Consider the following 144,179-nt stretch of genomic DNA (forward strand, 5'->3'; position numbering starts at 1 on the left):
AATTAGATTTGTATACTACTCTTTGACCATTTCATAAACCGGGAGATCTGATAAAACAGCTCCTATCAGGTCTCATTGATGCTGGATTAAAGGAATTTTACTTAATAAAAATATTTCAAAAAAGATTTCTACATTTTGTTTGCACTTTCTGTATTTCCATAATTTGCACACACACTTAAAGATTATGTATATTCTAACAACCCCTTTTTATTGCTCCGTTGCATTCAAAACAGAGAAATTAAGCAATTTTGCCAATATTAAAAATATCCTACCATTTTGTGTATACAGCTTCTATGTAGGCCTATGTATCTCCATGGTTACAGACTACAAACAAACCTCTGTGTAGTCTAAATTCTGCATTCATGTGTTAGGTTCCTCTAACACGGCCTGACGTGAGCTGTGTAAACGATCACCGATCGAGACAACTTGTTGATTGGCGCACGTTTGGGGACGAGCGCTTAATACTACAATCGCTTGTCCCCATATATTTCTGCCATTTCGGCAGCACGTCTCCCTGTGGGATGTGCTGCCAACAATGATAATATTTTCGGCTGCATAACCGATACCATAAGCCGATTAACGTGCGTTTGATCGTTCATTGGCTGACCGTTGCCCTGTTTACACAGGGCAATGATTGAGAACGAACATTCTGTTTGCCCAATAATTGGCCCATTGCCACTTCCAGATGCCCCCTCTTGCTAATTTACAAGTGGCGAATGGAAGGGAGTGACACATGACTGCACAGAATACACACCCTCCACACTCTACCCAAGTGAAAAAAATTCTTACTCCAACACTGGGGATTGCTAGCAAAGTGTAGGGGGTTAAAGGGCTACTGCTCATTGTCACCCTCTGCTAAGTAAACATACTGTATATGAACTGCGAAGTCAAGAGGGGGAAGGAGAGTGACAACTGTCCATAACCCTGTCTGAGAAAAGTAATTTTTAGCTTTCAAGTCCACTCAACTGACAGCCTAAAGTTGAATGTCTGCACTAGATAAGTACGGACTATAATACTGCCCCCCAGGGACTAAAATATGTATTTGTTCCGGTCAGAGATTGTTCATATCTGGTTAGTGTTACTCTTTAACTATTACACAATCTATCAATATTCTTAATCTATGACCAAAGGTTTATATTTTTTAGAAAAATACTGTTTATATTCTATGTTTTGGGGGATTTCTCAGCCCCACGGACATCCGATCACATCCCAGGTTTGATTGGATTATCCTGTCCTGTGTCACAAGGGAAATCTTTGGAGTTGTCTGCAAACCAAACCATAAAGTCATCAATGGGGTTTCCCTCTTGCAAGTAGAGAGCTTAACTTTCCCGAAGAGTCACTGTTGCTTTTCTAAGCATGTCAACACAAGGTTTTTTTTTGTGAAAATTGACAAAAAAAATCCCCAAATTGATACAATTAAATGTGTATGCTACAGAATATATAGGCCATATTGTAAGTATCATTGCACAAGTAGAAAAACAAAAAATTTGGACGCACAGGTATCAAATCCAATGGTAAATAACAGCAAAGTTTTTATTAAATAAACCACGTCTCGTATGCCCATAGAATAACTAGGGGAACCAATTTGGGAACTGAATACTTTATCATAAATCTGAAATTGTCATACTAATACAGGAACCATAGAATAATCTAGAATGGTGAATGGTGCAAAATGTGGTTTAACTAAACAAAGCTAAGGGAAATGGGCCTCGTAAAGGCCCAAAGTCTCATCCTATATATGCCACTACCTGTCCAACAATGGAACTGCTGTAACCTGGGACAAAATCCAGGTCCCCTAAAATAATTTCAACAGACAATGACTTTGCTTGCATGGTCAATTCTCCATTGATAATCAGGATTGGTGGGAGTCAGAGATCGGACTTTTATGACATATCTGATTGAAGAGGTGATGTGTTATAGAGCCCGTAATGGAGTTGTCTGGTTTAGAAAATCCATGTTCAAATACAGAACCCTATTGGGAGTCCTGAGTTAATAGAGGGACTCTCATCTATTAGTCCCTGTTTTTTAACGAGTTTTTTGGCGCGGAAACCGCTCCGCAAAACTCGTCAAAAATCGTCCGAAAATGCCTCCCATTGATTTCAATGGGAGGCGGACGAGTTTTTTTTTTTCCGCGAGCGGAAAAACCGCATCACGATAAAAAGAAGCGACATTTTCAGTTAGTTTTTGTCAAACCACTGTGCAACAAAACGTCTGGAGCAGTTTTTGCAGGAGGAATTTTCCTCCTGCAAAAAACTGTGTGAACACAGCCTTAGGGCGGATTTACACGAACGTGATATACGTCCGTGCAACCCGCGTGGTTTTCACGCGGGTCGCACGGACCTATACAATTCTATGGGGCAGTGCAGACAGTCCGTGAGTTTTGCGCAGCGTGAGTCCGCTGCGTAAAACTCACAACATGTTCTATATTTCAGCGTTTTTCATGCATCACGCACCCATTGAAGTCAATGGGTGCGTGAAAATCACGCGCACCCCACGGAAGCCCTTCCGTGGAACGCGCGTTATTCGCGCAGCAACAGTAAAAGAATGAATGTAAACAGAAAAGCACCACGTGCTTTTCTGTTTACAAACATCCAAACGGAGTGTCATAATGATGGCGGCTGCGTGAAAAGCACGCAGCCGCGCATCCATATGAACATGACACACGGAGCTGTCACGCTGCTGCCACGCGCGCAAAACGCACACGCTCGTGTAAATCCGCCCTTAGTCAGAATGGAGATCGGCTACAAAGAACACTTTTTGCTTTGGAGGACCTTGCATTACACAGACAGCTCAATAACTGCAAAGGGAACTGTGTAATGCTTCATTCCCCCTGTGGTAGTGCTGTAGGGAAATAGAACACTAGCTGCTGGATTTCTTCACAGATTAAAGCTGATCACTGGGGGTCCCAGCAGCTGGGCAACCTATGATCGGCTTATCGCCAGGGGACTTTAACAAAAAAATGTGTCCAAAGCAAACAGAACCTTTAGGGTATGTGCACACACACTAATTACGTCCGTATTATACGGACGTATTTCGGCCGCAAGTACCGGACCGAACACAGTGCAGGGAGCCGGGCTCCTAGCATCATACTTATGTACGATGCTAGGAGTCCCTGCCTCGCTGCAGGACAACTGTCACGTACTGAAAACATGATTACAGTACGGGACAGTTGTCCGGCAGCGAGGCAGGGACTCCTAGCGTGGTACATAAGTATGATGCTAGGAGCCCGGCTCCCTGCACTGAGTTCGGTCCGGAACTTGCGGCCGAAATACGTCCGTATGTAACGGACGTAATTAGTGTGTGTGCACATACCCTTAATGCCTCATGCCTACTTCAGTCTTTTTCTTCAGGGTGCTAGCTGTTTTTCTGACGGCTAGCACCCTGACCCATTCATTTCAATGGGGCCATGCACACTTCAGTTTTTTTGACGGTCCCGTTGCTCCGTTCCGATCTAAAGTAGAGCATGTCTTACTTTGGTCCGAGATTCCGTGACCGTGAGGCCCATGCAAGTCAATGGGGCCGTCAAAAAAACTGAAGGCACACGGAAAGCATCCGTGTGCCGTCCGTGTGTGACGGAGCCGTTGCCTAGCAATGGCCGGGCGGGCAGAAGTACATTACAGATATATTACACTAATCGGCAGCCACTTGTCTCTATCAATCACTGATAGAGAAGAGAGGCTGCTGATTAAAAATAAAATAAAAAGCAGTTCATACGTACCCCAGTCGTTGTCTTGGTGACGAGTCCCTCTTCTTCCTCCATTCCAACCTTCCTGTATGACGCGGCAGCCTGTGATTGGCTGCAGAGGCCGCTGCAGCCTGTGATTGGCTGCAGAGGCGGTCATGTGGGATGAAGCGTCATCCCTGGAGGACGGCCTTCTGATGTCATCCAGACTTGCGTGACCGCCACTACAGCCTGTGATTGGCTGCAGCGGTGACATGGGATGAAACGTCATCCCAGGAGGCCGGACAGGAGGAAAACGTAGGGAGTTCTGGGTAAGTATGAACTGATTTTTTTATTTTTTATTTCATAAATTGTATTTTGCGAGCGCCAAGCATGGTCATTCTTCAGCGCTAGTCACTGTCCAGGGTGCTGAAAGAGTTACCGCCGATCAGTGCAGCCCAATAACTCTTTCAGCCCCCTGTACTGTGACTAGCGCTGAACAACCCTGCTCTTTCAGCACCCTGGACAGTACCATGCTCGGCGCTCGGAAACACGGAGTGCACACGGAAATCACACGGCCGCTAAAACGGGCTCACGGACCCGTCAAAAACGGCCGTGAAAACGGTGATGAAAGTGTGCACGAGGCCTAAAGGGATCCTGTCATCAACATCTTACCTGTTAAACTCGCCTGACCCCTCAATGGTCGCAGCTGTCCAAAGTTTGTTCCTGTTCTCTTCTCTCCGGAAGTCCTGCTCATTTGCATACGGCGCGGGACCACTGAAAAACGGAATACTAAAAGTACAGAGCTTACTTAGAACATATTTATAGGTTAGATGACAATGATTTTTCACCCACTTCCACCAGGTATTGCTGGCTTGATTAAAATGCTGGTTCCCTTTAATGAATGACCGGCAAAACAGGATACGATCACTTTAACGAGAGATGGTTTAACCTCTCCTATGTTTTTGAAAAATGGGAAAATGTTTTTGAGTGCTAATGGCGTTTTTAAGGTCGCCCTGGACAATAAGAACAGCCATTCATTAACATATTTTCTAGATGAGAAGTGTATCAGGGAAAATCCCGAATGTCATTCTTTGTTGTCATTTGCAAATGATAGTGGCAACCTTGTACGAGCTCGCTAGACTGGTTGTCTTAGAAAAAAGCTGTTTTACCTTCAGTGCAGACGTTATTGTATAGTTATCGGGGGATATTCATGTTATAATGATAGAAATCTGTAACTACGCAGAAGTAGCAGAGCGGAGTGTATGAAAAGTGAACACTTTACCAAGCAGCGAGACCAATATATAGTTCTAACACAAGATATTATAATGGGTAGTACCAAATGTTTGACTACATAGCTCTGCTATATCTGTATAGTATGTTGTAGAGTGTAACTAGACGTTCAACAAACTTCTGATATGTTATAGTGACATGTCAGAAGTTTTCATTGGTGGGGGTCCGAGCACTGAGACCCCCACCAGTCGCTAAAACGATGCAGCAGGAGCGCTCGTGTGACCACTTAGCCGCTTCGTTTCTTTTCAGCTTTTTCCGGGAATCCATGTAGCAATAGAAAGTTTATGAGCCCGTACTTCGCTACATGGGCTTTCCGGAAAAAGCCGAACAGAAACAAAGCGGCTGATCGCTCACATGAAAACGTAAACATAAAACCAGAATGTCAACATGATGCCGGCTGCGCGAAAATCACGCAGCCGTGCAGCATATGCTGATGACACACGGACCTTTTGCGCGAGCAAAACGCAGCGTTTTTTGCACGCGCAAAACGGACACCTCCGTGTGAATAAGGCTTAAATAAGTAAACTATACTGAAAGTCTAAAAAAAAAACACAACAAAACACGATACTCACCTACCCTGGCCCTTCCGCGGCAAGGTTTCCCTCGCCCCTTGTACACCCGGCCTCCAGGGTTAACGTGTTGTGTCGATACGTGCTCGCTGCATCCAATCACAGGCTTGTAGCGTTTACATGTCTCGACACGTTATCGCTGGAGGCTGTGTGCACAGAGACCAACGGGGGACGTGAAAGCGTTGCCTTTTACATGGGCCAATAAGCGGTCAAACATTGTGTAAACAGGGCAACGATCAGTCGTTCATCAGCTGATCGTATTGTTTATGAAGCAAGGAATATGATCGTTGTCGGCAGCGCGTCTCCCGGTGTAAACAGGGGGACGCGCTGCCGACATTCCTTGTATAATGAAAATGTAGACAATTTTTCAATATACTTTCTGTATCAATTCTTCATGGTTTTCAAGACCACTGCTTGCTGCCATTCAATAGGAACCTCTGGAAAAATGAAAGCTGCACTGTGATTGGTTGCGATCTCAGTGGCATACGTCACAGCCTTCATTCGGAGGTATACTATACATTGGGAAATCCTCCTAACGTATACCTCACACTGAAAGCAAAAACGAGATGTGAACAAAGCCTTACATATAGAATTAAAGGGGTTTTCCCATGAGACGTTTATGACATATCCACCGGATATGTGGTCAAACTCGGTCAAAAATAAACGTTTCTTTTATTATATTATATATAATTGTATATATTATAATTGTATTACCCATAAAATAATTCTAGATGATTATTTTTATTTTTTTTGTTAGGACTGTAGTACTCCTGTTATTCCTCCTGGAAAGTATGAATACATTTTTTGCCAAGGGGTGTGTCCCTGAACATCGGACGACTCATTTGCGCTATTAAGGCCTCATTCACACAAACGTATTTCTCGTCCATGTGCTGTTTGGCACTGACCCATACAAGTTAATGTGGCTATTCACGGAGCGTGTGTCCGTTGCGAAAAAAATTGTGTGCGGTCTGTTTTTCACTGATCAGTTGCTAAGAAATGTAGAAAAAAGGAAAAATGAAACCAGGAGGTGCTTACAGGGGAGAATAACGGACGTGAAAAACAGATGACACACCGTAACCACACGGACAGTCATGTGCTAGAAACAGTCCGTTCACACGCTCGTGTGAATAAGGCCTTACAATTATGCAAGGCTTCAGAACTGAAATATCCCAGCACTCCTTGCCGGATAAAGGTCGGTACAGAAATCGCACTGATGATTTGCATGCTGGGAAGTGCACACGTTACGCTCGACACTGTACAGTCAGGTTTCTGTTGCTTTGTGACGCCTCGCATGCTGCACTATTATAGGCAGTTCACACCTGTATTAGAGGCTTCGTCGCAGATCTGGAAAAACGAGACATCATGACAGAAACCCATTAGGCCGGGTTCACACAGAGTTTTTTGCAGGCGGAATTTCTGCCTCAAATTTCCGTTTGGAAATTTGAGGTAGATTTTCCTCTCCCTGCACGCCAATTTTTGCAGTGTTTTTCGCCCGTGGCCATTGAGCGCCGCAGGCAAAAAAGCAGCGAAATACGCTTTCTCTGCCTCCCATTGATGTCAATGGGAGGTCAGAGGTGTAAACGCCTGAAGATAGGGCATGTCGCTTCTTTCTCCCGCGAGACTGGGAAAAGACGCTTCCGCCTCCCATTGTAATCAATGGGAGCCATTTTCAGGCCGTTCTTGATGAGTTTTGCGGCGCGGTTTCCGCGTCAAAAAACTCAGTGTGAACATAGCAAAGTCAACAGGTTCCGTCGGGTGCCCTTAAACAATGTATGATAACCTATCGCTCATGGATCCAGCCCAGTGTTAGGCAATACCCAGATAAATTGCGCCATACAGTGCAAACATAGTTATGGGTTAGGTGTTTGGTGCCCTCGCGGTCAACACTACTGTCAGACAACCTTATCAGTTATCCATCAAAACCTATACCTTGATTTGAAGAGGCCGGCAGATGGGTGACCGACGGTGTTGTCCGAATCTTCGCATGGGGCAAATCTGACTCCACCATAAACGCAGAAAAAAAATTGTCAGGATGCATCACTTCATATAACGGTCACGTACATACCATAGACTGTATATTATAGCCGACTATTGGCGAAAAAATGGATCAATCTGCGGCTGATTGGTTATTGGTATTTAATGGCCAATAATCGGATCCGGTATATGACCTGCACATTTTTATTTTTTTTACCTTGACCTGCAGGGATTGCTGGGGTTTATAAACTTAGTTCTCAGTTTTTTGCAGACAACTCAGTGTTTTTTTTAGCCTCTGCAATCACAAAACTGCAATTGCAACGAGTTATTATATAATTTATTATCAGCTCCTGTCTGCACAGTGCGCTATAGACAAAGTGTCGCGTTATCATGCGAGAAGACGCAGCAGGAGCTTCCGCTGCCGCACACTGCAGAAGGGGCGTGTCCTGGGCGTGATTCACAACCAGCGGAGGGGCGTGTTCTGGGCGTGAATGATAACCACGGGAGGGGGCGTATCCTTGGAGTAATTGACAGCTTAGCGGATAGGCGGTCCTGAAGCTGCTGCTGCTGAATCACGTGCGCTGATTGGCTGATCTCAGCTGGGGAAATTCCAGGTCTCTGTTGTAGGAAGTGGTGCCTGTACTGGTGGTCGCATTGTAATAATTCCTGGATGTGGGAACCTGCTGATCGCACAGGCAGAGCCCAAGTAACAGGTAAATAGGCTTTATTTATGATGCATTGGCTTTGCTTGGGGTTATATCACATTCATCTTGTTGCAAACAATTCTGCTCCATCTGTAAAGTGAACTCTTCTGTTGCTTTGTTGTTACATTGTTTATTCGGGCTGGTGTCAGCGATTGATGATAAATTAGGATATTGATACTATAGTTTATAATAATACTATGTTTCGACAAACGTGGCGAATCAATTTGACCAATTCTTCCATTGCGATTTATAAATTGGCAATATTTGAATCTGGCGAAACAATTCACTCATCTGTATCATTGATGTCATTTTCCTGTATACCGGTGTGACCGCGCTGTATATACATAATCCCAGTGGTATTGTTTATAAATGCGGGATTAAATTTACTATCTAATCTGTATCTCTCGTCGTGGGCTGAGTATCAATAAAGCCGTGTCATTGCCTGCATTGGATTAATATAGGATGATTGGCTGCTATAGATCTGAGCGTAGGACTACAAGTCGCAGCATGCGTGTTATATATGTGCTCCGTCTTGATTATATGGCATCACTATCTGACTGAACGACCACTCGAACACCCACTTATCTCTGGAATGTAGTGGGCACCTCTGACAACCAGCTCCGAGTCGGGAGCGCTGCTGTGGAGGAAAAAAGGGGCTTCTGTACTTTACTAGTTCTGACCGCTTCTTTCTAGTGATCACGAAAATGTGATCTGCACCATTCCGTAAATTATGACGTATCTAAGGGATAACATTTCTGGAACATCTTTTCTTAGAACTCTGTGTTGTGCCATTCCTCTGTTATTCCTCCTAGAAATGTATGAATAAATTGACAACTGGGTGTTAAAATCCCCTTTACAAAGGGGCGTGTCCCTACTCAGTCTTAGAGCTTATTCAGACGAACGTATAATACGTCCGTGCAATGCGCGTGATTTTCACGCGCCTCGGACGGACCTATGTTAGTCAATGGGGCCTTTCAGATTGTCAGTTATTTTCACGCAGCGTGTGTCCGCTGCGTAAAACTCACGACATGTCCTATATTTGCGCGTTTTATACGTTTTTAGCGCATCACGCACCCATTGAAGTCAATGGGTGCTTGAAAACCGCACACGGACGCACTTCCATATGCCGCGCGCTACAGTAGTCAACTATGAATGAAAACAGAAAAGCACCATGTGCTTTTCTGTTTACAAACAGAGTGTCATAATAATGGTGAAAATCACGCAGCTGCGCATCATATGCTGCTGACACACGGAGCTGTTATGGACCTTTTGCGCGCGCAAAACGCTGGGTTTTTTGCACGCGCAAAATGCACACGCTTGTGTGAATCCGGCCTTACTCTGTCAGCAGTGATTGGACAGTGTCAGTCTATGTAGAGACACACCCCCAACTGGTAACGCCCAGTTGTTCATTTATTCATAAATTTCTAGGAGGAATAACAGAGGAATGGCACAACACAGAGTTCTAAGAAAATATGTCCCAGACTTGTTTTTTCATGGGGAATACAATCATTTACTAAAACAGACATGTCAGGAGAGCTGACGATCCTCTGTAACTAATTGAAACTTACGTCCCAAGACTCGGCTAGGAAGAAGACATTGATTTCCATTGTAAAATATATATATATATTTTTTGTATTTGCCTTTCCATCAGGGGTGTAGTTTTTATGCCAATAATTGCGTCGTCTGCAGTGCTATCCTTTGTCATGGAAACCTGTCTGACCCCATCAAGTCAATGGAAACCGTCATGATTCATTGGGATCTGTTTGAAAAGAGATCCATCACAGTGGTCATCATGGCTCTGTTATGAACGGAAACCATGACACTAGTGTAAACAGAGCCTTAAGCCTGTCAAACATAGGCAATTTTTTTGCTGTCCAAACTGAGGATGTGTTCACACACGTGTCGGAGCCTCTTTTGCGTGTCCGGTCATAAATGGCAGACTCAATAGTGCAACATGCAGCACTCCTGTCCAGTAAAACGTTGGGCGCCATTGGTGTCTGTCATGCGACGGGTCCATCACTGCCGTCATTTTTATTGTTTTGCTCCTATGGCGGAGCAGAACATCATAAATGACAGCCGCAGATGTGAACAGAGCCTTATCTTGACATGATGATGTGACTGGCCCTAAGGTTAACCTTGCATTTAGTTGTGTTTTTACATAGACGCAATTCTACAAATATATTTTCGAGACCAGTTTCTTTTTGATGTGTTTTTTTTTGCGCTGCGGTCTGCCTATGGGCCCCTCCACATGTGAACGTGGCTTTATTCTGTTCATTTTTTAAAAAAAATTGGAACACTTTAAAAATAATCTGTCAGCAGTTTTGAGGCCCCAAAACTGCTGACAGAGCGATAAAGCGGAGGAGGAGATTATTGTACATATACCTTTTGTCTCGGTAATGCAAGTTGCATGAAACGGACGTTTGATTCCCCCAATTCGGCGGTTGCAAATGCCACTCTCTGCTTTGAGTGATGTCTCTGGCGGTCAATCAGGAGACCGCTAGAGCCGTCACTCAGTGCAGAGGGCCGGGACTGGCAGCGTGCCGTGCAGGAGCTCTTATTCATCAAGTTCCCGCCTTAGGCCTCATTCACACGGTCGTGTTCAGTCAATGAGATACGGGCTGTATGTCGGCCATGTTTCTCGGACCGAACACCGTACAGGGTGCGGACTCCTTGCATCTTAGTTATCTGTGATGCTAGGAGTCCCTGCCTCCTGCTGCTAGGAGTCCCTGCCTCCAAGGACCGAACACAACCGTGTGAATAAGGCCTTAGTGGCACTTGTGATCGCGGCGCCGGGGGAAGTAAATACAATTTTCTCGGTCATGAACCTTGCGAGAACAGAACCAAAACTATGTAACAATGCCCTCCCCCTCCCCCTCCCCTGCATCGCTCTGTCAGAGCTTTTGAGGCCTCAACGCTGCTGACAGATTCCGTATTATAAGATTATAAAAAGTTGATTTCTAAAAGTTAGGCCTTATTCACGTGTTCGTTTTGCGCGTTAAAAATGCAGTGTTTTTCTTGCTTTGCAGTTCCGTCTGGCATCCGTGTATAGTGCGCGTGTGCGTTTTTTTATGTGCGTATGTCACACGTTTTTTTACGTCCGCAAAAAAAACTGAAGGAGGTGGGTTCTTTCCCTCATCATTTCTTTAGCAACCGTTGCTTGTAAAACACGGACAGCACACAGATGTCGTCTATGTGCTGTCCATTTTTTCACGCATTGACTTCAATGGGCCGCGTGGTGCGAAAAAAATGCACAAGAATAGGACATGCAGTGAGTTTCACGCAACGGACACACATTGCGTGAAAAACAACGCATGTCTGAATAGCCGTGTGGGGTCTGTGAAAAAAAAAACGGACAGCACACGGACGTGAAATACGCTCGTCTGTATAAGGCCCAAGCCAACACGACGATCAGTTAATCGCGGTGCGTCTAGCAACTGAAGTCTCTGTGATCGCTTGTTTTTGTCCGCTGCAGGGAAAATTATATGGCATATGGATGTGGTATTAATGGAAAATGTGCCTGACAGGAGTCGCTGATACTTAGGCCTCGTTTACACGAGCGTGTGCGTTCTGGGCATGCAAAAAATGCGGCGTTTTGCGTGCGCAAAAGGCACTTAACAGCTCCGTGTGTCATCACCATATGATGCGTGCCTGCGTGCTTTTCGCGCAGCCGCCATCATTCTAACACTCCGTTTGGATGTTTGTAAACAGAAAAGCACGTGGTGCTTTTCTGTTTTATTCATCCTTTTCACTGCTGCTACGCGAATCACGCGCGCCCCACGGAAGTGCTTCCTTGTGACATGCGTGGTTTTCACGCACCCATTGACTTCAATGGGTGCGTGATGCGCGAACAGCGCACAAATATAGGACATGTCGTCAGTTTTTTGCAACGGACTCACGTTGCACAAAATTCACGGGCTTTCTACACGGCCCCATAGACTATTATAGGTCCGTACGACACGCATGAAAATCACGCGCGTCGCACGGACGAATAACACGCTCGTGTAAACAAGCCCTTAGGGTATATTCACATGGACTATTTTCAGTCGTTTTTCGGCCCTTAAACCCCCCGAAAAACTGCTAAAAATGCGGGGGCTGAGCGCCTCCAAACATCTTCTCATTGATTTCAATGGGAAAAACGGCGTTCCATTCTCACGGGCCACGTAAAAAACGGGCGCATAAGAAAACGCTTTGTAGAAAGAAGTGCATGTCACTTCTTGAGACGTTTTTTGGAGTGGTTTTTCATTGACTCAATAGAAAAACAGCTTCAAAAACAGCCGTAAAAAACGCAAGTTGCTCAAAACCGTCTGAAAATCAGCGGCTGTTTTCCCTTGAAAACAGCTCCGTATTTTCAGCCATTTTTTATTAGGCGTATGAACATACCCTCAGTCGGAACGAAATGTCGTTGTTCCCATTGAAATCAATGGGCAGATGTTTGGAGGCAATCAGCCTCCATATTTTTAGCCGTTTCTCGGTGGGGTTTACGGCCTGAAAAATGGCTGAAAATAAGCCGTGTGAAGGGGTTTTGTTTTTTTTAACGACTCAGGACAGCTATACCACGGGGACCCCATCAAACTACTTGTCACATCTTCGCTTCCGGGACTTTTAATCCTGCGTCTAGTTCTGTTTGTTGATTGAGGTTGTTTTCACCTCATGTACGGTGACGTGTTCGGCGTGTAAAGAGATGTGACTTTGGTGTAGAAGGTCTATTTTATTTTTTACCTATATCTGTTTTGTGGTGTGGTTTGTAGTGACAGCGCTGATAGGGATCTCTTCACACCATGTGGCGAGTATAACTATGTGAATGTTTGTGGCACAAACGTCACGCAGCTCCTGGCACAGTGTTCTTCACAACCAGTGCAAAGTACTGTAGAAATCGAGACACGGTAACCATGAATATAATTGTACAACAATAGTCTGTGACGTCTGATATGTACATACGATAGAAATAAAAAAAACAAAATAACACAAATTTTAATAAATTTTCCTATTTATGACCTGTCCTTCCCCCATTCTTTACACTGCAGCAGTGCATTCAGAGGTTGGTTGATGTGTATAAATACAAGCTCTCCAAGGATTTAGTGCATGGTGAGCTGATTTCTATTACATCAAATTGGTCACCTTGCCCTATAAGGGTATGTTCACACGGCTTATTTTCGGCCGTTTTTCGGGCCTAAAAATCGTAAGCAGAACGCCTCCAAACATCTGCCCAATGATTGCAATGGGAAAAATGGCGTTCTGTTCCGACGTGCCGTTTTTTTACGCGGTCAAATCAGTGTTCATTACGGCGACTATCGCAAATCATCGGTAAAACACTGCAGTATTTTCGTGAAACCATGACAGAACTGTCATTTTGCCGAGATATTAAGGTAGTAAACCGTGCTTTAACTGCACCGTGTGAATGTACCCTAAAGCCTTATTCACATGAAATCATGTCACGTCCGTGTGCTGCCCGCTTCACCCCTTAGGGACTAAGCAATTTTTTTGTTTTTTCGTTTTCATTTTTCACTACCCGCCTTCCAAGAGCCATAACTTTTTTTATTTTTTTCCCGTAAACGGAGTGCTGTGAGGGCTTCTGTTTTTTCAGTTTCTATTGGCACTATGTAAAGTACCATATAATGAAATGGGAAACGGAAAATATATTCTTTGTGGGATGGAATTGGAAAAAACTGCTTTTCCTCCATTGTTTTGATGGAGTTTTCACCGTATTCAGAGTCATAACCTTTTATTTTTTCGTTGATTGAGCGGCATGAGGGCTTATTTTTTGCGGGGCGAGCTGTAGTTTTTGTTACCATTTTTTAGGTACATCTAAAAAAAAATTTTTTTTGCGCTTTTCATTTTTTTTTAATCACTACTAAAAACGTAAACTTTTTTTTTTTTTTTTTTTTCTACGCTTTTTATTTGTCACCCTAGGGGATATGAGCCACAATACTAATGTATTGCTGTATACTGTCATTTTTACAGGCTTCTGTTCAGCCCTGCCAGAGGGGGCCCATGAGCTGTCTGAGGGGGACGCCCCCCTGTTTCTAACGCCTCAGATGCAGCGGTCGCGATTGACCGCAGCATTTGAGGGGTTAAACGGCCAGGAACAGCGCAATCGCATAGGCTTCAGAGCTTAACAGAGGCAGACCTGGGGGTTTTCATTAGACCCCCGGACTGCAATGACAACCATCCTCGCCCTGCAATTGCGTCGTGAAAGGCCGATGAGCTGTGGGAGGGGGCCGTCCCCTCTTTCTAAGGGTATGTGCACACACTAATTACGTCCGTAATTGACGGACGTATTTCGGCCGCAAGTACCGGACCGAACACAGTGCAGGGAGCCGGGCTCCTAGCATCATAGTTATGTACAATGCTAGGAGTCCCTGCCTCTCCGTGAAACTACTGTCCCGTACTGAAAACATGATTACAGTACGGGACAGTTGTCCTGCAGCGAGGCAGGGACTCCTAGCATCGTACATAAGTATGATGCTAGGAGCGCGGCTTCCTGCAGTGTGTTCGGTCCGGGACTTCCGACCGAAATACGTTCCGTCCATTACGGACGTAACATGGTCGTGTGAACCCAGCCTAAGAGCTTAGATGCCGTGGTCACTATTGTTAAACGGCCAGGAACCGAGCGATCGCTCGCCCTGCCGGATGGTGCAGCGTGGCAGCTGTAATACACAGCTGACACCTTCAGCATATGGAGCGGGCTCCGTGCATAAGCCCGCTCCAAACTTCACCCCCCACACCATTTTTTCACACATCCGTTGCTTGGCAGTTAGTTCTTGCAGAGGAGATACACGGACGAGAAAAATGGATGACACACGGAAACCACACTGACGCAACACAGACCGTCATATGAATGAAAAACGGCCCATTTTTTGCGGACGCAAAACGGCCATTCACTTGTGAATAAGGCCTAAGGGTCCACACACTTGGCAACTTCCCAGTCAACTGAGCTGGTTTTCCCGGCTTTGTCTGAAGGAAAACATAACAATCTGTCTGTAGTAAAACAATAGGGATCTATGGCGCAGTATTGTTTTTATTTTGCCAACATGAAAAATTCATTTACACATCATTCTCCGCTTTACTTATGGGGAAAATAAAGGATTATGGTTGGAATTATCTTGTAAAAGTTTCCATACGACAGGCGTTTTGTAATGCACTGACCTCAGTTGACTTTTTGTACGAATGAGCGCGTTATTCTAGACGCCAATCTGGGTTTTATCTGGATTATCATGCAGTTCCTGTTTTCACTAAAAAATTAGAACCTTTTTTTCTAATCTTGGACAACCTGTTTATGTCCTTGAGATGTCACTCAGGTTGTTCAACCACCTCACGGTTATACCTGTTTTTGGGAAAGTAGGGTGATTACCAATATGGCTGCCATAACCGTTCCTACAAGGGATATCTTCCGGTTTCCCAGTGTCCTGAATTGCAAATCTGTCAAATTATGCAGTTGCATTGTGATAGATGAGAAAACGTGCTCTCTATGTACAAATTACCAGTTAGATTAACAATCGCGTAAACTAAAAGAGATGGAATTTCTATGGGCGAGGGCGGCCTATGATTAAGCATGCCTATGGTCGAGCGCGCTTAACAAATATGGCTTGCAGGAATGGTTTATACTTCGATAAAGGACTCTTCGTGGCAGTAGGGTCCATATGATGTTGAAGGCGATCATTGCACTAAGGCCCCATGCACACGAACGTCCCCCGAAAATCCACGGGAGAATTGCAGCCCCATTCATTCCTATGGGGCCATGCACACGACCGTGGCTCATTGAAAATAATGGCAGCGGCCATGTGCACAGCCCGCGATTTGGGGCGGCTCGCGGCTGCCAGTCCCTGGCCGGCTGACCCGGAAATCACGGCCGTGCACATGGCTACAGTCGTGTGCATGAGGCCTTAGGTGTAGGCCACCAACAGAGAAACACTGTCATTTTATTATGCTTTTTTGGTATTTATGATTATATTTACTTAGTGCTTATTAGTTCACACAGAGTTTTTTGCAGGAGGAAAATCTGCCTCAAAATTCCGTTTGGAATTTTGAGGCAGATTTAGCTCTGCCTGCACGCTGATTTTTGTGGCGTTTTTCTCAGCGAAATACGCTTTCTCTGCCATCCATTGATGTCAGTGGGAGGTCAGAGACGTAAACGCACGAAGATAGAACATGTCGCTTCTTTCTCCCTCGAGATGGTTTTTCCGCTCGCGGGAAAAAAATGCCTCTGCCTCCCATTGAAATCAATGGGAGGCATTTTTGCCCGTTTTTCGTGTAAAAAAACATGAAAAAAAACTCAGTGTGAACTAGGCCTTATACTCCAATCAAATGTATCATATGTTATAACATGCACATATTAGGCTTCGTTCACGTCTCCGCTAGGGCTCCGTTGCTACGTTCCATCTGAGATTTCTGTCGGAACGGAGCCCTGACTGACACACGGAAACCAGAGGTTTCTGTTTCCATCACCATTACTTTCAATGGTGACGGATCCGGTGCCAATGATTTCCGTTTGTCTGAGTTGTGCAGGGGTTCCGTCGTTTTGATGGAATCAGTAGCGTAGTCGACTAAGGGCTGTGTGTGGCGCTATCTACAAGGGGGGGTGTGGCGCTATCTACAAGGGGGGGTGTGGCGCTATGTACAGGGGGCACTGTGGCACCATGTACAGGGGGTGTATGGCAGTATCTACAGAGGGCACTGTGGCACTATCTAAAAAGGGGCTGCCTAATCTTGACATTCTTGTGTCTGCCAAACACTGCCAACTGAGCAGACGGACTGCATGTAGCGACACCTAAACTGGATTGTTAAAATAAGCACGTGGAGTAAACGCGCAAATACACTCCCCTCTACAACGGCCACTTGGTCTAAAGTAAAAATACGCCCACTTGGGCATTAAGCAACTCATTAGCATAAATCTAAAATCGCTAATAAAGTGGTAAAAATAGATCGTTTTTTTTAAATAAAAAGCACTGCTGTCACCAACATTATAGCGCCGACCTCCTTATGTAGGAGACAGGGCACTTATAATATGGTGACAGAGCCTTTTTAAAGTCAATGGGTTGTGTCGGCCGCCGGCGGTGTCTGTTGTGCAACGGTACCGTTGTTTCTGTTATTCCCTTGTTCTTCTCCTGTGACGGAGCAGAACAACGGAACACACCAACGCAGGTGTGAACTCAGCCTTAGGGCTAATTCAGACAAACCTATGTTGCCCGTGTGACGGACGTTTTTTTTAACAGTGCCACACGGCTGCATGTATTTCTGTGGGGCTGTTCACACGGCCGTTGTTTTAACGGACCGTGTGAAGGGCCTGTGAAAAAATAGGACATGTTCTATTTTAGTCTGTTTTTTTTCGCTGATCCCTCAATAGACTCAAGTCTATGAGGGATCCGTGAAAATGGGTCCCACACGGGTGCGACTCGAACATGAAAAACTGCAGTTTTTCACATCTGAGTTTACATTCGTTCGTCTGAATAAGCTGTGAATGGCCTGATCTAGGCTAGGATGGCACACACAGTTTTGAATGGAATGTTTTTATTATATGTTTTTAAATGGAAATGTTTTTGTCCATGGTGTTTTCCAGGTTTATTGTAATTTTACGTGGCATTTCCCTCATATAATATTACTACACGAATGTGCTGTATTTTATGATAAGATCGGATGGCTGATACAGGGAACCCTGTTGCCTTTCCTCCTATAATTTTGAAGAATTATTATTTAATGTGGACAGCCAACCTCTCAAAGGTGTCAGGGACATCGCCATGTGTGCGGCCACGCTTAGGCTGGATTCACACGAGCACATTACGTCCGTAATGGACGGACGTATTTCGGCCGCAAGTCCCGGACCGAACACCGTGCAGGGAGCCGGGCTCCTAGCATCATGGTTATGTACGACGCTAGGAGTCCCTGTCTCTCCGTGGAACTACTGTCCCGTACTGAAAACATGATTACAGTACGGGACAGTTGTCCTGCAGCGAGGCAGGGACTCCTAGCATCGTACATAACTATGATGTTAGGAGCCCGGCTCCCTGCAGTGTGTTCGGTCCGGGACTTGCGGCCGAAATACGTCCGTCCGTTACGGACGTAATGTGCTCGTGTGAACCCAGCCTTAGTGTGTTATCCCTTAATTTTATCTGGAGGTAAAACTAAATTCCTTATTCGTGGTTGTATGTTGTAATAACACTTCGGAAACTAAAATGATTTCTAAGAGGATGGAGTATGTGAAATCCCCAGCATTTTTGGAATACTATATCTGACGGCAGCGCAAGTTCACAGAAAAACCAGAGAAGGAGACCACGGATTTGGCATCATTATGACACATAAAAGTCCCAGCACCCGTTACTATTCACAAGGATTCACATAATTACATTGGCTAAAATAAAAGGGCGGCATGATACTTGTTGCTGTGATGGTCCATCAGGCCATTCTTATAAGCCCTCTACTTATAACTTTGTCTTCCATCTAGAATAAAAGTACAAACATTCCAGGAAAGAAGGTTGAATTAGTTGTCTAGTTTAGGAAACCCATTTTCAAAAACCGTATTAGGGAATTCTGAGTTAGTAGAGGGTGGAGTCCCTCATTCGAAACCTTCATCTATTAACCAGCGTGGATAGCGGTTATAAAGAGCAACCCTTGCTCTGGAGGACCCAGTTATTCTGTGAATTAGATGGACAACCCAATTGTTTCACTGAGGATTGCTTTATACTCCATTTCTCCTGTGGTGGCGCTGTAGGGGCACTGAACACTTGCTGCCAGGTTCCCCCACAGCTGATTGCATGGTTTCCCTCTGTGATCAGCCTATTTTTGGGAAACCTTACAAAAAGGGATTGTTCAAGGCAAACAACCCCTTGTATATAATGTAAATGATCCTGAAATTATCCCTACAAACCGAATTGATAAATTTCAGTTCAGTTTTTAAAATCATGAAATCTGTCCATGAAGCTACCTGTACCTTTCCTTATGGAGTAGGAAACTTGTACAGCACTAGTTTCCTTCCAAAATCCACTAACAAGTTAACTTTTCTGTGCGTTTTTGAATGTGGTTTACAAATAAGGCTTCAATCACACATGTCGTTTTCATGGCAGTTTTTGATGCATTTGTTTGAGACGAATCCAAGAGTGGATCAAACCGTAAGGAAACGTATATGTCTTTCCTTTATACTTTTCTCTCTCTGTGGATCCACTCCTGGCTTTGGCTAAAAAAAGATGCATTAAAAACTGCCCTGCAAATTACATGTGGGATTCCAGCCTTAGGCCGGGATCACACAAACATTTTTGATGCCGTTTTTGAGCAAAGCACTGGAGTGGGCACAAAAGAAAGGAGATGCATCAGTATTTTCTTAATACTTTTCCTTCCTTGCGTATCCACTTCTGACTTTGGGAGAAAAAAAAACTGAACCAAAAACGGCATCAAGACGGTGTGTGTGATCCTGCCATTAAGAATGCCTGGAGTGGTGGCTGCAAACTACAGATTCCATGCGGGGACTAGTGGAGTGGGGCTCTCTCCATTCTGTTGTATGGGAGTTAGGGTATGTTCACACGTGCACGTCCGTTACGGCTGAAATTACGGCAAAAACAGCTCCTGAATTTCAGACGTAATGGCATGTGCAGGCGTTTTTCGCAGCGTCCATTACGGACATATTTGAGGCTGTTTTTCTATGGAGTCAATGGAAAACTGCTCCAATTACGTCCCAAGAAGGGACATGCACTTCTTTGACGCGGGCATCTTTTTTAAAAAATGACCGTCTGCACAGTACATCGTAAGACCCATTCAAATGAATGGGCAGATGTGTGCCGACGCTTTCAAGCAGTATTTTCGACCGTAATTCCAGGTGTAAAACGGCTGAATTACGTCCGTAAATAGTGCGTGTGAACATACCCTTACAGAAACGGTCAAGCAGTGCTTGAGTGCGCAGCTCCCTTTTCCCTAGTCCCAGCCTAAAATCGGTGGCTACCGCTCCAAGTGAAACGGGGGTCCATTGAAGGGGGTTTGACCCCCATTCTCGATTATAGGTGTGGGTCCCAGAGCTTCGACCCGTATTTGTCAAGACGTTTATATCCACTTTGACAGTGCCTTTTTGTTAGAAGCCCCTCTTCCCTCCCTGAAAAGCAGCAATTGTTCATCTCCTCTGCAGCACCCCCACAGGGAAAATAAAGCATTACAGAGTTCACATTGACATCAATGGGCTGTCCATCTAATGCATGGATGTGCTGGGTCCTCCATAGCAAGAAAGACTCCTTGTAGCTGCTCTACTCTCACTCTCTGGCTAATAGCTGAGGGGCCTAAACAGCAGACCCCCCCCCCCCCCCCCAATTAAGGCACTCTGCACACAGCCATAGCCGTAATCCCGGTCCGTGATTGCAGCTACAGCCGGCCGCGGACAGTCACCCACATTTGCGGGCCATTCTCCCATTATAAAGTAAGGAAGCACGTTCCGTAAAATAAAAAAATAGGACGTCCTATTTTTTGAGGATGCTTTCTACGGCCCGGACACCTTCCTGTAAGTGTCCGTGGGCAATAGAAATGAATGTGTCCATATTTTTATCCGCAATTACAGTCCTTAATTGCGGATCAAATTTACGGGCGTGAGCATGGAGCCTAACTCATTTTGGATGTACAAAATTTTGAATATATAGCACAGTGTTTGTGGTCGAGCGCCATTGAGCTTAGGTGGAATTCCCCTGTACATTAGATATCCTTTCATGGAAGTTTCCTAAGGATACCTTGTGCATTCATCCTCCGTGTAATCTGGCACAAAGTCGTTAGAGTGACCTCAGATTAAAATGTATTTCCTTCTAATTCCAACACTTTGTCATCTCTAATGGTTTGATATGTCGACCCTTTTAAAAATAGACAAAGCAGCAAAATTGGGAATTCCCAGCTTCCTCTTGCCTCTGTTCTGTTATCTGTGATCCGTGACAGCCTACCACTAATTTGTCTTCTTGGTACTGACGGCAGGAGACAGACATTAATAATCGTGTCATATGATTTACCGTGTGTTTATTACTTTTTACACTTTTGGCTTTCATCAGTCTGTTGGTTTATATGATCACAGGGGAGAATCCCACCTAAAAAAAGACCTGTAGAAGTGAAACTTTTGTCGTCTTCTTACGATGTGCCGATTCTATTACTTTACTCTTGAATAGGGGAATCTACAGTGATTAAACGTACTTGCCTTAGAGGAAAAATAAAAATTAAAATTTTAGGTTTCTCTATGAAAAGTTGTCAGTAAGTGTCCCAAATGTGTGTGTATAAAACTTTTGGGAAATTTTCTCATGCACTAGAGACAATATTTGAGTAGTAACAGAGAATTAAAGGGAACCTGTCACCTGGCCAGATGCATTTACATCAAATCACGTTACAGATGCCCCGGTAAATAACGCTTAATTGGGGGATGCACTTGCATCTCCTGAAGTATCCATTAGGGGACTGGAAAATATCTTTCTGTTAATACCCCTGTATCTGTGCCTCCTCTTAGCTCAGACCCAGACAAAGAGATAAGGTCTAAGAGCCAGTTCCAAAAGTTAGGAGCCAGCAATGATATGCTATAGGGCTGCACTGTAACGGAGATTGTGCAAGCCTGGCCTTACACATCACTTGAGATTTTGCCCCCCCCCCCCCAGTAGTCAGAACAGAGTTTCCCTTAGTAGTTTCAGCAGTTCCCCTGCCACCTAGTAGTAAAAATTGGGCCTCCCTCCCCTCAAGTAGTAAAATATTGTGTGCCACGCTTTCCCCTCCACTTCCATAGTCGTCAGAGAAGACCTTCCACTTCCTCAGTAGGCATAGGCACCTCCTTGCTACACACTTGCCCAGTAGTCACAGCAGTGTCGCCCTACACCCTACCTCAGCGTGCACTAACAGCAAGCTACTGTGACCGCTTTTGCTAGGAGAGATGGAGCTTGATGCGGTCAGTGACAATATCCCACTCCATGTAATGGACAAGGAACTGACTTGGTGGAACTCTGGCATACAATGGTGTCGCTCCGATGAAAGTCACTGTTTTTTTTCAGTACAACCCATTCTGCTAATCTTTGTCATGGGAGAAGGTTTCCACTTATTCGAGATGTGTTCACATATTCTGGCCAGGTACATGTTCGATTTTAGATTCTGCATTGTAGTTTAAGATCTAATATCAATGTAGATTCCTATGGAAAGCAATGCAGACTGTTTCCCCTTTAAGCAGACTATTTGTAGCACGTGTGAACAGTTTGTTGGCAAATACTGAATAAAATAGTTATTCTGTAAGTTGCACAGAATTGACCTGTGATGGGAAGGAGAATAGATAGAAGACTGTGTTCATTTAGCCTACAGCTAGATTCTCTAAAAAAAAAATAACAAAAAAATTCTGATTTCAGTTAGGAAATACCCTTTTTTTTAAAACTTTGCACATGGGGGGGGGGGGGGTTCAATAATAAATTCAGTGTAAGATAACAATTACATCAAATAAAAAAAAAAAGGCCAAATTAAAACGTATGAGAATCCGCACAGATTCCTATTTTTTCAGGGTCTACTTGGTTTTCAAAGGGGACATACAAGGTCAGAAACACATGGCTGCCTTATTCCAGAAACAGTGCCACATCTGTCCACTGTCTGGTATTGCAGCACAGCCTCAACCACGTCAATGTAAGGCCGGACTCACACGAGCATGTTCGGTCTGTGATATACAGACCGTATGTCAGCAGTATTTCCCGGACCGAACACCATGCAGGGAGCCGGGCTCCTAGTATCATAGTTATGTACGACGCTAGGAGTCCCTGCCTCGCTGCTGAAAACATGATTACAGTACGGGACAGTTTTTCCGCAGCGAGGCAGGGACTCCTAGCGTCGTACATAACTATGATGCTAGGAGCCCGGCTCCCTGCAGTGTGTTCGGTCCGGGAAATACTGCCGACATACTCACGGACTGAACATGCTCGTGTGAATCCGGCCTAATGGGGCTGTAATGTAATCTAAGATGTAATACCGGGGACAACCCACAGACAGGTGTGGAGCCGTTTCTGGAAGAAAGCAGCCGCATTTTTCTAATTCTGTAAAAATTTATTTTAAAAGCTGCATATCTGCTATATAACTTATTGGTGCTATATAAATGAATAAAATATGTTCGCTATTGATCTTTGGCATCTAAAAGGTACATTTTGATTTGTGAATGATTTGATAGACTGTTGCCCAACGTTGTATGCAGGGCACTATTTATCATATTTATGCTTTGCTGGTATGGAGATAAATCCTGTTTCTTCTCTTCTCTCCTCTAGATATGTAAGATTACCATTTGTCCAATGTGTAGCTGATTAATGGAAGCCAGAAGTCCCTACAGAATATATGATCCAGGTGGCAGTGCCCCCGTAACCTTTCATCCACAGCTGGAACGCATGGAGGGAATCCCAAGTCTTGGTAAAGTATTACTTTTCTGTCTCATGGTCACTATTCCAGGGGTTTTCATCCAGTTTTCTCAGAGTCTTGAATGGCAATACGTTCTGGGTCCTTATTGTTCAACTGCATTTTTAGGGGCCCTGAAAAAATGGGGATAGACCAGAAGCTTTCCCGGTAAAAGCAGCTGAATTCGGTTTTTAACCTGCACTATTACACGCACCATTACGGAGTCAATGCCAATAAACCTTTAGTTGGCCGTAAACATGACATTTGTCCGACACCAATTCTTCCTGACTCCATCTTAAATGTAATATTGCTAAACATACTTATTTTTTTTTTTTCTAAATGGGACGAGGGCAATACGCCGATGGCAACATCTTTTCTCCCGAGGGATCAGAGGGTCCAGCATGTTGAAATCCAGCCTGCCCAATTCTTCTTTCTGCCGACATCTGCCATTGGGGGGCCTTTATAAACACTAGATCGTCGACCGATCCAGCTGAGTTTTATTTAATGTATATTGCCAGATTGAGTCTCCGGTAAAAAAAAACCCTTTAAATATTAGTCATGTCCTAAACATTGAAAACATCTTCGCTCAATTATCATGTAGGTATGAGACCTCTCTAGAATTTTTGAGAAGCATAATGCACTGCTTCATACTTCTCTAGCCTGGTCAGGTCCCCCATCCAGACACGGGCAATGGTTTTCCTCTTTTGTGTTGCATGGGGGATGGGGGGGTGACCACTATTCTGCAACAGAAACTGGTGGTCTTTTTTTTTTTTCTCCATTTTCTCATGGTCATCACCCAGGATTTGCCAAAACTCGTGGTTGTGAGAATGTTTTTATAGTTCTATATTAGTAGGGGGAAGCAAAATTTTGGAAAATCCTTGGGCAATACTAAACAAAGAAACTTTTTGGAAATAAATTGATTCTTACATGCAGGATCAACTAAAGGTGTATCAGTGTCCATAGGTGACGGGGTCACAGTGGCCGCTTTGTGTATCTCACTCTTGACTTGACAAGAACCTGATTTACCAGATCAGCATGGGCCCCACAAGCCCAGCGGGCCTTGGCATCTGCTCAGGTTTAACTGGTGATGCTACTGACCCTACTTGCATGCGAACCCACGACCATTGGAGCTCCATATACTATATAAATCTTATAAACGTATAAGCATACTGCTAATAGAAGTGACTCGTAACTGAGATAAACATACAATAGATCACATTGATGGCCTTGGTGACTGTGCTAGGCTGTGCTCATATCATACTTGAACACTTCTTTCAGGATATGCCCAGCCCATATGCCAAAGGTATCCATAGGGCCCTTTTGACACGATTTTTGCCAAAAAAAGTATCCTTTCTTTAAAAATATATTTTGAGGAGTTCTGTTGCAGTGATCGGTGGGGCCCCAGTGATCAGACTTTTATCACCGATCCTGAGGGTAGGTGATAAATGTTGATCTTGAGACAACCCCTTTAAGGATTCATCCAAAGATGCCCCCCCCCCTTGAAGTATAATTCTATCCAGAGCCCCCTTCCTAGTATGATCCCCTACAAGTATAATCCCGTCCAGTACCCCTCTCCCAGTGTAATGCCACCCAGAACCCCCCTCTGCAAGTATGATCCCATACAGAGCCCCCCCCTGCCGTTTAATCACATAGAGACCCCATCCCAGTATAATTACATATAGAGCCCCCTGCAGTATAATCCCATGAAGCCGCAGTATAAAAACATAAAGCCAGCCCCCTCTTGTAGTATAATGACAGATCTAGTTCCCCCTGCAGTATCCTGACACAGAGACCCCCACAGCAGTATAATGACACAGAGCCAGCCCACCCTGCAGTATATGGGGCAGGAGATAATTAATTTATTTTTCTTAATGCTATAGAGCGTCCACGACGGCAGGTAAAACAGTAGAGCCAGAAGAACGTGTTTAACGCGCCGGGCGGCCCGAAGCATGTTCTAGGGGATTGGCGCATCCTGCTCCGGTCAATACTCCTCTGACGTGATGTGAACAGAGCCTCACATGACAATGGGAAATTTTGCTACGTAAAATCTACATTTTTAAATATTTGGTTTGAAAACACTTCGATGGAATGAAAGGAAAACTAAAAGGAGGCAACCAATCTTGGCTTAATCCAAAACCGGTGTGATTATCCTGACTTTCCAACTTCCCTTCCCCTTTCAACTGGGTTTATTTTTTTTAAGGTATTACTTCTATTTACAATAAAAAATACCCTTCCATTCTTCCTTTGAAGCCTCCATAATAGTTTCCGAATAATTAATATGTTACGAAGTTGTCATGTGATTTTCGTAAACCATAAAAACGGATGTGTCGGGATGCTACTCCCCTGCTAGGCTTGTATTAGTAATATAATGTTACAGTGGGGTTCCTATACTCAACGCAGCTCTAGCGAACAGTGGTGGGTCATAATGAGGGACCCCCATTACCAGGCTACCACCGTAGTGCCCTAAATTAACATATATAAAGAAGCTGTACCAAGTGACTAACCCTTGATGTTTGGATTGGTGGGGGTCCGAGCACTGAGACCCCCACCAATCGCTAGAACCAAGCAGCTGAAGTGCTCGTGTGAGCGCTCAGCCACTTCGTGTCTGTTCGGCTTTTTCCGGAAAGCCGATGTATCGGAGTACGGGCTCATAGACTTTCTATTTAGTCCATACACGATACATTTATTTCCGGAAAAAGCCGAACAGACACGAAGCAGGTGAGCGCTCACACGACCACTTCAGCTGCTTCGTTGTAGAAATTGGTGGGGGTCTTAGTGCTCGGACCCCCACCAATCCAAACTTCTGACATGTCACTGTAACGAGTCCCGTCAAGGGATCCGTGGAAAGATAGGACATGTCCTATCTTTCCTCGGATCAGAGAATCATGTCTGTTTTCACGCACCCGATTCACCCGCTAAAGTGAATGCGTCCGTGAAGACTATCGGGTGCCACGCGGATTCCATTAAAAAACGGCACATCGGTCGTGTGCAACTGGCATTAGTTTATGGTCTAGGAATGAGACTGATCATATATACGGCATCTGTAAGGAGTATTATAAATCATGATGTGGACTATTATACAGCACATTTGGCTTCCAAGTATAATTCGCTTTACTAGAAAAAGAAATCCCTCGTAAATGATGGAACAGATTGTCCTGATCTGTCATACATAATCCACGTTGGTTTCCTTTCTCCTCCTCTACTTTCTCTTTCCATTCCCTTCGTTGTCTACTTATAACCCACCTCTCGCCTGCTGCTTTTTCAGCGCTCTCATTCTGACACTCTCTCGTTCTTGCCTCAGGTGAACTGCTGGAAGAGTCACAGAACGTGGCCCACAATCTCCGCCAGAAAGCTGAGGCTCTAATAAAGGACACCCGGGATCTTCAGTCCTCCTTAACGGACCCCAAAGCTTCATTCAATGAAACGATGAACTCTGGTAAGTCTCCAAATGTGTATATAGCACTCTGCATCTACTTCATTGAAATTCCCTTATTCTGGCATCCAATAATCCAGAATTGGAATAATCCGGCACTTGTTTACTGTTTTGCCGTTCAGGAGACGGGAAAGCTGGGTGACAACCTCTTTGGGAGCTGCTAGGTCACCTTGTTTTCCTAGAAACTGATATAACTGAGAAAGTAATGGATAGAATTAAAAATAGATAGAAATAGTTTTACATTAGAGGGATTCGGGTAATTATTTAGCATTAATTTTTTTATTTTATTTTTTTTAAATTGCGGGGAAACGCCTGTTTAATGAAAGCCGTCGTTGTATATCTAGTTCAGGCTTTTTATTTCTGGGTCTTCTATTATTAGAAGAATATGGGATATTATATAGGGTAGCACTGGACGTTCCGTGAAGGGTTTGTTTTGGGGCTCCGTCTTTCCTAGTTTCGTCCCTACAGGAATTGTCGCTCCGTTGAGATAAAGACTGATGTGGAATTCAAGATATTGCTTTTCCATCAAGTTTGTATTTCTTTTTGGGGGCCAGAATAGTGTAACCAGCTGGGTTTTTATATCCAGTAAAAAGAATGCAAACCTAAGGGCCCCATTATAGGTCAGCCAATGGGATGCATCAATAATGTCGATTTCTTTGTCCCTGTCACGTTAAAGGGAATACGCATTGAAGAGACTGAATCCATTCCAATATAGATAGATTCAGCTTTTACGTGGCCTTCAGTGCAGCTTACCCAGGATATAAACGCAGGTGGGGTATAGACGTCGCCTGTATAAATACATTCTCCGTTTTCTAGACGTTACAGGGAGCTGCGGTGGGAGAATTGATTTATACAGATGATGGGGCACCATGGTCTTCTGATATGTCATAGATACATGTGAGAAGATGACATTGGTGCGTCTGATATCGGACCACTCGAGATTTCCAGGATGAAAGGGCTTTATAGAACACCAAATCCCCTTTGGCCCTCTTCAGAGATTTCGGTTACTGAAAATCAGACATGACCATCTTGGCAAAGGGCCATTCAATGATCATACGAATTCTCACCGCTGATCATTTCCCCGTGTAAACAGGGCAGTGATCAGCCGATCAATGAGACAGCGCTTGCTCGTCGGCTGATTTAATATTTTATGCTGCTTTGAAAATCATCATTGTCGGTATCATCTCTCCCCATGTATACAGGGGATGTGCTGCCGACATTATGTAAACTGTATGGAAAACCGAATAATCGTGTTAACGATTATTCGTCCTCATACAGTATAGATACTAAATCTACCCCATAGTGCTCGGCACTCGGCTTTTGACTAGATTACGGACTAGAAGAAAAATTTTACTTGTTGCCCACAACAACCAATCAGCACTCAGCATTCATTTTTTAAACTGGATTGGAAAAATGAAAGCTGTGCTATGATTGGGTACTATGGACGACCAGGAGCTTTCCATGGCTCCTTAATGGCAGATCTGCCTAGCTATGCACTATAAATCCCCCACTCCTGCATACCTAAGCAGACGCACCATTGAGGAGTCTAGGAAAGCTGAGTGTCAAACACACACTGGAACAACGAATTGAGGCAATATTGTTTGTCACCCATTTTTCCCCCTTTTTTTTTTTTTTTTTCCATGGAAGGGAATTTTTTGCGTAAGACCACAGTCCAATATATAGAACTGGTGTTAGGGGTAAGTAATAAACTGTAAGACGAAGACACCGTTGTAATTATTTAACCCCTTAACGACCAATGACGTTACTGTACGTCTTTTGTTAGTGGGGGGGAGGGCAGTAGTATGGCGCGGGCTCAGGAGCTGTGTACTGTAGCTGAAGCCTCGCTCTAATGGCCAAGATCGGAGTTGTCACTCAGATGTCGCCACCAATAGCTGCCACAGCATCTAAGCCGTTAGAAAGGGGGGCCCTCTATGTCACTCCATTCGCCCCCCCCCCCCCTTTGCGATGGTTGTTTTGGGAGCCTAATGAGCAGCCTCGGGGCCAGCCACAGGGCTTAATAGGATTCGGTAAAAATAACAATATTACAGCATTATGTAGGTATTGCAGAGTATTGTACCAGCAATCTAACAATCGCTTGTTTAAAAAGGCGTTATCCGACGGCAGCAAAATGAAAAAAAAAAAACACCAAACCACTAGAACAGTGATATACTGTAATCGGAAAATAAATATCTAAATATATATAATGTGTGTTCATACCATTCGCTCCATATCGCTGCTCACACGTTGTAAGTCTTCCTGATTCTAGGCGGGACTCCACGCTGTTCTTCTGATCTTTTCCTACATGTCCCATGATGCTTTGCATACGCAGATTTGATAGGGGAGTCACTAAGTCAATTAGACCCTGCACAGGGGCAATGTTATATTGATTCAGGGGCTGCGTAGGAAATGGTTGTCATCAGCCCCAGCCCCTTGCAGTCACATGTTGAATGATGCGCCGACACCGAGTGGAGTAGAAAGAACTTCAAGGTCAGGTGTAGCGGTGTCGGCGCGTCCTCAAGAATAAGAAAACTACAGAGTAAACGGATCACGTGACCGCTGTAGCGATTGGCGTTATGCAAATATCCAAAAGCAAGTATATTGAGAAAAGTATTTATATGTAGTATATGTGTCTGGATAACCCCTTTAAAAAATAATATATATATATTACGTTGAAAAAAAACGGTCATGATTGCAGTTTTTTGGTCACTTTATCCCCCCCCCCCCCAAAAAAAAAATTAAATACATAAAAGATGATCAAAAAGTTGTACCAGAAAACGGTACCAATAAAAAATACAGCTCGCTCTGCAAAAAAGAGGCTCTCGCATCGCTTCATTGACGGAAACAAAAAAGGTTATGGGTCTCAGAACATGATGACGCAAAACAGTTTTGCGTTTTTTTTAAATAGATTTTTCTTTGTATATCATAAAAACAAACCTGTGAATTTGGTGTCATCGTAATATTGACCCGCAGAATAAAGTTAAGTTGTTGTTTTTACTCCACGGTGTAAGTCGTAAAAACGAAGGCCAAAAAACAATGGAGGAATCACAGATTATTTTTTTTTCAATTTCACCCCATAAATAATTTTTTTTGCAGTTTCGCAGTACATTATATGGTACTTTTTAGGCATTTAAGTCATCCAGGAAATAACAAGCCCTCATATGGCTATGTCGACAGAAAAATAAAAAAGTTATGACTCTTGGGATGCGGGGAGGGAAAAACGAAAACACAAAAAATAGACTGGTCCTTAAAGGGGTTGTCCCACAAAACACATGTATCCCCTATCCACAGGATAGAGGATACATGTGTGATCGCTAGGGCTCCGACCGCTAATGAGAACGTGGGACCGAAAGTCCTCTGAAGTGCTCCATGAGAAGCTTGGGACTTCCGGTGTCTGTGTCCGGCTTGTGTGTCCGGCAGCGCCATAGAAATTAATAGAGCGATGGCCGCGCTTCTGCGCATGCGTGACCGTTGCTCCATTCATTTAGACAACATGATTTATTTAGCGTTTCTTTATTTAGGCTGTTTGTGTATTTACGTGTGTATTTCCTTTTCGTTTCAGTACAGGGAAAAGCAGAAGACTTCTTGCATGTTGAGATGTCCGACGTGAAGGACGCAGAATCTGATGTTTACTCCATGGTAGCCCCTAAAAACCCAGCCAGTGTAAGTAGATAGAAGTGCAGTGTTGTTCTTGTAGTGTGAAGTTTGATTTCACCTGGAGTAGCCCTTTAAATCGCAACGCTACTACTGTATATGATCAAGTTCATAGATGCTCACGTAGCCACATTCATCCTTGCATTCATAGCCCTGTAGACATTCTATAATAGATAATGTATAGAGACAGAAAGGAGTCTAAATAAAATATTCTCTTTTAGGGAACCTCTTCAGAATTTGACATCCTGGACCCCAGTGAGAAAAGAAAAATTCTTGAATCCAGGCAGTCCGTGAGTAATTGCTACCGTTAAACCAGTGGATTTTCTTGGGTGATATTTCTTTCTAGTAATCTAGTTTTCAATTCTGTGCTGTTTAATGGGTTGGAGATCTGGGGCTTCCCAACCTTGGAGAACCCCTGAAAATTTTTTTTTATCTTGGGGAACCCCTACCAAATATTTTTTTTTTTTTCAAAGTAATAAAAAAAGGCTAAAAGCAAGTAATATGCAAGTACTTCTAGGTCACTGTACTAAAAAAAAACAAAAAAACAGCAGGATTAATTCAGACCTTAGACCTCAGAACCAAGCAGAATTTAGACCCCCCCCCCCCCAGATTTCAATGTGCTTCCTATTGTGACAGCCCCCCTCCCCTTCCTCACACCGCAGACCTGCAGCTGATCTTAAAGGGGTATTCCCAGAATGGCAAATAATCACCTATCCACCGTATAGGTGACAAGTGTCTGATCGCTGGGACCCCATAATCACTAAAACAAGGTCCAAAACCTCCGTGCCGCACAGCCCCATTGAGAGGAACCTTCAGAAGAGCCGCAGTTGAACATTCGCCCTGTCGCCCCATCTAATGTCTATAAGACTGATGGAAACAACCGAGTATATCGCTCAGCTTTTTTCGTCAGTCCCATAGACATTGAATGGAGCGGCAGAGCCCGTGCTCTTTCTCTGTTCCAATCAACACCTCCTCACTGCGGGGGTGCAGTGTGGAAGAACGGGGGTTTGAGAACCCTGTTCTATTGATCAGTGGGGGTCCCAGCGATCAGACACTTATCACCTATTCTGTAGATAGGGGATAATTGTTCATTTTGGGAAAACACCTTAACGTTAGCGGTCACTTTTCCGGCAGTAAAATGGAGCGGTATCGGTGAGCGCAGGACGGTTCTGGAGCTGGAGGAATCTCCTTTTGGACCGCAACGAGTGGGGGAGGAGGAGGCTAACCTCCTGGCAGCAAAGATGCCGATTTCTACTTACGCTGGACAGCCTAATGCAAACCGGCACTAAACATTCAGTACGCAGGACCCCAGATGGGAAAGACTGTCCTAGATGTTTCTGGCCACCAGCATGACTTTGCCGTGCACTTGGCATCCTCAAAGACCAGATTTAATTTCTTCTATCCAATATTCTCTGTGAACTAAAGTTTTTCTCCTATCCAAGATAAGTCTTGAGAAATGTCCTTTTGTAGTTCTGTGCTAGTTAGCCAGTTCCTAGGCGCTTAAAGGGTATGTCCACCTTTGCAACCAATTTATTTTTTCTATGTTCCGATGAAGCTAAAATAATAAATCAAGCAGCTTTGCAAGTAGTCTTAATTAAAAATCTATCGTTTTGTGTCTACAGCACTTATACAGATCTATATGTCTCTATGGTAACAGACATCAAACAAACCCTGTGTAGTCAGATCCAGCAGCCACACTCCCTTCTGTCTGTCCCCTACTTCTAACGAATGTACATTTGGTATGTAAGGTAAGAAGAAGGGGACAGATGGGTGGCAATATGACTGCAGGATCTTACTACACAGGGTTGCTTTTTTTTAGTGGGTTACCATGGAGACCTATAGGTTACCATAGGTGCTGTAGATGCAACATGGTAGATTATTTTTTCTAATAAAAATCATGTGTAAAAACCACTATCCGGGCTTTACCTGTGGTATTGGCATTCAGTCTTTTATAGAAACTGTTCTAGGAACATTTCTTAGAGGTACTTCTTTAATTTTAACCGGTGACCACCAATTGCAGTAAATTTAAGACAAAACCGTATGTTTGAACCTGCAGTTTTACTGCTGCAGTGTTTGCGTTCGTGCACTTAGTTTTTTTTGGGGGGCTTGCTGAGACTAAAATATTCATGGCTTATCGCTATAAGAAATATTAAGTTAGCGGGGGTCCGACTCCCAGCACCCCTTGCAATCTCCTGAATGAAGGGGCCTGTAGTGGCTGTGCCTGGTACTGCAGCTCAGTCCCATTCAAGTGACCCCCCCCCCCCCCGTCTGTCCGTCGATCACATGCGTGAAGGCACTTGTAGTGGCTGTGCCTGGTACTGCAGCTCAGTCCCATTCAAGTGACCCCCCCCGCACTTGTAATGGCTGTGCCTGGTACTGAGGGGCTGTACTACAATACAAGGCACCGCTGCTACCAAATGTACGGTGCTGTGCCTGATAAACAATGAAGAGGAGCCGTGGCCGGTGGGATTGACAAGTCGGAACCCCACCAATGGGATGTGGTTGGCTTATCCTAAGGATAGGCCATCAATATTGAAAACCCGGAAAACCCCTTTTAAATGCCTTTTGACCTGATGCGGCGTGTATATGTGACTACATTTAACATTCTGTTCCCAAGTAGTTATTGCTTCCTTTTACCGCTTGACATTGCGTTGTGTAAGTCACCCAGGACACACTTCCTTGTTGTGTAATCTTGTAGTTTTTTGCATTTGCTTTGATATGTCACTGACTCATAATAATGGCTTTGTAGTATTGTAGATGTAATGAGTCAGTCCGGTGTGGGGCTTTCTTGTATTATGTTCAGTGCGGCAGGACGGTGAGTAACACTGGGATCCAAATAGAACAAAAAGGTGGTCATCGAGGAATAAGTCATGGGCGTACATACAAGTGGAGCAGAGTTTAGTACGGCTCGTATTTCTTGCCAAGAGCTGTGCACTATTACCTACCTATGCAGTGTCACATTATATACATTATATCTACAAAAGTATTGGGACATCTACACATTTCACCTACGGGAACTTTTATGACATCCTATTTGAAATCCATAGGAATTAATATTTGGCTGCCCGCCCCCCTTTTCAGCCAAAACAGCTTCCACTTTTCTGTGAAGACTTTCTACAAGACTTTGGGGTGTCTGTGGGAATTTTTGGCCATTCATCCAGAAGAACGTTTGTGAGGTCAGACACTGATGTTGGGGGAGGGGGCCGGGCTCACAATCTCCATTCTAGTTCATCCCAAAGGTGTTGGATGGGGTTGAGGTCAGGGCTCTGTGCGGCCGGTCAAGTTCTTCCACATCAAACTCCCCCCACCATGTCTTTATGGACCTTGTGCACTGGGCGCAGTCATCCTGGAACAGAAAAAAGCCAAACCCCAAACTGTTCCCACAATGTTGGAAGCTGCAATTGTCCAAAATGTCTTTGATCTTCTGAAGCATTAAGATTTCCCTTCACTGGAACTAATGGGCCCAGGCCGACCCCTGAAAAACAACCCCATAGCATTACCCCTCCTCTACCAAACTTTACAGTGGGCACAATGCAGTCAGGCAGGTAACGTTCTCCTGGAATTCACCAAACCCAGACTTCTCCATCAGACCGCCAGATAGAGAAGCGTGATTCATCACTCCACAGAACACGTTTCCACTGCTCCAGAGCCCAGTGGCGGCGGCTTTACACCTCTCCATCTGACGCTTGGCATTGTGCTTGGTGATGTAAGGCTGGGGTGCAGCTGCTCGGCCATGGAAACCCATGTCATGAAGCTCCCGGCACAGTTTTTGTGCAATTGTTAATGCCAGAGGAGGTTTGGAGCTTTGTAGTTATCGAGTCAGCTGAGCATTTGAGACTTTTATCCAATTTTATTCGCCTCCGTGACCCTGCTCTGTAACTTTACGTGGTCTGCACTTAGTGACTGAGTTGCTGCGGTTCCTTCCACTTTGCAGTAATATCCCTCACAGTTGATCGTGGAATATCTAGGAGAGAAGACATTTCACAAACTGACTGACTTGTTACAGCGGCGACGTCCTATTACAGGACCACGCTCAGCCAGTTCTTTAGAACGACCCATTATTTCACAAAGGTTTGTAAAGGTGACTGCACGGCGAGGTGCTGGATTATATACACATGTGGCAATGGGACTGAAAGAAACACCTGAATTCAATAATTAAGAGGTGCCATGACGAAGACCGATCCCATAAAAATTGGGACATCTTCTAGGTCCTCGGCAGTTTACACCCCTGCTGTTGGCATAGCTGTATTGATTTATAAGGTAGAATAGACCATAGGCTGGTAAGGCGGCACTATACGTCGTTTTGGGGTAACCACTATTGCCTTACAGTGTCCTGAGCTTGATTCGGACTTGGGTAACCTCTGTATGGAGTTTGTATGTTCTTTAGATGTGTGGGCTGTATATGGTTGATAGGACTATGGGGAAAATTAGGGATCTCTGTGCACAACCCTTTAAATATAAGGACATGCAGTAGGGCCATGGTCACACATCACAAATTTCATGCAGAAATTCTGTTCAGATTCTGCGTTACCGATCAGCATCGACGCACAGTACAAGGCGAGCGAATACCCTATTAACACAGAAAAAAAACACGCAGTATGCCCCATATGTAAGTCATTTTTGTGGATTTTGCCACAGATTTAACCAATTTTATTATGACTTCTCTAATCCGCTGTAAAATCTTGCAGGTTTTTAGGTTACCGCTCTGGAAACTATATCCTAAAGGGATTTTCCAGTTTTATACTTTGCGTTTCAATACCCCAACGTTTTAGTGATCTCTGCTTGCAGTCATTGAATGCAAACTTTCATGTTTGTATCCGGAGGGTGAAAACCCCATAGAGACCTAATACTTCTCACAGCTGAGGGTTTGCTTCAATTGCATCCAGTCTAGACAATCCACTGCCAGATGACAGTCTTGGACTCCAGGCTGATAAATTTCTCATACACTGATACCTTGTTCATTAGACACAACCCACATTTAAGATGCAGAGGCAGGGACGATCACTTGATCACCCCGAGTCTCGCTCCAGGCACTCCTGGCAAACAGCTGACTTTGCCAGGGGGAGCCGCGGCCCAGCCAGGCATTTCCTCGCAGGGGAAATTTAGTATTACCTGGCGGCTACTCAAATGAATGGCCATCCATGTAATACAAGCAGGGTTCAAGTCTGTCAGGATAAGCGTTGACGCCAGTGTAAATATAACCTAAACGTTCTGTAATTGACAATTGGGAAAGTGTGATTTAAAATTCTGCCCCCTGCAGGTAAACAGATGACATTTTTCAAGGTTGAACTTTTCATTCTAAACCACAACTATTTAGTAATTTCTTTATTTATATATAATATATATTTCTTACTGTCCACAAGGGGGTGCTATAGCCCACGCTTTTACATTGTGTATTTGTTTTCTGGATTTTCTTGGCAGGAAGCGCTAACTATTTTGTTTTGCAGATGTTTTTGTTCTTCAGGAACTGTTCCTTGTATAAAAGTGTTGTGCAATATATTTAAGTGATTTATTATTATAATTGACTTGCACAAACAGGATAAGACTTTTTGCAGATCAGAATTTTTGAGGGATATTGAATACATTTTGACCGTATTAAAAAAAGAAAGCCAGGATATTTCCAGAAACAAAAATTCCATCGACGAATCCATGAGGTGAAGGATTATTTTAGTGATTTCTCAAAGGAAGTCAGCGGCAGGAGGGGTGACGCAACATACTTCACGGAACTCTTTAGGGGTTCAAATTAGTTAGTCACATGATCACCGGTGCTGTTAACTAAAAGGGAAGCTGACCCATATACTGATTAGCATAACTTGCAGAATACATTGTGGACTCCCAAACAAAATCGACAATTATCACCTATCCACAGGATAGGTCATAATTGTCTGATCACTCAAGGCCCAACCTCTTAGACCCCCACCGATGGCGAGAACCAGGGTCCCAACCCCCCCCATTCCTCTTAATTTCTCGACCAGTGAGGAGGACATTGAATGGAGCGGCGGTCGAGAATGTGCGCTGGCGCTCCATTCAAAGTCTTTGGGAATGACTGAAGCAGCCGAGTACAGCGCTGGGCTGTTTCCGTCAGTCCCATAGACACTATATAAAGCGGTGCGCGCGTCAAGTTCTTTCTCACTCCAGGGGTGCAGTGAGGAGGACCCCTTATCACTTTTATGCGACAGATGTTTTCACATGTTAGTCTCTAGATTTTAGCCAGACATTATTATTTTCATATGGCTTTGTGTTACGGCACCTTCGCGGTTGGGGGAACTGGGTTTTTCCACGATTTCACAATGAAAATATATGCCGGGTTTTCTTTTTTTGTTTCTTTTTAAAGTTAAGATACAAAATACAGAACAGAAACCGTATTTATTTCTAACGGTGATTGGTCCACACCAGACTATGACCGTTTTATGGGACTTTAATGCGAAAGAGTTATTATTCCATATAATTGATCATTGAATACTAATCCACATATTTCAGTGCCACAAATCGGTGATATTTGCCTATAAAAATAATTAAAGGGATTTTATGAAATTAGAAAAACATGATTACTTTCTTCCAGAAACAGAGCGACTATTCTCCATGGACTGTGTCTGGTATTGCAGCTTTGCTCCATTAACATGAATACGACTCAGCTGCAATACCGGACACAGTGCCTGGACAAGAGTGGCGCTGTTGTGGTGATTCACAGGTATTGCAGCCTTTTCTCCCATTCACTTCAATGGTAGAAAAGGTTGCAATACCTGTGAATCGCCGCTAAATGCATGTCAAAGATTCACAGTGAGCAAGTAGAAATGAAGAGGAAGCAGCGCTAGTACTAATCGGCGGGGGTCCTGGGAGTCGGACCTGAACCCATCAGCTGTTGATGGCCTATCCTGAGGATAGGCCATCGATTTTTACTCTCTAGCTCTATTAAACATGGTCTGACAGACTTTTATCACTTTTTTTTCTTTTTTCCCCAGGATCTCGGACCCAGTGCACAGAATGACGACGACAATCTACATCATCACCTAAAACGTATGGAGAATTCCCTTAGTCTGTTCGCTGAGGAATCTGACCACAACCGACTCCTTAATCACATCAGCCGCCTGGTGCTGGAGTTCAACCGGCTGGCAAATAAAGTGCACAAAAATGAGCAGCGGACATCAGTGTTACAGGTACAGGAACGTGTGAGTTTTAGTTATTTAAGAATGCAACCTATTTTGGGCCTTAAAGGGTTTTTTCCATCTTAGACATTTATGACATATCCACAGGATATGCCATAAATGTCTGATCGATGCGGGTCCGACCTCTGAGACCCACAACTATAAAGAGAATGGTGGTTATTCGTTTCTTTGGGGCCACGCACAATTTTGTTGTTTTGACGGTTCCGTTCATCCGTTCCGTCAAAAATAGTGCACATCCTACTTTTGTCCGTCCTTCAGTGACAGTGGGGCCCATTGAAGTCTATGGGTCCTTCAAAAAAATGGATCCGTTGCTAAGCAACGGCAGGGCGTGCCAAAGTTCCCTGCATTCAACACAAGATGGATTTTAACAGACCGTTTAAAACGAGAACAACGGAACGGACTCGGACTGACAACAGGAACCACACGGATGTCACAACGGACACATGGATCCATTTTAAACAGATGTGAAAGTGGTGAAGGATGTGTGCATGAGGCCTTAGGGAATTCTGAGTTAATAGAGGGGGGTCCTCTGTTCAGGATCCTCATCTCTTGGCCAGAGTGGAGACCGGTGTCTCTCGCTCTGGACCTGTCTTGTCCTGTATTACATTGTATTATAGACAGCACATTGATATGAATAAGAACGGTGTAATGCTTCATTTCTCCTGTGGTGACGCTGCAGGGAAATTCAACACTTAGGCCGGATTTACACGAGCGTGTGCGTTTTGCGCCCGCAAAAAACGCGGCGTTTGTGCATGCGCAAAAGGTACTTGACAGCTTGTGTCATGATCATATGGTGCCCGGCTGCGTGATTTTCGCGCAGCCGCCATCATTATGACACTCTGTTTGGATGTTTGTAAACCGAAAAGCACGTGGTGCTTTTCTGTTTTCATTCATAGTTTGACTGCTGTTGCGCGAATCACGCGCGTCCCACGGAAGTGCTTGCGTGTGCTGCGCGTGATTTTCACGCACCCATTGACTTCAATGGGTGCGTGATGCGTGAAATACGCACAAAGAACCGACATGTCGTGAGTTTTACGCAGCGGACTCACCCTGCGTAAAAATCAAGGACTGTCTGCACTGCCCCATAGACTAATATAGGTCCGTGCGAGGCGCGTGAAAATCACGTTCGTCTGAATAAGCCCTTACTAACAGGTTTCCCACAGATCACAGCTGATTGCTGGAGTCCCAGCAGGAGGACACTTTGTGATCAGCTTATTGTCAGGAGACCCTTGTAACAAGCAGGAATTGTCCAAAGCGGAGAACTCCTTTAAAGGGTCATCTGGTTTTTCAAATTACCTTTAATGTGCCACCATCATGAGACAATGGCACTTGATAAGATGTCCATAAAGGAGTGGATGTAAAATAGGTTTTAAACTGGGCGATTATCGAGCAGACAATCCTTAAAAAAAAACGCTAGTTTGCGATAATTGTCCTGTGTAAACGGCAGTGATCAGCCGATGAACGAGCAAACGCTCGATCACCTGCCAATCGTATAGTTTTAAACTGAAATACTATCGTTGTCGGCAGCAAATCTCCCTGTGTATACATGATGATAATGTATGGGGACGAGCGATCCGAGTAACGACCACTCGTCCCCATCCAACGATGTCTTGTTGATCGGCGCTCGCCGCACCGGCCGATTATCGGCTGGTGTAAAAGGGCCTTTAGACCTTCCCCCTGTCCTTTGTTGGTTAGTATTGTAAGCTGTGGTCTATCAGTTGCTCTCAGTCTTAAATCAAGAGGGTTCTTTGTGCCCTCCGTCGGGAAGGTTTACTTTGGTGTACTTTTTTCTTTTATGCATGAAAAAGCGTAGTAGACTACACTATTCCATACAACGGGATCCCACAAAAGACCAAATACTGCACGGTACACGTTGTTTTAATATGAGAGCCAATGGGTGACTTATGCCACACCTAAATCGCAGGCATCCGTTTAACGTATACGCCATGGGCTTTTCAATAACTTTTCATGACCTATAAGTTAAACGTATACCATTATAGTTTATCGGTGCTGGATCCCCAATAGAGGCATCCGTCATCCATAGGCTATATTGTTATCTGTTTAATGTATACATTATGAAAAGGGTCAGGAGTTCATGACTTATATGTTTACCATATAATATTATAGTCTATGGTGACCGATGCCACTGTTAGGCATTTGGCGCAGCCTATGATTAACGTATGTCGGGAGCTTTTGCCCGCGTATATGTTAGACATAATCTAAAATGTGATGTGAATGGGGCCTAAGACACCCATAAAGAGATAAAGTGTCTGTCTATTCTTGTTTATGAATTTGGTCCCATGCCAACAGTCCTAATCGCCCAGCCCTAGTATTGTCTTACCAACTCGGTATCCGGTACGTGGTAAATGTTGATGAGTGCGCGATTGATAATGGAGTATGAAACCTTCTTCATGTCCTTTTATGCAGACGTTGTGCGAGCAGCTGAGGAAGGAGAATGAGGACCTACGGTCTAAACTGGAGGTTGACTGGAATCAAAGACACCGGGCCGAGCAAGACCTGAGGTGAGAGACCTCACATGTAATGTCTAAGGGTATGTGCACACACACTAATTACGTCCGTAATTGACGGACGTATTTCGGCCGCAAGTCCCGGACCGAACACACTGCAGGGAGCCGGGCTCCTAGCATCATAGTTATGTACGACGCTAGGAGTCCCTGCTTCACCGTGGAACTACTGTCCTGCACTGAAAACATGATTATAGTACGTGACAGTTATCCCGCAGCGAGGCAGGGACTCCTAGCATCGTACATAAGTATGATGCTAGGAGCCCGGCTCCCTGCACTGTGTTCGGTCCGGTACTTGCGGCCGAAATACGTCCGTCAATTACGGACGTAATTAGTGTGTGTGCACATACCCTAATAGTGTATGTTCACATACCCTATTTACGGACGTAATTCAGGCGTTTTACGCCTGGAATTACGCCCGAAAATACTGCTTAAAAGCGTCGGCAAACAGCTGCCCATTCATTTGAATGGGTTTTACGATGTTCTGTGCCGACGGTCATTTTTTTTACATGCCGCTGTCAAAAGACGGCGCGTAAAAAAGACGCCAGCGTCAAAGAAGTGCATGTGACTTCTTAGGAAGTAATTGGAGCCGTTTTCCATTGACTTCATAGAAAAACAGCTCCAATTACGTCCGTAATGGACGCAGCGAAAAACGCCTGCACTTGCCATTACGTCTGAAATTCAGGAGCTGTTTTCGCCTGAAAACCGCTCCGTAATTTCAGCCGTAACGGAAGTGCACGTGTGAACATACTCTAAGACTGAGATTTCTCCAAATAATTTCTTCTTTTTTTTTTATAATGATTGCGCTGCATTGTTTTAAAAATGACTTGTTTAATCAGAACGCTGACCTGTCAGGGTTAAAAAGTCATGTACAGAACTGTGCTATGCAAATCCCTTTTATCAGAGGTCCTAGAAACTGGTTAACTCGCAGCTAATGTCACATTCTAGAATGAGTGAATACATTATATTCTAATTAACAAAACAAAAAAAAGAATATAAAATGCAGTACAATTGCACCTGTGTACAACCAAGAGTGCACTACCCTAAGATGACCAGTAGGGGGAAACATGTGTATGACAAATTAATTCTCGCTGTAAACTGCTCATGTGTTGTGTCCCTATTCTTATGGCGGAGTTGCTCTCTGCTAGGACACAGGTCACTGTGCGATCGCTGTATTGCTCTTCCTGCGTCACAGTAATGTAAGCGAATGTGCCCGCTTTGCAACCCGCGAGTTGCCCCGACCATCGCAAGAAATCCAAACGTTTTGGATTTCTTGCAACTCTCAAGTTGTGGTCGCAGGATCTTGCTCCACATTGACTTACATTTCTGCGACGCATGTAGCGTGGCAAAGCGATGTTTGGACACGCAGCCAAAGTCGCCGTGTAGGCCTAGCCTTATGTGCAACTCCCTTATATTGGCTCAGTGTCTGGCATCATGGGTAAATCTCAGAGTCTATGCCTAGATTTAAGTATAAGCCTTGTTTTTGTCTTTTGAAGGTATGAAAATCTAGAATTGAAGAAATTGTTTTTGGATAGAGGGAAAGTATCAGCAGCCGCAAATGGCAGTACTCCAGCATCGGGGGATACTACAGCCAATGTTGAGAATGTGACTCATCAGCAGGTGATTGAACTTCTATCTACACAACTATCATAATGGATCCTAGTTGAGAACCTGTGTGCTCATTACAGAACAGATTTGCATTCACTGGAAGTAAACCAGCTTCCTATTGAATGACAGCAAGCAGGGATCTTGAAATCCCAAAGTAATTGATCATGGAAGTATATTGGAAAACTCTATAACTTTTCGTTATACATTGAATAAGCTTTGTTTGCTGAATGCAGAATACCCTTTTGTATTCCCTATAAGCTGCGGTTGGGCCATACATTCCCCCTGCAGCGCTCCAAATGAATGGCTAACCATGAAATATATGGATGGGATGCGTCTGCTAGAGCCGATCTTCTCTGTAGCTAATAGAGTTGAGTCCCAATCCGGGGACCCCGCCCGGCATTATCCATATGTCCTGATAGGGCATCATGAAGTCAACACTTCATTATACACAAAAAAAAATAACCTTTATTTGCGGAAATCGTAACACCCCTTTGAATAACAATTTCCTAAAAATGACAATTTTGGAATTACCTCCTGCAGAAAATATTAAATCTCAGTCGTGATTACATCGAAATGCCGTTTTCTCATGTCATGAAAGTGTTCAGACTTTATCTCAAGATTCATCTGCATATTTTATCTTGTTTTATTATATTTACACCGCTATACCAGCAGTCCTATGTAAAACTGGAAAGTCTTCTCCACTGACATGCTAACCTAGATGTACTTCTGAGATGTGAAGCCGGTATGGAGCCACTTTTCCGAAAATATTTGAGCATTGCTTAAATAACAATTTCCTAATCAGACCACAGACTGCCATAAAACAGCTTGTGTCTTCCTATGGAGGGAGGAAAGGCCAAGGATATTTTCCAATGCGGGTGACATTGAATAACTTGCAAATAATGAGGGATTGTTACAAAAATTATATCCGAGAAATATGTTATTCTCAATTACTATAGAGACCGACCTGTGACTATGGGATCGGTCCCTTTAATTCTCAGACCTCACCCACTCCACAGAATGGACAGTTCTCCTGACATGTGGCGACAGTCGTTTCTATTCCGGACACTTTGTAGTTCTATTCCACCTTGTACACCATACACCGAATGTTAAAACAAATATCCTATATATTAATATGTTAATTTTCCGTTCTTATTACAGGCAGCCAAATTGCTGGAAAAATCTTCCAATAAAGATCAAGTTGGGTCCCTGTTAAAGAAAGTGAAAATTCTAGAACATCAGAGGACAGAGGTGAAAAATTGTATTACATGTTATTGTATCTGGTAATATTAGTACATCGACCTACACCGATGTGCTAGAGAATTGCCGATGTAGCAATTCCTTACTATATGCCCGTTTATAGTAATCCCCTGTGAGCAGGAGCAATTGTTATGTATGCAGTTTCCTAGAATTGTTATATATGCAGTTTCTTATAATTGTTGTATATGTGGTTCCCTAGTATACAAGTGTAGCCTCAGCAGAAGTATATCTACACTGTAAGGCCCCATGCAGACGACGGTAAAACCGCGGACCGTAACACGATCCGCGGTTTTACAGACCCATTCAGTTCTATTGGCCGCGGACAACTTTCTGTATCGCTACGGGGCGGTGTCTGTGCCGTAGAACTGTGCCGGGAATTATGGAGCATGTCTGTGTTTTTTCGTGTTCTATGGACTGTGTTCCCATACTTTGTATGGGAGCACAACCTGAAAATGCGGGTGGCCGTCAGCAGACAGCCGTGCCCGCAATCGTGGGCCTGGATTACGGGCACGGTCGTGTGCATGGGGCCTAAGGGGAGACATACGGTATATGAATTCTCTTGTATGATACGATGCACGGGTTTGATGTAAGAATGAGTCTAGTTTTTAAGAAGGAAGAAAGAAAAAAAAAGTAGGTCATATTCCGAAAACTATTACGTAGGGTTATTTTGATAGACATTTATGGAACAGCTGCTGCATTGCATTCTGGGAGAGTTTATCTTACAACAGATTTGTTCCTGATATAAAGTCCGCACTGCTCAGGATACAATTTTCCCGATAAAATCCTGTAAAGACACTGAACAAGCATGCGTGCAAGGAAATTTGAGCTTAGAAGCCTTAAATATTGTGGATAAGAATAAACTTGGCGGGACCATATATTACATGGTCGCCCATTTATTTGACCTCCTGCAGGTTTTCCCTGACAGGAATAGCTGATCGTCTAGGGTTTCAGCAGCCCAACCTGCTGTGATCTGCTGATTGCTGGGGCGACTAAGGTTTCGTGGAAAATCCCTTTTAGCCTTGAACCGCATTCTACAGCTAAACTAGACTTCATTTTCCACTTTATCTTTTTCTCTAGCTCCTGGAAGTGAATAAGCAGTGGGATCAGCAGTTCCGCTCTATGAAGCTTCAATATGAAGAGAAGGTATTTTATTATTATATATACACCTACTGTAACTGATATCTAATCATCTGTAAATTATTAATTTCTCTACCTCAACGGGCAGTGATCTATGTAAAATATCTTGTTTAAATGTAGCCTTCTATTTAGTAACTTGTGATGTCATCACTTTTGTTAGAGGGAACCTGTCACATTGTCTGATATGACGACCGGTCCCCTTTAAGGCCTCATGCACACGACCGTAGCCGTGTGCACGGCCGTGATTTTCGGGTTGGGCGGCTGCGGACTGTCAGCGGACTGTCAGCCGCGGGCCGCCCGCAAATCGTACGACATGCACATGGCCGCCGTCATTGTTTTCAATGAGCCCGGGCCGCAGAAGATGTCCGTAATAGGACATGCCCGTTCTTTCTGCGGTGCGGGTTCCCGGGCCATGCACGGACCGTAAAAACTACGGTCGTGGGCATGGCCCCATAGAAAAGAATGGGGCCGCAATTCTCCCGTGGATTTTCGGGGGAATTGTGGCCGCAAAAACACGTTCGTGTGCATGGGGCCTAACACCTTCTCGTAATATCGCGTAGATATACGTGGGGCAAGTGGTATATTATCGCATCCCCATGTAGATATTAGTGATGGTGGGCTTGCGGATACAAGAGCCCATGAGCCAAGCAGCAGGAGAGTGGCTGTGATTGACAACCACAACCATGGCAAGGATCGACGATAATCCCGGCCATTTAACTCATTCAGTACTGCTATTGGGGCTCCCTTTGAAAAATGATTGTCGTCCCGCCATTACTTTTGCTGGGCTAGTGATTGTACACTGACCGAACAGGGCTTAATAAATGCCCCCAGGTCTGTCTAGTGCCGATGCCTGTTCATTGTATATGGACAGGCAGCAATGTAATGTCATACAGAAGAATGACCTATTGTAGCTAAAAATAAATGTATAAAAGTCCCATAATAACAAAAACTGATTTTTAAAGTTTTAAAAAAATAATAGTAATGAAATATATATTATCACGAAAAGACTATAAACTCCTTTATTGTTTTGAAAATGAATATACATATTTGGTGTCGCTATACATATAAAAACCAGTGCAATAAAGTTATGGCATCATTTAAGGTAAAGCGTGACCGGCATAAAAAAAACAAAAAAAACACGAAACTATGAGGGAATTGCTTTTGTTATGCATTTTGCCACTTTTTTAAGATTCAGATATATTAAACGCCAGCTTATATGTACAAAATGATGGCTAAATAATCTTCAACTCATCCAGCTATAACAAGGCCTCGAAAAGCATTCTAGTTATAATATTAAAAAAGTTGTGGCTGATGGAAGACGGGGAGGCAAAAACTGAAAAATTCTTGCGCTCCTTAATGCGTAAATGGGCTTGTTGCCTAAGGGGTTAAAAATGATAAATGATGTCAATTCTGTAATATATAAAAAATGAATCCTTAATCAACAACTTATTAAAATGTCTCAAAACTGTTCCACATAGATCACATCTCTACGTCAGAAACTTTCTCAAGCTGCGAAGTCTGAGAGTGAGCAGGAGACTGAAAGAGATCGAAAGCAGAGGGACTTCGACCGCAAACTTCTTCTAGCCAGAGACAAAATAGAGGAAAAAGAGGTAAATGTGGCCTATATAGTATCTCAGTGCTCTGAGGTGGGGCACCCTCATAACTGAGCATTATATAGGGATATGTTATACCTGTACTAAATGTTAATGTGAAAAAAAATTGGTAATCTCTTTTATGCGGAGGTATGAAGATTTAACGTTGCAAGCCTGAGGCTGCACTACTGATGCTTACATGTCCTCTTGCGATTTCTGTCAGGTGCTAATATTTTTATGTGTGACCTTGTATTGATTCCAATTACCAATGGCAGAACAAGATCTACATGACCCAACTGCATCTGACAGAGATAAGAAGGCACATGTTGTCTTCAGGATCTCAGTAGTGCAGCCTCAGCCTCCTTTCGGTATTTGGCTTATACGCAATTAAACTCTCCTAGGAACCAGACTGTTCACTTTACAGAAGTGAAGTGCTTAGGGCTCTTACGCGGAGTGTCTTGCTGTGCTGTAATGGCCCTGTATATTTCCTTTAAAATGCCTCTTTTTATTCCTTCACAGTCACAAATTCAGAAGCTGGAGTCTGAGATAAGAGATCTGAAGCAAAAGAAGAAGATTCTGCATGACCAGTTGAGCTCCACCAGCAGACAGCGGGAATACCAGGAGCGAGAGATCAGCCGACTGAATAAAGTAATTCTTAGTGTTTGTTGTATGACGTATATTTTATGTTCTGCTGGTCTGCACCACTGCAACAGATACCCAGTTACTAAACCCTGCTGTAGTCCTAAATGATCCACCAGAGGGAGACGACCTGTGATGATCAGTTCTAGGACTTCTTATGTCCTCAATTGTGACCGTTTCGAACACCTGCCCAGACTTGCTGAATTAAGGATATATTCACTTTGCGTCTACAGTGTAGGCGCCAAGACCTGTCCATAGGGCCCCATTCACCCAACGGATGCCAAAAGAGTGTCCTCTTGTCATCTGTGGTGCCAGTATACTTCGGTATACCTTATTTCAACTGCATGGAACAGCGTAGCCGAAAATTGTATTCTATACAGAGGTATCCAGTAAAAAATGTATACCACGCTGTACAGATTTTTTGTATAATTGGAGCCTGTGGGTGACGTATGCCACTCTTTGCCTATACAGAGGCATCTGTAAGAGGTTTAGATTGTGAAATCCTCCCTGACGTATACCTATGATGTACACTGGAGACGCAGTGTGAATACATCCTAAGCCTCATTGTCTTCACAGGCACTAGAAGAAGCTCTGAAGCTGCAGGGGTCTGGACCACGTTCTCCATCTTTCACCACCTCTACAGAAGACACCGGGTTCCTTCAGCACCAAGAACTTCTTACTCAGATTGATCTGCTTAAACAACAGGTAACTTCCCTTTGCTATTTCAAAATCTGATAGAAACTAAAAAAAACTGATGCCCCCAAGTTCTATTGCCTTACCAAGGAAATGTATGAATAAATTGGCAACTGGGTGTTACCAGTTGGGGGTGTGTCCCTACACAGACTGACACTGTCCAATCAGAGCTGACAGAGTAAGACTGTGTATTGACCCAGTTGTCAATTTATTCTTACATTTCTAGGAGGACTAACAGAGGGACGGCACAGTGCAGAGTTCTAAGAAAATATGTTCTAGACTTGTTATTTCATGGGGAATACAAGTATTTTCTAAAATAGACATATTAGGAGGGGTGACCGTTCCTCTTTAACCTGTCAGGTTCCCTTTAAGGCTGGGTATAGTCTCAGAATCATTAACTGTGTATTGCATCTTAACCCTTTAGTGACCACTTATACGCCTTTTCACGGCGGTCACTAAGGGGCCTTAGGCTAGGCCGTCCCCTTTTCACGGCCGCCCAGTCTAAGTCCTGCACTGGTGTCCCGTGCAGGCTGGAGCGGGGCCTCGGTTGTCTGATGACAGCCGGGCTCGTGCTCCAATGGCCGCGATCGAAGTTTACGGACTGTGCTAGCCCGTTAGATTTACACTGACAGGCAATAATGCTTTGGTATACTAAGTATACCAAAGCATTATAACAGCGATCTAAAAATCGCTTAGTAATGTCGCCTAGTGGGACACAAAAAAAGAAGTAATAAATGGGAAATAAAAATTATTAATAAAAATGACAGTAAAAAAATTAATTTTTTTCCATAAAAAGTGGTTTTATTTAGTAAAAGTGTATAAAAGTACACATATTTGGTAGCGCCGCGACCATAATGACCCAAACAATAAGGTTAATATGTCATTTAATCCGCAAGGTGAACACCATAAAAAAAAAAGAGCAATAAACAATGGCGAAATTGCTATTTTCCATTGCCCCCCAAAAATGTCATAAAAAAAGTTAATCAATAAGTCCAATGTACCCCAAAACAGTGGCAATCAAAACTATGTCTCTTCCTGCAAAAAAAACAAGCCAAAAACAAATCACTACATTGACCGAAAAATAAAAAAAAATTACGGTTCTTGGAAAGCAACGATGCAAAAACAAACCATACACAAGAGAACAAAAAATGAGCATTAGAAGCCAATTAATATGTAAAACTTTAGCTTTTTATTAAACAAATATTACAGACAATGTTAAAATATACAAAGACAAGACTCTAGTAAGAACAGCGGAGCGAATAGTAGTTGTAACTAACTCTGTTAAATGGGTATTGCTGGTTGTAAAAAAAGGTCTATTTGAATAAATATTAATCTACCCTCCCAATGGGAAATGCTCCCAACTCCAGTATATATACTTTGCAAATATATTCAATATTAGTCAGCAAAGGGAGAGAGAGTAAGATAAAGTGACAGTGCATATAGGAGTAATGTATATAACAGCAGCCTTACCCATAGATAGCAGAAAGAAATGTTTAGCGGTGTCCGCTCCTCCGCATAAACCCCGACGCGCGTTTCGCCACGAGTGCTTCCTCAGGGGAATATGTGTGTATGTACTCATTTTAGCAGCCCTTATATAGTCCACCAAGGATGAAAAGGTATTTCAATATGATGTGCATTGGCGCATCCTCGCCGGAACAACCGGAAGCGAGGCAATCCCCACTTCCGGCTCCAGGCACGGCAGCACACATCCAGGCCCCTGACGCGTAACAGGAGTTCCGGACATGCGCAGTGCGCCCTTGGAGACGGAGGGGGAAAGCGTCGCCAGCAGTCGCCGCAACGAGCATGCGCACCACATCAATTGTAGAGAATGTGAGTGAATGAGATTATGTGTATTGGTTTATTGCCTCCATATCGTGTATCAATGTGGACTATTTCGTCAATTCATAACGATCTAAATAGCCATCTTACCCACAACATCCAAGATATAACCATTGTGTCTGGAATAAGTTATAGCTTCTCTATCTCCAGGGATGTTCATATATGCTCAGACTTATGTATTCCCATATTACATGCGCTATATATGTAAAAAGGTGAAATACGTATAAAGCAAAAATTGTGATAATCAAGGCAGAGACGATGATATTGTGAAATAAGAATATAACAAAAGTGACAAAATTAAATAAATGTGCCAAAAAACACCCCAAATAAATGGTGAATATAAAAATATATAATCAAAATATACACATGGATAAAACCGTGTATAAATAGTGAATAGAAGAATATATAATCAAATTATATACATAAGTAGACCCGTGTATGGCAAGTACAGACGTACAATTCAAAGAATTAAGGGGTACTACACACCCCATTATACGATAACTACCCATATAGATTTATACGGGAAAAGAAAAACAAACTAACATCCATATGCAAATTAGTGATAATTACTTGTATACACGGAGATACACTAACTCTGACCTAAGTACACTCAGAATAAATATATATCTCAGTTATTTATATAATTTATAATAAAACGAATATACTAAAAAGTGATAAGTGATTAATGACATATATATATATAGTAGTTATGTGCATATAGCGTAATCTACTTATTCTAGAAGGACATGCTTAAACCATGAGCATACATTCGTGGTTATGTATTTATAATTAACCAGTTGTGTTCAAGAATGGTTTATATAACGCCTATATGTTCAGTTTCGTGACTGGACATGGAACACTTAACAATGGTGAGGCAGAATATCCACATTTATCTAAAACACAATATCATCGCCTGTATCGAGACGGGAATTCAGGCGATTCACTCCTATTCCAAATATCGAACAAAGGGCACTTTATGTAACGACCACGGTACCTAATAAAAAACACATACAAGACAACATATAATTACTAACAAGTAAAAGCCGATGGAAGGTAGAGATTACAGAAATGGAACAAAACTGAGATTTTCGTTCAGTCCCTGGGGTGTCATCGATCCCAACATGATAATCCACTTGCATTCCCTTTGAGTCAACACTTTCTTCACATTACCCCTCCCTGATGCCACAATTAACTCTGTCGATGCTTCTAAGGGTATGTTCACACGATGAGAGGCATTTACGTGTGAAAAGACAGACTGTTTACAGCTGCCTCGTTTCACACGTAAATGCTCCTCCTCGTAATTTACGAGGCGCTCTGAGACGCTCGTAAATCTTGAGCTGTGCTTCATTGAGTTCAATGAAGAACAGCTCAAATTACGTGGCAAAGTAGTGTCCTGCACTTCTTTGCCGAGGCAGTAAATTACGTAAATGACAGGTCGTCTGCACAATACGTCGGCAAACCCATTCAAATGAATGGGCAGATGTTTGCCGACGTATTGTAGCCCTATTTTCAGACGTAAAACGAGGCATAATACGCCTCGTTTACGTCTGAAAATAGGTCGTGTGAACCCAGCCTAACTGAGAATGATTTGGGGTTAGAGTCATGATACAATTTGAAGTGTCTAGGTATAGTTTTTAATTGCGTTAAGTCCTCCACTTCGCTAGCCCCCAAAATATCGCGCACGTGTTCTCTTGTGCGAATTCTCAGTGCTCTGGAGGTCAGTCCTACATATATCTTAGAGCACCCACATGTGGCATGATATACCACATGTGTCGTGCTACATGAGATATATTCTCTGATGTCAAACTGTCGTGCTCCATCAGCTGAGGAGAAGTTAGTTGCCCGGCAGATGTTCGCACAGGCTCTACAGTCCCCACAAGGATAACACCCCTTTCTAGGTCCCCGCGACCCAAAAGGAGATACCTGGTGTGGAACATAATGACTTGTAACAAGAAAATCCTTCAAGTTCTTAGCTCTTCTCGCCGTCATCATGGGTCTCTCTGATAGGGTTTGGGCCAAACAAATCATTTTAGTTCCAAAGTGTTCTTATTGTGCAAAAGTCCTAAAACATAAAAAAAAACCTCTACATATGAGGTATCACCGTAATCGTACCGACCCATAGAATAAAGGTCACATGTTATTTACGCCACACAGTAAACTGCGTCAATTTAACACGCATAGAACAATGGCGGAATTTCAGTTTTTGTTTTTTTCTATTATAGCTCTTTGAATGCAACTATAGAAAAACTGAAAAAATTGCTTGGTCATTGGGGCCTAAAATAGGCTGGTCACTAAGGGGTTAAAATGATTTCAGCAGATCCACATGTTACGTCTTCATTTCCTCTTTTGTTAATATAAGAGAAGTTCCAGTAAGAGGTTATTGAAGGTTCTTGGTCTTCGGTGATGCAGATGAATTCTGATGATTCGTTTGGCAGGTGGACGAGTACGAGGAGAATCATCTCTACTGACTATTAATCATCCTGCTTAGTATTAAATGATATGATTCGTTTCGGTCTTGACCCCCCCAAATGATTTGGATTTGTAATAACTTGAGTCTTTTGTATGCTTAGTGCATAAAATGAATGAATTTCACGCTGCACTTTTATAATCTGCAGATTTATTTTACCTCCCATAAAGGGGTTATCCGGGGTTTTAAAATTGATGGTTTAATATTAGATCGGAGGGGGTCCGATTCTCGGAGTGACTGGGACAGTGCTGCAATGTAAAGGCTTATGCAGGTACGAACGAACATGTAATCCATGTATACAATGAAGAGGCTGTGACGGCCCCTTCAAATGTTTGATCGGTGGGGGTGCCGAGAGAGGGACCCCCACCAACCTAATATTGATGGCCCATCCTAAGAATAGAGCATCAATTTTAAAATTATTTAGTAAACGTGTAAAAAATATATTGAAGTGCACCTATATGACCAGGCCAATTTAATTTTTTTCTTTTACGTTTTTTTTATCTTCACCTTCCAAATTTTATTTTTTTGATGACCTAGCTCTATGAGGGCTTGTTTTTTTGCGAGCCGAGTTGTCAAATTTTTGTTAATGTAGCCTATAATGTACTAAGAAAGGTAAAAAAATATTTTGTGGGGGGGAATTAAAAAAGCCGGTTTTACCGCCTTCAATGTGCTGTATGAATTGCATGTTAAGTGGTTTCTGTAGGTCCGTAAGATTACGGTGATATCACATTTATTATAGTTTTTTTATGTCTTACTACTTTTACAAAATAAAAACAATGTGTCCAAACAAAAATGTGCTTTACTCGCCATATTTTGGGACTCATAACTTTTTTTTTCCGACAATGAAGCTGCGTGAAGGCTTGTTTTTTTGCAGGGCGACTTGTGGCTTTTAACCCCCTTTTTTCATTTTGATCTAAATATTACTTTTTGATCACTTTTTATTTTATTTTTGGGGAAGACAGATGAACAAAAAAAAAAGCAATTCTGCCATTATGATTTTTTTTCCTATGGGGTTTATCCTGTAGATTAAATAATGTGACAATTTAATAGTTCAGACTTTTACGGATGAAGCCATATGAATTATTTTTATTTATTTTATTTTTTTAAAATTATGTAAAAAAAAAGGGAAAAGGTTTTTCTTTTTAAAGGGGTTTCCACTACTGGACAACGGATGACTTATCCACGTGATCTGTGGGGTCCGACACCCAGATCCTGTACCGTTAAGTCGCTCCGGCTGCCTCCGAGCACCGAACCTACATGCCGGAAGCAGTTGGCTCCGGCCACTGAAGAGCGTCTGAGCTGCCGTACTGCAGTTCATCAGCATGGCCGCTATGATCTGTATGGATCCAACTGCTTCCGGCTCCGTACATAATGGGCCATAACATCCGGTGTGCGGAGATAGCCAGAGCAGTTTAACGGTGCGGGGTCCGGGTGTCGCACCGATGATGTATTGGCTGTCTAGGTCATCAGTTCAGTAGTGAAGAACCCCTTTAACATTGACTGATTTGTATTTGTTTTATGTTTTTAAACTTTTTTTCACTTTTTTTAGTTATTTTTGGTGACTTTATTGCTAGATCGTTCATTCAATACACTGAAATACTTTGGTATTGCAGTGTATTGCCTTCTACTGTGCTCTACTATTAAGTCCAGGCTTGATAGTATGACACAGAAAGCAGGCCTTCACTAGTCCTCCAGATGCCATGGCAGCCGATCGGCACTCCAGCTCGCAGGGCAATTGGGTAACAGAGGGAGTCCCAGATTTGTCTAACCGCTCAGATGCCACCATCGCTATTGACAACCGCATTGGAGGGATTAAACAGCTAGGATTAGCGTTCTCTCCAATCCTGGCTGTTGTAGGCTTGTGTCAGCTGTATAAAACAGCCGGCACCAGCCACGTATGGTCTGGGCTCTGCTCCTGAGCAATATTGTTATACCGCACATCCGCAGAGGATGGCGTTAAGGGGTTTTCTGGGACTAAAACATAAATTTCTTATCCTGAAGCCATCAATGTCATCGCATGGGTCTCAGGGGGGATGGATCCCCACGGATGAAACGTTGATGGTGTATCCTGGTAATTTAGTCCCAGAAAGCCCAATGAAGCCTTTGTGACTGTGTTTCCAATAGATTTTCCCCGTTCCTGGTGGATGATCGCCTCCTTTCCATTTTCGTCCTGTTACCTTTTTATCTCTTGTTAAGTCTGTAGTGGTTATTATAATGTTATATACGGTTTGCCTATACACTATAGACCGACCAAGCACTCGCACTCCATTTTTTTTTATTATGCATAAGACATGCTCCGTGAATACAGGGCTCTATGCCACGGAAATAATCCTGTTATCAAGCACTTTAATAACTTGTGTGTGGTTTCTTTGTGGAGGTATATGTCAATAATCCACGGATTTAAAGGATTTAGAAAGAACTGGGATCAGAAGTCTCGTAGTTGGACAGATCATTGATAAACCCTTATATTTCATGCACAATATATCATTGACCCCTAGCACGAAAACAGACTTGTATTGTGTAATCTGTTCCGCTGGGAATTAAATGGTTTTAAATCTTCCTAATCCTGTGGATTTTTAAGTAATCGTGGCTTAGTACATATAAATGGCCATCGTGTATGGTAATATTTCTAATGTTTTGTATATCTTAAGACTCTCTTTTTTTTGGAGCTGGGTCTTACCTGTAATCTTCTGCTTACCCTGGCTCCTACTGCTGGATGACCCTTCCAATATTTTAAGTCACTGGCGCAGAAAGATGCATCAGTTTCAATCCACCATTGGTTCAAATAACTGCACTAGGCCCAGGTTTCCTCTATTTGGGCAATTGGGCCGTGCTATGTTGTTTTCTATGTTATTGTATGACTCCATTTCTCGACTTAGCCATGATTAAGGGCACAGCCAGTGCCTGAAACGCGTAGGCTATCTATTGCCGCATATCACCACCTTGTCTTTTCCTCCTGGTGTTTTTCAAGCATTGTTCTTGTATTTAAATAAAATGGAAACTTAGTTCTTCCTATTTACATCTTCATCGCTGGATCTCCTCTGGTTTTTTCTTCCATTTCTGTTATCAATGGGCATACAGAGACCGCTCAGCAGACTTATTATTTTATAGTTTTCTTTTTTATATTTTTAATTGATTTTAATGGAGCATTACTAATTCTCTGCCAAGAACAGGCACCTCAGTTTGTGGTATTGTTGGGGTCTCAGCGGTCAGACCTCCACTGATCCGAGTATACTTCCTAAGATAAACATAATTTTGTTTTTACAATCCATAGTTCTGTATTAATTATTTCATCATATATCTTTATAGGACTCAGAGCTCCAGAAATACAAATCCCTCCGCTTCCCTTCACACAGAAATAGAGTTAAATTATAGAAATCTGGCCTCCTGCAGCCACCACTAGGGGGAGCCTACTGAAGTTGGATTTATTATTGAGTTCAATGGGAGCTGTATAATAAGGAACGGAAGCCGGGTATTTGGAGCTCTTAAACAGAAAAAACACAGACCCCTATAAAGATATATTATGAAATTCGTCCGCACAGAATTTTGAACTTAAAAATGTAATTCTAATAAAAGTTAAAGTTACGCTATGCCGTAATAGTCATTTGTTAGAAAACAAAATGCGGCTGTCTCAATATTCTAATTATATCCTGTTTATAGGTGGCCATTTTTGAAGAAGACTTTAAGAGGGAACGCAGCGATCGGGAACGTATGAATGAGGAGAAGGAGGACCTGAAAGGAGAGATGGAGCAGCTTCAAACACAGCTGGCCCAGGCCAACACTAAGGTGAATATTCTTTCTGATTCCAGTCTATGGGAGCATTTATGGGGGGGTTTATGTATCTCGTCAGAACCCTGCCGCCATTATGTCACATGACCGCACTGTGACTACCCGATTAATACAGCATCTGCTGTATGGAAGTCACTTTTACTACGCAGTCCTAGGAGACTCACATTGAACATCGCATAAAAATGTATAGTTAAAGGGACGATGTAGGAATCGGGCAGTCATGTCACGGTAGCCAGGACAGGAGGAGATAGTTCAGAAGCATAGCGCCGGACCGGAGGAGATAGTTCAGAAACATAGCGCCGAGTAAGAAGATTACCAGCTCTACCTTTTACCAAGTGTACTTTTCAAATGGGGGCCGAGATAAAAAAAAAATACCAGACTGGGAGGATTGAGGCGTTAAATTACACTGAGAGTAGAGCTTAAAGGGAAGGTCTACTATCGCAACCATTTTATTGTTTATTGCTTCAATGCATCTAAAAAAAATTGTGAATTTGCATATAGTCCTAATTAAAAATATCCTACCGTTTTCTATACATAGTTCTTATGCAGACCTATATGTCTCCATGTTAACCACCTGTGTAGTCTTATCCTGCATTGATACTCCCTTCTTATGTACCTACTAAATTATTTCCACAATGAAAGGGCTCCATAGAGCCCTTACAGCCCATTGATACTACTCAGAGATATCCGTTACTGGAAATCTGACAGAACTAACTGTAATGGAATCACTAGTTGTGCTATTCCCCAGAGTGCAAGTTATGGAATTTCTCTGTAAGCGATTCTCCAAAAGCAGCTGGAGACTGGATAAAGCATGCAGGTAATCCCCTACCTCAAGTCAGTCACTACCCTGATCAGCAGAGTCCAAGGCTACTCTATGGTCTTCACCAGAGCCCACCGCAAGGCAGGTTGGATTTGGCTGCATAGAACGCAAGTTGCATTAACAGAATACAGTGTTGGACAGGAGGAGGTGCAATGCAGGCAATGCCAGAATGGACACCAGACAGGGTAAACAGCAAAGATAATAACTAACCAGGAAAGGCTGTAAGTCCAAATCCGTAAACAGAGGAATACCAGGAGTTGCAGAGGTCAAAACCAGCCGCGAGCAGAATGTCCAAATCAGAGAGCAAAGGGTTCATTTAAAGACGACAAGCCGACATCCAGTTCTAAGAATCCAAATAGTCAGGAGATACAGGGTGTAGCCAGGAGCTTGATGAGATACTTGCATACACACAGAAATTCACGAGCAACAGTGAAAGAACTGACCAGACTTAAATACTCCACCCCACAATCTGATAGGATGAAAACAGAGAAATGAGATGGGCTTTACAACTCGGCCCAGAAGCTAGGCTAGTAGTCATGACAACTTAAAGTGACAGACGTTTCCTAACACTAACATTGATTTTAGTGGCCCCCTCAGGAGTTTGAGCTAATTTGCCCTCGTTTGAAGGGAGCCTGTCACGTTGAAAAAACAGTTCTATCTGCAGGCATCATGTTGTAAAGCAAGAGGAGCTAAGGAGTCCAGTGGGTGGTCCTACTCAATGATTAACAGCCTTCCCTGTATAAGTTTGCATACAGAGATAGCTGTAATTGTGTAGGACCTCCAACTGGACACCTAGACTCAGAATGAGCAAAGTTTGAGATCAATAAATTACAAGTTCCACTGAATCTTTTCCTCTAAAAACTTTGGCAATCTACTCCGCTCCTCCTGCTCTATAACCTGCCGGCCATAGACAAAACTTTTTTTTTTCAATGTAACAGGTTCCCTTTAACCTTTAAAAGCTGCAGCAGAACTATTTAGAGCATCATATCTTTTTGTGGTGTTTATTGTATTCATTTCTGTTTTAGCTGCAGTCTTGTCAGGAAGATTTAAGAAGAGAGAGCGAAAATGCACGTGAACTATCAAAACCACAGGTAATATGGGAAAACTATCGGGTTAGCTTATTTTCTATTCGTTCTGTTACTTTTCCATTTGTATTTGGAATTTGTTTATATTCTAAACGAAAAAAACGAAAAAAAAACAACTATTGGGTTCTATTAATCTTTTGGACAAACTCATTGTTACACCAGTAATAGCCGTGTTGGGCATCAATGTTTCTAATGGCCGACACATGAGGCATGGAATTACACAACCATAAACCGTGTTTACTTTGATGCTTACAGGAAATCTCAGCATTTTCTACGAAGAACCAATGAACCTCAATTCTGCTGATTTAGTACATTGTTGCCCTCTAACACACATGGGATCATTCAATATATTTTTATTACTGTCAGTGCACTAGTTCCTTTTCACGTGGGTTAATATTTGCTAGTTTGAAGTGAACTATAACCACCATTAACCAGTTAATTGGATGCTTGGATAACCATTGTTAACTCCTAAAGTGTATGTAAAAATGGCCTGTCTAAAATCAGAAGGAGAAGACATTCATTACGTAACACTATTGACATCCGTTATGCCTTTGACATCTTTGGGTGGTGCTCCGCAAAAAGACACATGGTCAAAGTCATCAAACACTGAGGTAGAAAGGAAAACGAGCGGCACTCACGCAGATTTAGTTAAAAGTCCTTTATTTTGGCAATAAATGTGGATTATGGAGCGGGAGGAACGGACAATCCATTATTATATTTTTAATGTTTATTTTTTAGTTTTAAAAACTTACCTGGTGGGCTATATTGAAGACACACACTTCCTTATGGCATTGTCTGTAGAGAGTGCAGCAGGGTGTTTGTGCTTTATGGCAGCAGCAATGAATAGGAGTCATTGGTCAGAAAAGTGTTCATAGACTCATACAGTCTACAGAAAGATATGAAGTCCAGCCTCCCCCAGAGACCAGTGAGGGACGGGGTAGATGCATACAGAGCCCTATTTTATGTATATTGTATATTGTTATTATCCTTCCTTATCCTTCCTTATCTAGGCCTCCAGCAGTACAATACCGATGTCATTTGTCATTAAATCTCTCTAGTGATAATGAGATTACTCTGTTGAAATCTCGTTTAGCTCCGTAATCTCGTGAGATTTGGTTTCACTTGCCGGAATCTCACAAAAAAAGATTCAGAAGTGTCAGGATTCTGAGTACACATGACGTCCAGGCTGGATGGTCATGTGTATTCATTATCAGGACACTGTAGTAATGTTAGGGCTTGTGTATGAGGCTGCACATAGTGATATAACTATATCGCTAGTGCAGTGTAAATGAATGGAGAGGAGTGCATGATGCCGATTGGTCAGCGTCATGCACTCCTCTGTACAACGCCCACTTGGTCGAAAGTAAAAACACGCCCACTTGGGCATTAAGAAAGCTCATTTGCATAAACTAAAATCGCTCCTAACGTTGTGAAAATAGATTGTTTTTTTTAAATAAAAAGCATTACTGTCACCTACATTACAGCGCCGATCTCCTTATGTAGGAGACAGGGCACTTATAATGTGGTGACAGAGCCTCTTTAAATGCACGTGCATACCACTGAAAATCTCATTGAATGGAAGATTAATCTAACCATCAAACAGAAATCTTTACAAGCGATAGGCCAGACTTCTATTCGTTTACACAAGAACGTATTGATTCATGCAGTGAGTCACTAAGCCTGCGTCATCCTGCTGCATTAATTAAATCATAGTGTTTTGCTACAATTACTTTTTGACAGAACACTAATTGCTATTCATTTTTTTCCATCTATGTCTGCTCGAGTAGTTGCTCCGCTACTGAGTGTTTGTCATAGGTTTAATACGTCCGTTTTGAAACTCTGGAGTGGAGATAACTGGAAGTGCAAATATGCAAATGAAAAAATAAGTATTCCATTAAATAAATCCACAAGATTAATGACCCAAAATGCTTTTTGAAAAGAAAAAAACCTGACAGTAGTGTTGGGTGGTGACACACCTGCATGGTAGAAATACTAGGATATTTCCAGTATCCTCAACCAGCTTAGGGCCAGTTCACATCAGCGTTGTGTTTCCGTTGAGGGGTTGTGTCGGAGCTTTCCGTCAGGGAAACCCCTCAATTGGAAGGCAAACGGAATCCATAGCTTCTGTTTGTATCACCATTGATCTCAATGTTGACGGATACTTTGCTAATGGTTTCCATTTGTCACTGTTGTGAAAGGGTTCAGGTTTTTTTGACGCAATCAATAGTGCAGTAGACTGCGCTATTGATTCCGTCAAAAAATCTGAACCCTTACGGAATGGTGACAAATGGAAACCATTAGCGATGTTTCCGTCACCATTGAGATCAATGGTGATACAAACAGAAGCTATGGTTTCCATTAGCCTTTCCGTTGAGGGGTTCCCCCGACGGAAAGCTCCGACACAACCCCTCAACGGAAACACAACGCTGATGTGAACACAGCCTTATTGGAGTGGGGTGCACTGATAAAGCAAGTGTAGCCCAACCCTCTCCACATCCTAGGATATGGCATAAACTACTAGTGAGTGTATGGGTGCGCCTACGGAGCAGGGTTCTGCATGTACAGTATTATACTGATATATAAAATAGTCCTCGCCCAGTTTGCATATTAGTCACCCTGTATAGTTCTGTATGTATGTACACCTTTGCAACCACTGCTCCAGCGCATCTAAAATAAAAACTGAATCGGGTTTGCAAATAGTCTTAATTAAAAATGTCCTACCGTTTTGTGTGTCCAGAGTCTCTGCAGGCCTACGTGTCTCTATGGTAACAGACTACAATGTGTCACCATATGTGGTTTGAGTTATACTTCCATCAGTTCTCTACTACTTGCAAACCTACCGAAAGAATGTTAGCAGGAAGTAGGGGACAGATAAGAGAGTAACACATAACATCAGGATCAGACTAGAAAGGGTTTTATGGTAGTCTGTTACCATAGAGACACATTGGTTGCCATAGGAGCTGGTAAAGTGCCGTTAGGAAGAAAACCTAAAATAAATTGTTAAAGGGGTTTTCCCACAAGGGACATTTATGACATATCCACAGGATATGTCATAAATGTCAGATAGATGGGGGTCCCACCTCTGGTACCCGCACCTTTCTCTAGAACGGAGTGCCCTAAACCCCGTTCTAGCTTTTTGTTCTCACGCTTACTGATTACATGGTTGGGAGTTACGGAAACTGTGTAAATCGCTGAGCTACGCTATTTTTGTAACTCCCATAGTAGTGAATGGCAGTTACAGAAGCAACGTAGCATGTAAGCTACTCTGTTTCCGTAGCTACCATTCAGTTCTATGGGGCTTATGGAAACCGCGTCCTTCATGGTCGGAAATCGGCCAGAACACAGAGGTAGAACGGGGTTTAGGGGCCCCAGCGGTGTGACCCTCATCTATCTGACATTTATGACATATCCTGTGGATATGTTCGATAATGCCCCTCGTGGGTAAACCCCTTTAACTCAAGATCATCTACCATGACTTTACTTATTAATTAATTTCTTAAATGGTTCTCCCTACTGAGACATATTATTATATTGCAGTTATGTGTAGAGGAAAAAAGTGCTGGATTAAAGTATTTTTAAAAAAAAATTGTGTCTCTCATCCCTACCTGACACATAGGATAATGTTGTAGCCATTTCCGTCTTCCATTGCGCAGACATTTTGACAACTGAATCGATATCTAGCTTCAATAGACACTGAAGCTCTATATGTGTGATACCGGCGTATACAAGGCTGATTTATCTAAATTAACCCCTATTTTCTTTTGTTTTCAGGCTATGGGAGAGAGATACATCATAAATCATCATATGGGAGCGACCTGTCCTCCATACCAGTATCCTTACAGTCCACCTGCCATGATCTACCCAGGATATGAGGACTGGCCAATCTGTTATCCACCCCCAGTTGTGGGTCCGGAGCACAGTAAAGTTCAGAATCTCCCAAGTTCTACACCGGTGAGTTCCCAACAGTCCACTTGTTTTCTCTTCATTTAATCCCTCACTTGTTTTTGTTCTAATGATCTCTATTTACAGCCGGCATATCAGTGGAGAGCCACTAACGCCCCTCCGAGACCTCACAATGCAAAAGGAACAGAGATCCCCAAATCCAGAAAGAAAGAGACTGGTAAGTAGTAAATATTATGGCGTTTGGAGTAAGAATTGAAGCATGGCCTCATGGATTAAAATCACAGCATGTTCCATGGCACGATTTTTTGAGATATGTAAGTAATGAACTGGTCAAGTATTCCAAATCCTTATACAAGCGATTGCTGCTTCAAGTCGCCTAGTGAAAAAAAAAGATTGTTTGTACCAACCCATAGAATAAAGTTAACCTGTTATTTTTACCGCATGGCAAACAACGAGAAAAAAACAATGGTGGAATTGCTGTTTTTTTTTACTGCATTCTCTCCCCAAAGTTGTTTTATGGTTTTTTTTTTATAAAAGGCTAATTGAATAAATTATTTGTTCTGCAAAAAACATACATCTACTTTGACGAAGAAAAATGGTGGCTCTTGGAATGTGAGGAAAAACAAAATGCTTGGTCATTAAGGCCCAAAAGGCCTGGTTATTAAGAGGTTAATGTATAAATGTACGCAGTAAGCTCCCTCTAGTGGTGCTCTGATTGGCTTTAGGTTTTCCCAATTGACGCCAGTTTACCTGTGTAAATTTCTTAATAATATTAGGAACATTTTGGCATTGGTGGGGGTAATGAAAATTTCAAAATTAACCGTGTTTACATATTGTTTATTGTATTCTAGATGGTCCAAAAAAAGGAGCTACGAATTCTCAGAGGCAAACCTGAGGATCTGCAGAAAAGACTCCGATAGTTACTAATGTTCATACTTCCACCTGACTAGGTGTGAGATCATTACACACAGCCTGAGATTCCTAAGCCATATGAATGAAGAGAAGTAGCAGGTCGGGCATGGCCAGACGGAGTACAGTGGGATGGCTTAGATCAGTATCTGGATATATGGAGCATGCATACACATCACTAGCCTATCCTTAGGTGTACTGTAGGAGGATAGGGCACACACTTGTTTATATGTTTAATTAAATAAAATTGTAATATTCTGTGTTATTAGACTCTTTACCTCAATGCAAGAGATTTTGTCAATGTAACCAATATAATTAAATCCTTCCTTCAATCTCTCTTTCTATCTTCCTTTCTTTCCCCTGTATATCTTCGTTTTCTGTCTCTCGATCTCGTCCTTTCAACCCTTTTCCCTCTTAATCTCCATTGCTTCCTCCCCCCCCCCCCATATCTCCATTCAGTCCTTCCTTTCACCTCTACCTCTCTTCAAGCCTTTCTTCTCTCTCTCATCTCTTTTCCCCTCCATATTTTAATCTTTCTTCCTCCTCTCCATTTCCCTTCCTTTACCCTCTATCTCTCTTCCTTCCTTCTTTTTCCTTCCTCTTCTATATTTTCCTTCCTTTCTCCTGTAACGCTCTTCAGTCCTTCCTTTCTATTTCTCTTCCTTACCCCTTAATCTCTCTACAATTCTTCCATCATATTACTCTTTCCCTGCCTTTACCCTCTTAACTCCCTTCCTTTTTTCCTTTTTTTTCCCTTCCTCCTCTATATTTTTCTTCCTTTCTCCTTCATCTCTCTTCAATCCTTCCGTCCTCCTTTCTATCTCCCTTTCTCCCCCCCTCTATCTCTCTTCAATCCTTCCTTTTGTCCCCCTCAACTCTTCATTCCTTCCTGTAATGTATCAATAGGACTGGGCCAAAATCATAAATGCAGATATTTTGAATTAAGGGGAGGGAAAAGAAAACCCAATATTCCTGCAACTGCCACAGTAGCGATAATATACAATGAATACCAAGTGTGTAATAAATAGTACAGGTTCACTTTAAATATATATATAATTGTATTTTACCAACATGAATCATAGAAAGATTTGTTTGTGCTTAAAAGCATCAGTGAGCACGTCCTACCTTCTCTGTAGGGAGGATTAGAAGAAATAATTGTACAGTTTCTGCGGCTTACCAGCCCTTTCTATCGTCCCGCAGTGATGATTGCTGTCCGCTAGTAACACCTACGTTTTGATCCCGCTTTCGAGGTGTTCTCTATGCACAGGCTGAATTATTTGGACTGATTCGCTTAGAAAATTATGTTTGGAAAAAAAGTTTTGAGTTCTTAATGGTAAAACGGAAAAGAGAAGCCGGGAAAAAGCAATATCTTCTCGACGTAGTGGTGGATATGTGGACTAGTGTGTCCAAGGCATTTGGCATAGGAGACGTGCTGATCTGTGCTTAGTGTTGATGAAATTGTATGGAAAATGAACTAATTTGAGCCAAAATTCTCATATTTTACGGATGTCAAATGCTATGTTGAAGGCAGATATCATATTTTTGACATGGCTCTGTAAGCCTAAAAGGCTAAACTTACATGATACATAATAAGATCCTGCATTATTTTGCGTATAGCCTGTATACTGTAAGCAGCCAGTGGCTAGACCAACCAAGAATGAAGGTTCTCGGTTAACTTGGAAGCCTAGAGATTGGTCTTGAGGAAGGTGCAAGTTCTTTAGAAGGGACCACTTTTCTCCTTCCAGTATACATAATGTACATGGACTGCTTTGCCTTCTAGGCCTTGGAGATTAGATAGTAGGAAACCAATTAAACCAAAAACATTGAGGGCTTCACCTTATTGTTGAGCATGGCTGAAGTCTTCTTGACAGGGTGTAACCTCTCCAGCCAACATTCTTTGCGATCCCAAGAACCGGATTGTAGAAGGTCAGGGCTTTGGAAAAATATAAAGTATTTTGATGCTGTTTTGGGGACATACCTGGGCAGGACTTAATGTCCCACAAGTTGGGATTAAAATGGTGTAAAGCATGTGTGTGTTATGTAAGAGGAATAAGGAGTTGTTGTAAAGATCGTTTTATAATGTAAGAAACCATGATTGATGGGTTCGATGGAAGGTGTGGACTAGTGGGTCATTGGGTTCATTGATGTGCAAAGAATTTTGGAAGTTTTGGACAATACCAACCATTTCCTCAAAATCTTATCCAGTTTGTAGTTCTTTGCAGAAGATATAACAGAAAGATCTCACCACGTAAGCTGATATGGAATAGCCAGTTGTCAACATATAAAGGTATCTTGTATGTGTTTTATATGGAGGTCAGAAAGCAACATGTTTACAGAGTTACTAGGATTTTGAATCTTTAAAGTGGCATATCATAATTTTTTTAAAACTTGTTCTTAATTGTAAGAGTTCCACATCAATGCAATTGTATCAAAGGGGAGCGCATAATTTTTTGTGAATCGTTCATCCATCTTGTTTATTATATTTGATTCATTGATATAATTTTATTTTAAAATCGAGATGAGTGAATCAATCCACCCATATTGCTGATCTGCCTGGTCAGCTAGCCCATAAAACACAATAGACAGATTGACCTGGCTATCAATCTCTTCAATAAACCAAAAGCATACCTCAAACATGTGAAACAAATGCATCACAGTAGCACGCCAATCACGACCCAGGTGGATCAATTTGATCATCTTTATTTAGCAAGTAAATCTACTGAATTCTAGAAGATATCCAAATGTAGAACAGAAGATCCTGCTGATCCCTTCCATAATCCATGAGGGGAACAAGGTTTATTGTGAATAGTCTCCTACTACAGACAGCAGTAAGGGAGGGCATCTGCTGCAGCCAGTTGCCTTGCAGCCAAAGACCGGTATGATCTGAGGTTTTTGGGAGGGAAAAATGGCTGATCTCATAAGAGTTCTTTAGAGTAATTTTGGCAGACTTGTGATCGCCATTTCATCTAGTAGACACTGCCAGCACAAAACCCGTGGACCCACAAATTGACAATTATCCATGTGCACATTAAAGGGATTATCCAGTAAGTAAATTTATTTTTTAGTAGGGACTGCAAATTAAATAAACCAAGAAAGCAATACTTACCTATCCTTGCCCCCCCGGCAATCCAGCAATGTCGCTCCAGCGGCACTCTCGGTGATTGATTGGCTGCAGTGGTTAAATGCATGTAAACAGAGGGCTCAGTAGGGCTCACTGGTGACTAATAATATTTCTGCCATAATGCCAGAAATACAACATGTGGCTGCTGAGCCCTCGGATTGGCTGCAGCAGTCCCATGCTAGGTGCATGTAAACAACCTCCTGGAGTGCCGCCAGAGAGACCGCACTGGATCGTCAATCCCAGCCCCTACTAAAAAAAAATATATACTTGCCGGATAACCCCTTCAAGGGACATATTAAAACTGGGGCACAAAAATTGCTAGTATTGTCCATATCAAAGCTTAATTTTCTTACATGGTAGATAGTTTGGCCAACGCCATATTACTTGTTTGGGCATCTAAAGTACCCCTAACAGATCTTGAATTGAGGATATCCCATGGAGGACCTGTCCCCAACCCTTTATACCTTGTGAGTCACATTTAACTTCGGAAGATGGTTGGGAGCTACATTTAAGTTCAAAATATTAATATATTCAACATAGAGAAACATTAAATTGGCGGAAAAATATAACATTGAGTCGAAAAAAAACAACTCATAGACTATTTGCAAAGCTAGCATTAGATTCCTCTTTTGAGTGTCACTTTCTTGATTAATAGCTTGGTCTCCTAAGAGACAGACACTGTAACCATGAATCTTTGACAGAAGCAGAGCAAATGAGAAAAAAAAAAAAATCGATAAGCCCATCATGGTGCAAATTCCATCTCAGTCTGGGGACAAATAATAAGTGTTCCTGCATTGGGCTTTAATAAAAGTTGATGTAGCTTTTAAATTTGTACTTGTAATGTCTGCATTAACCGATACATGTACTTTTATTTTTAGGACACATCGGATTGTATGTGATTGTGAACTATGTAAAAAAACGATGTTAAATTAATGATTGTACAATACGCTGCTGTTGGAAAATATAACAATGCATTTAACTACCTGTAAAAGCCTCAGATGCCTGTATGTTATATATAATGTTTATAATAGAAGGCTAAAATGCCGCAATCCATATATGTTAATAAAGGGTTTTTTCAAGCGAATTTGAGTTCTTCCTTCTACGGTGAAGGACATGGAGTTGTAATCCTTCTTACCACCCTCTACCCATAACATTATTTTTCACCAAGCCATGCAAGACGTTAAGAAGTTGTATCTGAACACAGACAGTGTTTATTGAGTACCAGCACAGATAAAGCTTCACCATTGAGCTCAACAGCTAGAAGAAGACCTCAGGTTGACCTAGAGAGTCCATCCCAGATTGGTAGAGTTGCCGGAATGCACTGAACAGCAATCTACCAATACTCTGGTTTCTAGATAGATCCCACACGTGTGTGCTTTCTGACCTATCTTTCATACAGATAGCCTCTCCAGAATACCTTCTGTCTACTACCGACTGCTCAAAAACTTGGCACAAAACAGCACAAAAATAGATATCTATATATATAAACAAGCTCCGTAACATTAAACAAGAATGAGACTACTGCTCCTCTCTTTCCATCATTATAATCCTTTCAAGTCCCGTCTGTGATTTCATGTAGCTGATTACATCTCTCCTGACTTGAGTGACTGGTGTTCGGGGATGCCATCGTTTCACGGCACGTCCATCAGGTCCCACAAGGAATTTCTCAAAGTTCCACTTGATATCATTGACTTTGAGGAGATCCCAGAAGAGGCGATTTACTGGGTTTCCTAAGACCTCACCAACAGGGGGGCAGGAGTTCTGAGAAAAATAAAATGGCAAGTTTATTATATTTTTGTCTTGTTATACACATGTTGCCAATGTCACATGCAGTGCTGTACAGAGGTTTCACTTATGCTAGTCCTGGGGCTTACATTCGAACACGCACCTGCTAGTAGTCTATTAAACAAGGGTATTTCAGGGTAGTATGGGACCAAGGCTTAGTTTGTCCCATTGCCTTTGCTATTGTGTGGTGTGAACCTGTGTAGGACTCCCCTGTATTGGTAACAAGAGTTGGGTAATTGGCTCAAGTGTCGTGGAACAGGCATGGAGGCCAGAAACGTAAGGGTGACATATGTTCACAATTGGTTCATATTTCTCCTTTCTTTGTTAAATATAAAGTGGGGATTGGATCCCAGAAGAAAATGTTTAATGTGGGAAAGGTTGCCTTCCTTCCACCATGGTATCCATTCCTGTTTATGTAAAAAAAATTGATGAAAATCCAAACCTTACATACACCCTAGAAAACACAAGATGCCACTGACGTATGACTAGTAAAACCCTTGGGAAGAACATTAAAGGTCCATGAAGGTTGCCCTGGTGAGACTTAAATCTATGGGCCTATAACCCCACTGCCCAATAGGTTTGCTCAAGCTGTATTACTTTATAACGTCGCTAGTGCAATGCTGAGAGGAAAAAAAACTGATTACTGTTTTTGCTGGTTTGGTTTACTCTTACCGGTTTACTCCTTCAGCAGCTAGTCTGCAGACGAGACCTGGGGATTTTTTGCAGCGAAGACCAGACCTCTGTACTAGGGTAAAGGGTGATAACTAGCGGTCCCATAGACTTTGCTAAACAAAGTAGCCATTGCCAAGACTGACTGTGGAAGCGCTATTGCTAGACCGTAATATTATACAGTAACATTACAGAATAACTGGCCAAATAAAATTACTATGGATCGACTTTAGTAGTTGATCAAATGCAAGGCCTTACTTCGCTTTTACCTTGCCATTCGTATACAGACGCAGGATGCTCAGGCATCTGTAGTTGCTCCCCCTATGCCATATCCGAAGGTTAATCTCTCTGATCGGTTCTCCGCCAACCAAAAATAATTGACCACTTTTAGATAGGGCTATATTTTAGGCCTAGGTCTTCAAGTTCCAAGGCTCAGTGGATAGGCGTAGTTATTTCCCTTCTACAGTATGACCCTGAGACCCTCATTTTCTCTGTCTCCTGACTCTCCTGTGTTGTCTTCTATGGACACCTTTTTCATGGCACTTGGCCTACTCTACGACAACTCTGACTGTGTTGCAGTAGCGAGAGGGCAAAAAATGATCTATAAGACAAGGTAATAGTCCAGCTGTAGAATACTGCACTAAGTTTATGAGTTTATGCAGTGCGCCAACGAGTTAAAATGAAAAAGCTGTCCCTCTGTATATTTCGCTTAGGGTTAACGAAGACCATCTCAGATGCGATTGTTCATTATCCTCCTCCTGCTACAGTGGAGTCGGCCATGACTCTCGATCTAACTGAATAGACGCCTGTGTTCGCGTGACTCAGAGTGGCCTACCAGCCTACATCCCACAAACAAGATAGAGGCGGTTATGTCATTTCATGATGAACCAATGCAAGTTGGTGTCATGCGGTCTGCCCGTGAATGGAGAAACCACCGGAGAAAGCATGGACTTTGCGTCTATTGTGGGGAGTCGAGATATCAACTCCACTCCTGTAAAAAATGTGAATCTAATTGCTCAATTTATATTAGCATTTTAAAAGCTTAAAAGTTCAATTTGTTCGCAGTATTGCATGTGGTTCAAAAATCAGAAATTCGACTTCATCTTTTAAACGTCTTATTACTTTTGTTGGGTGTGTGACCATTAATCAAATGTTTCCTAGGGGTGCGGGGCATAGAAAAGCTTGGGAACCACTGACTTAGAGGATTTTTCTGATGTCTTCTCTGCCCTATTAATTTGGTGCCTTGTTCCTATCTGCCCAAGGGGTGCATTTTCAATCCGCCTGTTCCTCAGCGCCAGGCTTTGATTTAAGGGGATCTCATAACTTGATCAGGGTAAAATATAGGGATAAAATACCCTAGAGGAACATTATGAAAACCTGGTGATGCCTTTCCGTCTTTGTAATGCTCCAACTGTATTTCAGGGGTTCGTTAAGGATGGGTTTTTTAGATATTTAATAGGCAGGTTCGTAGTTGTTTACTAAGATTAGATACTCCATTTTCTCTCCGGACCGAGTTTCTCATGTTCAGTTACCGTTTCTGTTTTTTTATTAACTTTTGTTTGCTCCATCGGTCACAGATACTCTGCAACTATCATGCCCAAGTCATCCATAAATATACACAATCGCATCAGCCGAGGATTTCAATAGGTATAGAGAAAAGCAACTGTCAGACACCTGAACCTAAGCGAGATGTGTTCAAAAGTGGAACGTTCTCGATACCTTTAAGAAGGTAAATACTTTCTGCTCCTTCTTCCCATTGACATCTCCTTTTTCAAATAGCTGGAAATTTGGAGTGAAGCCATTGCCAGGACGTACATATCTGTAGGAAATAAAGAAAATAATTGTAATGTTCTATAAGTTCACAGTACGACTTGAAATCCTTAGACCAGTGGTCTACAATCTTTAGCTCTCTAGCCATTAAACTACAACTCCCCGTGTGACCACTGTCTTAAACCTTACACTTGCTTCTTCATATCCAAAACTTATTTAAAGTTTTCTTTAACCCCATCTGCGTTGTTTTATACTCACTTCAATCCTAGAGGAATTTCTTCATTACTTCCAGGTTCTTGTAGACCAAATTGATTGCAAGGAAACCCCAAGATGACCAAACTATTGGATCCAAGTTCTTGTTGTAGTGCATTCAGTTCTGAAAATGACACGTGTAAGGCTGGGTTCACACGAGCATGTTACGTCCGTAATGGACGGAACGTATTTCGGCCGCAAGTCCCGGATCGAACACACTGCAGGGAGTCGGGCTCCTAGCATCATAGTTATGTACGATGCTAGGTGTCCCTGCCTCTCCGTGTAACTACTGTCCCGTACTGAAAACATGATTACAGTACGGGACAGTTGTCCCGCAGCGAGGCACGGACTCCTAGCGTCGTACATAAATATGATGCTAGGAGCCCGGCTCCCTGCACTGTGTTCGGTCCGGGACTTGCGGACGAAATACGTTCCGTCCATTACGGACGTAACATACTCGTGTGAACCCAGCCTTATACAGCAAGTCTAAAAGCATTATTTGATATCTAAAGGGGGTGCACATTTGCATTCAGAACTGTAAAAATATCTGCCATCCTTTATAGGAACTAAAATACTGAATTCTGAAGCGAAGTCTCTGATACAACCATGAAAATGAGCCCATATATATATATATATATATATATATATATATATATATATATATATAGCGCATGCCAATCAATGTTTATTAGAAGAGCCCCCAATGATCACAGGGTATTTAATTCACCTGCAGTACCACCACGGGGCAATGGAGTATTGCATAGTTTCCAAAAAAACAATGGACTGTCCTCGTAATTAATAGTCGTATTGTGTTCTGCTCTTCCCTCTAGGTAATAGATGAGGGTCCTGAGTGGGTAACACCTTCCGCTCTTATTAAATCATTATTTTCTACCCTAACAGGTTATTTTAGAAAAAAATAATAAATGTTACCTTGCCATACATCCGTACAAATATGTTGAAAAGTAGAATATCTTTAGATGCCAGCAGGTGCGTAACTAAAGCGGGCCCCATAGCAAAGTCAGGAAGGGGAAATACCACTTAGTTTTTAGCAAACAAGAGATGGCAATACATAAAAACATAAAGAACGACTCCCATAGTGGCAGATATGGAAAAGGTGTAAAATAGTAAAAATTATACTTATGGAAGTTCAACTCTGGTTACATTATTAATTAACGACACTATGATTATCTTATTATGTACCCAGTATGTTTCTAATACATGTATGTGTATACTGACTATTAGATTAACTTTAAATCTTTATGCTTTTTGCGATCTCATAAATTTGTAAAAAAAAAAAAAAATTCAATATTTCCAATGTTAATGTCTTGTTTATTTTTGTATAACTTTGAAAAAACCTTTAATAAAAATAGTGTTAAAGAAAGCCATAACCGTCACAAAAAAGGGAATTGTTCCTGCACTTGAGTAGGATCTCTTTAGACTATGGGCCCCATAACAGCCGCTATGACTATATTTATGTCCATGGATACCAGAGGAACGTTGTATTGGGATGAACATGAGATTAGGGTTGACTGAAACATGGATGAATCTAAGGTGTCTTGCCTTATCCTTTACCGAATGCTACATGTCTTTTGCTCCGTCTTCATATCTCGTCCTTAGTTCTCCTGCATTCTCATCATCATCGAATTTTGATAACATTTGTTACATTATTTAGACATAATTGAGAGGAAACACAAAAGGCTTTTCTCATAACTGCACTTCAGCTACAAGGAACCTATTGACCCAATACTGTCCAATATTAACTTGTTAAACATTTTTACTTTTTAGAATACTAATATTAATGAAAACTAAATTAAACAAATAACACACTCGATCCAATAAGTTCACGCTGAGAAAACAGGCGTTATATTTAGAATTTGTTTTTTAACCACTTGTTGCTAACCAACTCCACAGTTGCAAGAAAAGGAAGTTAATCTTTTAGAATTACCTGGATTTCTGCATTGATTACTAATAAAATGTGGTCTGATTGTCGCAATTCTGAACAAACACAATCGAACTAAACTAATGACACAAACAGTTTTACTGTTCATGTCTTTTATTGAGCACATTGAGTAATAATACACAGTGCAGGGAGAAAAAGTAAATGAATCTCTGTGTTAATGACTACTCCAAGAGCTAATTGGAAAAAGGTGTGTCAATTAAGGAGATGAATTTGGAAGTGTGGGTTTCACAGGTGCTTTGCCCATTAAATAAAGGCACACAAAGCCTGGTTACTGACAAATATGTTCTTCTCAAAAAAGATTAGTAAGTGTGAACCTTGTCTCGAGGCAAACAATTTTCAGAAGACCTCAGAAAACGTGTTAAAGAGGCTCTGTCACCAGATTTTGCAACCCCTATCTGCTATTGCAGCAGATCGGCGCTGCAATGTAGATTACAGTAACGTTTTTATTTTTAAAAAACAAGTATTTTTGGCCAAGTTATGACCATTTTTGTATTTATGCAAATGAGGCTTGCAAAAGTACAACTGGGCGTGTTTACAGTAAAAGTACAACTGGGCGTGTATTATGTGCGTACATCGGGGCGTTTTTACTTCTTTTACTAGCTGGGCGTTAGGAATGGGAGTGTATGATGCTGACGAATCAGCATCATCCACTTCTGTTTGTTAACACCCAGCTTCTGGCAGTGCAGACACACAGCGTGTTATCGAGAGATCACGCTGTGACGTCACTCACTTCCTGCCCCTGGTCCTGCATCGTGTCGGCCACATCGGCACCAGAGGCTACAGTTGATTCTGCAGCAGCATCAGCGTTTGCAGGTAAGTAGCTACATTGACTTACCTGCAAACGCTGATGCTGCTGCAGAATCAACTGTAGCCTCTGGTGCCGATGTGTCCTCGCTCATCGGACACGATGCAGGACCTGGGGCAGGAAGTGAGTGACGTCACAGCGTGATCTCTCGAGAACACGCTGTGTCTGCACTGCCAGAAGCTGGCGCCCAGCTAGTAAAAGAAGTAAAAACGCCCCGATGTACACACATAAGACACGCCCAGTTGTACTTTTACTTTAAACACGCCCAGTTGGACTTTAGCAAGCCTCATTTGCATAAATATAAAAATGGTCATAACTTGGCCAAAAATGCTCGTTTTTTAAAAATAAAAACGTTACTCTTATCTACATTGCAGCGCCAATCTGCTGCAATAGCAGATAGGGGTTGCAAAATCTGGTGACAGAGCCTCTTTAAAGAGATGCATAAAGCTGAAAAAGGCTACAAAAGCTTTGCTATAGACCTAGGTGTATATCAATCAAGACAAACTGTTGACAAATGGAGAGAATTCAGGACTGTTGCTACTCTCCCTAGGAGTGGACATCCTGGTAAGATGACTCCAAGAGCACAACGGACAATCTTAAAAATGGTGAGAAAGAACCCGAGGGTAACCGCAAAAGACCTACTGAAGACTCTACAAACTGCAAAAGCCTCTTCATGTGTCAACTAATAGAAAAACACTGAACAAGAACGGTGTTCATGGAAGGACACCACAAAGGAAGCCGCTGCTGTCCAAATAAAACATTACGGCCCGTCTCAAGTTTGCCAGAGACCACCTCGATGTTCCACAATGCTTGTGGGAAAATATTGTATGGACAGATGAGTCAAAAGTGGAACTTTTTAGCACAAGTGCACAGCGCTATGTTATCAGGAAAAAGAACCTCACACCAAAACCTCATCCCAACTGATGCATGGTGGAGGGAGTGACATGGTTTGGGGCGGCTTTGCTGCCTCAGGGCCTGGACATCTTGAGATCATTGAGGAAACAATGTATTCAGAGGTGTAGCAAAACATTTTACAGGAGAATGTGAGGGCAGCAGTTCTTGACCTCAAGCTGAAGAGATGTTGGATGATGCAACAAGACAATGACCCGAAGCACACAAGTAAATCAAATAAAGAATGGCTTGAAAAGAAGATTTGTGTTTTGGAAAGGCCAAGTCCGAGTTCTGACCTTAACCCTATGGAGATGCTGCGGCGTGACCTGAAGACGGCTGTGCACGCAAGACATCCCAGAAATATTCATGAACTGAAACACATTTGCAAGAAGGAATGGTCCAAAATTCCTCCTCAACGTTCTGCAAATCTGATTTGCAGCTACAGGAAATATTTGGAGGAGGTGACCGCTGCTAAAGGGGGATCTACAGGTTATTAAATTCAAGTTTTAACAACCTTTTTCTCTCTGTGGAAGTTTACTGAATGTGCTCAATAAAAGACATGAATAGTACAAGTGTTTATGTGTATTAGTTTAGTTAGATTGTGTTGGTCTATAATTGTGACTTAGATGACAATCTGACGACATTTTCTCCATAATCATTGCAGAAATCCAGGTAATTCCAAAGGGATCACATACTTTTTCTTGCATTTATATATGATATGGAGAAATATTGTGCCTCATGTATCAATAATGTACCCTGAATCAGGGTTGGATTATAGGGAGGACAGGAGAGGCCATTGCCTGCGGACCTCCTCTACTTAGTAGCCTCCCCTACCCTGCCAAGAAATGGGCATCCATATTCAGAGGCTCAATTGGGGAACGCCAGTCAGTTGGAATTGGATGTTAGTGCGGTGCATCTACTGCTGAATGGCACCGATAAGATGTAAGTGTAGCCGCCACCAATTTCTTTGCCAAGGGGCCCATCACCAACCATGATCTGGCCCTGCCTGAGCTGTACCCTGGTTGCCATAGGAAATATAAACATATAATAATTCTATTAAAATATGTATTTTTGGTGGTCACTTTTTATTGATCATCTTGTTATTTTTTGGTCCAAGCCTTAATTTTGCTGCTTATCAGTTGTTCCACAGCTTTTTAGACAACCCCTGTCCGTATGCCCTATTATTGCATATGGTTGTCAAAGAAGGGGGGTCTCCCACACAGGACCCTCCTATATTATACAGAGAAAAGAGACACTCAGTAAGTGCAGTTCCAATCTGGTGGATTCGGACATACAGTAGACATAGAGATAAGTCTCAGGGCATTATTAAAGATGGCACATGATAGATATTGATCAACTTCCCCTACAGATCTCACCAACTTATGAAACGTATATCGGTTATCGCAAATATCCCTTATAATTCGAGTCAATGAGCCTCCATTTTCGTGTCGTACCTAGATACTGCATGGTGAGCCCTCAGTATGTAGCCACATTCACAATCAGGATTGTCTTCCCCTCATACTGTTTAAAGGGGACAAGCCGACTCCCTTCTAGAGTGAGCGCCGCATAATCGTAGATCGTTCCAGTGACAGAATTGTAGCAGTCAACCTAAGACAAAGAAAAATCATAAAAATTAGGACCAAGTATAGCAGAACTTTATATGGTACAATAAATCTTGTCATAAAAACCTACAACCTTTCCCGCAAAAACAAGCCCTCATACAGCTGTTGACAGAAAAATTAAAAAGTTATGGCCTTTGGAAGGTTAGAAGGAAAAACTAAAATGAAAAAATGAAAAATGGCTGCAGCAGCAAGGGGTTAAAGAGGATCTTGCGCTTGTTTATTAATTCCCTATCTCCTAACTAATCTAATAGGTGCTATGGTGCTGATAACAACAGTGTGATTTGTTTTCAAAAACCTTTATTATTTGCATTTTTATAAATATGTTAATGTGGCTCTAATAGCCAAATAGGAGGTGACTCTTTCTTTTCACTCTGGGCAGTGTAATGTCTTTTGTATGACGCTGTCCAATCAGCATACAGCTTCTGGTGATATCTCCAGATGTCTCACTGTGATCCTGGTGTCATATGAAAGATTAGAGTCTCATCTTTCATATGCCGCCAGAAGCACCATTCTAGGTGGTCCACAGCCCGAGATATGGCTATTTGAAGTGATCCCCCTTCCCTCCAGCCTCAGTCTCTCACACTGTGTGAAGCAGCTTCATGCTGATAGGACAGCGTCAGAGGCTGTGAGGAGGCTCCACCTCAGGAGAATCGCTGGTGTTGACGCTCATTTGTCATTTGCATATTTAGAAAAAAGCTCATAACTTTTAAAATAAAAACATTTTCGGACACAATTTTCACTAGTATTATCAGTGTGACAGCGCCTATTAGATTAGCGAGGAGATGGGGCATTACGAAAATAGTGACCGATCCTCTTTAAAGAGACCTGTTGGCCCTCCTGACATATCTGTTTTAGTAAACACTTGAAATACGAAATACTCTGTTTTAGTAATTACTTTAAATGCCTCTGTTCTTCCTCCTGGAAATGTATAAATAAATTGACAACTGGGCGTTACCATTCTGACACACAGTCTGACGCTGGCCGCACTGACTGTATATTACTGTATTACCGCACTACTCTAGATGGATATTTTAGTGGATGAGGAGGATTTACAGGGAGTCTACAGGCAAAGGAAGGGGAATTATAAACTGCTGGATGGTGGGGAAGATGCCCCGTCCCTATGATAGTATATACTACAAAGCTTCATATATGCTCATGTACTACTGATATATATGGTTTTTCTTTTCTATAATGATAGGTTTGCTCTAAGCTGTACAGTCGCATGACTTGTAATATTATGTGTCAGGGAGGCCGGTGATGTCGGAGTTTCACTCTGTACGTGAAGCCAGGGTTGCATATTAATGTCGTCAGGATGAGTTTTATCACAGACAAACAGCCCTGAGTTCCAGGCACATCTAATCCCAGCAGAATGATGTCCTATATTATAGTTATTATTAGGACATGCTCTAAGGAATGATGTCGTGTTATCAGTGGGTACTGACACTCAGCGCTGCCGTCACCGCCAAATGTGTGCTGACGAACAATGTCACTGGCAGGGACTAACATGGACTGGATAACAGAGGGGGGGATGTGCTGTTTTTTGTAAAAAATTTTTTTACAACTGAGCTGTAGCTAGGCTTTCCTTCACCCGGGGCAAAGGTTCAGTTTGTTTTCCTAGCCTGTATCTTAATACCCTGGCCATTGCAAAGTGACTTATTGTCACCCCCTTGGCGCTCAGCGGCCAGGGCACATGCCCCTGCAGCTCCCCCTAGCTACTCCTCTTAATTTTTTCGCTGCACGTTGTATATTATTTATATAGTTTTTTATTTATAATTCTTAGAATACTTTTCCCCAACTTTTGTGACCACAAAAAAAAATACTCTCATCCCCTTCTAGAGAATTGCAATTGGTGTATGGCGAAGTGGGGACAGATTTTACACACAACTCCCAATATGAAGTCAATGTTGTAAAATCTACATGACATTGTTCTGAAAAAAAAAATGGTATAAGAGATGGTAACGAAACATTAGATGTAATGTGATGAGGATGCAGATATACACTACATGGACAAAAGTAATGGGACACGCCACTTAATCATTGAATTCAGGTGTTTCAGTCCCATTGCCACAGGTGTATAATATCCAGCACCTCGCCGTGCAGTCGCCTTTACAAACATTTGTGATAGAATGGATCGTTCTAAAGAGATCACTGAATACCAGCGTGGTCCTGTAATAGGACGCCACCGTTGTAAAGTCAGTTCATGAAATTTTTTACGTCCTAGATATTCCACAATTAACTGTGAGTTGTATTGTTGTAAAGTGGAAGTGTTTAGGAACCACAGCAACTCAAAAGTTTGGTGGAGGAGGGGGTAATGCTATGGGGTTGTTTTTCAGGGGTCGGCCTAGGCCCATTAGTTCCAGTGAAGGGAAATCTTAATGCTCAGCAGACCAAGACATTTTGGAAAATTGTAGCTTCCAACATTGTGGGAACAGTTTGGGGTTCGGTTCTTTTCTGCTCCAGCATGACGGTGCCCAGTGCACAAGGTCCATAAAGACATGGTGGGGGGAATTTGATGTGGAAGAACTTGACCGGCCGCACAGAGCCCTGACCTCAACCCCATCCAACACCTTTGGGATGAACTACAACAGAGATTGTGAGCCCGGCCCCCTCCTCCAACATCAGCGTCTGACCTCACAAATGATCTTCTGGATGAATGGGCAAATATTTCTTGTAGAAAGTCTTCCCAGAAGAGTGGGAGCTCTTTTAGCTGCACAGTAGAGACCAATTCCATATTAAGGCCTGTGAATGTTGAATGGGATGTTATAAAAGCTCCTGTAGGTGTAATGGGTAGGTGTCCCAATACTTGTATCCATGATATAGTGTATCACCCAAGTGTCCTAAATCCAGTGGGATTGTTCTGGATTCTAAACATTGTCCTTTAGTGTTAATTTAAGGAAATAAGGCCCCCCCCCCCCATTATGGGGCTGACCCCTCCATGCCCTTTACATGAACATTTACATAACAATGCAGTATTTCTGGAGATGGGAATCCTGTATATGTTCTTACCATCCATAAGAAAAAAGAATGGCAGCAACCAGAGTTGGGCCCCCTCTCTCCAAGGGCCCAATAGCAGCCACATCCTCTGTCTATATTGTATACACAATCACAGTTATTATGGCTGTGAAGGGGGCAGTATTTATTTTTTGGGCAGAAGAGTTTAGAACAGCAAGTGAGTAAATTAGTGGTTAATTAAGGGGTCTTCTAAAAAAAATTCCGCAGTGAGATCCATGTGCCCCATATACCTGTGCATCCCACATATTGCTGAATGTTCGAAGGTAGGCACACATATAATAAGTATAATAAATAACAATTGTGTGCATGACAGTTGAGTTTCTCATCACCCTCCAGATCGCCATCATTGAAATATTGAGGTGTGTCACAAAAATGGAATTACCCGGCATGTGTTACAACTTGTACATATCTGCCGTTTAGTAACATATACACTTAAAACTAGTCTACTAATAGGGGTTACCTGTTCAAAACCACTTTTTTTTATTATTATAAGTCCATACTGACCTAATAGACAGTCCAAGAAATCCAATGAGATCAATGCAAGTGACGTGACAACGAGCTTCTATACCAGACACCGCCCATGGCAAGAGAAAACCAGACCGTTTTTTCAAAGTCCTGAACAACTCCCTTAAATTTTTAAATTCTGGATACCTACCGCCACCACTAGGGGGGGCTAACTTCATATGGATTAATGTAGCTAGTATTGAATTTAAGGAGAGCTGTATAAATTTGTATGCAGTGAGCTCCTGGTTGTTTGACAGGAAGCAGGGGGAGCAGTTCTGTGATAGGCCCCAACCCACCATGGGCCACTGATTGAGGACATATGTGAGTGGGGCTGTCGGGGAGAAAATGTCCTTTATTTTGCAGCAATGAATACTATTGCAATGACCACATAAGATTTTTGGTTCAATACTACTAGGATTGTAAATTGGCATGTAGGCGATATGAATCAACCAGTGATCGTTCCCCTCGTCCGTAGTGCAGAAACTCTGTTAGATATGATTCGGTCCTGCTGGACCATGGTACTGAAAGCAGACAAACAAGGGCAGGTTCACTTTAAATAATGTGCAATATCAATGCTGAGTGCAGTCTAGGATTAAGGACACGACAGGGGTGAAGAAAATCGTGAGAGCACGCTTTTCAGAGAAAGAGAATGATAATAATTCTACCGCCCCGTAAAAAGCTATTAACTGGAAAATGTAATTAGGGATTTGTGCAAAGAAACAGCCACCCCCGATCCTGTGTGGAGGAGACAAATGCTACACGGCACAACCTGCTGACCTGAACAGAAACCTCCAGAGACCGCCGCAACCTGCTCTGACAAATACTCTGCTGAGACCAGGGGCTTGTGGTTACGGGGCTTCCTGTTTTTCCAGATTTAATCAGTTACATATAGTGATTTTGTCTTTTCTTTAAGTTTCAAAATAGATAGATAGATAGATAGATAGATAGATAGATAGATAGATAGATAGATAGATAGATAGATAGATAGATAGATAGATAGATATGAGATAGATAGATATGAGATAGATAGATAGATAGATAGATAGATAGATAGATAGATAGATAGATAGATAGATAGATAGATAGATAGATAGATAGATAGATAGATAGATAGATATGAGATAAATGATAGATAGATAGATAGATAGATAGATAGATAGATAGATAGATAGATAGATAGATAGATAGATAGATAGATAGATATGAGATAAATGATAGATAGATAGATAGATAGATAGATAGATAGATAGATAGATAGATAGATAGATAGATAGATAGATAGATAGATAGATAGATAGATAGATAGATATGAGATAAATTATAGATAGATAGATAGATAGATAGATAGATAGATAGATAGATAGATAGATAGATAGATATGAGATAAATGATAGATAGATAGATAGATAGATAGATAGATAGATAGATAGATAGATAGATAGATAGATAGATAGATAGATAGATTAGATTTTGTCTTTTCTTTACGTTTCAAAATAGATAGATACATTGATTAGAAATAAATATTAGATAAATGATAGATAGATAGATAGATAGATAGATAGATAGATAGATAGATAGATAGATAGATAGATAGATAGATATGAGATAAATGATAGATAGATAGATAGATAGATAGATAGATAGATAGATAGATAGATAGATAGATAGATAGATAGATAGATATGAGATAAATGATAGATAGATAGATAGATAGATAGATAGATAGATAGATAGATAGATAGATAGATAGATAGATAGATATGAGATAAATGATAGATAGATAGATAGATAGATAGATAGATAGATAGATAGATAGATAGATAGATAGATAGATAGATAGATATGAGATAAATGATAGATAGATAGATAGATAGATAGATAGATAGATAGATAGATAGATAGATAGATAGATGCAGTGCAGGCCCTGGGGAACAGATCCTCGTCCCGTTTGTATAACCAAATAAATAGGCAGCACTCCGTAGTTCAAGTGAAAAAATAAGGGGGGGGGGATGTCTGTAACCCGGCGAAACTATCTTATTGGAGGTCATGCCTTACGTTCCTGTGGACTTCACTAATTTTGACTATATTACCATTTAGCAATGCTATTTCTATATAATTGTGTATCTCTTGTCCTTTATATGCATATGTGTACATCATTTTTGACCCCCTAAGCTTTTATGATTTTATGCTTTTGTACACTTCCGTAATCTTCTTTACTTTTGTATAACATTGAAAAATTTCAATAAACAATTTGTCAAAAAATAAATAAATTAGGGGGTACTTTATTACCCTTGGTGTAACGTTTCAGCTCCTTGCTCTGGAGCCTTTCTGCGTGAGAAAGGCTCCAGAGAAAGGAGCTGAAATTTTGCACCAAGGGTAATAAAGTACCCCCTTATTTTTTCACTTGAACTACGGAGTGCTGCCTATTTCTTTGGTTAGATAGATAGAATTTTTGTTGGCCACTGAAATAAAAAGATGAAATTCAATGCAACTTTTTTGAATAGTTTTGTCGTTATGATGGTGGTTCATGTTGAAGGTCTGCAAATACATTGGCTCGTTTTGCCCCAATACCCCAGAAGAAAGCAGCAGAAAGAGCCGTTACTTTCACAGTAGGGATGGACTACTACTCCCTACACCAAGCTTCTTTGAGGTAGGGGTTCCCCTGGATTCGACTCTTGCCTGAAGTCTGGCAGTAAAGTAGACGATGTTTAACTGGGAGTCTCATATTAAGTGATGTCATCATTCTGGGCCGAGTGATGTCATTAGCCCAATCTGGTGGTCCAGGATGGTCTGTACTTACCCCAGATCGCGGCATTCCTGATATAACATACATTATGGTTTATCCATACCTTGCTCATCTATAAATTTCAGTATGATCTTGACTCGACCCCTCTCTGGCACTACAGTCTGCAATAACTACGGACCTATATTCTATAGGAGTTATTTACTCGACGACTCAACAACCCCTATCCATCTGCCCTATTAGGGCACATGGATGCCAACTAAGGGGGTTCCCTGCTTTGGACCCCCCTTTAGGGAGCTACTAACAGGCCTCATCTCTGGTGGTCCTGCTCCGTCCATGTGTTAAATAGACAACCATGAATTTGAATAGCGGCGTGTAATATTATAATTCTCCTGTAAAGGATGTCAAGAGAGAAATGAGCAGCCGATTGCAAATCGCCCCTGACCAAATCAGCTGTTTGGGGGTCTGTGATGAGACCACCTCTCTGATGTCTGTCTTTTAACAGTATTTGTACATTTGATATATAGTAACATAAAAATTTACAGAAAATTAGCATTAAAATGCTGCATCATCTATTGTATATTCTTCAATATGTATTACTGTAGAAAGAAGAATAACTGATGATTTTTCCTTTGGACCGCACCATGCAGATATAGCAGAGCTGAATGTGCAATTTTCCTTTCTTTTGTGCATTGTGATATCCTATTGATGTAAGATAATGCTGTAGGTTTATCCGCAGTCCTATGGAAAACCACATAATGATATCGCCATGAATTTACCAAATGACAAACTCAGCACTGCTACATCAGTACATACACTAGTCATTTAATAATAAAATTAGGAGGTTTTAAAATCCTTACCGACTTCTGGTCATTGTCCTTTTGTGCCTGGACCAGAGCAGCCAGAACACAAGGCAGAAGCCATGACAATCCAAATTTAGCCCCCATTTTGGGGGAGCGCAGTGGCCCCAGTGGCAGATTCCCTTGTGTATAGTGTCGGCTGGCAGCAGAGCTGGTTCCTGTACTCGGGAATAATGACACATTCCAGCAATCACACAATATAACACTCCAGGCTGAGCCAGCGCCGGCCAATAGGAAAACAGGGATAAGATACCGAGAACCTGTTAACCCTGTGAATGACTGTGTTGTCATAGGCAGAACGGTGACAATACACTACATACTGGAAAGATTATAGCACACAACATATCAGTGACATTTACAGATGTACACACACATATATACAAACACACACACACACACACGCACACACACACGCACACACAAACACACACACACATATATACAAACACACACACACACACATGCACACACACGCACACGCACGCACGCACACACACAAACACACATATATACAAACACACACACACACACACACATATATATACAAACACACACACACACACACATATATACAAACACACAAATATACAAACACACACACATATATACAAACACACACACATATATACAAACACACACACACACACACACACACACACATATACAAACACACACACACACACACACACACATATATATACAAACACACACACACACATACGCACACACACACACACACATACAAACATATACGCACACACACACACACATATACGCACACACACACATATATACAAACACACACACACACACACACACACACAGACATATATATACAAACACACACACGCACACACACACACAAACACACACACACACGTTATGTTCACACGGTTAACAAAATACGGCTGAAAATACGGAGCTGTTTTCAAGTGAAAACAGCTTCTGATTTCCAGCCGTTTTTGAAGCTGAAAACGTTTTTTGAGAAATTTTTTCTAGATGTTTTTAAGAGCTGTTTTTCCATTGACACAATGAAAAACAGCTCCAAGAACGGCTCCAGAAGTGACATGCTCCTTCTTTTTACGGTGTAGTTTTTTTACGCATAAAAAAACGCCCCGTCTGAAGGTAACGCAGTTTTTCCCATTGAATTCAATGGGCAGATGTTTGTAGGCGTTTAGCTACCGTTTTTTCAGGTGTATTTCAGAGTTTCTACGCCCCAAAATACGCCTGAAAACACATAGTGTGAACGTGCCCTAAAGAGAAATATAAATTGCACTACAAACATGGCGTTTTTTTAGGTGGCGTTTTTTTAATTTTGTTTTGCATTTTTTGGCTTTTTCAAAATTGCAGCAAGGCTGGGATTGGCGTTTTTTTTGTTTTTTTGTGGCATTTTCTCCTATAGAACTCCATAGGTTTCAATAAGTGTCAATATGTGTCAAGATTTTTTTATGATTTTTTTGGTAGCATTTGTTCAGAATAAATCACGGGTGGTAATCTCTTTGAATCACATGATTTGCAATGTGAAAAATTACACCTAAAAAAACGCAGGTGGTAAAGCACACTGTTAGTAAAACAAAAAAAAACGCCACCAAAAACGCATGTACCATTTCACTATTTAAGAGTTTTTTGAGATGCGTTTTTTTGGGCACTAACAAATGCCACACACAAAGTGTGTGTAAAGATATCCTTAGTCTACATGCACACGTTGCGGAAAATCTGCATCAAAACTGCATATTAAAGCAGGTACTTCCACCGGTAAAATACACACTGAATATTGCGTTTTTGATGCGATTTTAGGTGCGATTTTTACACTCTGATGTGGAAACAGGTGCAGAATTAATGCTGTTGATGCGTTTTTTTTTTTTATACTTGTCAGATACAATTCTAAGGCGGAAACGCAAGATAAATTGACGTGATGCGGATTTTAAAATCTGCACCGCAGGTCAATTTTATGTGCAGAAAAATTCCACAACGTGTAGATGAAATAATTTGGAATCTTATTTACTTTCCTCTTTGCTATATGACCTCTTCTCCTCTATATGCGCTATAGTACCTTTAACCCCTTCCCGACATTTGACGTACATGTACGTCATGGAAAGTACTGACTTCCCGCATCTTGCCGTACATGTACGTCAAACGTTTGGCACCGGCTCAGAAGCTGAGCCGGTCCCATCATCACCGGATCTCAGCTGTATCTTACAGCTGACATCCGACTGTAACGGCGGGGACCGAAATTAGCTTCGATCCCCGCCATTAACCCCTTAAGTGCAGCGCTCAAACGCGATCGCTGCACTTAAGGTGTTTGCAGCTCATCGGAACCCCAGTAATGAAATTGCCGGGGTTCCGGTGGCTGCAATGGCAACCGGAGGCCTAATACTGGCCTCCCGGTCTGCCTAGCACCGAAGCCGGTCAAGATCCGCCCCGCGGCGGAGCCTGATCGGCTTCCGTAGCTGCCGGCAAGATGGCGCCGGGTCAGGAGCTGATCCGGCGTCATCAGCGGTGGAAGTCAGCTGTACTGTACAGCTGACATCCACCTGTAACGGCAGGAACCGGAGCTAGCTCCGATCCCTGCCATTAACCCCTTCGATGCAGCAATCGAAAGCGATTGCTGCATCGTAGCGGTTACAAGCAGATCGCCAGCCCTGACAGGCAATCGGGACTGGCGACTGCTGTTATGGCAACAGGAGACACAATGGTCTCCTGCTCTGCCATTACGGAAGCCGATTTAGGCCCCGCCGGGAGGCGAAGCCTAAACGGCTTGCTGTCAGTGAATGACTGACAGATCTAATACATTGCACTACATAGGTAGTGCAATGTATTAGAAAAAAAAAAATCTGACCGTTGGACCTTCAAGTCCCCTAGTGGGACTTGAGAAAAAGTGTAAAAAAAGTATAAAAAAGTGTAAAAAAAAGTGCAAAAAATAAAAGTTTGAAAACAATAAAAGTTTCAAGTAATCAAATAACACACAATCCCCCTTTTACTCTTATCAAGTCCTTTATTATTGAAAAATAATAATAAACCATATGTATTTGGTATCGCCACGACCGTAACGACCGGAGGTATCAAAATATTATATTATTTATTGCACGCGGTGAACAGCGTAAAAAAAACCCGTAAAAAACGTTACCAGAGTTTCTGTTTTTTAGTCACTTTGCCCTACAAATATTACAATAAAAAGTGATCAAAAAGTCGCACGTATCCAAAAATGGTACCTATAAAAACTATAGCTCGTCCCGCAAAAAACAAGCCCTCATACAACTCCGTCGACAAAAAAATTAAAACGTTATGGTTCTCACAACTTGGCGACAGAAAAAAAATACATTCTTTTTACAAAAGTAATTTTATTGTGCAAAAAGTTGTAAAACATAAAAAAGTTCTATAAATGAGGTATCGCCGGAATCGTACTGACCCGCAGAATAAAGTTAACATGTAGTTTATAATGCGTGGTGAACTCTGTATAAAAAAAAACCAAAAAAAGCTGTGCCAGAATTGCGTTTTTTGGTTTACCTGGCATCCCAAAAAATAGGATAAAAGGTGATCAAAAAGTCACATGTACCCCAAAATGGTACCAATAATAACTACAGCTCGTCCCGCAACAAACCAGCCCTCATACCGCTACGTCTATGAAAAATAAAATTAGTTATGGCTCCAATAAGTCAGGAAATAAAAAAATATGCAGTTGTGCCCGAGGAGAACATTTCTTCTGTTTCAAGAGGCGATTTATCAAGGACCTAAAATTAGGGAACCAGGAAGGGAGGGCCCAATCATATCCGATGGAAGCGACGGTGCCCGTATTATACCAGGATAATACTTTCCCAGCAAAATTCCCCAAACTACAAAGGCGCGGAGTGTGGACCAAAAGGGGGATAAGAAATGACACCATTTATCAATGCGACACCGGCCTGTGCAGAAAGGATTGCTTCACAGCGTAACACACATCTATGGATTATTTTTATTTTTTTATACCACCTGACTATGCCCCTTATATACTCCGCCCCGCTTACATGTACCCCCACATTATAAAACACCAGCAATACTCAAACAAATATAGTACCAAGCAAAATCCGCTCTCCAAAAGCCAAATGGTGCTCCCTCGGCCCTGAACCCTACAGCGTGCCTAAACAGCAGTTTCCTTCAACATATATGGCACCGTCATACCCGTGAGAACCCTTTTAACAATTTTTGTGGTGTGTGTCTCCAGCGTCATAAGCTGGGCATGACATATTTGCCACTGAATGGCATATCTAGGGAAAAATATAAATTTTTAATTTGCACCATCCGCAGCGCATTCATTTATGGAAAAGACCTGTGGGGTGAAAATGCTCACTACACCCCTTAATAAATGCCTTGAGGGGTGCAGTTCCATAATGGGGTCACTTATCAGGGGTTTCTTTTTATTATTTCACATCTGAGCCTCTGCAGTTGTGAACCAATACTTTGTAAATCGCCAAATTAGGCCTCCACTCCGCATGGTACTCTTCACTCCTGAGCCCTGTCATATGTCCAGACAAAAGATTAGGGCCACATGTAGGGTGTTTCTAAAACCGGGAAACACCGCATAATAATTAGAGAGCTGTCTTGTTATGGTGGCACAAGCCGGGCACCACATATTGGCATATCTATGGAAAAAAATCCCATTTTCACTCTGCAACATTGAGCGCACACTAATTTCTACAAAACACCTGCAGGGTTAAAATGCTTACTACACCCCTTGGTAAATGCATTGAGGGGTGTAGTTTACAAAATGGGGTCACTTCTGGGGGGTTTCCACTGTTTTGGGCCCACAGGTGCCCAGAAACCAATCCAGCAACATCTGCACTCCAAATGGCGGTCCTTCCCTACTGAGCCCTGCCGTTTGCCCAAACAGCAGTTTATGACCACATATGGGGTATTGCCGTACTCGGGAGAAATAGCTTTACAAATGTTGGGTTCTTTTTTTCCTTTATTTGTTGAGAAAATGAAAAAATTTGCGCTAAAGCTACGTCTTATTGAAGAAAAAGGACTGTTTTTATTTTCACTGCCTAATTCTAATAAATTCTATGAAACATCTGTGGGGTCAAAATGCTCACTACACCCCTAGATGCATTCTTCAAGAGGTGTAGTTTCCTAAATGGAGTCCCTTTTTGGGCGTTTTCATTGTTTTGTCCCCTCAGGGGCTTTGCAAATGTGACCTGGCCTCCGCAAATCATTCCTGCTAAATGTGATCTCAAAAAGTCAAATAGTGCTCTTTCCCTTCTAAGCCCTGCCGTGTGTCCAAACAGCCGTTTATTACCACATGTGGGGTATTGTTTTACTCGGGAGAAATTGCTTTACAAATTTTGTGGTGCTTTTTCTCCTTTAGTCCTTCTGGAAATGAGAAAAAATTAGCTAAACCTACATTTTCTTTGAAAAAATGTAGATTATTATTTTCAGGGCCTACTTCCAATAATTTCTGCAAAAAAACTGTGGTGTCAAATCGCTCACTATACCCCTAGATAATTTCCTCAATGGGTGTTGTTTCCAAAATGGGGTCACTTGTGGGGGGTTTCCACTGTTTTGTCCCCTCAGGGGCTTTGTAAATGTAACATGGCCTCCGCAAACCATTCCTGCTAAATTTGAGTTCCAAAAGCCAAATGGCGCTCTTTCCCTTCTCAGCCTCGCCGTGTGTCCAAACAGCCGTTTATTACCACATGTGGGGTACTGTTTTACTCGGGAGAAATTTCTTTACAAATTTTATGGTGATTTTTCTCCTTTAGTCCTTGTGGAAATGAAAAAAAATTAGCTAAACCTACATTTTATTTGAAAAAATGTAGATTTTCATTTTCACAGCCTACTTGCAAAAATTTCTGCAAAAAACCTGTGGGGTCAAAATGCTCACTATACCCCTAGATAATTTCCTCAAGGGGTATAGTTTCCAAAATGGGGTCACTTGTTTGGGGTTTTCACTGTTTTGTCCCCTCAGGGGCTTTGTAAATGTGACATGGCCTCCGCAAACCATTCCTGCTCAATGTGAACTCCAAAAGCCAAATGGCGCTCTTTCCCTTCTCAGCCACGCCGTGTCTCCAAACAACCGTTTATTACCACATGTGAGGTATTGTTTTACTCGGGAGAAATTGCTTTACAAATTTTGCGGTGCTTTTTCTCCTTTAGTCCTTGTGGAAATGAGAAAAAAAATCGCTAAACCTACATTTTCTTTGAAGAAATGTTGATTTTAATTTTCACGGCCTACTTCCAATAATTTCTGTAAAAAACCTGTGCGGTGAAAATGCTCACTACACCCCTAGATAATTTCCTTGAGGTGTCTAGTTTCCCAGATGGGGTCACTTTTGGGGGATTTTGACTGTTTTGGCACCGCAAGAGCCCTTCAAACCTGACATGGTGCCTAAAATATATTCTAACAAAAATAAGGCCCCAAAATCCACCAGGTGCTCCTTTGCTTCTGAGGCCGGTGTTTCAGTCCAGTAGCACGCTACGGCCACATGTGGGATATTTCCTAAAACTGCAAAAACTGGGCAACAAATATTGAGTTGCATTTCTCTGGTAAAACCTTCTGTGTTATAAAAAAAATTGTATTAAAAATGTATTTCTGCAGAAAAATATGAAATTTGTAAATTTCACCTCTACTTTGCTTTAATTCCTGTGAAATGTTTAAAGGGTTAAGACATTTTCTAAATGCTGTTTTGAATACTTTGAGGGGTGAAGTTTTTAAAATGGGGTGACTTTTTTGGGGTTTCTAATATATAAGGCCCTCAAAGCCACTTCACAACTGAACTGGCCCCTGTAAAAATAGCCTTTTGAAATTTTCTTGAAAATGTGAGAAATTGCTGCTAAAGTTCTAAGCCTTGTGAGGTCATAGAAAAATAAAAGGATGTTCAAAAAACGATGCCAATCTAAAGTAGACATATGGGGGATGTTAATTAGCAACAATTTTGTGTATTATAACTGCCTGTCTTACAAGCAGATACATTTAAATTGAGAAAAATGCTAATTTTTGCAATTTTTCGCTAAATTTTGGTGTTTTTCACAATTAAATACTGAACATATCGAGCAAATTTTGCCAGTAACATAAAGTCCAATGTGTCACGAGAAAACAATCTCAGAATCGCTTGGATAGGTGAAAGCATTCCGGAGTTATTACCACATAAAGTGACACATGTCAGATTTGAAAAATGAGGCTCTGTCAGGAAGGTCAAAAGTGGCTAAAGAGGGAAGGGGTTAATAAACCCATACAAAGGGTATTGCATAAAAAAACATTCCCAAATGTAATACTATTAGGGTATGTTCACACGCCCTATTTACGGACGTAATTCAGGCGTTTTACGCCTGGAATTACGGCTGAAAAAACGGCTCCAAAGCGTCGGCAAACATCTGCCCATTGAATTCAATGGGTCTTACGGTGTTCTGTGCAGACGGGCTTTTTATTTTTTACGCGCCGCTGTCAAAAGACGGCGCGTAAAAACACACCCGCCTCAAAGAAGTGCATGTCACTTCTTGGGACGTAATTGGAGCCGTTTTTCATTGACTCCATTGAAAAACAGCTCCAATTACGTCCGTAATGGATGCCGCAAAAAGCGCGAGTACATGCAATTACGTCTGAAATTCAGGAGCTGTTTTCGCCTGAAAACAGCTCCGTAATTTCAGACATATTTTACGTTTGCGTGTGAACATACCCTTAGAATCACTCCCGAAGCTGCCAGAATTATCCAAACTTGCAGGTTGCTTTTCAGGGTAGCCTGTACTTTGTCGGTGGACGCCAGGCTGTCATAAAACAGCCAGTATTCTGGAGATCTGCTGCATTTCTCTAGTGCTTATGATCAAATAAAAAGTGTATTTTAGGGGATAACTATTTATGCAATTTCCCAATGTCTTCATGTAGTTTCAGCAAAGATAATTCTACACCACATCTCTCCATATAAAATATCCCTATGTATAATAGGAGACCCGTCCACCTGCTGGACAGGGAACTACAAGACAGCCCTATTCACTTAAAGAGTAAGTTCACACAGGGCGGATACGCTGCGTAAAGGTACACAGCGTATCCGCCCTGGCGGCTGCAGGGAATTGCAGGCGAAAAACCGCGCCAAATTGTTTTTCGCCCGGAATGTCCACTGTGGAAGACAGAGGAGAGAAACTAAAAGTGTATACTTACCCTCTGACGTCCTGCAGCCCGGCCTCCTGGGATGACGTTTCATCCCGTGTGACCGCTGCAGCCAATCACAGGCTTCAAACTTAATTCCAGGAGGCCGTACTGGATGAAGAAGCACAGAGTTCTGGGTAAGTACAAGATTTTTTTTTCTGAGGTATGATTTCTGCGGTGGAATCGCACCTTTTCCATCGCAAAAATCGCGAAACATCTGCTATTTGTTTGCGGGTTTTACCTCCCATTGAATTCAAAAGGGAAAATCTACAACAAAAAAGCAGCGATTACGTAAATACAAGTGACATGCTGCGGATTAAAAAAACGTCAGGTCAATTTCTGAGCGTTTTTTCCGTTCATCATTTACGCAGCGTGTGGATGAATTTTGTTCAAATCTCATCCACTTTGCTGCTACTGCATTATGCTGCGGATTTTCTGCAATGTAATCCATTGCGGAAAATCTTCAGTATTTGCGCTACGTGTGAAAACGGAAAAAATGGGTGAACGGGCGCTCGGCTATGCAGGAAAAACAGCAGAATGGACCTTAGTCCCTTAGTACTTGTGATCAGTGATCAGCAGGCGTTTACCAGAGGTCGGACCCCCACCTATCATAATACTATAGGATATCCTACAGATATGCCATAACATATAGGCATCTGTAAAATGAATGAAGTGATGACTTTATATAGAACCGCTCGTACGGATTATATCTACTGGACATTTTCGTTAAAATGGTTACGAATTCCTCGACAGATCTAGCACAGGAAACGCGGTATGATAGTAGTTGCGTCAGTAAGATGAGCTCTGCTACATCTGTACCTTGTCCTGGAATTCTTTTAGTTGAACTGTAACTTGTTGGAGAGAAGATCCCTGTCAATAAGTCATTGTAGTAATGAACTCAATGAACATTATATATATATTAACGGCTTCCTATTTGTTTGCATTGTGACTGCGGTTTGTACGATCGCTCCTTACATAACGGTACTACCGGGTTCTGAGGTCTTACATAACCCGTCTGATGCAATGTGTCACAGGATTATCTCAGCTCTTCTGGTTTTGGTGGATTAGATATCCATTTTTTTGTGTTCATTTTTAGATTGTGATATAATTCTGAGCACTTCATGTATTGAGAATCAGAAGGGTGGGCAGACAATGAGTGACATCGCCAGCTATGCCCACCTATTAACATAAACTTTACTGAGGTCTATTACAGGCCCCTAGTCTCAGTCTACCGCACACCCCCTATATTTCCTCTAGAGGGAAGCGGTAGTTTGGAAGTCACAGCATTCATCGCCATAACTATCGCCGGGATCGCAGTAGTGGCGATCAACCGCTAGCGCAATCCTAGGATAAAAAGAATCTAGCCCTGACATCATATTTAGAGTGACTGTCACGCCAGACATTTGCTTTTGGTGGTGTTTATAGGAATCCCAGTTACTAGTTACTACTGGAGGGGGCGCCACTGGCAATGATGCTTGCACCACCGATGCCATGCTTGGTGCTTGAACCTAAGGAAAAGCAGCTGCACAAGATGCACTGATATTCCCTAGTTTATTAATTGGGCAATGTTATATGGGCCCTGTACGGTATCATTATTTGTACACTGTAACATTGTATTATTTGGACACTATATAGTTCATCATAAGGGGGGGGGGGGGCAAAAATAGAAGGGATTACACAGGGCACCACCCAAATTAAGGCCGACCCTATATAAATCCTGTATTCTCTAAATGGAGTGAGCAGATAAACACACTGCAACAACCCCTATCATGCAGAGTACAGACTGCTAGTAACCGCACCTGTATTCTGCTGATGGTATCATGAGTGCATCTGTGGGGGAGCCCTGTGACCCCCACCAAGCGCTAAAAGAAGCAGCTGAAGCGCTTGGGTGAGTGCTGAGCCGCTTCGTGTCTGTTCGGCTTTTTCCGGAAATGAATGTTTCAGAGTACGTACTCAATAGAAAGTCTACTTCAGCTGCTTCGTTCTAGCGATTGGTGGGGGTCTCAGTGCTCGGACCCCCACCAATTAAAACTTCTGACATGTCACTATGAATTTATTGTTGAGTTAAATGATAGCTATAAAAATCCCTATGCCATGAGCTCCCCCTAGTGGCAGCTGCAGGATGACATAATTCTATCATATTTCTGTAATGTCGGGGGTAAGGAAACAGACAAGTGAGCCCTAATCTACCCGCCACTCAGTCCCTGCCTACTTGCAACAACCCGCCCTAGGCGACGGGGTACAACTGGGCGACAGTCCCTACGCTCAATAAGTGCACGACAAACAAACAGACAAGGGTACCCAGAAGCAAGGGAAAAGGGGCAGTTGCCCACGGCAACACTGAGAGCAACAAGAGTAGTGAACGAGCCGAGTCAAACCAGGAGTGTACGAGGTACCAAACGCAGAGCAGGAGAGTAGTCAGAAAGCCAGGGTCAGTATGAAGCAGGGTCAAATAGATCAAGAAGCTGCAGCTGGGCCAGGAAACCACACGAGAAGAATCACAAGCAAGGAGGAACAGGAAAGGCAGTTATAAATAGACAGAGGGCGGGAGCTAGCTCCGTCTGGCCAGGCTGTGATAGGCTCTCCCACTCCTAAGCCTGCCATCCTGAGTGGTGGAAGCTGGAGTCGGTCTCACAGACATAGAAGCAGGTGCAGACTGATTACCCATGGGCGTATACACAGAAGCTGTGCCTGGCAGATCCTTAACAATTGCACTACGGATGTGTGAAGGGAACGGGGGGATTTATAACTGTTTATTTAAAAAAAACTATTTATTAAATAATAGGTACATCACTAAACCCGGCACCGTCCTACACAATATAATAATATATAATAATAGAATTACAATAAATGGTTTATTATAATTGTAGAATTTTGGCAACGCCGGTATAATTGGGGGCATTTTGCTGGCTCTGTTGTGGGCACCAATGAACTTGGAAACCTTAATAAAAATCCTGCGTTTGCCCCTCGAGGGGGCCCAAAATGTCTCTCTGCCCCATATGAAATGTCCAGTATTGTAGATGATGTCATAGTTGTTACAGATTTGGCATTGGGACCCAGGAGCTGTTAATTATGCCCCTGCACTGCCCAGTTATTTGACCAGTCAGTCTGGCTCATTGATGTGACAATGGAAAGTAAAGGGACAGATGTTGTTTACTGCATGACACGGTATCACAGCAGCAGAGGAATGAGCCGAGCCTGAGCTCCGCAAATAATGAAAGGCACTTCGATATGAATCCCACAGTGGTATACATGGAAGCTGTCACATAAGATGAGGGGCAGTGTGCTTAAGGGCTATGTAAACCTATGTAAAAAAAAGGTGCATTTTTTTCCGATAAATGTACATATTTACGATAAAAAAAATATTTGTAACTGACTTTTATTAAAAATTGCGTTTACTTTTCGTTTTCGTTTACTTTTCGTGATGCAGCTTCCATGCATTCACTATACCTAGAAGTGAAAAGCAGCTTCTATGTATAGTGAATGTATAGAAGCTGCACCACGAAAAATAAATGCAATTTTTTCATAAAATTCAATTTCAAAGATATTTTTTAAATCAACATGTCCCCCAAAGGTTTAATAACATAAAACTAGAGGGAAAGGTAAGACAAAGTAGGTTCAATATTCTGGTACTAGGTACAATATAATGCACCGGCCACTATTGGTTCCGACTTGTACTCCAAATGAAGGTGGTCGTATATTTTCATCGCTCTAAATCCCTTTATTCCCTCCACATAGGAATTCCTATAACTACCATCTGTATGCAGTGGACGCCCCCTAGTGGTGGCTGCAGACAGACGGAATGTTATCATTTAGCTTAGGGTTTGGAGCTCTGCAGAAAGAAAAACTAAGCTCTGTTCCCTACTGAGACATACAGTTTGGTTATGAGCCACCGTGATGCTCAGGACCTGATTGCCAATTTGTCCACCGCTGGCATTTTTTTTTTTGCCACAACGGGGGTTGAATTAAAAAAAATGTGAAATTTATATTTTAGACTTTTATTACTAATATTTTTTTGCCTACAAAATCCATTTCTGGCCTTAGCTAAAATGCACCTTAAAATCTGCACCAAGCTGCTCGGCTTGAGGGAATGGCATGTTTTTTTTTTTTATATTGGCAGAAAAACTGAACATTGAATAAAGTCCACTGATGATGCCCACAGCAAACAAATAAAGTCCAGATACTAATTTTCTACTTGGTTTAGATAATCCCCGTAATCATTGACTTTAATTGGCAAAAACACGATTTTATTTTTCACTATTTTAACCATTGTTCCCAGTGTATAGCTCACAGCTGCTCTAACTGGTTTTAACTGGTTGTATTCCTAATTCATAATGACATATTTCTTGTTCTGTCAGCGCCCTCTGCTGTCCATATAAGGAAGTGACTTACGACTCAAGCAAAACAGTATTAGTTAAAAAGTTCCTCACTTATTTTTGGTAGGACTGTTACCTGTAGCTTACAAAATTATCAAGATCATCTAAAATCCACATGTGGCCTAAACTTAATTAAAAGAGTTTTCCAGTCTTGTAAATAATGCATGATAAATCTATTTTGACCTAGTCCTGCTCACAAAGCTGCCTTTTGTTACAGTGTATCCGTGTGGAGTGTAAACTAAGCATTAGCACAGTTTTCTCCACTGCCCTGACCCCTGAATCCAGGCTCATATCGTTTACCTAAAATATAAGGTGGTCAAGACTTTAGTATCTGATGGTAAGCAAGCAGAGATCTTGAAAAAAGTGAGGAATTGAAAACAATGATTAAAGGGGTTGTACGGGATTAAAAAAAAGGGTTAAACTTTTTTTCCCCAGAACACTTATGTCCATTAGCTGTGTCAGGTATCGCAGCTCGGCTCTATTGAAGTGAATAAGGCTAAGCTGCACTACCAGAAATTGCCTACGGACAAGAGTGGCGCTGTTTCTGGGGAAAATAAAAATCTCATCTTTTTTAGAATTACATAGACTGTAAAATGTTGAACACCTATTGACACGGCTATAGTTATTGAATCTGTTCTTTTTACAATAAAAATCTTAAATGCATTTAGATTATGCCGACTATTCAAAATCCATGTGGTTCCAAAACTTTAAACAAAGGACATTTAGTACACTTTCTACGTACTCAGTTATCCCTGTGGTTTGTTTGTTCAGATGTTTTCCATTGGTGTAGCCCTAAATCTGAACCAGATGTTATACGGAGAATAGTTGTTTTTGTTTTATTTTTACGTCATACAAATGTAGTAGGTGCCAAACATAAACCTAGAACCAGAGGCTTAGCAATAGGGGGTGCAGAGGTAGCAGTTGCACATGAGGCCTAGTTCCTGAAGGGGGCCCAATGGTAGGTGGGGGGGCCCTGTTAGAACTTCCCAAAACTATGATCACTAAAGTTTATCTGTTTCGGCTCATGCACATGGCACTGCCAGCTTTAAGGGGGTATTTAACTTGTACGGTTAGGGGACATGTGGTTGGCACTGTTAGGCCTGGTTTACACGAGCGTGTGCGTTTTGTGCACGCAAAAAATGCAGCGTTTTGCGTGCGCAAAAGGCACTTAACAGCTGCGTGTGTCATCAGTGGATGATGCGCGGCTGCGAGATTTTCGCGCAGCCGCCATCATTATGACACTTCGTTTGAATGTTTGTAAACAGAAAAGCACGTGGTGCTTTTCTGTTTACATTCAGAGTTTGACAGCTGTTGCACGAATCACGCAGTTCGCACGGAAGTGCTTCCGTGCGGCATGCGTCGTTTTCATGCACCCATTGACTTCAATGGGTGCGTGATGCGCGAACAGCGCACAAAGATAGGACATGTCGTGAGTTTTTTTCAGCGCACTCACGCTGAGCAAAACTCACGGACTGTCTGCATGCCCCCATAGACTAATATAGGTGCGTACGACACGTGTGAAAAGCACGCGCGTCGCACGCACGTATATCACGTTCGTGTAAACGAGGCCTTAGAGGCAATACAGCTGGCACTAATATGAGGGCTCTGTGGCTGGCACTAATATGAGGGCTCTGTGGCTGGCACTTTGGCTTGTTATGACTGGCAAATGTGTGTGGACATGTGTATATGTACGCTTGGGTGTTTGTCCATATCTATGCTCCTGATCCCCCTATGTACACCTTTGAAAAAAAATTTTTTTTAATAGAAATGTGTTTCAAATTATTTTTACTTTTTGTGATAAAGCTGCTTTATATTCTGTATACAGAGCAGCTGTATCTTGCGCTGAAACCTGTATCCGTCTGGTCAGTGGTATTGACGGGTTCAGCGGCAGCGGGTCCTGCATGTCTCTGACACGTAGGATCGAGCTGTTATCAATCACATCTAGTTCTTAAGGCCGGATTCACACGAGCGTGTGCATCTTGCAGTTCCGTGTGTCATCAGTGAATGGTGCGTGGCTGCGTGATTTTCACGGATATACCATCCTTATGACACGCGGTTTTGCAGTTTAGAAAAAGAAATGAAGGAAGTGCTTTTATTTTTCCCTTCATTTCTTTATCTACTGTTAAGCGAATCACGTGCGTCACGCGGATGTGCTTCCGTCTGCCATGCGCGATTTTCCCGCATACATTGACTTCGCGAGAACCCAGCATGTCTGTGTGTCAAATTCTGCAGAGACGAGTCGTGACTGGAATAAGTTGTCACAATGGTCTGGGCCCTATGGAGAAAAAAACGGAAAGTGAACGACTCTAATCAGAGAAAACATCACCTGTGAGTCACTAGATATAAATGTATTGTAATCACTTATATCGTCTGCAGAGCTCCTGTGTATAACTGACATCTACCACTATAAGGTCACTAAATGGTGGTAATATTGTTCTTTGTATCGTGGTATTTATTCTGTAACAGCATGGTGGTATTATTCAGTCACTATGTGGTTATGGTGTGGCAGTATTATTCAGTAGCAGTATGGGGGTATTATTCAGTCTATGTGGTTATGGTGTGGTGGTATTATTTAGTCTATGTGGTTATGATGTGGAGGTATTATTCAGTAATAGTATGGGTGTATTATTCAGTCTATGTGGTTATGGTGTGGTGGTATTATTCAGTCACTATGTGGTTATGGTGTGGTGGTATTATTTAGTAAGTGTACCGGGGGGTATTATTCAGTCCCTATGTTGTTATAGTGTGGTGGTATTATTCAGTAACAGTATGGGGGTATTATTCAGTTCCTATGTTGTTATAGTGTGGTGGTATTATTCAGTCACTATGTGGTTATGGTGTGGTGGTATTATTTAGTAAGTGTACCGGGGGGTATTATTCAGTCCCTATGTTGTTATAGTGTGGCGGTATTATTCAGTAACAGTATGGGGGTATTATTCAGTTCCTATGTTGTTATAGTGTGGTGGTATTATTCAGTCACTATGTGGTTATGGTGTTGTGGTATTATTCAGTATCAGTATGGGGGTATTAGTCAGTCACTATGTGGTTATGGTGTGGGTTCCATTGATGGCTTCTGTCAGTCGACTGCGCTATTGTTTACGCCAAAAAAACAGAAACCTTACGGAATGGAGACAAACGGAAACCAGTTGCAATGGAAACATTACCATTGAAATCTATGGTAATGCAAACAGAAGCTATGGATTCCGTTTGGTTTTCGTTCATGGGTTCCCCTGACGGAAAGGTCTGACAGAAGCCATCAATGGAACCCCAGACGCAGATGTGAACAGGCCCTAATTCAGCATTCGGGGCCCCACTTTTAACCTTGCCCAGGGCCACCCTTTGTCTAAAACCGGCCCTGCAAATATGTGTATATTATTTCATGTTTTAGGACTTCTTTTTTTTATAAAGTTTATGTATTGTAACAAAATGTGCGTTTCTGTGTGTTTTTGTAACGGACTCTTTTATTTAACCGGTTCAGGACCGGGCTATTTTGAGCCTTCAGGACCAGAAACGGTTTAGCCATTTTTAGCACACGTTAGTTAAACGGCTGTAACTTTTTTATTTGTAGTGCCAGCGACGTGATTATTGCAGTGTTTTTTTTATGTACAATGCAGGTTTCTTTTTTTTATCTTTTGTATACACATCCTTTTGGCTATTTTAGAATTTCTAGGCTTAAAATGTGAAAATATTAGTAAAAAAAATATGCTTTTTTACTTTTCAGCTATTTTTTTCTGGTAATACTATGGTTTTAGCCTAAAATAGACCTTTTATTTGTGATCGTCATTGTCTACCGTAAATTTTGATATATTACATGTCTATTTTAGGGTAATTGGGTCAGTGCTAGCGTTACAACAATGATTGGTGACATTCCCCCATGTTTATTTTGGGCCGGTATTTTATGTGTATTATTAGTTTTTTTGCACTTTATTTTACTTTACTTTTTTATTATTATGGTCTGTCCCTCAAAGGTCAGAAAAGACCTTTTGGGGACTTTATTTAATTTTTATTTTGATTGTACACCTTATTTTTCCACTGTAACTGAGGCTGCGCAGCAGCCCCAGTTCCAGGGGAAATCAGCCCTCTTAGCCTAGATTCACATGAACGTGTCCATTTAGCGCACGCAAAACAGGTTTTACTTGCGTTGCAGTTTTACGCGTGTATGTCATCTGTAATGTCACGCGTTTTTTATGTCAGCAATAAAAACTGAAGGAGGTGTTTCAAGTTCCATAGGGTGGGCTAATAGACTGTAAAGAAAAAGTTAAATTAAGTTTGTAGTAGTATAAAAAATGTAAAAAAATATTAAAAGTTAAAAAAAAAACCTTTTCCCATTTACCTCTAAAGTAATGTAAAAAAAAAAAAAATTAACAAAATTGGTATCGCTGCTTCCATAAAATTCTGAACTATTACAATATAGCGTTATTTAACGTACACAGTGAACGCCGTAAAAAAATAAAAAGTTTAAAACGGCAAAATTGCTGTTTTTTTTGTCAATTTAGCTCTTAAAAAAAATATAATAAAATGCGACAAAAAAGTTGTATGTACAAAAAAATTTTTACCAATAAAAAACACACCTTGTGCCGCAAAAAATAAGCCGCCAGACTGATTAGTCTATGAAAAAATAAAAACTTTCTGGCTCTCAGAATGTGGTGACACAAAACTATTTATTTTTTAACTAAAAGTTTTTGTTCTTTAAAAGTAGTAAAATATAAAAAACCTATATAAATTTGGTTTTACCATAATCGTATTGAGCCACAGAATAAAGTTAAGTTGTCGTTTTTAGACGGTGAAAGCTGTAAAAACGAAACCCAAAAAACAATGGAAGAATCGCAGTTTTTTCCAATTTCAGTCCGCAAATATTTTTTTTTTTCAGTTTCCCTGTACAATATATGGTACTTTAAATGCTACCAATAGAAACTACAACTCCTCCCGCAAAAAATAAGCTCCCACATCGCTCTATTGACATAAATAAAAAAATGGCTCAGTCCTGAAAGCGTTAAGGACCCTGACCGCATGCCGTATATATACAGCCGGCGGTCGGATTCCGGTTAACATTACTTTTTTTTAAATTCCATAGGGGGATTTTAAATTTAGATTTTTATTTTTTAACTTGAATGTACTATGTGAATGTTTTGTATCTGTTTATGTAACAATGAAATTACTGTTTTTGTAGCTTTAACATTTAATTATCTAATTACAAATTGTTGAACCCTGAATATATATATGTGCACTGTTCACTTATTGTATTGCTTGAGAAAGGCCCCATTGAGTAGGGCTGAAACGTCGCATGTGGTGGTGAATAAATTGATCTAATTCTCACTAAAAAGGAAGTGCTGCCTCGTATTTTTTGGAATATTGTTGTGTATCTTGGGACACAGGTCACGTGTCTGAACGAGGATTTCTTTTGCACCCTCTTACCATTTGGATAACAGTGCTGCTTTTTTACCAATTTTTATATCTCTATATGCCAGTACATTAGCCTTTTTTACTGATAGTACACAAGCAGTTGTTAGGGCATACCTAAGTATGTCCTAACAACAGAAAATATGGTCAGACAGCCCTTCAATGGACCCTGGACAGTCTGTCCATATAAGGTATGTCCTTACATCGCGTCACAGGGATTCCCTGTGACACAATCATAAGGCGGGCCCCCGCACTCTTTCCCATTGAATGCCTCCATCAGCTTTGATTGCGGCATTCAAAGGTTAATGACGGAGATCAGAGGTTTCTCTGATCTTCGCCATTAGAGCACGACTGTGTATTTCAGCCGTTGACCCACTCCTGATCGCACAAGCGCACTTGCTGTGCCAGTGCAAAAAGCATGACAAATATGCTCATCATGATACGGCAACGTCCTACCGCTCCTGATGGGTATACTCGTCATGTGTCGTCAACCAGTTAAAGAGTTTCCAGACTGTTGCTACATGTTCAGCTAATAAAATGATCTTCTGATATGTCACAGATACATGTGGGAAGATCACCTCTGAATTCCCCAATAAAAAATAGAGAGCTCAAACCCCTTTGGCACTTCTCAGAGATTTCTGTTGCTGGAAATCTAAGGCTTCATGTACATGGCCATCCCCGGGCCATCCTCAATCACGAACCGTGCACATACAAGATGTGCATTGACTCTAAGTAGCCCGGACTGCAAATGCAGCCCGTAAAATGACTTGTCCTATTTTTTTTGCTGTCCGGCCTCCCGGACAATGCACAGACCGTGGAAACCATGGTCATCTCTATTAGCCCATAGAATAGAATGTGTCCTATACTATCCGGATAGTATGCGGACCCTAATGCACGGTCGTGTAAATGAGGCCTAACCCAACAATCTAAGCAAAGTTTGCTTAGAATATTTTCAGGTTTCCAGTAAGAGAAAACTCTGAGCAGTGCCAAATGGTTTTAAAATCCCCATAGATGGTTTTCATTTTAGAAATCAATGGTGGTCCAAGATCACAGATTTTGGCAATGTCAATTTTTGACGTGTAGCTATAACATCTTTTTATTGGATTTCCCCTTCAACCCCTTCCTGGCGCAGTCATTTTTATTTTTTTATTTTATTTCTCCCCAAATTCTAAAAGCAATAACTAGTTTTATTGTTGTTTTTTTCTTTGCGGGACGAGTTGTAGTTTTTAATGGCGCAATTTATTATACCAACAAAAAAAAACCAGCAATTTCTCTATAGTTGTTTTTGCTTTTACGTAGTTCATCGTGCGGTAAAAACTACATGTTAGATTTATTTTGCGGGTTGATACAATTGCATTGATACCAAATTGCTATCATTTTTTATTACCACTTTTACCACTTTCTGTCCTTTTTTCTGTTGATGCTGCTATATGAGGGCATGTTTTTTGAGGAATGAGCTGTCGTTTTTAATGGTACCATGTTGGGGTGCGTATGACTTTTTGATTACTTTTTATTCCATTTTTATGTAGAGATGAGGTGATAAAAAAGAGCAATTCTGGCGTATTTTACTTACTTTTATTTTTTACAGCATTCACTTAGCAGGATAAATGTTATAGACCTTATTCACACGAATGTGTTATACAAACAACGGCCGTCACACGGACCTATATAATTAAATGTGGCCGCTCACACGGCTGTTGTTTCAATGGACCGTGTGAAAGGTCCGTGAGAAAATAGGACATGTCCTATTTTTTCACGCTTCACGCATCCCTCCATAGACTCTAGTCTATGGGGGATGCGTGATATCGCGTCCTGCAGAGCACGGATGCACCTCGGACGTGAAAAACTGACGTTTTTCACATCCGAGATGCGCAAAGCTCGTGTGAATCCGGCCTTATTGTAATAGTTCAGAGTTTTATGGATACTGTGATACCGATGATTTTTATTTTTTACATTACTTTTTTTTTCTTTCCTATATTAGTAAAAACTTTAACTCATTTTGATCCTATCCCAAAAAGTTAAAGCGTCAGCTTTGGGTGATCTTCCATTCCCATTCTGTCCACCTTCAGCCCCAATCCCTATTATTGTCTGTCTAAAACAATGGCAGGTTCTTCTAGGGAATCCTGAGGACATTATTGTATAAATTTGATATATCATTGTATACTATGGTGAAACACAACTCAATTTCAAGAATAGCATTCGTCCACTAGATTTAGGATACTGGCGTGATGTCTTTCAGTATGTTCAGATGTTCAGACTGTCAAAAATTCGTAAACAGAACAGTGAAATATATTTATAGCCGTGATTCTTGAAATATGTGACATTTTCAACTAGTACATTGTGCTTTAGGCGTACTGAACGTCAACATTTTTCATCAGAAAATACAGATATCACCTCATTCTATGGTTTTTATGGACAAGCTGTATACATTGAGCTCTTTTTGCAGTACATTGCATAGACTAATAGGTAAGTATTGGGGGCTACTTGCAGGGGACTTGATATTCCTATGCTGCAGCATTAAGCTGGCGGTAGACGTTACACTCCTGCTGGCGAGCTGAAACAAGAATCCCCCGGGCTGTCCGATACTCATCTACCCTGCTCCATTAAAATAACATGGACATTTGGACAGTTTAACACGAATGTCTAGTCTTCGTTCACATCTGCGTCGGGGCTCTGTTCATGGGTTCCATCAGACCAGGGGCGTTGCTAGGGTCTTAAAAGGTCAGGGGCACAAACCATGAGACATATATTTACACCCCCCCCCCCCCCCCCCCGAAAAAAGATAGCATTTCTATAAGGCTAAGTCTCCTATAGCTACACTGCTGGATAGAATTGGATGCATTATCTCTGCAGACAGTATAACAAATGATAGGCTTAGATACATTGCCCCAGCAGACAGTATCACACATGATAGGCTTAGATACATGGCCCCAGCAGACAGTATCACTCATGATAGACTCAGATACAGGGCACCAGCAGTAAGTATCCTTGTAATAACATATGTTCACCCCCCCCCCCCCCCCCCCGAAAAAAAATATGTGTATATACACACTACCGTTCAAAAGTTTGGGGTCACCCAGACAATTTTGTGTTTTCCATGAAAACTCACACTTATATTTATCAAATGAGTTGCAAAATGACTAGAAAATATAGTCAAGACATTGACAAGGTTAGAAATAATGATTTTTATTTGAAATAATAATTTTCTCCTTCAGACTTTGCTTTCGTCGCTCCATTTGCAGCAATTACAGCATTGCAGACCTTTGGCATCCTAGCTGTTAATTTGCTGAGGTAATCGGGAGAAATTTCACCCCATGCTTCCAGAAGCCCCTCCCACAAGTTGGATTGGCTTGATGGGCACTTCTTGCGTACCATACGGTCAAGATGCTCCCACAACAGCTCTATGGGGTTGAGATCTGGTGACTGCGCTGGCCACTCCATTACAGATAGAATACCAGCTGCCTGCTTCTTCCCTAAATAGTTCTTGCAAATTTGGAGGTGTGCTTTGGGTCATTGTCCTGTTGTAGGATGAAATTGGCTCCAATCAAGCGCTGTCCACAGGGTATGGCATGGCGTTGCAAAATGGAGTGATAGCCTTCCTTATTCAATATCCCTTTTACCTTGTACAAATCTCCCACTTTACCAGCACCAAAGCAACCCCAGACCATCACATTACCTCCACCATGCTTGACAGATGGCGTCAGGCACTCTTCCAGCATCTTTTCAGTTGTTCTGCGTCTCACAAATGTTCTTCTGTGTGATCCAAACACCTCAAACTTCGATTCGTCTGTCCATAACACTTTTTTCCAATCATCCTCTGTCCAATGTCTGTGTGCTTTTGCCCATATTAATCTTTTCCTTTTATTAGCCAGTCTCAGATATGGCTTTTTCTTTGCCACTCTGCCCTGAAGGCCAGCATCCCGGGCTCGCCTCTTCACTGTAGACGTTGACACTGGCGTTTTGCGGGTACTATTTAATGAAGCTGCCAGTTGAGGACCTGTGAGGCGTTTATTTCTCAAACTAGAGACTCTAATGTACTTGTCTTGTTGCTCAGTTGTGCAGCGGGGCCTCCCACTTCTCTTTCTACTCTGGTTAGAGCTTGTTTGTGCTGTCCTCTGAAGGGAGTAGTACACACCGTTGTAGGAAATGTTCAGTTTCTTGGCAATTTCTCGCATGGAATAGCCTTCATTTCTAAGAACAAGAATAGACTGTCGGGTTTCACATGAAAGCTCTCTTTTTCTAGCCATTTTGAGAGTTTAATCGAACCCACAAATGTAATGCTCCAGTGACCCTAAACTTTTGACCGGTAGTGTGTATATATATATATATATATATATATATATATATATATAGATAGATAGATAGATAGATAGATAGATAGATATCTATATATATATATATATATATATATATATATATATAGATATATATATATATATATATATATATATATATATATATATATATAGATATATATATATATCTATATATATATATATATATATATATTTATATATATATATATATATATATATATATATATATATATATATATCAGTATATATGTATATATATATATGAGACAATATATCTGTAGCACTACAACCCTATAGCTATGGATAGGATTAGATACATTGGCTCAGCAGACAGTATCACGCATTATAGGATTAGATATAGGGCCCAGCTTGCTGACATTGTGGCTCCAGCGCTGGACCCAGGAAAGGTAATTATAAAAATTGCTTTGCTATTTTATATGTTACTAATTTTTTTGGTGTGTTTTTATTTTTGACAGGTTCGGATGTTGGACTACGTCAGATTTGAGGACTACTTCGATGACGGCTTTTTTATTCTCAATAAAATGGTCAATAGAGGTTGTGTTTTTTTTTTTATTTCAATAAAATAATTTTTATATGTCCTTAGTAATGGCCGCTGACTGGTTGACAACGTCCATTACTAAGGCATGGCTTAATATTAGCCGGTTAGCCTGTGCCCACAGCCACTAGAGGTACCGGGAAGAGCTGAGTACGATGCAGTACCCGACCATCTGTAGTTATGGCCGGGCACTGAAGGGGCCACAGGCTGGTACTATTAGGCTGGGAAAGGCCAGAAACAGAGGCGTCTAGTTGCTCGGAAAGACTGGACGACTGCCTCATAAGTGTTTTATGCCTTCGTCTGGATCAACACTGTTGAATTATAGGTTCAATTTAATGGGCGGCTATCTTATTTCAACCTTACCATGTTACAAGAAGAACCTGATCCGACTATTTGTGATTTTCCAGTCCTATAAGGATCACTATTAGATAATGTACATGCAACATTCTAAATCCTATCACAACGTGTGTGGGCACCTTTGGGCAGAAGCCATCCTTGCCCTTCAGAAAGATCTCTTATCTTCACGAGGCTCTCTGTACATGATATATACAGTAGTACAGGTGCTCGCTCTCTGCAGATTTTCATCATTCATGCCCTCAAGCGTCATCTGAACTAGTTTTAACACCAGTCTTTAAACTTTGTTTTTTACAACCGTACAACCATTTAATATATATACATCAAACACATACTTTAACCCAGTGCTGCTCAACAACTACTGCGCCAGTGCCTATAGTTATCCTCTTATTGTCCTTGACCAACCGCATAATTAACAGCAAGTTCTACCACTGGACTATGTAATACTGGTCATAAGAAATGGCATCTTCTTAAAAGAAATGTGAACTTGTAAATTTGCCTTAATAGCCCAGGACCGGCTTTGTGACTAGGCCAGTTGTGACTTACTATACATGGGTTAAATATCTCCGAGGTACAGTACTTACTTATTATACAAGCCAGCATTCCTGTTTTTATCATATGTAGATTTCCACTGATTGCATGCAAACCTGCAGGTGTGTCTGCACGGGGCGCGGTCGCGTCAGGAGAACATTGCTACATTTCTGTGTGTTCTCCGATACATGTAACAGGTAAATAGACCAGAGCAGAATAGTCATTGGCCAGATCTATTACAGTGCGGAGTCACAGCAGGTTCTACAGAGCATCAGACCTTCTGGACATGAGACCTTCTCTGGTAAGACAAAAAGTTTCCTTTAGGTTTTATTATTTGCATTGGACAGATAGCATCTTAAGGGCACGTTCAGACGTGGCAGAGTTTTTCCGCTGCAAATGTTGGTGCAGATTCGGGGCAATTACGCAACGAATCTGCACCAACATTTGCATATTTGACAGGTAATTCAGACGTTGCAGATATCACAGCGGGCTTGCCACCGATTTTTGTTTTTGCATTGCAAAGGCTGAAATACGCAGTGAAATTCCGCTTCTTCTCCGCAACAGACAGTGCATGCTGCAGACTGAAAATTCTGCATCTCAGCCTATGGTCCTCAGCGGAGTTTTCCGCAATGTCTGAACTAACTTGCCTATAAATGTATTGAAACAAATGTAAAAAACGGCCGCTGGAGAATTACACTGCGGACTGTCCACAGCGGAATTCCACAGCAATTCCGCCACATCTGAACCTGCCCTAAAGGTGGCTTCATTAACAGCGTTTTTTTGTGGCAAGAACGTTGTGGCCAGATGTTAGTTTGAAATCAACAGGGAATTATTGAACTTTTTAAAATTTATTTTTATAATTTTTTTTTGGGCTCAGTGGCGATTTTACAAAATCGCAGCAACGCTTGCTTCGGCATTTTTTTTCAGCATTTAGAGGCGTTTTTCTCTCATAGAACTCCATAGTTTTTTTTCCTTAAAAAAAAAAAAGCATTGATGTGTATGGTGTTTTTATAGCATTTTTGTGTTTGTTTTTTTTAATAAATCATGTATTAAAAAGATAAATCTTTGCATCACATGATCTTTTAATCACATAATTTGCAAAGTAAAAAACATCACCTAAAAGAAAAAAATGCAGGTAGTAAAACACATTATTAGCGAAGAATGCCACAAATAATGCCATAAAAAATGCTTGTACCATTTTAAAAAAAAACTTGAATTTTCCTAGATGTGTTTTTTAGCCAAAAAAAGGCCACACAAAAAGTGTGTGTGAAGGAAACCTCAAGGGGAATGCCGATTTTATAGAACCTCATCCTGGATGCAATATATGTAAACAAAGAACAATATTCCAATAGTCAGTACAAAAAAATTTGGTTTCCAGGACCAAGAACTCTTAATCTTTATTAACATTAAACCAGAAAGCCCTTTTAATTTCCATGGGGAAACATGTTGCTTCAATTTGCATAAAGTTTGGGGATTGTGTTTTTTTTATTTTTTTCCTGTCCTACTCTTGTAAAAATGGACTGAAAAATGGATGAAAACTGATTACTAAAGATGACAACTAGGGCTGTATAACACTTTGGTGGGCTCAGTCCAAGGATTACTACATAAATGTTTCTGAAACGTTTTGTCTATGTCCCTTAACAGTGTGTGCCAGTCACAGATGCTCCATAAATGCACAAGCCTCAGATGGGCTCATTGGACGTTCTGCCTCACATGTCCTCCACTTCAGATGTCCTCAGAGTGCCAGCCAGCCAAGCCTTCTTTTATTCTGCAAAACCATCAATTTCAGATTTTGGCCACTGTCCAAGTCCACTGTTGGATCCTAAAAACATAAATTAAATTTCCAGCAAGGGAAACTAAATCTCGTTTACATAGTAATCTCGCGAGATTACACGTGGCTTGCTGGAATCTCACAAAAAAGATTCAGAAGTCTCAGGATTCTGAGTACACATGACGTCCAGGCTGGAGGTCATGTATATTCATTATCAGGACACTTGATTAACGTTAATGTCTGTGTATGTGGCTGCAGATCGTGTTCTAGTAAGAACGTGATGCTGCTGTGTAAATGAATGGAGAGAAGTGTATGACGCTGACTGGTCACTGATTGGTCAGCGTCATACACTCCTCTGTACAACGCCCACTAGGTCGAAAGTAAAAACACGCCCAGTTGGGCATTAAGAAACTCATTAGCATAAAGCTAAAAATTGCTAATAAAGTGGTTTAAAATAGATAGTTTTTCTAAATAAAAAGCATTACTGTCACCTACATTACAGCGCCGATCTCCTTATATAGGAGATAGGGCACTTATAATGTGGTGACAGAGTCTCTTTAATCTCACTTCATACATACTCCGTTAGGGGCCTCCGTTGCAGATCCGGCTTGGTTTACCGGAAACAATAGTGCAGCATGCTGCGCTATTGTGTCCGGTAAAATCACGGACACCCTTACGGAAACCTGGCGGAATCTATTAGAGTCAATGGGTTCCGTCGGCAACCGGCGGTGTCCATTGTGCAACGGAACCGTTGGTTCCGTTATTCCCCTGTTCTACTCCTCTGACGGAGCAGAACAACAGAAAAGTACAACGCAGGTGTGAACATAGCCTTAGTCTTTAATACTTCCTAATAAAAAATTATATTGGGAAACTACAGAGGAGTCTACTTAGAAAATAATTTTACATATAGAATTAATCGGCAGAAAAAAATATGTAACTTTGTAAATACTTACATGACTTAGAGTTAAAATCTTCAAATATTTCTCCTCATTCTGGAAAGTGTAGACTTTACACCTGGAAATAGGCAGTAATCTGCTATAGGAAAGAAAACTAACCCAAAACATCAGCTAAGCAGTTAGGGGTATGTCTGTCAACAAGCTTGTTGTCTGTTTCCAATAGCAACCAGCAGAATTGTGAATACAGCTCTAGGGCAGCAATACAGTCTGTAACTCAGTACTTATATTTTTATGAAGATTATAACTGTGATGTTCAAAGGTAGAAAAAAACTATAAAAGATCATGGTGTTCAACATGAGCCATTTTGACTGAAACTAACCACCTTACCCAGTTTCATCAGTGGGAATATCTTCCAACGCTAATACACTGTTCTATCAACTGCATCTCTAATAAACATACTCTGGCAAGCTCTGACAGAGCCATCGAAAGTGTTATAGGCCATGGGTGCGGCTGAAAATTGGCAGGTCGCCCCCTGTCACACCTGAGCTTCGTAATAAAAATATTTAATAAAAAGCATAATCGGAGCTGAAAGGCTGAATGGCGGCATGAACGTCTAGCTGCAAAGAATACATTCCTTTTCTTATCAGGAGCCTTTTGTTACATTGATGACTAACGAGATGGGCTTTTGATTTTCTCTCGGTTACCATGGCAACTGTATCTGCACAAAGAGAGCAAATAATATAATTGATCAAATTCTCAGAGAACGACACAAGAGCTTTATATTTTCTACCAGTAAAGCTAGACATAGATATGAATATTCACCTACTATACCCATATTGCTGTAAAATCGTCACCTGTATATATCTGTGTGCCCTTTAAGGCTGGGTTCACACAGAGTTTTTTGCCGAGTTTTTTTACGCGGAAACCGCGCCGCAAAGCTGGTAAAAAACGGCCCGAAAATGCCTCACATTGATTTCAATGGGAGGCGGAGGCATCTTTTTCCTGCGAGCGGTAAAACCGCCTCGCGGGAGAAAGAAGGGACATGCCCTATCTTTGGGCGTTTACGCCTCTGACCTTCCATTGACATCAATGGGAGGCAGAGAAAGCGTATTTCACTGCGTTTTATGCCCATGGCGTTCAATGGCCGCAGGCGAAAAACGCAGCGAAAAACACTGCGAAAAACGGCGTGCAGGCAGAGGAAAATCTGCCTCAAACTTCCAAACGGAATTTTGAGGCAGATTTTCCGCCTGCAAAAAACTCTGTGTGAACCCAGCCTAAGAACGAAAATTTAGATAATGTGAAAATTTGTAACATCTATCTGATAAGGAACATTACCACTGAAATAATATGAGTTATAAAAAATCACTTGCAATTATAATTCTATATGGCATCGTATTCTAGCAAACTATTAAAATTTCTATTCAGATGTTTTTCAAAAGTTGGGTAATAAAAAATATTGCTGCCATTTTAGTTTTTATACAGATTGTCATCCACCTTTCCTAGTCATTGAAATCGCAAATCCATTTAGTTACATCCCCCGTTCCTATGAGACTTCATAACTAGGCATATTTGCCATTCCATAGTTTGGGAAAGATAGGTGACAACCACTGAAGAAGACCTTATGATGGCTCTATTAACCTTATGAACAAAGCAGAACATTTTCTAGTGTAGACCATATTGGCAATATGCACGAAACAAATCACATTAGTTATAAGGCTTGTCCACTTTCGTCAATCCCTATATATTAGAAGGGTCCTCTGATGATAAGCTGATCACAAGGTGTATGGCAGCTGAGGCCTGTATCGATGAGCTATAATTTGTGTGGGAACCAAGCATCAAGTGTTAAATTGTCCTACAGCGCCACCCTAGATTAAATGTTCCCACTTTAAATAAATGGGCTTGGTTTTTAAAGCATTGACATACCATTTCTGGAAAGGGGCTCCTTGGGCCCATCAGAGTAAATGATTCTGTGGCCATTCTATCTATACATAACATGTAAACAACCACTTTTAATTGCATCATATCGATTGTTGTTATTGCATAAACAGGATAAATCATCAGTAAGATGGACCCTATTGGCAAGTGATTGGCTCCAAAGTCAGCTCCAAATGGTGGTTGTCTTCTGCTGGACCTTCGGGCTCATTATTGTTTTATAGTCGATAGAGAGTGCTCTGGTGGGCCACTCCAACCCTGTATTTATTCAAAATTCAGTACCAGGTTAGTTTTACACAGGTTGTCGAGGCAGGGGTGGTTTTTCATACAGATGGATAGGTCATCAGTATATGATCAGTGAGGGTCTGCTACCCATACTCCACACTGATCAGCTGTTCCAGCTGCCTCCGGAGGTTATGCAGTGTTTGATGCCAGAAGCAGAGTACTCCAGTCAGTATAGAGGCCGTTCTGCAGTACTGCATCTAATCCTATTCAAGTAAATAGGAGCAGAGCTGCAGTAACCCAGCATGGTTGCTATACAGTTCCAGCTTCCGGCACCGGCCACTGCATTTCTTCCGGTGCCCGGAGGCAGCCTGAACAGCTGATCAGTGCGGGGTCTGGGTGTCAGACCCCCACCGATCATATCGTGATGATCTATCTTATCCATCAGTATGAAAAACTGCCCCCTGTCTGAACAACCCCTTTAACTGGATTTGTTATTTACCATATATCCCAGACTGCTAGTAAAAACCTGAAACCAGAAAGAGCGCATGATCCCAAAACAGAGCAAAAAAGAGAGTGAAAGACACATTGCAGGGCAAGCAAGATAGGGCCATGGCTTGTTTATCCTTCATTACAAAATAGTGTAAGAGAGAAGGACATGATTAACCTTGGGCTAGTTCCTCGTTTTCTTGTTTGCTAAAATAAAATGAGCTGTGGAGTGGTAAAGCCCTCAGCAAGTTCATAGTACCAATGCTGAAGAAAGTGGGCAAGGCTAAGCTGGTACTCCATTGCTGTAAGCATGACATAAATCAGTTGTGTTCCTAGTTCTGGTTGCTCAGAGGTGTAACCAGGCTAATCAGGGGAGTGGTTTGGGTGGAGCCTATATCTGAAATAATCGCTGTTTCTAGAATTAAAACAGTTATTCATTATTGATGCTCCCAAAGGTTAGGCTGTCAGCTCTGATATATATTAATATGAAAACTACATATATAGTTCTTGCTTTCATCTGCATTATCCCAAGGCATTCTACTATGTTTGTGAATATCTAATGACAGTGTCTGCTGTTATTGTGCATAAATTATATATGGCAATGCTTTCTGCTTTATTCTACAGTACAAAACAATGTTATTCTAGTACCAGATGTAAAGAAATAAGCCCATCCCCATAATGCATTATAGTGTCCCTCAATACACAACACATATTTATTTTTTTCTAAAGACGTTCATAGCTAACATGTCATATTTCATTTCAGGGCAGAATAGCTGGTGTGCCAGCATCATACCCTAAAATCATGGAGAAAGGGATACTAGTCCTGTTTCTCTTTATCTACCCTTCGGAATATAGTCTTATGGGTTATGTGGCTAATGCATTGTCTCCAATGCATTCTAATCATTTGGCAGATATCAGAAAGCCGATTCCCGTGGGGAAAAGAGTGGATGGATTTCTACCCTTGGACAAGCCAGTCAGGTAAGCATTGTAAGCATACACTCATATATTCTTGTCTAGGGTTATAAGATGAGTCATTAAATGCCAAACACATGGTAAATGGTTACATCACAGTTATTTCAGACATATGATGTCAACTATTTGTCAAGTCAAGAAACAATAATCTCCATAGTCTGTTTAATACTAATGGGCTTTCTTGTAATGCAATTCTTCTAGGATCTACATTACATGTATTAAATTAAGAGATAAAACACTGCCCAATAAAACATGACCTCAAAATTCACTAACATTATTCCTTGTGCTTGCATACATTTCCTCCAGGTTCTTCAGTTTTTACTAAGACTTCACCAAGAACATCAAGATACATTTCTTGGTTTCCTATGGAATTGTCTGTAGTTTGTATGTCTGAGATTAGATTATGAGCCCCAGTGGGGGTTAATGTGACTATGTAACCATGCATGGCATTATAAAATCTTTCTGTCATAGTCTATACTAATATAAAATATTGCGTCTGCTCACGATGGCTTGACCACTTGACCCTCAATTGGACAATATGAGTTCTTGCCCATAGCAACCAAATACACTTCCAGTGAAGACCAAAACTAGGTTGTTTTTTATGGGGTATATGCTTGTGAGGTGGGCAATTTATAATTTTATGCATATTTTCTTACTGATTTACTTACTGATTTACTTACTTACAGCCATTGACACTGTGATAATTTCATGATAAGGAATACAAGAATACATGTAGTTCATAGATCTGTATTTAAAACGTAAGACTATCAGACATGTGACATATTCACTTAGAAAATGCGTAACAGGTATTTAGCACCCACAATGCACTGCTCTCTAGTATCTGAAAATTATCAGAATTTCACTAAGAAAGCATCATTTCATTCAAAATTAGCAAAAGATAAGTAAAGTAGTAAAACGTACAAAGAAAATGGGACTCCTAACAACCGTGCAAGACCTGACAGACCACCAAAGCATTCTCCATTAGATAAATGTACCTAACTAAAAGTAAATAGGGAAAAAAAGGAAGACAATTTGCACTAGAACATTAAAACTGGACATCTGAGGTGTGGCGTAAGGTTTTATGGACTGATGAGTCCAAATATGAGATCTTCAGAAGTACCGTAACAGAGGACAGAATGCCAATGAAGTAACAAAAGATTCTTCAAACATCTACAACATTTCTAGTTTTAGGACATATATATATATATATATATATATATATATATACAAAACCGTCTGGGAAACATTTGGGATAAAATCCATTCTTCAACAAGCAACCTTCAAGATGTACTCATCAACAAAGAAGCTGCAGGTCTTCTTGGTACATTGGACTGGCCACCTCAAGACCATTCCTCAACATCATCGAATATGTTTGGGATTACTTGGATAATGAGAAACAGAAAAAGGATCCAACTTCTTAGGGTGGCTTTAAATTCATTGATAATGAGTATGATTCAATAATTCGACCACTTGGTCAACCATAGCCCCTGATTGTGACGTGAGCATATATGGTAGTTATTCGATATTGCAATGAAGTGGAAACCATGGTCACATGGTAAAAAGGCATCGAGAAAAGTCGAACTTACCTGTTTCATTACAAAACCATCAAGGGATTGCATTTACACATAGCGATTTGCTAATCTTATGAGTAGTCATCTGTGAGTCTTTATATGTTATTCCAATCGTAATCGACTATTGTAATTAGTTGAAAATTACTGAATCGTACGCTTGTAAAACCATGCTAATATTGAGCTTTGGAGATATCGAAAAAAAATTAAAGTAAGTTTCCTGAAAAGAATGGAAGCTTTAATAAAGCCCATGAAATTGTCTATGATTTACATGCAGAGGTGTAACTTGTAGCTCCTGGGCCCTAGTGTGAAATCTGTAACACGCACCCCCCACCTACCATGTACCATTTATAGTAATAGTGTCTTCTATGATAGAGGCACTTTGGGCCATCAGGGCCCAAGTGCGACTGATACCGGTGTACCCTCTTTACAGCTAAGCCTGGTCTTCATGGATAGCCTATTGATTTTTTTTTGATTTTTTTTTATGGGAACTGTGTAATGCTTTATTTCCCCTGTGGGGGTGCTGCAGTGAAATTGAACACTTGCTGCCAGATTCCACACAGGTGATAGCTGATCGCTGGGGTCCCAGAATCAGGGCACCCTATGATCAGCATATAGTTAGGAGACACCTTTAAAAAACAGGGATTGTCCAAAGCTGACATATAAAGCTGTTTAGTCAGGAAGATCTAGTATAGGTCAGAGACTTGTCCTTGGATGTAGCCACCATGGTAAGGAAAATAAAATAAAAGGTTTATATTTCAAATTTACTTTTTTTTTCATTTCACAACTAAGCAGAACCTGTAGACTTCACTAAAAAAAAAAGAATAATTTTTTGGGTGGGTATAATCATAATTGGAAACCCCCTTTAAGGGGTTATCAGGTCGTAAAGTAAAAGGGCATACATTTATCAAGATATTTTTGTGTATATATATATATATATATATATATATATATATATATAAAACTTTGTACAATAATTCTATCACTGTAATGTGAAGGGTTTATTGTGGCCGCAAGAGCACCCAAGGAGGCTACTGGCAGTTTTACCTGCAATGAACTCCTCAGCACTGGGTGGGTTTATTGTCAGAACCACATGAAGACTCCCGTCATAGTCTCCTAGACATAACTCAGTCTTGTCCTTATATTACCTTACACTGGATAAGGTGGATGTAATGAGTAATACGACTGCTCTGTCTCTCTACATAGTAACTGTGTAGACAGATAAAGACAAATCACTTTATTACTCACAGGTACTTGGCATGCATTGTGAAATTGATTTCTTATGATAATTTGTGCTTAGCTGGCTCAAGGATCTTAGGGCACATGATCAGGGCTCAATCGGTCTTAAAGGGGACTTTACTGCAAATTTTCACATATGTTAAAGATATGGTACATTTATTTATGCACTGTGCCTTTAAACGGTGTGCTGTTTATGTTGCTTTTACACCCTAGTCGGCGTTCCTCAGGAGGAGTGGCCTGTTAGACCTGTTGTTCTTCTATATTGTTTATTGCACTGTAACGTTATTTCTGTTTATGGCAGGTGATACGGAATGGTGGTTGGCTAAATTGCTTGGCGTGGGGATGTCTTACTTGGACGCTATCTTGGCTAAATTTACGCTGCACCATGATAGAGCCAGGACTTTACAGCGTGTCTAGACCGCGTCCTGATGCTGGGGTGGGGGGGGGGGGGTTTCTTGTATGTAACGGCTGTCTTTCCACCAAGCTGTGTTCAGGGTCAAGAAGAGGAACCTGGCTATAGCGAGAGCTGCTGTGAGAGGAGCTGGGGAGTGATCTGTGGAGCTAATGTGTAAGCTACAGGCACTGACGTTGGGCCTAAGTCTGAATACTTGAGCGTGTTGCGGGTGATGGGCAGGAGCCTCCCCATGGTGTGCAAGTGTCGTGTGAGCGGTGGTGGGTGTGGGGCAGGAGTCTGAGGCAAGTGTAAGCCAGCGAGTACAGAGCAGCCAGTTATGGCCAAGTAGGCCTGAAATTGCTGGACCATCCCCTGTATCAGGGAAGAGCCAGACAACCATCATCCACCAGCCTGACTCTGCCTCTCATATTAAGTGTTTTGGATTCTTCTGTGGCTGTGTGTACCATAAACACTGGCTTAGTAAAGTTCAGTTGCTGCAAAATCTCCTGGTATCCTTTTTATCTTTTCCACTACACCTTTGCCAGGGTCATGCACCACCCAGGTTCGATCCATACAGGATAAAGCCGGTTGTTATGATTCTCATTGGAGAAGGGAATCCTCTAACCTGCAGTCGGGTGGCAGGCCCACTGTAGCGGGGGAACTTGTAGCAGAGCCAGGAACGTAGCCAGGGGTCCCCAATGGATTAGCAGTCCAGAAGAAGCAAGCCGTAGGCCAGGAGTCAATACCAGGAGTAGAACTACACGAAACAGGCGACGCGACAGGAGCATATTCCAGGAACAAGGCCAAGGTCAAGGTCAGGATTCGAGTGAGGACCAGAGTCACAGTAGCCAAACAGAGAATGCGCATTGATCTGCAGTCAAGGGTCCCAAGCCAGCTCCTCCTTTTAATACCTGGACTGACGTCATCAATGGGTGCCTGTAGTAATGGCGAGCTAATGCGGCTGCCGGATAGGAGCAGAGAAATGCAGCATCACTAGAGCACAAACAGCAAAGGAGAAGTCGTCCAATTGCCTAGCATTCAGACACGCTTGTTGCTGGGGCCGGGCAAAGTGAGTAACACCACGCTTTCTTGGGATAACATGCTGTAAAATATGATTGTGGGAAAATCCCTTGAAAGGTACCCGTCGCAGGTTATTTGGGCCCTTGGGGTTAACAGATCTACGGTGTATGCAAATCCATTACTCTGGGCAAGCACCCTGTCTATCCCACCTTCTTACCCCAATCTCTTCTGCCGCACAGCTTATAGTGCAAGCCAAAGTGTCCAACGATGCAGGCTACATTAGCCCCCAGTAATTACAGTAACCGTGCCCCCTAACAATGGCAGCCATGGTGCCACTTGCCCCCTTGTAGTCGCAGCCACAGTGCCAACTGTCTGTGGCTTACTGCCACGCAAGAACCAACATGCAATTTCATAAAATCATGCCCCAGAAACATTGATGTAACTTTATGGGAACATAGTTAAGCATTTCTACTGACATAACAAAACTTTAATACAAATTTGTACATATTTCTTGCATGTATTTTAGCACAAATATCTTTTTAGCAGCTTCCCAGACGCCGTTTCCAAGATTCGATCATTTTGTATTTTTAACTGAGAAATTCTATGGAAGATTTGCCAAGTCACGTTCACAGCTCCCATCACTGTGCCCCATGTCACACACAGGGATGAGGTTTTCATGTGATAAAGAGTTCACTGTCAGGGCTGTGTTAGAACAAAGTTTACTCACTTGTTCCAAGTAACCGAATACAAACAAATAGGGAAAAATAGCCAAGTCGACTTAACTGCTTGGTGAATCTCACTTCACCATGTTTATTATTCCCTTACAGAGGAATTTATGCCGATTCCCTCTTGTGCATAAAAAATGACTGCTCTTATTGAGGTCTAAGTATGCAGACCTTCCTTGGTTTAAATAGATACTGGCTGGGGGCTCCATTGATCACTAGAACGGGGGTCCTGAGCCCCCAATTCCTCCTCACTGCAAAACCACAGAGAGTGGAGTTACGAATGGAGCAGCGGACAAGCATGTGTCGCTCTATTCAAAGTCTGTGGGACTGTGTAAGACAACTGAGCACAACGCCCCGAAGATCCCCCTAGTGTTGGGCAGGGCATTTGTATAAATGGAACTCCTAATACTATAAAGATATATTAAAAAAATTAATTTGCACAGAATTATGGTACCAAAAAATTATGTTTTAAGGGTGGACATTCACTTGAAGCTTATATCTGCATGGCATTGCCATTATTACATCCCATTTACTCATTGTGTGTTTGGCTCTAATCACTTTTGACTCAGTGGTTTTGTGAAATTTCCACCAGGACAACCCAATATAATAGGCCTTCTCCAGTGGTAGGGGCCATTGTGTTGCTGTGTAGCATGGACCTTGGTCAAGACATCTCTGGGTTCATATGTCATGAAAAAATGGTGGAATTGTACCAGTCAAACCACAATTGTAATGCATATTTTCCCTGCAGTATTGCCATCCCTCGAGCGTACAGTAAGTCAATACAGTCCCAGAACGGTAGGGTTATTGGGGTCCAGAAGCACCAAGAGCAAAGTCATAGCTAGACTTTCTTGCCCTACCCCTATATCTAAATACCCTGTGTGTTTTTGTGCCCCACTGGTACCCAGCAACAGGTGCACATACTCCGCCACACATATCCCCTAGCTGCGCTGCTGACCAAGAGTCTCAAACTTTCCCTCAAAGATCTAGGAGGGTTTATAGTTATCTGAACTGCCTTACCTGTGATGGACTTAGCTACTAGCAAGTAGACAAATTAGTTTCCATTAAACCAGTAGCCGGAGCTAAGCTTGGCACACTTCCTTGTGTGGTACTGTGGTGTCACTAGTCCCAGGTAAAAGTGTAATGAAACTCTCGGGTCAAGGCATATCAACATTTCTTGACCACCAAGGATCAAATCGCCTTATGGTACAGGGGTCAGACCATAATGATTCAGTTCACAAAGAGTCCACATCCACTGTGAACAGCTTTTACATCTTGTACTTTTATTTTAAGGATCTGTGCGACTCTATCTTTTGTTGCATTTGAATGTTTTTATACATAATTTTGTAGCTGTCAAAAATAACCATCAATATGTCATATAATATATTAAATATAAGAGGGTCTGAAGTCATCTATTCCATTCACCATTGTACCTTCCCTTTTCTTCCGCAGGTATTACTTTACAGTGAACAAAAGTCAAAGTGCAGTAACTATAAGAGTGACTCCTTGCGAATCGCCTATCCTGTGGACACTGTCTGTCCTCCACACTCAGGGTATGATGTAATAACTAATGATAATGTTATACAAACAGGGCATTTAGATTGGCACATATTAGCATGTACCAGTATGTGATGGAGATGTGCACGCTGGCATTAGAAGCAATGTTCACCATCCTAACACATTGTATGTGGTGGGCCATGAGGAAACCAAAATACCAGCACAGTAAATGTGCTCTTAATAATCCAACGTAAAGAGAGAGAGAGAGAGAGTCCTCACACCAGACCCCATGACTGTTTTCAATGACAGTCGCCCAGTTCTCTCTGTCCCTATCTGGCAAAGGGCGGGAAGGGGAAGCTGAATGACATCATATCATCTTCCTGTAAGGGATCCAGGACACAGCAGACATTACTTATGATGGAGGAGGTGAGTACCACTGGACACCAGATATCAAACTCTCTACCACCCTAGACCAACAGGGAAATGGGCATTTACTCCTCCATTACCCTAGATCACCAGGGAAGAAAGAATTTAACCCTCCAATACCATATACTACCAAGGAAGCAGAAATTACCCCTATATTACTATAGATAACTGGGGCAGCAAGGCTTAACCCATCTACTACCCTGGACCACCAGCGAAGCAGGCATTAAACCCTCCACCCCTTAGACTACCATGGAAGCAGGCACTAACTTTTTAATTAACTTTTTCGCTATCCTAGGCCATCGAGGAAGCTTGCATTAACCCCTCCACTTCTCTAGACCACCAGGGAAGTCTAAAGTTGGTCTAAAATATTATTTCCTCTTGTTTACACTAGGGTGCATCTTATAGTTAAAATAATATGGTAATTTTGAACTTTTTGGTCTTGTGATATAGAAAAATGGGTGCTTTTAAACTATTTGCAAGACAATCAGAAGTATGTACAGTTTATCTTCACTATTTACAGTGAAACTTGTAATGGAGATAAATGACAAATATAAAGAATACATAATTCCATACATCCTTTATAAGAACTATTCTTTTTTTTCTAGATTATTCTGAGCATCTTATTCCCCAAAAAAAGTATCATCACAGGGGACCTCAGAGAATATTTTCTTTTAAAGGAAATGGGGAAGAATCCTTCTCATCGATAGTGACTTCAGATGGCTATTATTTTCTTGACTTAATGTCACTTGAGTCTGACACAAGCTTCCAAGTCCTTGTCTGGAAGCAAGGGGATGAATCAGTCCCATGGCCTACACTCCCTCAGGATCCTCGGGTAGAAGTCCTTTCGGTGGAGGAAAACAAAGTTGACCTCTCTTGGAAACCGAGCTTGGCACTCACGGAGGTTGAGCTTGAGTACTGCTTGTTTATCAATGGGAAACATAACTACAAGACACTGTGTGCCACTGAGCTTGATACACAGAATGAACTTCAATATCATCAAGGTGATTTAAATTCGAAAGGAAAGAAATCACTGAATATCATTACAGAAAAGTCCAAAAGCAAAGTATATTCCTACCCAAAGTCCTATAAGAATTTGAGGGTTCCAGGCATGGTGGGGGATGATAACTTTTTATCTTCTAAAACCTTGGCTGCAGGTCAAAGAATGTGTTTGGGGACTTCCCTTAATGCTACGATATATGGTCTAAAGCCTAAAAGTCTTTACTACTTTGATGTGTTTGCTGTGAATCCTAAGGATGGAACTAGTGTGGCTTACACTGGTACTTTTGCTGAGACCAAACCCAAACCAAAATCCCAAATACCAAAACTTCCTGATGAAGAAATGGTGAACATTTTTCTAAAACGTAAAGGTATTAAAATAATGAGCATTAGTCCATCTACTCGTGGACTAAAATGGCTCTTTGTCCATTCTTGCCTCCATAAAGCTCATATACAAATCATGGTAAATGGTCAAATTGAAGTTTCTAGAAGTGTTCAAGGAGCCCACAATTTCAAACTTCTTGGAAGTCCAAAGGATAACTTTATCATCAGCTTAAAATCAAGTAAAGGAGGTCCAGGCTTAGTGAAGCTCTTCACAACCACTGCACACAGTCATTTGCCATTTTCCAACTTACCTCCTGACATCAACCTATCTTTGACTAAGAGATCATGCTCTTCTGCCACATTGACCTGGACTGGAAGTAGTCCTAGAGACAAGTATTGTGTCTATGCCAGGCACCTAGAGCATCATTTGGATTTGAAGCTGATACACAAACATCAGAACAGCTGTCTAAATACTAATTCCAGGTCCCGGTCCGAGAAGGTGGTTTGCCGACAGGCTGGAAGTCAAACCACTTTAGAAGAGCATATCACAGATTTGAAACCTGGTAAAGCCTATCTCATAGACCTGTACTTTATTGGCCTGAATAACAACACAATAAAGTTCCCAAGTCAGGTCGTAAAGACCCAAGAATGGTGTACTTGAGTTGAATAAAAGGACATCTGACCTCGAGAACATTGCAGGCTACAAGCTCACTTGTTAATTTGTTGTAAAGATATTAATGGCAATTACTGAATACATTCCTATTCTGTGGAAAGATGGTGGACATCACTGACCAATTTTATCTCCACCTCCTAATTGTTAAAATATGAACTATATATTTTCAATAATAATAATATCAGCTTTGTGGTGGATTCTGCTGAGTTAAGACAATGAAGAGCATCGAATGCCCAGATTTATTGCATGCATAACTTAAAGGCAGGTTGGGAACATACGTCGATTCCTTAAAGGGGTGTTGTGAGAATCCAAAGTTGTCACCTATCCACAGGATAGGGGGACCCAAACACTGGAACCTCCACTGATCGTGAGAACAGGGCTCCCAAACCCCTTGTTTCTCCTTAATGCACCTCCTGCAGTGAGGAGGAGCCTGAATGGAGCGGAGGTCGAGCATGCGTCTGCCGCTCCATTTAATGTACAGTATATAAAAATTATGAAAACAGCAGAACAAGGAGGAAAATGGGGGGAATCGGACACCCGTTCTTGTGATCGGTGGGGGTTCTATTGGTGGGGCCGCCAGCGATCAGACAATTATCACCTATCTTGTGTATAGGTGATAATTTTTGGTTTTGGTACAACCCATTTAAAGAGAACCTTTCACCTCCCCAAACATCTGCAGCTGAGTGCAGCACGTTATAGGAAAGGCTTCACAAACCCTGTCTCACGTAAAATTATTTTTCTAACTCCCTCCGTTATTTACATATCGGTGCCGTTATATTTCACGTCCGATATGTAAATAAGCCTCCGAACAGTCAATGGGGCATTTCTAGCTAACTAGCTAGTGCTGTGTTTTCTCCCACGAGAACACACACAGACTTGGTGTTTGTGCCGCAGATGGCGTGCGCGCGCCCTCACGCATGCGTGCACGGCCGTTCGCTCGCACATCGACGTCACCACTCCCGCCACCACAGAACGTGAAGAGACGAGGAGGAGAAGCAGAGACGAGGAGAAGAAGCAGAGACGAGGAGAAGAAGCAGAGACTAGGAGAAGAGACGAGGAGATCTACTTAGCGAACGGTCGTGTGCGCACGCGTGCACGTGCGCGCCCACTCTATCTTCAGCACAACCACCAAGTCTGTGTGTGTTCTCACGGGAGAGAACACAGCGCTAGCGGCCCTGACACTGTCCGCATCTGATTGGACAGTGTCAGAGCGGAGACATCACGCCCCCTTGCCTTTTAGTTAGTTAGAAACACCCCACTGACTGTTCAGGGGCTTATTTACATATCGGGCGCCAAATATAACAGCACCGATATGTAAATAACGGAGGGAGTTAGAAAAATAATTTTATGTGAGACAGGGTTTGTGAAGCCTTTCCTATAACATACTACACTCAGCTGCACAAGTTTGGGGAAGATGAAAGGTTCTCTTTAAGGCTATGTTCACACAGAGTATTTTGGGGGAGGAATATCTGCCTCAAAATTCCATTTGGAACTTTGAGGCAGATATTTCTCTCCCTGCACGCCGATTTTCGCGGCAATTATCGCGCCGTTTTTCACCCGCGGCCATTGAGCGCCGCGGGCATAAAACAGCGAGAAATACGCTTTCTCCTGCCTCCCATTGAAGTCAATGGGAGGTCGGAGGCGGAAGCGCCCGAATATAGGGCATGTCGCTTCTTTTTCCCGCGAGGCAGTTTTACTGCTCGCGGGAAAAAGACGCCGACGCCTCCCATTGAAATCAATGGGAGGCGTTCTCGGGCCGTTTCTGCCGAGTTTTGCGACGCGGTATCCGCGTCAAAAAACTCGGCAAAATACCCCGTGTGAACATAGCCTAAAGGAGTTGTCTGGTTTAGAGAACCCATATTTTTTTTTTTTACACTGTTTGATAATTCGGAGTTAATATAGGGGTTTACACCTTTTGCCAGGGCAAAGAGCAGGTGCAAAGAGCGTTTCTATCTCTGGAGGAAACAATGTGTTCATGCATTACAAAGACAGCACATTGATTTCAATGGGCTGCATGCAATGCGTAATTTCCCCTGTGATGGTGCTGCCATGTTCCCCCACAGATTACAACTAATCACAGGGGCTCCCAGGTGCGGGATAACCTGTGATCAGCTTATTTTTGTGTGGAACACTTCTAACAAAAAAACAAAACAGACAATCCCTTTAAAACTAATGTATCACCAATGTTTATTTTTACTAATCAAAACCAAACAGTGATACGTATTATATTTTTTTTTAAATCTGTTTTTGATTGGAGATTTTTTATATTCTATTTTATGTGCATGGATTATGGGACAGCCATCTTGCCTGAGCTGCTGTTAAAGGGGTTTTCCAGGGATACAAAATGTTTGTATTAATACACTATGACAAAATTAAGTAAACTTCCTAATATACATTGTGTCAAAAATTCAGAACACATTTGTTCCTATTCCCCCTACCTCTGGCCAGCCGGAAGTTCTGCTTTTCATCCTAGTATATTTTTGATTCGACACCCGCTGGTGCAGACAGACCTGTGTCGATACCTCACTGAGTATCGACACAGGTCTGGCATTGAAGTATAAGCAAAGAATGAACGGGGTGGGCATTGAGGAGGCTGTGGATCAATAGGATGCCTCAAACCCGGGTATATGTCTGAAGTCTAAGGTTTGAGGCATCCTATTGGTCCACAGCCTCCTCAATGCCCGCCCCGTTCAATCCTTTGCTTACGCCTCAATGCACGCCCCATTTTCTTTGTTTTCATGAAATTCCTCAGTGCTTTCGCTGCCTGTCCCTGGAAAACCCCTTTAACAGCATTTAGATATATGATCTACAGCAGCCACATGGACCATAGAAAACAATAGTCTGAAGCTGACCTATTGACTTTTATAACAGAGTTTTCTAGGCATGTTCTGTGACCTGTGCAGAGGTCATTGTGCAGGGAGGGGAGGCGGGGAGCTGTGTCCATCACAGTCAATGGTAGATCCTGTGTTATCTATATAGAGGTGTTACCATTCATTGTATTCCTGCCTGTGATAATGAGATGACTGCTGAGAAGTGATCTCTACAGAACAGGAAGGATCAGTCCATGGTGAGGCTCAGTGGCCAGAGGGAAAACTGCAAGATTGTAGGATTATTTTACAATATAGAGAAACATAGAAAATGTTTAAAAAAATCACCTAAAATTCTTTAAAAATATGTTTAACATAAAAGCTTGATTTAAACAATAAATAATTTTCTAATGACACATCAACACACTGGAAAAAATGTTTGTTACTTCACCTTTTCAATGATATGTTAGGGTTACAGATGGCAAATTACTGTAAATAATGTATGATACTTGTACGGCATGTTACAATATACTGAAAAGAAATGTACATTGTTGACTTCATTACTATATTATTATACTTAGTGTTTTATTTATATATCATTAATATGTTCTGTCTAATCAGAAAATGTTATTCATACACAAGCAGAACATATAAGCTATAAGGAGATGCCTCAAATCTTTTCACACCATCCTTAAGGAGTCTCGGGAAACCCTAAAATAAAGCTGAAATACCATAGCAACTTACATTAAAATCTTAATACTCTCTCCATTATAGATTGGGTCACATATAGATGCCCCTAATAGATATATGTAGGATATGTCTGTAGAGTTTTATGTACATAATCCAGCAACATAGATGAATTATAAAGGAAAGAAGACATAGCTCTGTATTAGATGCCCTAATAGCACTAACCTAGTGTTTGCCATAGCACCCCCAGAACAGCATCATGAAGTCTCTATTGTGGGGGAAAGGGGGAGCAAAAGTTAGTAACAGAAAGTAGCCATGAATCATCGGGTGACTCCTCTCAGCCAATGAGCTGAGGGGGATATATTAATTTGCATACAGTGATTTACCTTTTGGGTAATATCAGAAATAATATCCCGTATAGTAAACTTTTATTTAAAGCCCATTTGTATATTACCAAAGAGCCTATTTGAGAATTTACAGGTTAAGCTAAAAAATAACATACAACATGATACTATAATATGCAATGAATAATCATATTACACCCACATGGGGTTTTTCCTGTGCTCACATGTTTTTTGGCATGGTACCCGTAACAAAGAATATTATTTTATTTTTATGTTCTTTTTGTTGAACTATATGCACAAAGTGAAAAATAAAAATAAATATATACAATACCAAAATAGATTTTTAGGCTTAGGCGGGATTCACACGACCGGGTCGGGTCCGAGCCCGAGTGCCGGCCGGTAAAATCGGCCATTCTGCCCGGCCGGTTTGCATAAAGTTATGCATCCGTGCCGGGCCGGGCAGATCCGGACAGTGACATCAGCGGCAGCTCCTGAAGGGGAATCCCCATGTGTTCGGGGATTCCGCTTCAGGAGTTTCCCCTGATGTCACTGCCCAGATATGGACAGAGACATCAAGCGCTCTGTCCAGGAGCGGAATCCCCGAACACACGGGGATTCCGCTCCTTCAAGGAGCTAAAGTGCGGCTAGCACATAGCAGAGCGGGGAGATACCTCCCCGCTCTGCTATAGTGGCGTCGCTGCAGTAGTAGCAGCCGCTGCTACTAGCGGCGCCATCTAAGGTGTCGCCGAGCCAGGGTGCTTTTAACAAGCAGGGGAAGGGAGCCAGCGCAGCGCTCCCTTCCACCTGCTGTACACCCCGGCCCTGCAACAGTGTGCAGCGATGCCATTCGTCAGAATGGCATCAACTCCTCCTCCTCACATGCACTCTGCGCTGTGAGGAGGAGGAGATAGAGCGCAAGCGCCGGGAAACCCGGCCATCACTCGGAACACATTCCGGTGATGGCCGTGTAATACCCGGCCCCATAGACTTCTATGGGAGCCGGGCGGCCGGGTGTCCGGGCAAAGATAGAGCATGTCCTATTTTTTGACGGCCGGATTTTCCGGCCGTCAAAAAATCGGTCGTGTGAATAGCCCCATTAGGGGTCTATCATTCCTAATGCAGCCGGGTGCCGGCCGATTTATGAACGGCCGGCACCCGGACGGGAAACCCTGCCGTGTGAATGAGGCCTTATTGTTGAAATCAATCCGTCTGTTATCCTATGCAACCCTAACGTGAAGCTTCACCTTTTATTGGCATTGCCTATAGAGACAACCGATTTACACTCCAACAACGTCGTAATACATCTACATGACGTTTTATGCTAATTTCCCTTGCTTTCTTCTATGTTCTAGGACGGGTTCCCACGGATAAGTTGCGTAAAAACTGCGCAGCGTATCCGACCTGGAACCCGCAGCACCTTTCGTCTGAAAAATTGCGGTTTTTCGAACGGAATTTCCGCTGCGGAAAAAAGCGCTAGGGAGAAAAAAGAAACGATCATACTTACCCCCTCCCTCTTCTCTGGGTATAGTCCAGCCTTCCTGGATGACGTTGCAGGCCATGTGACGTTGCAGCCTGTGATTAGCTGCAGCGGTCACATGGGATGCAAGGTCATCCGAGAAGGTCAGACTGCAGGAAGAAGGAGGGCGTTCTGGGTAAGTAAGGATTTGAATCCCTATTGAAATCAATCTGAAAAACCTGAAACAGAAAAGCAACGAAAACGCAGCATAAATTTACATGCTGCGAATTAAAATTTCACACTGCGGTCAATTTATCAACGTTTACAATGCGGTTTTTTTTCGGCATCGTGGGCATAAGAGATTTTCCAGATCTCATCCACTTTGCAGCTACAGTAAATGTTGCCCAATTTCCACACAGAATTCTTTTGCGGATATTCTGCAGCGTTTACGGCCTTAGTGTTTCTACTTGGAAAACGTCAGCAAGTAGGTTGACATCTGCTGACAGATATCTGGCCTTAGATATGAGCCTTTTTTTTAAGTGTATTCTTCTAACAACCTAATAATACAAAGACAGCACAACTGTCTCCTCTTCAGGAAATCAAGTGGACAGGGTAAAAAAAAAAATATACATTTTACTATGTTCCTTATTTTCCTATTTTGCCCCTTTTGAATTGAAGTCGGCCCGAAGATCAGCTGATCGCCTCAGGTCTTATTTTAGAAGGAACCAAACCCCCCGGTGATCAGCTGTTATCTCTGGAGAAAGTCGTGTGTGGTCATACATTTTCCCTTTAATAGAAATGTAGTGTTACATGGCGGTCATCCGAAATGTCAAGACAAACACATCAAAAATAGAGATAGCATGGCAATAACGCGGAAATGCTATTACGAGACGAGATGGCACGATATGCCTAAACAAAATGAGGAAATTCAAGCCTTGTCTTGACATTTTTGCCTGTATACATACAGGCGTTTTTTTCCTGAGTTTTTCTGTATTTCTTTATTTTGTCTCAATATCTGATATTGGAATGTGTATTTTTCGATAGTTGTTTATGTTTGATTGGGCAATCTTATAGCCTATACTTTTACCATCTTACATATATACACATTGTATATTTTTTCATATTACTAGTCATTTCCCTTTATGCAAGCGGTGTAGGCATCCTGTGGCAACAGTTTTCCTTTATCTGTTTCATTTATTTTTTTTGTACCTCAATTGTTTATTTATCTATCAGAAGTGAATATTTGTTACACATCTTGTATATTTAACTTTTTCCTACTTGACGTGTACTTTTTTCTATTCAATTTTCATGATTGTCTTTGTATGATGTTTACTGTCACACCTACCAGGAGCATTCGTTTGCTCCTGGTTTGATTGTTCCATCTATAATCAGGCAGGGTTTAGGGCAGGGGTCTCAAGCACGCGGCCCGCGGGCCGCATGCGGCCCCTGGGGCTGTCATCTGCGGCCCGCGGGACACAGAGCCGCTAGTATCGGCTCTGCTCCGAGACTCTGGAATTCCCTGACATCGCTGTCCACATATGAACAGCGATGTCTGGGGCTTCCCCAGAGCCGGAGTCCCGGGCAGAGCGCTAGTACAGGCTCTGCTCCGGGACTCTGTGGAATTCCCTGACATCGCTGCCCATATATGGACAGTGTGTCAGGGTCTTCCCCAGAGTGGAGTCCCGGGCAGAGCGCTATTATCGGCTCTGCTCCGGGACTCTGGAGAAGCCTCTGACATCGCTGTCCATACATCGACAATGATGTCAGGGGCTTCCCCAGAGCAGGAGTCCCAGTGATGTCAGGAGCACAGCTGGAGTCCCAGGAAGAGCCTACTAGCGCTCTGCCTGGGACTCCAGCTCTGGGATTGCCCCTGACATCTCTGTCCATATATGGACAGTGATGTCAGGAGCAGAGCTGGAATCCCAGGCAGAGTGCCAGAAGCGGCTCTGCTCCGGGACTCCAGCTCTGGGCAAGCCCCTGACATCACTGGGGCAGCCTCTACAGAGGGCACTGGGGCAGCCTCTACAGAGGGCACTGTGGCAGCCTCTACAGAGGGCACTGTGGCAGCCTCTACAGAGGGCACTGTGGCAGCCTCTACAGAGGGCACTGTGGCAGCCTCTACAGAGGGCACTGTGGCAGCCTCTACAGAGGGCACTGTGGCAGCCTCTGAAGAGGACACTGGCATTATCTACAGAGGGCACTGTGGCCTTATCTACAGAGGGCACTGTGGCCTTATCTACAGAGGGCACTGTGGCCTTATCTACAGAGGGCACTGTGGCCTTATCTACAGAGGGCACTGTGGCCTTATCTACTGAGGGCACTGTGGCCTTATCTACTGAGGGCACTGTGGCCTTATCTACTGAGGGCACTGTGGCCTTATCTACTGAGGGCACTGTGGCCTTATCTACTGAGGGCACTGTGGCCTTATCTACAGAGGGCACTGTGGCCTTATCTACAGAGGGCACTGTGGCCTTATCTACAGAGGGCACTGTGGCCTTATCTACAGAGGGCACTGTGGCCTTATCTACAGAGGGCACTGTGGCCTTATCTAGGGGTTTTTTGCAGCATCCACAGAGGGCACTGCGGCAGCATCCACAGAGGGCACTGCGGCAGCATCCACAGAGGGCACTGCGGCACTATCTAAAAAGGGGCTGCCCAATCTTGACATGTGTGCTAACTGAGCCGCCGGACTGCATTTAGCGACACTTAAACTGGAAAGCTGGATTGTTGAAATAAGCACGTGGAGAAATATCTCAAATTTTAAACCTAGCGCTATTATTATAGTAATGTAGTATTATTATTCTAGTAATATAGTGTTTATAGTAGTTCAAATAACTAATTGATTAACAATAATTTTGTATTGTATCAAATTTGAAAGTAATGCGGCCCGTCAACTTCCCATTTTTTCTATATGCGGCCCACTTACCCGGCCGAGTTTGAGACTCCTGGTTTAGGGTATGTTCACATGCAGTGGTTTCAGACATAATTCGGGCCGTTTACGCCTCGAATTACACCTGAAAAAACGGCACCATTACGCCTCCAAACATCTGCCCATTGCTTGCAATGGGATTTACGGTGTTCTGTTCCCACGAGGCTTAATTTTACGCGTCGCTGTCAAAATACGAAAAAGAAGTGCATGTCACTTCTTGGGACATTTTTCGAGGCTTTTTTCATTGACTCCATTGAAAAACAGCTCCAATAATAGCCGTAAAATATGCAACGAAAAACGCGAGTTGTTACAAAAACGTCAGAAAATCATGAGCTGTTTTCGCTTGAAAACGGCTCCGGATTTTCAGACGTATTTTGCTAAGCGTGTGAACATACCCTAATCAACTGGGGTATTCCCTTCATACTGCTACGACTTAGGCCGAATTCAGACGAACATAGAATTCGTCCGTGTGACATCCGTTAAAACAACGGCCGTCACACGGACAGATGTATTTCAATGGGACGGGTCTGTTTTCCCTCCATATGGGGATCCGTGAAAACAGGAACGGCACAGGGGCACCTCGGATATGAAAAACGGACGTTTTCAAGTCCAAGTTTCCCCACGTTTGTCTGAATTCGGCCTAAGAGCGTTTTTTAGCGCTCAAAACACATAAGACTTGGGAACCCCCCGCTTCTCACTTTTAATATGTTTTAATAAAATCTGAAGTTTTATTTTTCAAGTGCTGGATTCATCTTTTTCTCTTTTGGAATCCCCTTATACCAGCCAGTCCAACTGGTTCATCTAAAGTCCGGCAGTCTGGGTGAGCTGTTCAATTACTCTATTTTGTTACAAAAAGATATACCTTACTTAAAGCAGATCTGTCGCCATAATAATAATAATAATAATCTTAATTTATATAAATACATTCAGTTTCCTATGCTGCCCTGACTGCGCCCAACATAAGGAAGTGACAGACGTTCCTATTTCAGCAGTTTGTCCCTTATTGGTTGCTGTGCAGCAGTTTACGCGAATCTACAGGCTATATTTGCATCTCGGCAGGTGATGAGCCCAAGTAATTGCATGTGTTATGGTCAGGGCTGGCGTTAGGGGGGCAAACTGGACAATTGCCCAGAGCCCCCATCCTCTTAGGGCCCCCGGGCCTGCCCGCGCTGCTACGGGGCCCCCGCCACCCGGCCCATAACAAGGTAAGTACAATTTTTTTTTTATTTAGTGGCTGTGTAGCACTATATACATGGGGGGAATGATGTGTAGCACTATATACAAGGGGGGACGCTGTGTAGCACTATATACAAGGGGGACACTGTGTAGCACTATATACAAGGGGCAACAATGCTATGTAGCACTATACACAAGGGGGGATGCTGTGTAGCACTATATACAAGGGGGATGCTGTGTAGCACTATATACAAGGGGAGAACGCTGTGTAGCACTATATACTAGGGGGACACTGTGTAGCACTATATACAAGGGGCAACAATGCTGTGTAGCACTATACACAAGGGGGGATGCTGTGTAGCACTATATACAAGGGAGGGGCTGCTGTGTAGCACTATATACAAGGGAGGGGACGCTGTGTAGCACTATATACAAGGGGGGACGCTGTGTAGCACTATATACAAGGGGGGATGCTGCGTAGCATTATATACAGGTGGGGGGGGGGGGGCCTGTGTGGAAGTATATACAAGGAAGGGTGGCTGTGTAGAACTATACACAAGGTAGGGGGCAATGTGTAGCACTATATACAAGGGAGGTTCTGTGTGGCACTACATACAAGGGCGGGGGGCTGTGTGGCACTATAAACAAGGGGAGGGCATTGTGGCACTATATAAAAAGGAGGGGGGCTGTGTGGCACTATATACAAGGGGGGGCTATGTGGCACTATATACAAGGGGAGGGCATTGTGGCACTATAAATAAGGGAGGGGGGCTGTGTGGCACTATATACAAGGGGAGGGCATTGTGGCACTATATAAAAAGGAGGGGGGCTGTGTGGCACTATATACAAGGGGGGGCTATGTGGCACTATATTCAAGGGGAGGGCATTGTGGCACTATAAATAAGGGCTTGGGGCTGTGTGGCACTATATACAAGGTGTGGTTCTGTGTGCCACTGTACAAGGGGGGATGCTGTGTAGCACTATATACAACATGCAAGGGTGGCACTATATACAAGGGGGGCTGTTTAGCACTATATACAAGGGAGGGGGCTGTGTAGCACTATATACAAGGGGGTTCTGTGTGGCACTATCTACAAGGGAGGGGGGCTGTGTGGCAATATACAGGGGGGGATTGCTGTGTAGCACTATATACAAGGAGGGGGCTGTGTAGCACTATATACAAGGGGGCTGTGTGGCACTATATACAAGGGAGGGGGGCTGTGTGGCACTATATACAAGGGAGGGGGGCTCTGTGACAATATACTGTGGGGATTGCTGTGTAGCAATATATACAAGGAGGGGGTGGCATTATATACAAGAGGGGGGCTGTGTTGCACTATATACAAGGGAGGGAGGCTGTATAGCACTATATAGAAAGGAGGGGGGCTGTGTGGCACTATATACAAGAGGGGCTGTGTGGCACTATCAACTAAGGGGGGTTGTGTGGCAATATATATAAGGGGGGGACTATGGCGCTATGTACAGGATAGCTGTGTGGCGCTAGCTACAGGGGGCTGTGTGTGGCACTACCTACAGGGGGCACAAAGGGTGCATTACAGCTGTGGGGGCACAAAGGGGGCACGGTTACTGATGGGGCACTTTTATTGTGTCGAGCACTGAAGGATCATTATTACCATCTGGGGCACTGTAGATTACGAGTTTGTTTAGAGGATGGGGTATAGGTGTGGAGGGTGCTTGAAAAGCGAGCAACCAACATGTCTGTGTGTTAAATTCTGCAGAGTCAAATCGTGGCTGTAATAAGTCGTCACAGTGGTCTGGGCTGATGGAGAAAAAAAGGGAAAGTGAACGACTCTAATCAGAGAAAACATCACCTGTGAGTCACTAGATACAAATGTACTGTAGTCACTCATATGGTCTGCAGAGCTCCTGTGTAGTACTGGCATCTACCACTATATGGTCACTACATGGTGGTAATATTGGTCTTTGTATAGTGGTTTTTATTCAGTAACGGTATGGGGGTATTTTTCAGTAACAGTATGTGGGTATTAGTCAGTCGACTGCGCTATTGTTTCAGACAAAAAAACTGAAATCTTAGGGAATGGAGACAAACGGAAACCATTTGCAATGGAAACATTACCATTGAAATCAATGGTAATGCAAACGGAAGCTGTTGTTTCCGTTTGATTTACATTCATGCGTTCCCCTGACAGAAAGGTCTGACAGAAGCCATCAATGGAACCCCGACGCAGATGTGAACAGGCCCTAATTCAGCATTTGGGGCCCCACTTTAAATCTTGCCCAGGGCCACACTTTGTCTAAAACCGGCCCTGGTTATGGTCACGTTCTCGGCCCCTGCCTCCAGCTCCTGTCGCCACATACTTGTAATGGGGGTAAGCTTTTTTCACCCCTTACTAATGTGACTTTTAGCAATGTGACGGTTAACTCCTTAATCACCCGGCCAGCTAAATTTTTTTAGTTTTTGCCTATCAGCAGCCATAACTTTTTTTTTTCATTGACGTGGCTGTATTGGTCCTTGTTTTATGTGGGAGAAATTGTATTTTTTTCCTGCTCAGTTTGGGGGTACAAAAAATTAACTGTCTAAATTATGTAATATATCTTTTGTGGTGTGAATATAGAAAAAATAAATTTTTTGGGCATCAAAAAATAGGGTCCCCTTTGATCATGGCGTGGTCACAGACCACGATGATCAAGGGGTTAAACAGCTGGGGTCAGAGTTTCCTCCGATCCCAGCTGTATTAATTAGGCTTCCCTAAGTACAGGAGCTGATTAGAGCATGAGTTCTCCCTGGAGCGTTTATAAACCTTTTCTACAGCGACGCTAAAAGACATCACTGTAGATTCTGGACCTGCACCGCCCGCCGTTAAAAGACTGTGGGCGATCGGGAGGAGTTAACACTGCTTTCCCCCTTGCAGCTGCCGGAAGAAGTGGCCAGTGAGCAATAGGCAAGGTCTGTAAGCAGCCAAAAGACAAGCAATGAGCTCAGGGACAGTGACCGTGTGAGAGAGGCTGAGATAGCCTGAGAGGTGCGGCTTGGGATGCTGTGTGGCATTTCTCCCAACTTTTGAATTTGGAAAAGAGGGACATTTTTAAGCCACGCCCCCTAACCACGCCCAATATCCCGCATAAGCACATTAAATCACGGCCAGATCCTTCCTCAAATAACAAGAGCATATTCTCACTGCGGATCTCTAGACTTAAAAAAAAAAACCTATGGATATGTTTATGTTACGTTTCCTAACTTGGGTATAAAATTTACCCTTCACGGCAGCAGCTGCAGGACAAACCAAAAGGCTGAGAACAATGAAAGTCAAGAGGGAGACCCTATGGTGGATGACTTTTCAGTTGACAGGTAGCAGAGTTACATGATGGGGAAAGACGTTATTAAAGTATTAAAAAAAACACAGACACATAAGAAAATATTTTTTTATTGAAATAAGAACTCCCCCACACAACCCTCTTTGAGCATTTTGTTTAAAGAAACAAAAACGTAAATCATCGTAGTCCAACGAATCTATGACGTAGTCCAAATGTTCCAGCGGAACCTGCAAAACAAAAAAATAAAGTGAGTAATAAAGAATAACAAATCTTATAGTCACCTCCACTTCTGTCTTCTCCCCTGTGACGCAATAGAAACTAGACGTCAATGAACTTCTGAAACGTCATATATTACAAATTAAAAGGGTTTTCCCACAAACACATGGATAGGGGATACGTGTGTTATCACTGGGGGTTCGACCACTGGGGCCCCGAGAGATGAAAACTGGGGACCGAAAGTCCCCCGAAGTGGCCTGCGCTCTATGCATTTCTAGGGAGTTAGGGGACCGCTGTTTCCGGCAGCTCCATAAAAATTGATGAAGCACTGGTCGAGCAAGTGCATCAGCGCTCCATTCTCATGGAGCACTTCGGGGGAATTTCGGTCCCCCGATCTCATCGCTGGAGGTAACAGTGGTCAGACCCCCAGCAATCCCACATGTATGCCCTATTCTGTGGATAGGGGATACAAGTGGTTGTGGGAAAACCCCTTTAAAGGGGTTTTGCAATCCATAAAAATGTATGGCCTATTCTCAGGATAGGCCATCAATAGCTGATGGTTCGGGGTCCGACTCCCGGGACCCCCACCGATCAGCTGTTTAGAAGGAGGTGCAGCGCTTGTATGGAAATCAATGTATCATAGGACGGGCTCAATAGAAAGTCTATGAGCCCGTACTCCGATACATCGGCATTCCGGAAAAAAACAAACAGAAACTAATCGGCTGAGCGCTCACACAAGCGTTTCAGCTGCTTCGTTTTCTCCGTGCTCGAACCCAGACCAATCAAGACTTCTGACATGTCACTATAACATGTCAGAAGTTTGTTAAACATTTAGCTACACTTTAAAAAGAAAGTGCCTGGAGACACTAGCGTTTCTAAAATCATAAAATAATGTCATTGATTTTATGATTTTAGAAACACTAGTGTCCCCACAACAATTGTTTTTACTCTACTCACCCCTGTCATCCTGTGTCTGTTTTTTTTTTCTCTCTGCTCTGCTTGGTGCCATGCTGCCTCAGTGCTTTGTTTCCTGGCTCCAGGCAGAACGCTGTTACGCCGAGCGTCATAGTGACGTGGTCCAGCTGGGCGCAGGCAGCTCACGGCACAGGTATTACGTCATTGGGGAGGCGTGGCTGGCGACAGGGAGTGTCTGAGGCACCGCAGCGCTCAGCGAGATATTTTTCAGACCGCCCGGGATGGTGGGACAGCGGTGAGAAACCGGGACTGTTCCGCCGGATCCGGGACGGTCGGGAGCTATGTGTGTGGTGCTGCATGTAGCCGCCATGTTCCGGTGGACTGATGAGCAGGCCCTGAGAGACTTTATGAGCCATCGCTTCAGGAGAAGTGGACTATGAGTGTGCCTACCCGGAGTTGGGTTGTAATAGGGCTGACAGAGAGTCTGGTCACCCTGAGCAGTGGCGTACCTCCAATGGGGGCAGACCACTCAGTTGCTAAGGGGTCCGTGACTTGAGGGGGACCGTGTCATCCACCGGACACAGATACAATTAAATACTATAGCAGAGTAGGGAGCTATCTACTCGCTGCTCTGGCATTCACTAGAGTACAGCCCACGTTAGGCCTGCATCATGTAAGACGCTGGGACAGGATCCCTATTCAAGGGTCCCGTCTAGGCGTCTCATAGGCTGCAGGACTGAGAAGGCTGTGGAGCTCTGTTTATAGCGTGAATGGGGCTAGGTAAGTATAACCCAGGCTGTATGTACAGTGGGGTACTATCTACAAGGGGGGGTGTTACGCTATCTACAGGAGGCTGTGTGTGGTATTATCTACCCCCCCCCCCATTACCCCCTTATTAAATGAGATCCCATTAATATAGATCTACCATAGGGATAGATGTCGCATAACAAAAGAGGCTATACTCACCCTTCCCCTTTACACTTTAAAAGTTAGCAGAAACAGATGGAAACACAGGTTCCACCTGTAATTGATCACATCTAAGTTATGAACTTAGATGTGATCGATTACTGGTAGATTCTGCGTACCACAGACATTCAACTTGTCAGGTCCGCGGGACTGACGGATTCAGTGTAAAACAAGAGATACAGCTTCTCTGTGTAGTCAATACATAACAGCTGTATCGCCAAAAGTACACTTTTTTTTTAATAAAGACTAAATAAATAGCCTTTAACAGAAAGTCGCATTCTCATTATACTGTGAAAATGTGAAGCAACTCCATGCAAATAATTAGTGAGATAAATGTGCAGAATACGCTGCTAACTATCATATTGCCACGGCGCTGGGTGTGGACCCACTGGGGCATACCGCGTAGCAGGATAGCAACTGGCCAACTAGGTACAAAACAATGTCTATAGTCCAGAACGGGTACCTGAGGCAATGTAGACAGTAGCGGAGACACAGCTTGACATTCACTGTAGATGGCTCAGTAAATGCAGCGAAAGACACGACTTGACTCTCACTGTAGTTACGATAGCACGGGATACAGGGTACAGGCAGCAGGAATGGGTAACACTGGGAACTGGAAAACAGTGAGAGATCATTTGCAAAACAGACTTAAGTATAAAACAACACTCAGGCAGGGATCAAGTGGACAGAGCCCGTTTTATAGTCCAGCAGCATTCTGGGCTAATTATTGAATAATGACAGCTTGACGCGTACTGGTTCTTTAAGGCCGTGCACGCACGGGCGCGCGCGCCCTGCAGGAAACAGTTCCAGAACCCGGAAGTGAGTGCCGGCGTCACCCTGGAGGGAGATGTCGCCGAGAACACAGATGTCTATGGCCGGGGCCGTCAGAGGGTAAGTCTGAACGACGGCCCTCGGCCATAGATGTTACAGTATCCCTGCTCTTACGCCCCCTCTTCTTGGGGCCAGAGCGGGAGAGAAATCTCTTCACGAGGTCAGGGGCATCGATGTACTCCTCTGGCTGCCAAGACCTCTCCTCTGGACCAAATCCCCTCCAATCCACCAAATAAAAGGTCCTTCCTCCCACTTTCTTGGTGGCCAGGATCTCCCTCACTTCGAAAGTCCCAGATGAACCGCCAGGAGCCACTGCGGAACTAGGAGTCCTGGAGTAGCAGTTCAGAACCACGGGCCTCAGCAAGGAGACATGGAAGGAGTTAGGGATCTTGAGGGTAGGAGGCAGCCGAAGATTGTACGACACAGGATTGATCTGTAGCAGAATCTCGAAGGGTCCGAGGAACCTGGGAGCAAACTTGAAAGACGGCACCCTCAGCCGGATATTCATGGAACACAGCCAGACCTTCGTACCTGGAAGAAACTGGGGAGGTTCTCGTCTTCTAGTGTCTGCCTTTCTCTTCATGCAGTCCACCGCCAGCAGAATAGAAGATCGTGTCTGTTGCCATATCTGCAGAAAGTCCCTGAAGGTAGAGTCAGCTGCCGGCACCTGGGACATAATAGAGACAGGAAGAGGTATACGAGGATGTTGACCGTAGACGATCAAGAACGGACTGGAGGTGGTGGACTCACTAGTATGGTTATTATAGGAGAACTCAGCCCACGGGAGCAGCTGTACCTAATTATCATGCCATCTGGAGACAAAGTGCTGCAGATAGTTCTCCATAATTTGGTTAACCCTTTCGACTTGTCCATTGGACTGAGGATGATAAGCCGAGGAGAAGTCCAAATTTACACCGAGGAGGCCGCAGAATGCTCTCCAGAACTTCAAGGTGAACTGGACCCCTCGATCTGAGACAATATGCAGAGGCAAGCTGTGCAGACGGAAGATGTGTTGAACGAATAGGTCGGCCAGTTGAGCAGCAGAAGGCAGACCAGTCAGGGGAACAAAATGAGCCATTTTAGAAAATCGATCCACCACCACCCAGATCACACTGCATTTCGCAAAGAGAGGCAGATCTGTGACAAAGTCCATAGCTACATGCTGCCAGGGGGCATTGGGCACAGGCAGTGGTTGGAGCAGACCGGCTGGTCTGGAGTGGGCAACTTTGTTTGCTGCGCACACCGTACAGGAGGAGACAAAGTTCATGACGTCTTTGGGCAGCGTGGGCCACCAGAACTGACGGGCAATTAGGTCTCGGGCACCCGCGTGACCTGCCAGCTTGGAACTGTGAACCCAGCGAAGGATTCTTCCTCTGTCTGCCAGACGTACCAAAGTTCTTCCCGGAGGAATGTCTCTAACTTGCAGAAGGTTAACAGAATAGATGCAGGAAGGGTCGATAATATTCTGTGGGGACTCCACATTGTCCTCTGTTTCAAATAACCTAGACAAGGCATTGGCCCTCACATTCTTGTCGGCAGGTCGGTAGTGGAGTTCGAACCGGAACCGAGCAAAGAACAACGACCACCTGGCTTGATGAGGATTCAGCCGTTGAGCTGTCTGTAGATAGGTCAGGTTCTTGTGGTTCGTGAAGACCAGGATAGGATGAGCTGTGCCTTCTAGTAGGTGTCTCCACTCCTGCAGGGCCAGCTTGATGGCCAGTAACTCCTGATCCCCATTTGAGTAGTTGCACTCTGCGGAAGAAAACAGCTTAGAATAGTAGCCACATACCACAATCTTGCCTTTTGAACGTCTCTGTAACAAAAGTGCACCGGCACCAACAGAGGAAGCGTCCACCTCCAATGAAAACTGTAGGGACACATCAGGGTGATGAAGAATAAAGGCTGACGTAAAGGCCTTTTTTAAGGTTTTAAATGCGACTTCAGCCTCTGGAGTCCATACCTTGGCATTCATACCCTTTCTAGTGAGTGTGGAGATGGGAGCTGTCAAAGAAAAGAAGTTGGGAATGAACAGCCGGTAGAAGTTGGCGAATCCCAGGAAGTGTTGTATGGCCCTTAAGCCTTGGGGGCGTGGCCACTCCAGGACAGTCTTTACCTTCTCAGGGTCCATTTTGAGAACCTGATCAGAGATTATATAGCCCAGGAAGGGTAGAGACTTCTCTTCGAACACACACTTCTCCAGCTTGGCATAAAGATGATTCTCCATTAATCGAAGCAACACCTGGCGGACATGAGCTTGATAAATCACAAGATCTGGGAAAAAATCCAAATGTCATCGAGATACACCACAACACAGACATAGAGGAGATCACGAATAATGTCATTGACAAATTCTTGAAACACCGCAGGGGCGTTACACAGGCCGAAGGGCATGACCAGATACTCGTAGTGTCCATCACGTGTATTAAATGCGGTCTTCCATTCATCACCCTGACGAATCCGAATTAGATTGTAAGCCCCCCGCAGGTCTAGATTGGAAAAAAAAAATTGCGTTCAAAGAGTTCTGAAATCAATGGCAATGTGTACCTGTTCTTCACCATGATCTGGTTGAGGCCGCTGTAGTCAATGCAGGGTCAAAGGCATCCATCTTTCTTCTTGACAAAGAAAAAACAGGCTCTGGCCGGGGATGAGGATTTTCGTATGAAGTCCCTCTCCAGATTCTCCTTAATGTAGGCTGACATAGACTGGGTCTCAGGCAAGGAGAGAGGGTATACTATACCGGGAGGAGGGGACGAGTCAGGAACCAAGTCGATAGGACAATCATATGCTCGATGTGGTGGCAATGTCTCTGCTTCCTTCTTGTTGAAGATATCTGTGAACTGAGAGTAACAAGGAGGCAACCCTGCCAGTGACTGATGCGGAGGAGACTGAGGCGGATGGACATGCACCAGACAGCGGTCGAGACACTTAGGGCCCCACTGGAAAACCTCTCCAGAGTTCCAATCCAGGACTGGGGCGTGTAGACGGAGCCAAGGCAAACCCAGCAGCACAGGGTTGATGGCCTTGGGCAGGACAAACAGGGAGATGAGTTCAGAGTGAAGAACTCCCACTTGGAGTCCTAACGGCTTGGTCACAGACAAAACTGGGTCAGGCAAAGGCAGTCCATCTACCGAGGCAATGATCAATGGCCTTTCCAGCAGAACAGTGAGCAACTGAAGAAGATCCACAAGGTCTTGGCAGATTAAATTGGCTGCAGAGCCAGAGTCCAGGTAGGCAGAGACTGGATGAGGTCTCTCGCCAGCGACGATGGTCACAGGAATGAACAGTATGGAGGAGAGATCTCTATTAAATGCAATATCGCCCAGGGTTGTCTCTCCAACCAATCCTAGGCGTTGGGGTTTTTTGGCTTCTGAGGACACAGACGCACCACATGGCCAGCGAGGCCGCAATATAAACAGAGTCCAGAGGTGTGCCTGCACTGTTTCTCTTGAATGGACAGTTTAAGCCGATCCACCTGCATTGGAACCTTGGGCAGGGCAGAAGAAGAAGGCAAGAGGGGTTGCTGGAAGTTGGGCGCCAATCTAGGAAGCCGTCTCTCCTGTCGAACCTCTTGAGATCTTTCTCTGAGCCTTATGTCCACTCGAGTAGCAAGTAGAATCAGGTAGTCCAAGGCAGCTGGTAGATCTCGAGCAGCAAGTTCGTCCTTGATCTTGGGTGATAGGCCATGCCAGAAGGATGCTACCAAGGCCTCATTGTTCCAGGATAATTCTCCTGCTAAGGTCTGGAACTGGATGGTGTTTTCGCCCATGGAGGCGTCCTCCTGGCGAAGGTTAAAGATAGCAGTGGCTGCCGACAAGACTCGTCCAGGCTCCTCGCATACGGTATGGAACAACCGCACGAACCCCTGGAAGTCTCGGGTCCCTGTCGTTCCCAGATTGGATTCGCCCACGCCAGGGCCTTGCCGGCAAGTACAGATATAATGAAGGCGATCCTGGCTCCGTCCAAAGGAAATGCTCTGGCGTGCAGAGTGAAGTGGATATGGCATTGGTTCAGAAAACCCCTGCACAAACTTGCGTCTCCATGGAACCGAGGTGACAATGGCAGCGAGAACCGAGGATCCGAACCGGAGCTGCCAGAAGGTGTAGCAGGAGGGTCGATCAGAGGAGCTTGAATAGGAGCAGTGAAGGAAGTAGCTAGCGCCGCTAGCTGCTGTGCCATGGAGTCTACTGCCACAAGGAGTTGATCCTGTCGTGCTCGCAGATCCTGCAGGTCCGCCTGCATGGCTTGGGCGGGTGACATGCCCTTGAATTGAACAGCGGGGTCCATGGCCTGAGCGTACTGTCTTGGCGCCGGGTGTGGACCCACTGGGATAGCAGCTGGCCAACTAGGTACAGAACAATGTCTATAGTCCAGAACGGGTACCTGAGGCAATGTAGACAGTAGCGGAGACACAACTTGACTTTCACTGTAGATGGCTCAGTAGATGCAGCGGAAGACACGACTTGACTCTCACTGCAGCAGGAACGGGTAACACTGGGAACTGGAAAACACTGGGAGACTGTAATGTCAGGACAGGGAGACAGACAGGTGAGCCCTAATCTACCCGCCACTCAGTCCCTGCCTACTTCCACAGCCCGTCCTAGGCGATGGCGTACAACTGGGCGACGGTCCCTATGCTCAATATGTGCACGACAGACAAACAAGACAAGGGTACACAAAAGCAGGGGAAGTGGGGCAGTTGCCCACAGCAACACTGTGAGCAACAGAGTAGTGGACGAGCCGAGTCAAACCAGGAATGAACGTGGTAACAAAAGCAAAGGAGAATAGTCAGTCAAGCCTGGGTCAATATGAAGCAGAGGTCAATGGTAACAGCAGGAAAAGCAGAGCCAGGAAACAAGAGAATCACAGGCAAAGGACAAGCAGCAAATGAAGGTATAAGTAGACCAAGGGCGGGAGCTAGAACCGTCTGGCCAGGCTGCGATAGGCTCTCCCACTCCTCAGCCTACCAGCCTGAATGGTAGCAGATCGAGTCACTCTAGCAGACCTAGGAACAGATGCAGTCTGATTAACCACGGGTGTCGACACAGAAGCTGTGTCAGGCAGATCCTTTACAGAGACCATTTGCAAGACAAACTTAGGTATACAACAATGCTCATACAAGGATCAAGTGGGCAGAGCCCTTTTTATGGTCCAGCCACATTCTGGGCTAATTATTGAATAATGACACCTGGCCGCGTACTGGCCCTTCAAGGCCGGGCGCGCACCCTGCGGGAAACAGTCCCAGAACCCGGAAGTGAGTGCCGGCGTCTCCTTGGAGGGAGATGTCGCCGAGAACACAGATGTCCATGGCCGGGGCCGTCAGAGGGTAAGTCTGAACGTCGGCCCTCGGCCATAGACGTTACACATATCATATCATCATATATATATTTGGCAAGGACGTGGTGTCAGAGGCACAGTTAGCTCCGCCCACAGCCCGACCTGCAAGAAGCCTGTGAGGAACGAGATATGAGTGCTCAGTCTGTTGTTTATACCTCTATTTGCCTCTATTTGTGCTATTAAAATCAGGGACACAGTGTATGGTGCTATTATAATCAGGGACACAGTGTATAGTGCTATTATAATCAGGGACACAGTGTATGGTGCTATTATAATCAGGGACACAGTGTATGGTGCTATTATAATCAGGGACACAGTGTATGGTGCTATTATAATCTACCTGCAAGAAGCCTGTGAGGGAGGAGATATGAGTGTGCAGTCTGTCTGTTGTTTGTGCCTCTATTTGTGCTATTATAATCAGGGACACAGTGTATGGTGCTATTATAAACAGGGACACAGTGTGTGGTGCTATTATAATCAGGGACACAGTGTATTGTGCTATTATAATTAAGGGTGCAGTGTATGGAACTATTATATTTAGGGGTGTAGTATGTGGCACCATGAGAATTTTATCTTCGTTTATAGGTGCAAAAATGTTTGAAACGTGAAAAGCTGAAGACATCTGAGCTGCAAACTGCAGAAATGGGCTGTGGCCGGGAGAAGTCATCATAGAGGTCTGGACCGGATGGGGAAGAAAAGAGAAAAAGAACAACTATAATCTGAAAAGACGTCACCGACAAGTCACTTAAAGAGGCTCTGTCACCAGATTTTGCAACCCCTATCTCCTATTGCAGCAGATCGGCGCTGCAATGTAGATTACAGTAACGTTTTTATTTTTAAAAAACTAGCATTTTTGGCCAAGTTTTGGCCATTTTTATATTTATGCAAATGAGGCTTGCAAAAGTACAACTGGGCGTGTTTACAGTAAAAGTACAACTGGGCGTGTATTATGTGCGTACATCGGGGCGTGTTTACTACTTTTACTAGCTGGGCGTTCTGATGAGAAGTATCATCCACTTCTCTTCAGAACGCCCAGCTTCTGGCAGTGCAGATCTGTGACGTCACTCACAGGTCCTGCATCGTGTCGGACACATCGGCACCAGAGGCTACAGTTGATTCTGCAGCATCAGCGTTTGCAGGTAAGTAGCTACATCGATTTACCTGCAAACGCCGATGCTGCTGCAGAATCATCTGTAGCCTCTGGTGCCGATGTGTCCTCGCTCGTCCGACACGATGCAGGACCTGGGGAAGTGACGTCACAGCGTGATCTCTCGAGAAGCTGGGCGTTCTGAAAAGAAGTGGATGATACTTCTATACACAACGCCCAGCTAGTAAAACTAGTAAACACGCCCCGATGTACGCACATAATACACGCCCAGTTGTACTTTTACTTTTCAACACGCCCAGTTGTACTTTTGCAAGCCTCATCTGCATAAATACAAAAATTGTCATAACTTGGCCAAAAATGCTTGTTTTTTAAAAATAAAAACGTTACTGTAATCTACATTGCAGCGCCGATCTGCTGCAATAGCAGATAGGGGTTGCAAAATCTGGTGACAGAGCCTCTTTAATGTAAATGTTTCTGCCTCTAATCAGTACTGTTATCACTCTATGAACTGCAGCGGGATGATGGGTGGTATGATTTTTTTTTGTGAAACAGCAACTCCCAGCATATCCTTACCATTGTTCGGGTCATGCTATGAGCAGTAGTTTTACGCCGTACAAACCTAAACGGCTGGGGTAGACTGGCTGGTATATACAGGGATGATGGGGATTATATACAGGAATGATGATTATTATATACAGGGATTATGGTTCTTATATACAGGGATGATGGGTAGTCCAGCCATCATCCCTGCATTAACCCCCATCATCCCTATGTATACCAGCCATCATACCCTTACATAACCCCCATCATCCCTGTATATAACCCCCATCATCCCTGTATATACCAGCTATCATCCCTGTTTATAACCCCCATCTTACCTGTATATACTAGCCAGGCTGGTATATACAGAGATGATAGGGGTTATATACAGGGATGATGGCTGGTATAGTCAGGGATGATGGGGGTTATATACAGAGATGATGGGGGTTATATACAGGGATGATGGCTGGTATATAATTAGAATGCGCCTCTTCAGTTGTAAACATGTGTTAGGGGGGCTCACTGGGTTGGAGCTCACTCAGATATGTTTTGCTCCTCTGTTCTAAACCCCTAGCTACACATCGGCCTGGGATTGTTCTCTGGTTATTGCACAGATAGTGCGCCAAGTACACATACTCAGTTGAGGGAGTTGGGATCCTCTAAATGTAGTGGCGTTTCAGCCACTGTAACCCACAGAAGCACAGAGCATTCACCTTCAAAGTGGCTG

The 144,179-nt window shown here is 42.7% G+C and overlaps 3 protein-coding genes and 1 long non-coding RNA gene across 4 annotated transcripts; 2 read left to right on the forward strand and 2 right to left on the reverse strand.

Moving 5' to 3' along the window:
* Nucleotides 1-4,342: 4,342 nt before the first annotated feature.
* Nucleotides 4,343-7,905, reverse strand: LOC142750927 (uncharacterized). Its single transcript, XR_012882638.1, has 3 exons — nt 7,715-7,905; nt 7,453-7,518; nt 4,343-4,438 (listed from the first exon to the last, which is right to left on the reverse strand). It is a non-coding gene; the product is annotated as an uncharacterized LOC142750927 (long non-coding RNA).
* A 197-nt stretch (nt 7,906-8,102) lies between these two features.
* Nucleotides 8,103-66,267, forward strand: TNIP1 (TNFAIP3 interacting protein 1). Its single transcript, XM_075856148.1, has 18 exons — nt 8,103-8,210; nt 23,426-23,564; nt 26,851-26,985; nt 30,542-30,642; nt 30,855-30,923; nt 37,596-37,790; nt 40,227-40,321; nt 41,821-41,944; nt 43,091-43,180; nt 44,267-44,332; nt 45,805-45,936; nt 46,438-46,566; nt 47,134-47,262; nt 55,217-55,342; nt 57,191-57,256; nt 61,022-61,201; nt 61,280-61,370; nt 62,005-66,267. The coding sequence occupies exons 2-18, from the start codon at nt 23,465-23,467 to the stop codon at nt 62,046-62,048; spliced, it is 1,872 nt and encodes a 623-aa protein (XP_075712263.1). The 5' UTR covers nt 8,103-8,210; nt 23,426-23,464; the 3' UTR covers nt 62,049-66,267.
* A 104-nt stretch (nt 66,268-66,371) lies between these two features.
* On the reverse strand, nt 66,372-82,245 carry GPX3 (glutathione peroxidase 3). The gene is made up of 5 exons (XM_075856149.1): nt 82,057-82,245; nt 74,770-74,923; nt 69,666-69,783; nt 69,357-69,456; nt 66,372-66,944 (listed from the first exon to the last, which is right to left on the reverse strand). The coding sequence occupies exons 1-5, from the start codon at nt 82,141-82,143 to the stop codon at nt 66,702-66,704; spliced, it is 702 nt and encodes a 233-aa protein (XP_075712264.1). The 5' UTR covers nt 82,144-82,245; the 3' UTR covers nt 66,372-66,701.
* A 29,558-nt stretch (nt 82,246-111,803) lies between these two features.
* LOC142750928 (protein NDNF-like) lies at nt 111,804-120,969 on the forward strand. The gene is made up of 3 exons (XM_075859903.1): nt 111,804-111,993; nt 118,383-118,483; nt 119,459-120,969. Exons 1-3 carry the CDS (start codon nt 111,818-111,820, stop codon nt 120,832-120,834), a joined length of 1,653 nt encoding a protein of 550 aa, XP_075716018.1. The 5' UTR covers nt 111,804-111,817; the 3' UTR covers nt 120,835-120,969.
* The last annotated feature ends 23,210 nt before the right edge of the window (nt 120,970-144,179 follow it).

This window comes from Rhinoderma darwinii, chromosome 3 (assembly GCF_050947455.1).
Source record: "Rhinoderma darwinii isolate aRhiDar2 chromosome 3, aRhiDar2.hap1, whole genome shotgun sequence".
In the NCBI taxonomy this organism is placed as follows: domain Eukaryota; kingdom Metazoa; phylum Chordata; class Amphibia; order Anura; family Rhinodermatidae; genus Rhinoderma; species Rhinoderma darwinii.

Excerpts from the sequence above, each read along its gene's own strand:
- TNIP1 (XM_075856148.1), top strand. The coding sequence starts at position 23,465 with ATGGAAGCCAGAAGTCCCTACAGAATATATGATCCAGGTGGCAGTGCC. Across the intron at positions 23,565-26,850 it reads GGAGGGAATCCCAAGTCTTG|GTGAACTGCTGGAAGAGTCA; the intron begins GTAAAGTATTAC and ends TTCTTGCCTCAG. Across the intron at positions 30,924-37,595 it reads TTCTTGAATCCAGGCAGTCC|GATCTCGGACCCAGTGCACA; the intron begins GTGAGTAATTGC and ends TTTTTTCCCCAG.
- LOC142750928 (XM_075859903.1), top strand. The coding sequence starts at position 111,818 with ATGGAGAAAGGGATACTAGTCCTGTTTCTCTTTATCTACCCTTCGGAA. Across the intron at positions 111,994-118,382 it reads CCCTTGGACAAGCCAGTCAG|GTATTACTTTACAGTGAACA; the intron begins GTAAGCATTGTA and ends TTTCTTCCGCAG. Across the intron at positions 118,484-119,458 it reads GTCTGTCCTCCACACTCAGG|ATTATTCTGAGCATCTTATT; the intron begins GTATGATGTAAT and ends TTTTTTTTCTAG.